The 144179-nt window shown below is 36.1% G+C and overlaps 4 protein-coding genes, 2 non-coding genes and 1 pseudogene across 6 annotated transcripts; 2 read left to right on the top strand and 5 right to left on the bottom strand.

The window, feature by feature from the left end:
- Nucleotides 1-24899: 24899 nt before the first annotated feature.
- On the top strand, nt 24900-27822 carry LOC145607096 (uncharacterized). The gene is made up of 2 exons (XM_081662861.1): nt 24900-25490; nt 27634-27822. The coding sequence occupies exons 1-2, from the start codon at nt 24900-24902 to the stop codon at nt 27820-27822; spliced, it is 780 nt and encodes a 259-aa protein (XP_081518987.1).
- Nucleotides 27823-52333: 24511 nt separating this feature from the next.
- LOC145609773 (small nucleolar RNA R71) lies at nt 52334-52432 on the bottom strand (annotated as a pseudogene).
- Nucleotides 52433-55833: 3401 nt separating this feature from the next.
- On the top strand, nt 55834-71090 carry LOC145607095 (uncharacterized). The gene is made up of 3 exons (XM_081662860.1): nt 55834-57676; nt 67679-68185; nt 71080-71090. Exons 1-3 carry the CDS (start codon nt 55834-55836, stop codon nt 71088-71090), a joined length of 2361 nt encoding a protein of 786 aa, XP_081518986.1.
- LOC145609900 (small nucleolar RNA R71) lies at nt 56449-56555 on the bottom strand. Its single transcript, XR_014106169.1, has one exon. It is a non-coding gene; the product is annotated as a small nucleolar RNA R71 (small nucleolar RNA).
- Nucleotides 71091-88840: 17750 nt separating the features above from the next.
- Nucleotides 88841-90820, bottom strand: LOC145607094 (uncharacterized). The gene is made up of 3 exons (XM_081662859.1): nt 90298-90820; nt 89649-90042; nt 88841-89549 (listed from the first exon to the last, which is right to left on the bottom strand). Exons 1-3 carry the CDS (start codon nt 90818-90820, stop codon nt 88841-88843), a joined length of 1626 nt encoding a protein of 541 aa, XP_081518985.1.
- Nucleotides 90821-111957: 21137 nt separating this feature from the next.
- LOC145607092 (uncharacterized) lies at nt 111958-113637 on the bottom strand. Its single transcript, XM_081662858.1, has 2 exons — nt 113061-113637; nt 111958-112370 (listed from the first exon to the last, which is right to left on the bottom strand). Exons 1-2 carry the CDS (start codon nt 113635-113637, stop codon nt 111958-111960), a joined length of 990 nt encoding a protein of 329 aa, XP_081518984.1.
- Nucleotides 113638-122052: 8415 nt separating this feature from the next.
- On the bottom strand, nt 122053-122158 carry LOC145609763 (small nucleolar RNA R71). The gene has a single exon (XR_014106064.1). It is a non-coding gene; the product is annotated as a small nucleolar RNA R71 (small nucleolar RNA).
- Between the last annotated feature and the right edge of the window lie 22021 nt (nt 122159-144179).

Here is a 144179-nt window from a genome sequence, read left to right as displayed (position 1 = left end):
AGTCAAATCAGACTTACTTGTGGCATTGTCGTCTTGGCCACATTAACATCAAACGCATCAAGAAACTTCTACAAGAAGGTGTTCTTGACTTTTTCGATTTAGAATCGTTTGAGAATTGCGAAGGATGTCTATTAGGCAAGATGATTAAACAGCCATTCTCCAAGATGGGAGAAAGGGCAAGTGACTTATTGGGTCTTATACATACCAATGTATGTGGACCAATGAGCTCAACCACAAGAAATGGACATCGATATTTCATCACTTTCACAGACGACTATAGTAGATATGGCTATGTCTACCTCATGTCGCACAAATCTGAATCATTTGAAAAGTTCAAAGAATTTCAGAGTGAAGTTGAAAATCAGCTTGGCAAGAAAATCAAAGCCCTTCGATCGGATCGAGGTAGTGAATACTTGAGCCAAGAATTCGATGACCATCTGAAAGAAAAGGGTATACTTTCAGAATTGACACCTCCAGGAACTCCACAATGGAACGGAGTATCCGAAAGGAGAAATCGGACCTTGTTAGACATGGTACGATCAACAATGGGTCTTAGTGATCTTCCTATCTCTTTCTGGGGCACGCACTTCTAACTGCGGCACTAACACTGAACCGTGCTCCATCAAAAGCTGTTGAAAAGACTCCATATGAATTATGGACGAAGAAACCTCCTAGGTTATCTTTTCTAAAGATATGGGGATGCGAAGCATATGTCAAGAAATTGATCTCTGACAAACTTCATCCCAAATCTGACAAGGTTTACTTTGTGGGCTACCCAAAAGAAACCAAAGGGTATCACTTCTACAACAAATCGGAGAACAAAGTGTTTGTTGCTTGCGATGGTGTCTTTTTGGAGAAGGAGCACCTTTCCAAAATGACAAGTGGGAGGAAAATCGAACTCGACGAAGTTCGTAAGGATGAGCAACAAAATCATAATGACAGTCAAAGTGCTCAAACAGCATCTGTTGACGCAGGTCAAAATGATCAAAATGTGCAAAGTCGAACCGACAATGCAAATGCTCAATCCATTACCCTACGTAGGTCTCTGAGGCCGAGATCTCAACCTGATAGATATCTTGGTTTAGTATTAACCGAGAATCAGGACATCCTGATTATGGATGGAGATGAACCAGCAACCTACAAGCAAGCGATGGTAAGCACTGACTCTGCTAAATGGCAAGAGGCCATGAGATCTGAAATGGATTCCATGTTTGAAAATCAAGTCTGGGACTTGGTTGACTTACCCGAAGGTTATACACCGATCGGATGTAAGTGGATTTTCAAGTTGAAAACCGACATAGATGGAAATGTATTCATTTACAAAGCTAGATTGGTGGCAAAAGGTTACAGACAAGTTCATGGTATTGATTACGATGAAACCTTTTCACCAGTCGCAATGCTTAAATCCGTTCGGATCCTCCTAGCGATTGCTGCATATTACGACTATGAAATATGGCAGATGGACGTCAAAACCGCCTTCCTTAATGGTTATTTGGAAGAAACTGTGTATATGACACAGCCTGAAGGTTTTGTCGACCAAAACAATGCTAGGAAAGTTTGTAAGCTTAAGAAGTCCATTTATGGATTAAAGCAAGCAAGCAGAAGTTAGAATCTGAGTTTCGATGAAGCCATCAGTAAGTTTGGTTTTATCAAGAATCCAGATGAATCTTGTGTTTACAAGAAGGTCAGTGGGAGTGACATCGCCTTCCTAGTCTTATATGTCGATGACATATTGCTCATTGGAAACAGCATTCTGTTGTTAGAGTCTGTAAAGGCCTGGCTTGGAAAGTGCTTCTCAATGAAAGACTTGGGAGAGGCTCAGTACATACTAGGCATTAAGATCTATAGGGATAGATCGAAAAGGATGATTGGATTGAGTCAAAGTACTTATATTGATAAGGTACTTGCTCGATTTGGCATGGAGGAGGCCAAAAGAGGTCACCTGCCAATGTCACATGGCATAACCCTAAGCAAGAAGCAGTGTCCACAGACACCTGATGAGCGGGTAAGAATGAATCAGATTCCATATGCTTCGCTTATTGGATCTATCATGTATGCCATGATATGTACTAGGCCAGATGTGTCGTATGCCTTGAGTGCTACGAGCCGTTACCAATCAGACCCAGGAGAGGCGCATTGGACTGCGGCCAAAAATATCCTAAAGTACCTGAAAAGGAACAAGGATAAATTCCTGGTGTATGGTGGTGCAAAGGATTTAGTTGTGGAAGGTTATACCGACGCAAGCTTCCAGACAGACAGAGACGATTTCAAATCGCAATCTGGATATGTGTTCTGTCTAAATGGAGGGGCGTTTAGTTGGAAGAGCGCAAAGCAGTGTACAACTGCAGATTCTACAACTGAAGCCGAATACTTGGCAGCTGCTGAAGCAGCTAAGGAGGCTGTTTGGATTCGTAAGTTCGTTGGCGAACTTGATGTTGTACCCTCCATAAAGGGTCCAATAGCCCTCTATTGTGACAACAATGGAGCTATTGCTCAGGCCAGAGAGCCTAGGGAACATCAGAAGGTCAAACATGTCAAGCGGCGATTTCACATGATTCGAGAATGGAAATCAGAGGGTGAAATCAGAATTTGCAAAGTTTTAGTTGATTTTGAGAAAAGTTAATGTAAGACACTAAGGAAAACCATTCATGTTTTGGAGTAATATAAAATTTCATGCAACATTTTATTACTCCGTTATGCTATTTAATTGTGGTTTAGGATTAAATAATGAGTCCATTCGATTCTGAGAATATTCAAAATAGGGTATCAAGACCAGTCTTGGTAAGGAAACACCTATTAAGTGAACATTGAATATTATAATCGAAAATTATCCCTAATCAAGGTCATTTAAACGATGGACGATTAATGACCATTTGAGATTAGTGTGTAGTCTGATTTATAGCACCGTTTCATGTGCTACGAGGACATGATTGTCATAAATCATTTGCACAGGTATTGGTTTAGAACCATACTGGATCGACCTATGAGAATACTTTAAGAAATTAAAAATTTGTCATAAGTATACTTCTCATTATGGCTATCAGAACCTATTTCCTCGACCATGAGTAGTGTGAGTTCTCTTGTTTGAGTACTAGTTCGCTTTGATATTGTCAAACGTCTGCTGTAATAGGGGATTATAACGGCAACACTCGGGCGGCTAGGTCCTCTCAGTAAGAGGAGCTACATTACAAGACTGGGAATGTCCCCCTAGTAAAATAGGGAAGATGTCTTTGTTGTATACAAGGCCTCTCGTAGAGCGAGACTGTAAAATGCATGGCCGTGCTCGGATGGATTTTAGAAATCATCTGTTTATTGACAGTCGGACTCGGAATCGGGAAACACTTCTGGACGTAATAAGGATGACAAAAATAAATCTTACCTTATAGTTCATGAAGAGACATTAAGCGACATAGGAAAAGGTTGTACACAAAATGAGCACTTGTCCGGAAGGACAAGTGGGAGATTGAAAGGAATGGTGTCCTTCGAACAAGTGTACTATTCCGTTAGCGGGTTCAGAATTATTAGAAAGCTAATATATTCAGTAAGGTCAAGTGATCGGAATGCCTGGGTGGAGGCCGCTTCCGATCAGTAATATTAATGGATAATTAATGTTACAGCTTAATCTTGACTGAACCCTTTGGGTCACACCCAAGCATTCAACAAACCGAAACGACGAATTAATTCGGAAGGAATTAATGAGTCGACCGAGTAATATTTATTTAGACGTCGGAAATTCGAGCTTAGAGCGTCGAAACCGAGCGTCGAAAGTCGAGTCGAAAAATAGTGAAAGACGAGACGAGAAATAGTAATAAATCAACAAAAGACCAAAATACCCCTAGCATCGGAATGCCCAAGCAAACCGAGTGCTAAGGGCGTATAGCCTAGCATGGTGGCTAGCATGCGCACCAAGCCGAGCCTAGGCTGGCTGGTGCGTGCTAGCGCACTCATGCTGGCATCGCAAGGCTAGGCGCTGCCTAGTGCGTGCTAGCATGCTAGGCGCAGCCTTGTGCGCGCAATGGCTAGCAAGCCATGCCGCAACAAGCTGCTGGAGCTAGCACGCTAGGCGCGCCAGCTCGCCACAGCTAGCAGCAGCATGGCTAGGCCATTGCTTGCTGCCTAGCAGCGCTGGCCAAGGCACAAGGCCAGCAGCCGCAGCCCGCACAAGCATGCTGGGCGTGCTGGCCAGCAGCGGCTGGCAGCCCACATGCGAGTGCTGGGCTTGCTGGGCTTGCTGGGCGTGGCTGCCACGGACAGCAGCACATGGCAGCCCACCTTGGCTGCCTTGGTGCCCAAGGGTGGGTGCCATGTGGCTTGTGGTCCTTGAGTGTGTGGGGAGTGAGGTGGCCGGTTATGGGAGAGGGAGTGGGGAGCAAGTTTGGTCCCCCCCCCTTCTCCAAGTGGTCCTCACCTAACCACTCACATGAGCTTGCCACTTGTTGATTTATTACTAGCTTGATTATTGATTTTATTTTAGCTTTAAAATAAAATGGAAAAATCATACTATCCCACATTGATGGGAGAGTAAATGATACTCCCATCATTTCCTATAAATACCCAAGTATGGGCATTGGGAAAGATGCTTGAGTAAGAGTTGGAAAAGGCATCACAATTAGTGAAAACCTTTGAACTCAATATAATTACTCAGGTTTTGTTGGTCGGGTCTTGCTAACCCCAAGACATTGGACCTAGTCGGTTTTGTTGTTGCGGGTGGACTTCGTTGGAGGTCTCCGTGCGAGCGGGACTTGAAGCTTTCAAGTAAGAGCTCATTTGGAGCGAAGCACGCGTCAAAGGTAATTAGCTTATCTTAATCTTGTGATTAATTTAATTATATTTATGGTTTTATTTATTGCGAGTGCGGTCTTGGTTTTGGGTTTGTTTCCGCGGTGAGTCGGACTCACCAAACCTCAACAGCTTGAACAAATCATTGTCCTCAATGCTTAAACTAACGAAGAAAATGACTCCATCTAAAATATTTTTGTTGTTTTTGTTTTTTTTTGTTTTTTTTTTCACTTTTTTTTTAACTTTATTTATTGTCCTTGCCTTTTTAACTTTAGACGGCTTTTTCTTGAAACTTTATTTGATTTCCATAAATTTGCATATTTCGTTACAAGCTCAACTCTAACCAAATCTCAAAATGCATCTTGTCTATGATCAACAACTCAAAACTCAAACCTCACATGCCAATGCTTCACTAACTAAAAGGTTGGTAAACATAGGCCATTAGGTTTGTAATGTGGTTTAAACAAGAGCGGGAAACATAAGGCTCAAATTGGTTAGCAAGTAGGTTTATGCAAAGTAGAAAATCAAATTTGTAACAAAATAAAAAGAAGATAAAGAAAAATGAGAAAGAAGTGCCCTTTTCCTCCCCTAGAGTGCTTCGGTCACGATCTTGGGAGCTATAGATCAAAACAAGGATCAAGACATGCATAGTTAAGGATCCAAATGTGCCACACAACAAAGTGATGAAGGCTAGAACAATGTTAACTCACACGGGATTATAACTAAGCAAATACCAACTAAGGGTGCCAAATCCACTATAGAGAGCAACACCATCTTACCACATACCCGTGAACTAAGGCTTCATGGTGCCTTAAAAGTTCTTAACCCGGCTACCTTAGCATGTAATATCCTAGAGTCAACCAATGACACTCTCAAATCGTGCACACATTAACTACTTAGGAAGAAAGGCATTCAAGAGTAAACAAATCCAAAAGATATAATGTCCAAAATAAGTACAAACAAAACACATTTTGCTAAACTTGCCTGGAAGTAAACAAAAATATTTTTGGATTTTCCAAAAGCGTTAAAAACATGGAAATGCATATACTCAAGTGCATGACATGTATGAATCAACATCCCACCAAACATGATAGAATACCCTCCCCCAAGTTTGAACGAAACCAAGCTCTCAAATCATAAACGATGAAACCAAGGAGGGGAAAACAAGGAAAAATTTATCCAACATTACCAACACATGATCTTCAAGTCACAATAAGTAAGAGAGAGAGGGAAAAGAAGGATATTACCGGATATGGGATAAATGCAAAATCACACAAAAACCCGAAATAACCTCATATGAGCCACAATCTCTACAAATAAGGCTTGAATTCCACATGATATGTAAGTTGAGGCACATTTCCTTGATTCTTGATCATCACCAATGCGCAAGAGTATATCAAGTTGTGTACCTAGCAAGGAACACAAACACGTCCATGAGAGCAAATCTAATCTAAAGACAAAAGAAAATGAAAGCAATAAAACACGGGTTACTTCCCGCAAAGGTTTGTTTAACGTCCAAGCATGACCAATCTAGGAAATAACCTGACAAAGAACGCAAAAGCTTTTCATATGCACCGGCAAACATATCGAGAAATAGAGCATAGGCGATGCTCATATGACAAGCAAACATAAAGTGCAAGGAGACTTTATGTTTGAGAGAAGGGGGAAAAGAAAAAGTAAAAGAATCAAAAGAAAAATCAACAAAATAAGAAGAAAAAGAAAGATAGGGAGGCAAACTATCCTCACAAAAATCTTTTTGGTTGGCATTATAACTCTTTTCCTCATCAATAATAAAAGAGTTGGGGGCTTCGGAAGCATGGATAGGAAGAGGATTCCTAAGCGGTTCTTTGAGAAAAGATGGGAGGAACATAGGATAGTAGGGGATACAGTTAAACCTTTGGGAGAAAGGTGTATGAGAAAGGGGAAAAGGGGTAGCTATTCCCTCACCACAAGGTCTCACATCACTAATGAGGGCATGGAAATCAATCATGGAATCCTCAAATGAAGAACCCTCACGATCTACATCTCCCTCAAGCTCAAAAACTCCAAATGATTCAACCTCAACCTCCTCTTCACCATCTTGAACAACATCTCCCATACCTTTCTCAAGGCCTACCATCTCAAAATCAGGAGTGAATGGGGGCAAATTTCTCTCAAACTCATCTCTTTCTAATGAAGCCTTATCAATGAACTCACTCATAAGGTTATGGGCTACCGTTTGAAACTCAAGAAATATTTGTGCCATAATCTCAATTGAGTCCAAACCATCATGGATAGACAAGTCAAAAGCTTGCTCATTGGAATCATCTAGGGAACTATGGGACATACCTTTAGAATTCATGCAAAAATCGGATGCAATATGAGAAAGAACATGCACTTCATCATCATTAGAATGTACCTCATTACATTGAGCTATAGAGGGAGGGGAGTTGAAATCATGCATTACATGGTCACTATGGGGAGCATCAAGCACATCATGGGAATTCATATTAGACAAATCATGACAATTGGCATCAACATTAAAAGCATGAGAATCCCGAACATAAGTCACATGTTTGGCCCTCTCCCAATCATAATTATCCCTAGCTAACCATGAATAGAAATCCCAAGCTTTATCCGAAGACATAGTTTCAAGATCACCATTTAGCATATTATCAACCACTCCTCTAAAATGCTCATTTAATCCCAAATTAATGATTTCACAATAATCACCCTTGGTAAAATCCTTAACACTATCTAAGAAATCCTCAAGTCTATTAAAATACACCCAAAACGGTTCATTATCAAATTGAGGAATAGAAATATAAGCCATTTTTCAAATAAAGCAACACAAATTAAAACCAACAAATAGAAAGATAAATATACACAATGGACTAGTCTCAATAAGATAACACAATGGTAATGGAAGCCGTTCCCCGGCAACGGCGCCAATTTGACAAGGGAATAATCGCGTCGTCAAACGACTACACCTAGATCAAATACAATTTATACAACCTAAAAAAACCTAATACGAGTATAAGGCAAGCATAGGGGTCGAACCACAGAGAACGGATAAACACCACCAAATGTTATCGACAATTAAGCTAGTCCGGAATAGGAGATAAATAAACTTAAGTCTAAAAATGCTAAAACAAGAAATAAAACATTAAGGGAAATGGTTTAGGTATAGCATTCACTTGAACATAAACAAAAGCATAGAAGTTGAATTAATTATGAAATAAACATGCTCAAATATCGAAATAAAGGGTCCAATCTAGCCGCCTTGCGGGGTCAATCGGCTTCTCCTAACATAGCCTCTATGTTTCCACATTAGAACCATATACTAGGAGGTACTATTAAATAACAATCGATAATAATGAACCTTAACTAAGTCAACTTCCGTTTCTTGTTAGCAAAGATTCACCTTTAATCAACCAACAATGTGCACTTGCAAGAAGATTAAAGAATATCAAGCATATAAAGACTTTAATCACAAATTAAATCAATTCTAAACCTAGAACATGCTCAAGATCCAACTACACCACAACCATCCCCTCAATGGGGATATTACTCACTAATCATGACAATAACAAGATTAATCAACAAATAATCGAGAATCAACATGATCAACAAGCAATACCAACAACAAAAAATATTAATCAAAATAAAACAATAAAAATAGAGGAGAGAGAGTTAGAGATTCTCATTGATTGAAGATGAAAGTCTACAAACAAGATGATCAATCTTCTTCTTCAAAATCCAAGCTCAACAATGGTGAAACCCTCACTTTCTCTCTATAAACTACTCTAATCCAAAGCTAAACCTAGAGAGAGAAGCTCTCCTACAACTAATTAGAGAGTAGAATAAAAATGGATCCCCCTTTTATTACCCCTAAAAATGGGTATTTATACTCACTTCAAAACTAGGAAAAATAGAAAGTAAAAGAAGAAAATAAAGAAATAAAAGGAAATAAAAAGAAAATAAAAGGGAAAAGAAATAAAGAGAAAAGAAAATAAGAAAAGGAAAAGGAAAAGAAATAAAAATAAAAGAAAAAGAAATAAAAATAAAACCCACCAATTCCCCCAAAAATCACGAACCATCAGACCCTATTTCCTTCTCTTCGGCTCCCTGATTTCCATTCATCACCATCACCACCATTCAACCGCCATTCACCATCATCAATCATCACCGTCGATCAGCTTCAATCAATCAAGGCCGTTAAATTTTCATTAAAACTCGCGTGAGAAGCTCGTGATTAACACATAATTGCGCGCCCGCACAGACGTCGCACAGAGGTCGCGCGATAGCTTCTGCCTCGACTCTGATTTTGGACTCAATTTGTGCGCCTTCTGACAGAGTTGCGCGGCCGCGAAGGTCTGGGTAGTCGCAACTGGAGTTGCGTTGGTTGAAGCTGCTGATTGTTGGTGGTCGTTTTGTTGTTGTTGAGGTGGTGCGGGGGAAGGTAATTGTGGTGGCTGTGTACGGCAGGTTGATTGTGAGTTGTGGTTGTGATTGCTGGTGGTTGTTGGGGTTGCGCGAGGTGTGTGAATTGGAGCAGGGGTTGCTGCTGGTTGTAATTGGTGTTGCTGTTGGTGGTGTTGTGTGGTGGTTTCGGTGGTAATTTCTGGTGATGATTGGAGGTGGTTGATGCTGTGGTGTGTATGTGGTGTTGCGGGGTGAAGCAAGGGAACAGGGGAGATGGGTGCGTGAGGTGTTGTTGAGGTTGGAGCAGCAGGGGAGGTTGAGCTTTGTGCTGCGTGAGTTGCGGGGTTTAATTGGTGGTGGTTGTGGTAGAATTAGGGGAGTTGCGATGTTGGTGTTGGCTGATGGAAGTTGTTGTTGATGTTGCAGTTATCGTTGTTGTTTTTGTGGCTGGTGATGGGATTGCGAGAGGTGGCTAGGAGCAGGGAAGATGCTGCTGGTGTATTTGTGGGTGAGTTGTGCTGCGCGTTGTGGTGTAGGTTAAGAAGAAGGGTGGTGTAGGTTAGGCTGGCAGCAGAATTAGGGAAGAGCAGCAGCTTATGCATTTGATTGACTCGGGTCTCGAACATCCAATGCAAACCACTTGAGTTTGAAATCCGTGCTTCAACCCGAAAACATACCTACACAACCAAAAATAAACATTGGAGAACCGGGACATAGAATAAGATAAATAAAAAAAGAAATAAATAAAAATGAAAATAGAAAAAGGACAAAATAAAATAAAACCAAGACAAATAAAATAAAATAAATAAAATAGAAATAAATAAAATAAAATAGGAAAATAGACTAAAACTAATAAAATAAAGAAAATAAACTAAAACACACCAAAATTACCAAAATAAACTAGAAACTTTATTAAAGAGAAAGCAAGAGAATAAAAGGAAAATAAGGGAAAATAAACACGAAAAAGACTCTAAAACTACTCCTTAGGAGTGACATAAATGTCACTCATCAGAAACACATTATCAAATACAATTTTTTCAATGTGCATGACATCAAGATTGTGGCGTATCAAGAGCTTGCTCCAATTTGGAAGCTCCCAAAAGACGCTTTGCTTTGTCCAATGGTGGAACTTTCCATATCTTTCTGCCTCGTTATCATCACCCCTTATTTTCTCAACAGTTTTTGGAAATAAAGATACTCGATTCCAAATGTCCTCACCACTCATTCGTGGTTGTGGGGAATCATTCTCAACTATGTCTTTAAAAAAAGCACTCTTATTTTATCGAAAATTATGATCATGGGGTAAAAACTGACGGTGACAATCAAACCAACTTTTTTTTCCACCTTTTTTAAGAGTGAAAGCCTTAGTGTTTTCCATACAATATGGGAAAGCTAATCTACTCGACGTGGTCCATCCTGAAAGCATATCATCAACCGGAAAATCACTAATAGTCCAAAGCAATGCGGTCTTCAATTGAAAATTTTGTTTTTGCGAGATGTCGCAAGTCGGTAACCCAACCTCCCATAATTGCTTTAACTCTTCAATAAGAGGTTGCAAGTACACATCGAGATTCCCTTTAGGATTCTTCAAACTTGGAATTATCAAACTTAGAAACATAAAAGGTTTCTTCATGCACAATTCAGGTGGAAGATTATAAGGAGTTAAAATGACGGGCCAACAAGAATATTGCCTTCATGAGTTTAATTTCCAAATGGTGAAAATCCGTCGGTACAAAGACCTACTCGGACATTTCTAGGCTCCGCAGCAAAAGAAGGGTACTCATCATCTAGGTGTTTTCACGCCTCTCCATCACTTGGATGAGACATAAGGCCATGAACTCGAGGATTATCTTTATGCCACCTCATCTGCTCCGTAGTAGATCTTGTTGCATATAATCTTTGTAATCTCGGGCATATAGGAAAGTAAATAAGAGCACTATGAGGAGAATTGTTGCCACTTTCTCTAAGTGTCTTATAACGACTTCCTTTGCAATATAGACATTCTTAGAGATCTTTGTGTTCTTTCCAAAATAACATACATCCATTTGGACGTACATGAATCTTTTGGTGCGGAAGTTCTAGCCCTTCAAGAAATTTCTTAGTCTTGTAAAAACTATTTGTCATCTTGTTTTCATCTAGGCACATGTCTTTCATTAAAGAAGCAACACCATCTACAGCTTTATGTGGAATATTATACTCGCACTTGATGTTTGCCATCCTTGCAGTAGCAGACAATACAGACAACTTGCAGCCATCATACAATGGCTCTTCCGCTGCCTTCAACATGTCAAAGAACTTCTTGTAACTAGCATGTGGCTCTTCTTCAATATTTTCTAAACCACCTTCTAGTCCAAAGGCATCTAAAACCATGTTTCTATATGGGTTCAATGCATCCTTGGTGGATATGGAGCTGCTACTTTGGGATTCTCTTTGGAAGTGCAGTTCACCATGAAAAACCCATTGGAAATAGTTAGGCAAAAAACCATGTCTATAGAGATGCTTCTTAATGGTATCAAGATCTTGATAAAGAATATTTCGACACTGTGCACATGGACATTTCATCACACCATCTATCACGACATAGTCTTGTGTGGTAGCAAATGTATTAAATTCATTGACCTTTTCAGAAAAGGTTGGACTATGGAATATTCCTTCTAACCGTTTAAACATCCATGCTCGATCCTCCCTTATTATATACCAATTTCACTAAAAAATAAATGATACAAAAAGCATAGACAAAGTAAGTAAAGCACTTAGAAGAATGACATTCTTTTAGGTCATTTAACTATTTAAGGTCATCAAAATGAAAATTATTGTTACCAATTAACATCATATGTATTTATAACTTGCTAAGAAAAGAAATCACAAAAAAAGCATGTTATAAGGTTTTAAGGTGTTATACAACCAAAATCAAGCAAATTCGGCCAAAATGGGAAGAAGCGTTCCCGTTTTCTACATGCACCTTCTAATGAAATTACAAAGGCTTGAATCATATCAAATATATGTATTTTTAACTTTCTAAGCAAATAAATGACAAAGAGAAAGCAATATATAAGGTTTTAAGGTCTGGTAGAACCGAAATCAAGCAAATTCAGGCAAAATGAGAAGAAGCGTTCCCATTTTCTACACGCTCTTTCTAATGAACTTGAAAAGGATTGATTCATGTCAAATATATGTATTTATAACTACCTAAGAAAATAAATCACAAAAACAAAGCACGTTGTTGGCACCGAAATTTTGTTAATTATTAAGTGTCAGATATATGTAAATAAGGAGATAATATCAAAAAATATAAGATATTTATCTTCAGAATCTCATAGATTATTATCTTTAACTCTACGACACTCTATATAAAGAGGGTCGTACCTAGGGTTTAATGAGGCTCAGATGGAATAAGTCACAAAGACCCCATCCCCCCCTACTACCAAACATTGTAGGTACATAGTATGGAATAAGCCGACAAGGCCCTATACTATAAACAAAATTGTTCCCGTATATTTTCCTGCCTCTTTAATTATATATTGCAGGTTGAAATTTTTATGGTTTACAAGTTGGCACGCTCGGTGGGACAATTTTCGCTCTTCATCTCCAATCTCCAAGTTTCAAAATTTGTGGGATTTATTGGGGGCATACCAAATTTGCTTTCAAATTCTACAAGAAAAATTCGAGACCAAGTTGCATCCGATATCAAATCTCCACAACAGGTCTCAAGGGGGCATTTGTTGACACCGAAATTTTGTTAATTATTAGGTGTCAGATTTATGTAAATAAGGAGATAATATCAAAAAATATAAGATATTTATCTTCAGAATCTCATAGATTATTATCTTTTACTCTACGACACTCTATATAAAGAGGGTCGTACCTAGGGTTTAATGAGGCTCAGATGGAATAAGTCACAAAGACCCCATCTCCCCCCTACTACCAAACATTGTAGGTACATAGTATGGAATAAGCCGACAAGGCCCTGTACTATAAACAAAATTGTTCCCGTATATTTTTCTGCCTCTTTAATTATATATTGCAGGTTGAAATTTTTATAGTTTACACACGTATTAAGGTTTTAAGGTCTTGTAGAACCAATATCAAGCAAATTCGGGCAAAATAGTAAGAAGCATTCCCATTTTCTACATGTTCTTTCTAATGAAATTATAAATTCTTGAATCATGTCAAATATACATATTTATAACTGCATAACCAAATAAATAACAAAGCAAAAACAATTTATAAGGTTTTAAGGTCTTGTAGAACCAAAATCAAACAAATTCGGGCAAAATGGGAAGAAACGTTCCCATTTTCTACATGCTCTTTCTAATGAACTTATAAATTCTTGGATCATGTCAAACATATGTATTTATAACTCCATAAGAAAATAAATCACAAAAACTAAGCAAGTTATTAGGTTTTAAGGTCTTGTAAAACCAAAATCAAGCAAATTCGGGCAAAATAGTAGGAAGCATTCCCAAATTCTACATGCTCTTTCTAATGAACTTATAATTGTTTGAATCATGAGAAATATATGTATTTGTAAATGCATAAGCATAGAAATCACAAAAACAAAGCAAGTTATAAGGTTTTAGGGTAACCAAAAAGTCCCTCTCTAGGGTGATTAAGTCCTAAGCTAGGGTTTGTGAGTGAGTTTGTGCGTTTTCGTCCAGAATTCTGATCGATTTTCAATTAAATTAGAGCAATTTCTTCCTAGTTGATTGAGCAATTAACAGAGGATGGCAGAGGATTTAATCAAAGATTGGGACAAGTTTAAACTAATAGAAGACGAAGGGGTTGTTATAGGTGGAGACTATGTCGAGATTGTGAGTGAAGACACAAAAACCAAATTGAATCTCAGTCTCGTAGGAAAATTATGGACGGTGAAACCGTATAACATTGAAGCGATGAAGAGAACTCTGACTAATGTGTGGAAATTTAAGGAGATGTTTGCAGTTAGGGTTGTGGAGATAAATTTGTTTGTCTTTCAATTTTTTTGCGAGGACGATAAGGAGCGTGTGCTAGAGGGTAGGCCATGGTTTTTCGATGAAAAGCTATTGCTCTTGCAAGAGGTTCATGGAACTGAGCAACCTTCCGAAATAGTGTTCAAGCGGACTCGCTCCAATGTGGGTGCGGCTTTTGGATGTACCCTTGAATAAGCGATCTTTGAGGTTATGTATGATGTGGGTGAATTTCTTGGTGGTTTCTTAGAAGAAGATGAGAATGATCCTTTGGGGTGGGGTGATTGTTTGAGGATTAAGGTTCTCATTGACATTCACAAACCTTTAAGAGGTGGCTTGTTTCTGGCAGATGGTGGAAATTAATTTCGATGGGTTGATTTGAAGTATGAGCGCTTAGCGGACTTTTGTTTCTTTTGTGGGAGAATGGAACATATGGAAAAGGAATGTGAATACAAAGAGCAGCAAGAAGGAGATGAGTCGGAGTTGGTCTATCAATATGGACCTTGGCTTCGAGCAACTCCAAAGAAGAAGATGAGAATTGATTTGGCAGAAAGGGAAAAAGAAAAGATATGCATGGAGAAGATGCGATCCTTGGCAAGAACAAAGAAAGCTCTGTCCTACAATGATCCAGATACAATTAAACTCGGTCCTGTAGGGGCTGCTCGAAGATTGGCCTTTTCCACCCTATCAAAGGAGGTAAATGAAGTCAAAAAGTATAACCCAAAGGAAAAAGAAGCAGAGCTACTTGCTGTTATGGACAGTATTGGCTCAAAGATGGTTTTGAGAGCAGTACGCATAGCATTGAATAAGGTGAAGGAGGCAGCAGGTTCAGGTAACAAAATGGAGCATTTAGAGGAGAGGGATGAAGATATAAGGGAGGAAAAAGAGAAGGGTGAGGCAAAGTAAACAGTAAGGGATGGGATAGAGGGGGAGAGTGTGAATAAAAAAGAAATAAATAAGGGAGAGGGAAGTCTGGAGGTGAATGTTAAAATGGGAGAGGGAAAAGAATGTGAGAAAAGAAAATTGAGAGCTGTGACTATCATAAGGGGTGCTAACGAAGGAAACATAGGAAGTGGGCAGAATGTTGTAGGAGTTAAGAGGGGGAGCAGGGAGGATGAAATTGATCATGATGCTATGTTGGTGTATGAGCAGGAAGCTGCTGATATGAATAAAAAAAGAAAAATCACTGTTCCTTCTGTTAATGTGGCGGGCCCCACACCATGGGCTCTCGGTGAACAATGATATACACCCTCTCATGGAACTGTAGGGGGTTTGGGAACACCTCCGCGATCACGGCATTGAAAAATGTTGTGTTCTTAGAAAATCCTCAAATAATTTTTCTGTCGGAAACTAGATTGAAAAATAATGAGATGGAGAGAATAAAAATAAAACTCAAGTTTCACAACATGCATGCAGTAAGTTGCATGGGGGAGGGGAGGAAAAGGAGTGGAGGGATTGCTATGCTATGGAAGAACAGCTCTGAAGTGGAAATCAAATCTTTTTCTATTAACCATATTGACTCTTGGGTTAAGATTCCAAGTATGCAAGGGTGGAGGTTTACTGGAATATACGGCCATCCGGAAGAAGAAAACAAACAGAAGACAGGAGATTGGATGAAAAGTCTTCGAGGCAACCAAAATACTTTCTAGATTTGTGGTCGTGATCTTAACTTAATGCTTATGTCGTTGATGTGTGTAATAAATGGCACTCATTTGACGAGCATTTAGGTCCTTTCTATTTTCTTTTCATAGCTTTCATGCTTAATAAGTGCTTAGTTTTATGCTTTCTTGCTTAGTTTTACCTTTCTTCTCTTATTTTGTAGCTTTTGTGCATTTCGTTGGTTTTCTAGTATTCTCTTCTTTATTTGCTCTATTTTTGTGGTTGTAGGTGTTGGACGAGGTTCGGGTCTTGATTTTGTTGATCCACTATGGTGGAAGAAGCTTTTGGATCAAGTTCATGGAATTTGGGAAGCTCAAGATAAAAAGAAGTGGAAGTTCCAAGTCTTGGCTCTTCTCTTGTGCTCCTTTCAAAGGAAGTGTGTGCCCTCAATATTAAGCCTTAGCTACTGCCACTCCTAGTGCCCATCACCATCATAAATCATGTGTGCACCCCTTGAGCTTGAAGAGTTGAAGATTCGAAGAAACCCAGCTGAGTGCGGCCGCACGCGCAGAAGGTGCGGGCGCACACGAAGGATGTGCGGCCGCACACCATGGTGGTGCGGGCGGACATCATGGTGGTGCGGGCGCACATCCTCTGCTGTGCGGCCGCACCAACGTGGGTCTTTTCCGATCGGATTTCGACGATTTTCTCTCTCTTCTTATACCTATTTGAACCCAGTTTTTGTAAGAAGTTTCATAGTAGAATTAGATCATATTCTTAGCTTAGTTGAGAGCTTCTCTCTCTAGATTTAGGGGTTAGTTTTAGGAGTAGATTTTAGAGAGAGAAAGTGAAGGATTTCAATAGTGATTGAGAGATTGAAGATCAAATGGTGACAATTGTATTGGAGATCTACTCTATTATCAATGAGCATTTCTAAACTCTATCTCATTTATTGTTTTGTTTAGTATTCATGTTTAGATTGTTTGATTTTGATTAGATTTTGATGATTTGGTGATTGATGTTTGATTAGAGTAATTGTTCTTCTTTAATTGTAGATTCTTTGATTGTTGATTGTTGATTTCTTTCGTTGTTGATTGAATTGATAATGTTGCTAGAGTAGTTGTTTGGTTAGAGATTTGGTGAAGCTTATATTATGTAATGGATTGATGTAGATTGGGGATTTTGATGGAGTTGATGATGTGATTAAATTGGTTAATTGATTATGTGCATGTGTGTGTTTGATTTAGGCTTGATCACCCTAGTTATTCACACTAGATTGCATTGTAAGTTCACATTAATACGGACCATTGATTTGTGGCTTGCATTTACACGATTGAAGTGTCTTGTGATGTTTCCTAGCTAGAGTTTATCGTAGTTGACGCTAGTTAGACCTCTAGGAGAATAGCTTGATATGCTCTTTTGGTTGCATAATTAATCTTCCCTCACATTGCTTGACTTAGTCAACTTCCTAAACCAATTTGCTTTGTTCATTGCTAATATAAGTGAATCCTAATCCCTAGCACTTTATTTGTTTGGTTTCTTTGTCTCAGTGGTTGTAGGTGTCCTCTTTTACCCTTCGTCTTCGACCTAGCTTAGGCACATAATTGGAAGCACTTAGACATTACCGTTCCTTTGGGTTCGACCCTTGACTTACCTCTATACTTTTATTTAGGTTTGTTGAGTGTTTATAAATTTTGTTTGGCTTAGGAGGATTAGTCCAACGACCTAATTTTCCCACGTCAAAATGGCGCCGTTGCCGGGGAACGGTGTCTATGTTTGAGTGTTTTTGATTGCTTGAGTCTAGGTCTTTTTGTATACTTTTTCTTGTATTTGTTTTTGTTTTCTTTGTAAAAATGGCATGCCTATCTTTTTCTCAACATGACGATGAGCCTTTTTGTGAATATTTCAATAGACTTAAGGAATTTCTTGACTATAATTGTTGTAGTCTTTGGGAAGCTTGTGAGTTTTGTTATCATGGTTTAAATGAGAAAACTAGGGATATAGTTGAAGGAATGCATAATGGTAATTTTAGAGCATTTTCTATTGAAGATGCTTGGAAATTTTATGTTTGGTTTGCTTGGGAAGTCTATAATAAGGGTAAACGTGCCTCCATTTTTGATGTGCAATGTGTTAATTCTTCCAATGCTAGCATGATTTACCATGATGTGTCACATGACCCCATAGTTGAACCTAGAACAAGTACTTCCAATTCTATTTCCTCATTTGTTCATGATAATGTGTTGCATGTTCAAGCTAACAAATCTCATACATTTGAAAATGCTCCCAACCCCCTATTTGATGAAAATGCTCATGTTTGTAATGATGATGATCCTACTTTTGGTTGTACTTCTTCTTCTCTTGTTGAGCCTCAATCTCCTACCCCTTTTGAATCTCTTATTGCTACCTTGGAAACTTAAATTAGGCATGTTAAGCTTCGTGATGATCTTGGGCCTACAAAAGAGTCGACTCTTAATTGTTTAAGAAGTCAATTGGAGATGATGAGAAAGAGTGAGGAGCGTCTCGAGGAGGGAAGAAGGAGAAATGAAGAGCTAGGAAGCCAATTGTCATCCTTGATGCTTATGTGTGAAAGTTACAAATCTAATGTGTGTGTTGAGGGTGATGATGGTAATTTCGAGCAACCAAGAATGTGTGAGGATCTTAGTGTTGAGCATAAGAGTGAAGGAGAGAGAGTCGAGAGTGATAATGAGTTTGATGAAATTTTAAGTCTAGACATCTCTTCCTTTGTTGATTGTGATGAGTCCCAAGTGTGTGAATGTGACTCTTCTATCCATGAGTGTTTGGACTCGTTTAAGGTTATGTCAAATGTGTTTGTTGAGTGCATAAGGAATAGCCATAGCCTTTTAAGCAAGTTCATTGATGATGCTTCATGGGAGAGAGATGATTTTGAAATTAATTTGCCTCCATTCATGCATGGTTTTGAGACTCTAGGCTTTAAGGAAGTTGAGGGAGCTATTGTTCATGAAGGTAATGGAGGAGATTATGTGGTTCCTCTTGGGAGTTGGATGTTTGAGGGAGATGGTGATCATGAGCGTTTTTCTTTTGAGGATTCTATGATTGATTTTCATGCCCTCATTGGCGATGTGAGACCTTGTGTTGAGGGAGTAGCTAACCCTTTGCCTTTTTCTCATACCCCTTTCTCTCAAAAGTTTAATCACATCCCTTATTGCCCTATTTTTCTCCCTTCCTTTGTTGGTAAGCCTATTGGGGACCCTTTTGTCTATGAAGATTTGAATGTGGCTCATTTGTCTCCAATTTGGGAAAAGGGTGATGTTGCCACCCAAAAATATTTTGAAGAGAGTTTGCCTTCTTTTTCCTTTTCTTCTTCTTTTTCTTTTTCTTTTTCTTCTTATTTTGTTGAGTTTTCTTTTGATTCTTCTTCCTTCTCTTGGCATCTCTCTCCTCATAGGTGTGCACTATGCTTGTTGCATGCCTTATTTTTGTCATGTGCACACTTACTTTCCTATGAAATGTGTAGTAGTGCATTTGACAAGCTCTTGCATGCGTTGAATTATTATTTTACTAGAGCGGTCAAGCTTGGACCTTAAGCAAGCCTTTCTCGGGAAGTAACCCGTGTTTTAGATTAGATTTTCCTTTTCTTATTAGAATAGATTTTTCTCTCATGGAAATGTTTGTGTGCCTTTTGCTAGGTACATGACTTGATATACCTTGGTGCTTCGATTTGGATCAAGAATCAAGGAAGGTTGACTCCTATCTTTGCGAGCATATGGAAACAAGGTTCAATTCTTGAGAAATTAGCTATGAAAGGTTTAATAGGGTCATTTGCGGGTATTTACACCCACCTTAAATCCGGTAATATCTTTCTTTGCTCTTTCTCTAGTGGATGATGACTTGTTGGACATATGTTGGTTTGTTGGATTGATCTCCTTGTTTTCCCCTCCCATGGATTATATGATTTATGTTTGAGTGTATTGTCTCATTCAAGCTTGGGGGAGGGTATTCTATCATGTTTGGTGGGATTTTGATTCATATATGCTTTGCACCTTTGTATATGCTTTTCCATGTTTCTTTTATTTTGAAAAACTCCAAAAATATTTTCCTTTCTATCAAGGCAAATTTGCAATGTGTTTTGTTTTGTTCTTACTTTGGAAATAATAACATTTGGACTTGTATAATTGAATGCTTTTCTTCCTAAATGGTAACGGTGTGCACGGTTTGAGAGTACGCTTGGTTGATTCTAGGATAAAGCATGCTAAGGTAGTTGGTTAGAACTAGTGGGAACATGAAGCCGGATTCTACTTGTTTGTGGCATGTTTGGTAGTTGCTTCCTATAGTCGATTTGACACCAATAGTGAGTTTTTGCTATAACCATGTGAGTTCTATGTTTTTCAAGCCTTTTACCTTACTTGTATGAGAGGCATGGATCCTTGACTTCTTGCAAACTTAACCTTGAAACTTGACTCATAGATCTTGAATCCGAGACCGAACCATTTAGGGAGGACAAAGGCACCTTTTTTGGGGTGGTAGTTTTCATTTTTAGGATAGTTTTATTCATTTTTGTTATTTTTGGGTTTACATTTGCCTCCTTGCAACCATTTGAGCCTTATCCCTTCTTTTCAAGCCACATCTTTCGATCTTTGGCCTTTTGTTTCATTTTCTTTCTTTTCTTGGTTTTTGTGAAGCAATTGATCATTCTTGATGGAGTTTATGGTGGAGAAGTTGAAATGTTTGGTTCTTATGATAGCAAGATTGTGTTATATTTTCTTTGTGAATAATGGCAAATGAGTATGAGTAAAAGCCGTCCTATATTCTAAAAGGCATGGAAAAATAAGTGCAAAATCGAAAAAGCCGTCCAATGTTAAAAGAGGCAAGGACAAAGCATTATAAAAAAAAGAAAAAAAAAATTGAAAAAGTGAAAAAATTCAAAAATATTTTGATGTGAGTTTTCTCCCTTTTTGAGCATTGAGGACAATGCTCCATTTAAGCTTGGGGGGAAGCGTTCTCACGCTTTTTGTGTATATGTTTGTGGTTTATAGCTTTGAATAAGCTTGGGGGTATTGATTGTTTTTGTTTGGCGGTTACTTGGTTTTGATGTAAAGAAATGCGCAATCTTTGCTTCACTATTAGGAAAACCACCAAATTTTAAATTTTAGCCTACCTTCACCCTAATTGCCTTACGTTACAACCTTGGGCAAAGACCTTTTGACCAAAATGGTTGAGTTATTCATCGGTGTAGAGGAATGTGAGTTTTAGGAATAGGGAGAGGGGATGCAAAAGTCAAGATGTCGAGTAAAAGTTCTCTTTTTCCGGTTCCTTCGTGGAATCATTGGGATGCTCATTTGAGGTCGATTTGAAGCTGTTAGGAAGAACGCGGTAAGATCGTTTGGGATGAAAGAGTTGAAGATTTGAATAAACCCAGCTGAGTGGGTCTTTTCCGATCGGATTTCGACGATTTTCTCTCTCTTCTTATACCTATTTGAACCCAATTTTTGTAAGAAGTTTCATAATAGAATTAGATCATATTCTTAGCTTAGTTGAGAGCTTCTCTCTCTAGATTTAGGGGTTAGTTTTAGGAGTAGATTTTAGAGAGAGAAAGTGAAGGATTTCAATGGTGATTGAGAGATTGAAGATCCAATGGTGACAATTGTATTTGAGATCTACTCTATTATCAATGAGCATTTCTAAACTCTATCTCATTTATTGTTTTGTTTAGTATTCATGTTTAGATTGTTTGATTTTGATTAGATTTTGATGATTTGATGATTGATGTTTGATTAGAGTAATTGTTCTTCTTTAATCGTAGATTCTTTGATTGTTGATTGTTGATTTCTTTAGTTGTTGATTGAATTGATAATGTTGCTAGAGTAGTTGTTTGGTTAGGGATTTGGTGAAGCTTATATTATGTAATGGATTGATGTAGATTGGGGATTTTGATGGAGTTGATGATGTGATTAAATTGGTTAATTGATTATGTGCATGTGTGTGCTTGATTTAGGCTTGATCACCCTAGTTATTCACACTAGATTGCATTGTAAGTTCACATTGATACGGACCATTGATTTGTGGCTTGCATTTACACGATTGAGGTGTCTTGTGATGTTTCCTAGCTAGAGTTTATCGTAGTTGACGCTAGTTAGACCTCTAGGAGAATAGCTTGATATGCTCTTTTGGTTGCATAATTAATCTTCCCTCACATTGCTTGACTTAGTCAACTTCCTAAACCAATTTGCTTTTTTCATTGCTAATATAAGTGAATCTTAATCCCTAGCACTTTATTTGTTTGGTTTCTTTGTCTCAGTGGTTGTAGGTGTCCTCTTTTACCCTTCGTCTTCGACCTAGCTTAGGCACATAATTGGAAGCACTTAGACATTACCGTTCCTTTGGGTTCGACCCTTGACTTACCTCTATACTTGTATTTAGGTTTGTTGAGTGTTTATAAATTTTGTTTGGCTTAGGAGGATTAGTCCAACGACCTAATTTTCCCACGTCAGTCGTCTGAGAAGAAAAGTGAGAATGATTTCAATATTGCCGAAGCAAATATTCTTAGACAAGCAGTGGCTTTCTGTGACTTGGAAGATATGGGGTATGTAGGACACCCTTTCACCTGGACAAACAATAGGGGTGGGGATCGCTATTCTCGGGTTCTTTTGTGTCACATTTATCAAAACGAAAATCTGATCATCTTCCAATTTTACTCTGTATTAGTGAGGGTGTTGGGAAACAGAAAAAGAAAAAAAAGAGGAAAAAATATAGATGTGAAGAAATGTGGCTTAGAGATGAAACGTGTGGTGATATTGTAAAGAATACTTGGGATGGGGGTGGAGATATTTGCTCAAATAATTGCTCATACTTCTTTGAACTTGAGTGCTTGGAGTAGAAATAAATTTGGGGATTTTGTCAAAGAATTGAAGGAGTGCAGAGCTAGTATGGAGAGTTTAATGGCGGAGACCCAAACTGATGAAATTATTGCCCAAATGCAAGTTCTGGATTATAGAATGGATGAATTAGAGAACCGGGAGGAGTAATATTGGAGGCAACGAAACAGACAAGACTGGCTTAAGTATGGGGACAAGAACACCACCTTTTTCCATACGAAGGAAAGTTAGAGGAAATCAAGAAATCACATCAAAGAAATTCAAGATGCTGCCGGCAATAAATATGAAGAAGAGGAGCAAATCTCAGAAGTCATGGTGAGGCATTTTGATGACTTGTTTTCATCGACGGGCTTGGTGGAGGTCGAAAATGTGATTGATAAGGTTGATTCTGCTATTTAGGAGGATCAATTTCGTGAGCTTGCTGCCCCTTTCGATGGAGAGGAAGTGCGTGAAGCACTTTTTCAAATGCACCCCACAAAGGCTCCCGGACCCGATGGTATGTCAGCTATTTTTTTTCCAGAAATTTTGGAGTATTGTTGGTAATGATGTGATCGCAAATACTTTGAACATTCTTAAAAAAGAGTGTGAGTCTCCTGTTGATTATAAACCTATTAGTCTGTGCAACGTGTTATACAAAATTGTTTCAAAGGTGTTAACAAACAGACTTAAAATAATTCTTCCCTCTATTATTAGTGAGCCACAGAGCGGGTTTGTTCCTAGAAGACTGATTACTGATAATATTTTAGTGGCTTACGAGTGTTTTCATTATCTGCGAAAAAAGAAAACTGGAAAAAAAGGCTTTCTGGGTCTAAAACTTGATATGAGCAAAGCGTATGATAGAGTTGAATGGGTCTTTCTGGAAAAAATGATGGTAAAATTTGGCTTTCCGGAGGGGTTTGTGAATAACATTATGAGATGTGTTTCATCAGCGTCTTTTGATGTGCTTATTAATGGCCAACCATCTCGCAGTTTCAAGCCAAGTAGAGGGCTCCGGCAAGGAGATCCCTTATCTCCTTTCTTATTTATTATGTGTGCAGAGGGCCTCTCTGCTCTTCTCAGGGACGCAGAAAGGAGAAGTATTATTCATGGAGTGAAAATTGGGAGACATGTGGAGCCCATTACTCACCTTTTTTTTTTGTACATGATAGTCTCTTATTTGTCCGTGCAAATGAAAAGGAGACAGATAGAGTTCTTGAGATCCTATCGACCTATGAGTTGGCTTCCGGATAGAAATTGAATATGGAAAAATCAGAAGTGTCTTTCAGCCGAAACATTGATCGTGAGAAGAAAAATATGCTTCAGATGAAGTTATCTTTTAAGGCTGTCGATGAACATGATAAATATTTAGGTTTTCCAACTTACATTGGAGGGTCTAAAAAACAAGTTTTTCAGAGTATTCAAGATAGAGTGTAGAAAAAACTCAAGGGTTGGAAGGAAAATTATCTTTCTCAGGCAGGACGGGAGATTTTGATCAAATATGTTGCTCAAGCGATCCCTATTTATGCGATGCAATGTTTTTCTATCCCTCTGAGCATTCTAAATGAGGTAGAAAAAATGTGCCGAAATTTCTTTTGGGGTCAAAAAGGTGAAGAACGGAAGACGTGTTGGGTGGCTTGGAATAAGATGTATCGATCAAAAGATAACGGAGGTATTGGTTTCCGAAATATGCAAGTTTTAACAAAGCTATGTTGGCTAAACAAGCTTGGAGGATAATTACCAATGAGAAATGTTTGATGTCCCGGGTTCTCAAAGGTAAATATTTTCCTACCTCAAATTATTTTGATGCAAAAGCTGTCTCGGGAATGAGCTTTACTTGGAGGATAATTTTGAGTGTAAAAAGTGTGATTGAAAAAGGGGCAAGGAAAATTATTGGGGGAGGGAGTAGTATTAATATTTGGAATGACCCTTGGGTGCCTAATCTACCAAACTTTCATATCTTTTCACCAAGAGATACCAGGGAGAATGCTCCAATTTTTGTGAAAGAGCTATGGGATAATAGATGCTGGAATCTGACTGCTATGATGGAGCTGTTTACACAGAGAGAAATTGATGATATTTGTAGTATACAGATCCCTTTTTATGATGATAATGATGAATGGTGTTGGAATTTCTCCAAGGACGGCCAATATAAGGTGAAAAGTGCTTATAATCTTCTAATTGAAGATGATATTTTAAACAGGGCGTCCACTTCGGCGGAGATTTTACCTTTCAAATAGAGAAACATATGGCAAATGAATCTTCCCCCAAAGATTAAATTCTTTGCGTGGAGATGTATGAAGGAAGCCTTGCCGGTTAGAACGCGCTAATTGCTCGAGGGATGGAGGTTGATCCCTTGTGCCCGATGTGTGGTGAAGGAGTGGAGTCTACCCTTCATATGCTGCTACATTGCTCATTTGTGAATAATATTTGGCAGCATTATGTTTTAAGGCTTGACCTTGGGTGTGAAGAAGCGAGCAGTCTGCGTGGGTGGGTTTCATTGATGTTTGAGAAAATTAAAGATGCTAGGTGGTGGGATAATTTCTGGAGTTTGGCGTGGGGAGTATGGCTGAAGAGAAACTCATGGGTATTTGAGAGGAAATGCAAGTTGGAGTGTGATATACTCCACAAAGCAAATGGTATGGTTGGTGAATTTGAACTAGCAAGGGAGATGGGGAATGCTGCTACCCCTGTGCAGCAGTTGGGTTTGGTCTGGAAAGCACTGGCAGAGGGACTTTTGAAGGTGAACTCGAATGCATGTTTCAAGCAGCATCAAAGCCTTGGTGTGGGAGGTATCTTCAGAGACAATGTTGGGGAGGTCCTCGTTGCGTATTGCTCAACACTAAGGGGAAGCTTCGAGGTTGATGTTGGTGAAGCCATTGCAATGAGGCAAAGTATGAGAATATCTCTTGACGCTGGATTCAGAAAGTTGGTGCTCGAAACGGATAGCATTAAGCTATTCCATCATATGAAGAAAGGAATCACACCTCCTAATTGTAGGCGTCACTTGAAGTGCGCCTACTTAAAAGCATGGTGTGAATATGCTTGGTACTCATAAGAAGTGGGAATTGACATACGATTAGGGACAACGATTAGGGACAAGGAAAGTAGGGAGCCGCCAACAAGTTTTTAAGGAACTTGTAAACCGTTCACGGATCATAAAAGGCAACCACGAAAAGGGACAACGATAGGCAACAACGATTGACCCGTGAAGGTTACACCCCATTCATAATCCATGAGATTACTAACTCCATATTTCGGAACCACGAAAGGAGGATCGGGGATGATGGTACGAAGTGAGTCATGGAGTCACATTTGCCCGTATTGGCCTCTACTCGATTCTTATTATGAAAAGTATTCCTGTGATCTCAAAGGCATACAAACAAAATATTCAATTTGCTCCAAACTATTATTATGCTAAATTAGTTTAATATTAATGCACACATTATTCTAAAATATTGGTGATCACTTGATTAAATAACAAGATTAAAGGAACCTAAACCGGTTGTCCAAATTATCTTATTCGTGATATTCAATTACATATTTCCTTTAAACATGCAATATGGTGATCATAAATAATAATAGAATAATCATTAATATTGGAACCAATTTAACAATAATAGCGTTAGTCGAATCAAAATAATAATACTAATCATGATAATAGCAACAAGAAATAATAACAAGAGTAATTAAGTGATTAATTACTCACTTTCCGCGTTTCCTTGAAATTGCTATATCATGAATAAACTGTTAGTAACTTCAATAAATAATAAATCAAATGTAAATTAAATTAAATAAAAGGTAGAGTTGATTTGGTCCAAACCCTCAGTTAATTCTACCTTTCACGCCTTGGTTTAAGTATAGAACTTCGGGTATTGTATGGACTCCTTAGAGTGCTTAAGGGATATAAAATTAGAGAATAGGGTGGCTAGGGTTTAGGCTAGAGCAAGAAAATGATTTTTGGTGTAGGGAGAGAGAATAATTTTTGGTGTAGAAGAAAGAAAGAGAGAATGATTTGATGATCAAGCTTGTTGATGATTGAAAAAGGGGAGATATGACCTCTATTTATACGGAAAAAAGAGGGGTCGAATCAAGAAAAGATAAGAATTCGAATCGGATAAAACTCTTGCGATAGACAACAGTTTTTGCGGTTTTTGTTTTTATCATATCTTTTGATCCAGAAATCAAAATAAGATGAGTAAGATATCGTTGAAAATCACTTGAAGTCTACTTTCTAACCCAATTAGAATCAGATTAAAATATTTTGTAGAATAAAAGATATAACCGAAATAGTGGGACGGTGTCAGTTTTGGATAGAGTTTCGTATTTCGCTCATATCTTTTTCGTTATAGCTCGGAATTAATATTATAATATATCATTGGAAAGATAATTTCAAGAGCTATGCAACCATATAAGAATTAGATAAAATAAAGCACGAAAATAATATCTGACAATCTTTAAATGTCTTTCAAATTGAATAGAATCAGGATTTTCAAAAAGAAAAGTTTTATTCAATTTCAAACTCTTTAATCTTATCTTTTCAAAAAGGATAATTAAGGTATTTTAGAAACTTATAGAAGCTTCCAATTAATCCTAATTGGATTAGGAATGAGATTAAATCCTTTGGACCCTCCACATGATCATTGGGTCGTAGGTAAGGTGGGCTTAGGTTCGGTTTAGACCCAGTTTAGTATTTTGGCCATAATTTATTCGTTATAACTCGGATTTAGGCTTATAATATATCGTTGGAAATCTCTTTTCAAACCCCATCCAACCATTTAAAAATTGGACCTAGATTATAGACCAAAATAATCTGATCTAAACGTTTTCATAAAAAAGGACACGAAATGAATGATTTTAAAAAACACGAAATGAATAAGTTATGATTTGGGAAAATGGGCTATGAATTGGGTTAGTTTATGAAATGTATTGGGAATGAACATGGATTTAAGCACTCTATAGATTACATACTCAACCCGACCAATAATGGCGGTGAAAGGTTGTTCATCATCGGGTTTGGTTTTGGGGAGACATTTTTAGGTGTCTACACTAATGCTTTTGGGAATGTCGTGAAGGATATTTTGTGTATGTCTAAGGAGCGTCTTTCTTGTGCTTTCTCTTTTGTCAAGAGATTAGGGAATGGCGCTGCTCATAACTTAGCTTTGTTAAGTACTAGTTTTAATGAGTACCGAGTGTGGCTTGAGGAATATCCTCCGGAGCTCCATGAGGTTATTTGTAATGATGCTGAACTTTTGATGATTTAATAAAGGCTAAGCGATGGTTTCTGTCAAAAAAAAAATATAAGGTTTTAAGGTGTTGTAGAACCAAAAGCAAATTCGAGCAAAATGGGAAAAAGCGTACCCATTTTCAACATGCTCTTTCTAATAAACTTGAAAAATCTTGATTCATGTCAAATATATGTATTTATAACTTCCAAACAAAATAAATCTCAAAAACAAAGCAAGTTATAAGGATTAAAGGTCTTGTAGAACCAAAATCAAGCAAATTCGAGCAAAATAGTACGAAGCCTTCCATTTTCTACATGCTCTTTCTAATGAAATAAAAAAAAACTTGAATAATGTTAAATATATGTATTTATAATTCCTAATCATATAAATAACAAAAACAAAGCAAGTTATAAGGTTTTAAGGACTGGTAGAACCGAAATCAAGCAAATTCGAGCAAAATAGGATGAAGCACCCATTTTTTACATGCTCTTTCTAATGAACTTGAAAAGGCTTGATTCATGTCAAATGTATGTATTTATAACTTGCTAACAAAAGAAATCAAAAAAACAAATGATGTTATAAGGTTTTAAGGTCTTATAGAACCAAATCAACCAAATTCCGCCCAAACGGTAAAAAGCGTTCCCATTTTCTACATGCTCCTTCTACTGAACTTATAAAAGCTTGAATCATGTCAAATATATGTATTAGTAACTTCCTTAGCATAGAAATGACTAAGACAAAGAAAGTTATAAGGTTTTGAAGGTCTAGTAAAACCGAAATCAAGCAAATTCGGGCAAAATGGGAAAAAGCGTTCCCATTTTCAACATGCTCTTTCTAATGAACTTGAAAAGGCTTGATTCATGTCAAATATATGTATTTATAACTTATTAAGAAAAGAAATCACAAAAACAAAGCATGTTATAAGGTTTTAAGGTCTTGTAGAACAAAAATCAAGCAAATTCGGCCTAAATGGGAAGAAGCGTTCCCATTTTCTACATGCTCTTTCTAATGAACTTATAAAGGCTTGAATCATGTCAAATATATGTATTTGTAACTACCTAAGCATAGAAATCACTAAGACAAAGCAAGTTATAAGGTTTTAAGGTCTGGTAGAACCGAAATCAAGCAAATTCAGGCAAAATGAGAAGAAGCGTTCCCATTTTCTACATGTTCTTTCTAATGAACTTGAAAAGGCTTGATTCATGTCAAATATATGTATTTATAACTTCCTAAGAAAATAAATCACAAAAATAAAGCATGTTATAAGGTTTTCAGGTCTTGTAGACCCAAAATCAAGCAAGTTCGGCCAAAATGGGAAGAAGCATTTCCATTTTCTACATGCTCTTTCTAATGAACTTGAAAAGGCTTGAGTTATATCAAATATATGTATTTATAACTCCCTCACAAAAGAAATCACAAATACAAAGCAATTCATCAGGTTTTAAGGTCTTGTAGAACCAAAATCAAGTAAATTCGGGCAAACTAGTAAGAAGCATTCCCATTTTCTACATGCTCTTTCTAATGAACTTATAAAATAATAAAGATAATTAAGTCAAATGAAAGTGAAACACATTCATACAAATCTAATTAAATAAAATGAAAGTCAAATGCATTCTACAAAGCTAATTAAGTCAAATGAAAGTCAAACACATTCAAACAAAACTTTTTGAATCAAATGAAAGTCAAATACATTCAACAAAGCTAATTGAGTCAAATTAATATCAAACACATTCAAACAAAGCTTTTTAAATCAAATGAAAATCAAATGCATTCATCAAAGCTAATTAAATCAAATGAAAGTCAAACATTCAAATAAAGCTTTTTGAATCAAATGAAAGTCAAATACATTCAACAAAGTTAATTAAGTCAAATGAAACTCAAACACATTCAAACAATGCTTTTTTAATCAAATGAAAGTCCAATGCAGTCAACAAAGCTAATTAAGTAAAATGAAAGTCAAACTCATTCAACGAAGCTTTTTGGACCAAATGAAAGTCAAACACATTCAAACAAAGCTTTTAATATCAAATGAAAGTCAAATGCATTAAACAAAGCTAGTTGAGTAAAATGAAAGTCAAACTCATTCAACAAAGCTTTTTGAACCAAATGAAAATTAAACACATTCAAACAAAGCTTTTAAAATCAAATGAAAGTCAAATGCATTCAACGAAGTTAATTGAGTTAAATGAAAGTCAGACACATTCATACAAAGATTTTTGAATCAATTGAAAGTCCAATGCATTTAACAAAGCTAATTGAGTCAAATGAAATTCAAACTTATTAAACCAAGCTTTTTTTAATCAAATGAAAGTCAAACACATTAAAGAAAGCTTTTTGAATCAAATGAAAGTTAAATTCATTCAACAAAGCTAATTAAGTCAAATGAAACTCAAACACATTCAAACAATGCTTTTTTAATCAAATGAAAGTCAAATGCATTCAACAAAGCTAATTAAGTAAAATGAAAGTCAAACTCATTCAACGATGCTTTTTGGACCAAATGAAAGTCAAACACATTCAAACAAAGCTTTTAATATCAAATGAAAGTCAAATGCATTAAACAAAGCTAATTGAGTAAAATGAAAGTCAAACTCATTCAACAAAGCTTTTTGAACCAAATGAAAGTTAAACACATTCAAACAAAGCTTTTAAAATCAAATGAAAGTAAAATGCATTCAACGAAGTTAATTGAGTCAAATGAAAGTCAGACACATTCATACAAAGATTTTTGAATCAATTGAAAGTCCAATGCATTTAACAAAGCTAATTGAGTCAAATGAAATTCAAACTTATTCAACCAAGCTTTTTTTAATCAAAGGAAAGTCAAACACATTAAAGAAAGATTTTTGAATCAAATGAAAGTTAAATTCATTCAACAAAGCTAATTGAGTCAAATGAAAGTCAAACACATTCAAATAAAGCTTTTTGAATCAAATGAAAGTCAAATGCATTCAACAAAGCTAATTGAGTCAAATAAAAGTCAAACACATTCAAACAATGCTTTATGAATCAAATGAAAGTGAAACACATTCATACAAAGCTTTTTGAATCAAATGACTGTCAAACACATTCAAACAAAGCTTTTTGAACCAAATGAAAGTCAAATGCATTTAACAAAGATAATTGAGTCAAATGAAAGTTAAACACATTCAAACAAAGCTTTTTGAATCAAATAAAATTAAATGCATTCAACAAAGCTTTTTGACTCAAACAAAAGTCACACACATTCAAACAAAGCTTTTTATGTCAAAATGAAAGTCGAATTCGTTCAACAAAGATAATTGAGTCAAATGAAAGTCAAACACATTCATACAAAGCTTTTTGATTCAAATAAAGTCGAATGCATTCAACAAAGATAATTGAGTGAAATGAAAATCAAACACATTCATACAAAGCTTTTTGAATCAAATAAAGTCAAATGCATTCAATAAAGCTAATTGAGTCAAATGAAAGTCAAACACATTCAAACAAAGCTTTTTGAATCAAATGAAAGTCAAATGCATTCATCATAGGTAATTGAGTCTAAAGAAAATCAAATGCATTCAACAAAGCTAATTGAGTAAAATAAAAGTCAAACTCATTCAACAAAGCTTTTTCAACCAAATGAAATTCAAACATATTCAAATAAAGCTTTTAAAATCAAATCAAAGTCAAATGCATTCAACGAAGCTAATTGAGTCAAATGAAAGTCAGACACATTTATACAAAGCTTTTTGATTCAATTGAAAGTCCAATGCATTAAACAAAGCTAATTGAGTCAAATAAAATTCAAACTCATTCAACAAAGCTTTTTTTAATCAAATTAAAGTCAAAACACATTAAAACAAAGCTTTTTGAATCAAATGAAAGTTAAATTCATTCAACAAAACTAATTGAGTCAAATGAAAGTCAAACACATTCAAATAAAATTTTTTGAATCAAATGAAAGTCAAATGCATTCAACAAAGCTAATTGAGTCAAATGAAAGTCAAACACATTAATACAAAGCTTTTAGAATCAAAAGAAAGTCCAACGCATTCAACAAAGATAATTGAATCAAATGAAAGTCAAATGCTTTCAACAAAACTAATTGATTCAAATGAAAGTTTTACACATTCAAACAAAATTTTTTGAATTAAATGAAAGTGAAATACAATTAACAAAGCTAATTAAGTCAAATGAAAGTCAAACACAATCATACAAAGCTAATTAGTCAAATGAAAGTCAAACACATTCAAACAAAGATTTTTGAATCAAATGGTATTCAAATGCATTCAACAAAGCTAATTGAGTCAAATGAAGTCAAACACATTCAAATAAAGCTTTTTGAATTAAATGAAAGTGAAATGCAATTAACAAAGCTAATTGAGTCAAATAAAAGTCAAACACATTCATAAAAAGCTAGTTGAATCAAATGAAAGTCAAATGTATTCTACAAAGCTAATAGAGTCAAATGAAAATCAAACACATTCAAACAAAGATTTTTGATTCAAATGACAGTAAAATGCATTCAACAAAGGGAATTGAGTCAAATGAAAGTCAAACACATTCAAACAAAGGTTTTTGATTCCAATGAGTGTAAATTGCATTCAACAATGCTAATTGATTCAAATGAAAGTCATACGCATTCAAACAATGCTTTTTGATTCAAATGAAAGTCAAATGTATTCAACAAAGCTTTTTAAATCAAATGAAAGTCAAATGCATTGAACAAAGATAATTGAGTCAAACGAAAGTCAAATACATTTAAACAAAGCTTTTTGAATCAAATGAAAGTCAAATGCATTCAACAAAGCTAATTGAGTCAAATGAAAGTCAAACACATTCAAACAAAGCTTTTTGAATCAAATGAATGTCAAATGCATTCAATAAAGATAATTAAGTCAAATGAAAGTCAAACAGATTCATACAAACCTTAATGAATCAAATGAAAGTTGAATGCATTTAACAAAGATAATTGAGTCAAATGAAAGTTTAACACATTCAAACAAATCTTTTTGAATTAGATGAAAGTGAAATGCAATTAACTAAGATAATTGAGTCAAATGAAAGTCAAACACATCCATACAAAGCTAATTGAGTCGAATGAAAGTCAAATGCATTCTACAAAGCTAATTGAGTCAAATGAAAGTCAAACACATTCAAACAAAGCTTTTGAATCAAATAACAGTCAAATGCATTCAACAAAGGTAATTCAGTGAAATGAAAGTCAAACACATTCAAACAAACCTTTTTGAATTAAATGAAAGTGAAATGTAATTAACAAAGCTAATTGAGTCAAATGAAAGTCAAACACATTCATAAAAAGCTAATTGAGTCAAATGAAAGTCAAATGCATTATACAAAGCTCATTGATTCAAATGAAAGTCAAACACATTCAAACAAAGCTTTTTGAATCAAATGACAATAAAATGCATTCAACAATGCTAATTGAGTCAAATGAAAGTCAAACACATTCAAACAATGTTTTTTGATTCAAATGAAAGTCAAATGCATTCAACAAAGGTAATTGTGTCAAATTAAAGTCAAACACATTAATACAAAGCTTTTTGAATCAAATGAATGTCAAACACATTCAAACAAAGCTTTTTGAACCAAATAAAAGTCAAATGCATTCAAAAAGCTAATTGAGTCAAATGAAAGTCAAAATACATTCAAACAAAGCTTTTTGAAATAAATGAAAGTCAAATGAATTCAACAACGATAACTGAGTTAAATTAAAGTCAAACACATTCAAACAAAGAAATTTGAATAAAATATAAGTCAAATGAATTAAACAAAGCTTTTTGACTCAAATGAAAGTCAAACACAGTCAAACAAAGCCTTTTGAATAAATTGAAAGTCAAATGCATTCAACAAAGCTAATTGAGTCAAATGAAAGTCAAACACATTCAAACAATGCTTTTTGAATCAAATGTAAGTAAAATGCATTCAACAAAGCTAATTGAGTCAAATGAAAGTCAAATACATTCAAAACAAAACTTTTTGAATTAAATGATATTGAAATGCAATTAACAAAGCTAATTGAGTCAAATGAAAGTCAAACACATTCATACAGAGCTAATTGAGTCAATTGAAAGTCAAATGCATTCTACAAAGCTAATTGAGTCAAATAAAAGTCAAACACATTCTAACAATGCTTTTTGAATCAAATGCAAGTCAAATACATTCAACAAAGATAATTCAGTCAAATGCAAGTCAAAACATTCATACAAATCTTTTTGAATAAAACGAATGACAAACACATTAAAACAATGCTTTTTGAACCAAATGAAAGTCAAATACATTTAACAAAGATAATTGAGTCATTTGAAAGTCAAACACATTAAAACAAAGCTTTTGGAGTCAAATCAAAGTCAAATGCATTCAAAAAAGCTTTTTTCTCAAATGAAAGTCAAACACATTCAAACAAAGCTTTTTGAATCAAATGAAAGTCAAATGCATTCAATAATAAATTCATAATTGAGTCAAATGAAAGTCAAACACATTCATACAAAGCTTTTTAAATCAAATGTAAGTCAAATGCATTGAACAAAGCTTTTTTACTCAAATGAAAGTCAAACATATTCAAACAAAGCTTTTTGAATCAAATGAAAGTCAAATGCATTCAATAAAGATAATTGAGTCAAAAGAAAGTCAAATACATTCAAAAAAAGTTTTTGAATCAAATGAAAGTCAAATGCATTCAACAAAGATAATTGAGTCAAATGAAAGTGTTTGAATAAAAAAACTTTGTATGAATGTATTTGACTTTCATTTGAATAAAAAAAACTTTGCATGAATGTGCTTGACTTTCATTTGACTCAATTATCTTTATTGAATGCATTTGACGTTCATTTGATTCAAATAGCTTTGTTTGAATGTGTTTGACTTTCATTTGAGTCAAAAAGCTTTATTGAATGCATTTGACTTTCATTTTATTTTAAAAAGTTTTTTGACTGTCATTTGACTCAATTATCTTTGTTGAATTTATTTTACTTTCATTAGATTCAATAAGCATTGTTTGAATGTGTTTGATTTTCATTTGACTTAATTAGCTTTGTTGAATGCATTTTACTTTCTTTTGATTCAAACAGCTTTTTTTGAATGTGTGTGACTTTCATTTGACTCAATTAGCTTCGTAGAATGCATTTGACTTTCATTTGACTCAATTAGCTTTGTTTCGACAACTTGATCCACAACTTCACAAGAATGAAACCTGTTTAAACACTGAAATTAAAAACAAAAGATAAATAAATAAATAAATAAATAAATAAATAAATAATGTATATATATATATACATATATATACCTATAGCAATTTAATTATATTAACTAAGGTAACTCACCATAGTCCCTCAGTTTTTTGCAATACTTGAGAAGCATCTGGATTACCCGTGTTATCAGGAAACTCTACTTCCTCTTCATATTCGTTATAGCCTGCACCATCTGCATCATCAATTTCCATCTCCTCTTGATCCCTATATAGTTCTTCTATATGAGAATTATCATTCATTTCACCATGTGATGGTGTTTGTTGAGAAGAAAGTTGTGATGAAACATTAGGTTGACACCTAATGATTGGACACCTCACATTAAAACCACCTCTAGTTAGAACCATTTTTGTGTCTCTGCACACTAGAAAATGAGAAAAGACAAGGTAATATAGGCACTATAAGAGTTAAATATATTAAAGAAGTAATATTAACTATATGATATGAATTTCATATAATATAAAATTTAATTATCAAAATTACAATAACAAGAAGTTAAAGGCATTGAAAATATTTGAAAATTAAGATAAACCAAAGTAAAAAGTAAAATGTCTAATCTAAAATGAACTATTTTCTTCATCTTCATCTTCCTCTTCATCATCATCTTCCTCTAATTCCTCCTCCTCCTCAACCTCTCCCTCTTCCACTTCCTCATATTCATTACAAGAAAGCGCTTGGGCTTCTTCCTCACCTACTTCAAATTCAGATAACAAAGGAGGATTTTCAATTGAAGCAACTTGGAATGCATTAGGCTCAACGGGTGCATCAATAACTCATCTTGCCTTAATTTTGAAAACAAACCACCACTGATTTCTTTCATTACTACTACTACTACTACTACTAGGACAAGGAGCATAATGTAGTTGTTCGGCTTGATATGTCAGTACGAACAGATCATACTTTGGATATTGTTTTGAATGGTTCACCTCAACAAGATTATACTTATCATGTATCCTAATGCCAGGTCCAACATCAAACCACTCACACTTAAACAACACTGTTGTATAACGCTTTCTTGCTCCAACATAAGTTAACTCTATAATTTCTTGTAGAATTCCATAATAATCACTTCCTTGTACACTTTTCACACATATACCATAATTCATTGTTGACTTGTTTTTTCCATGAGATAGAGTATGAAAATGATAGCCATTGATGTGATAGTGATTAAATTTTCGAACTCTTGTTAGTGGTCCAAATGCTAACGAGAGAACAATGTCATTTTTGATGCCCTTTTCCAATACCTATATTAATCAAAGGTTCAAAATGTCATTACGGTCATATACTAACTTGATAAAAACACTAGCTAATCATATATTTAATTAGTATTTTATATTAGTTAAGTGACTTACATAATCTTTGAGCCAATCAGGATATATGTCTTCATATTTGATCCAAACTTTATCTGAACTTTGGCATATATGTTCTCTGATCATTTGTTCTTCAAACAAACTGTTAATTATATTAGTATGTAAACATATAGATATGTTACGAGCAACATGTTATGGTACTTATATAGAAATTTACCTTTCATATTGCTGTAGAGTTTCACAATTACTTAGAACATATCGGTGAGCAACTTTGTAATCTTTTTCAACAAGGTAACAAAGTTGACCTTCTGACGAACTATGTCCAAATGTTGAAGAGAACATCTCAGGTAAGTCAGGATTATTGTTCAATTCACTTTCAGCATGTGCACCCAATCCTAAATCCTTCACCTTAGAGTCAACTTATTCTTCAAAATAAAGGGAGCAAAAATTTGTTATCTCCTCGAGTAGGTAGGCATTACAAATTGAGGCTTCCACTCGCGCTTTATTACCCACTTTCCTCTTTAAATGGTATAAAAACCTATAATAAAAAATGCTAAGTATCTTCAAATTAATTTTAAAAAAATAAAGTAAAAGCTGAATTTTATATAATTACCTCTCAAAAGGGTACATCCACCTATATTGAACCGGCCCACCAATTTTTGCCTCATATGGCAAATGAATAGGAAGATGCTCCATACTATTAAAAAAAACCAGGCGGAAATATTCTCTCTAATTTGCAAATAATTTTAGGAATATTTTCATCCAATCGCACCATGTCAGTAATTTTTAAGGTAACATTCCACACATTCAAGGGTAACAAGTCTTTAAATACCGCTGGTAGCAATCATTGCATAAAAACATGACAATCATGACTTTTCATAGCGAATAGCTTACACTCCTTTAAATCAACGCATCTACTGAAATTAGAAGCATATCCATCAAGAAACTTTAATTTCTTCACCCATACACAAATAAGTTTCCTTTTCTCTTTAGGCAACACAAAAGGAGCATTCGGTTTTAAAGTCCGTTTTTCCCCTTTACTATTAACAACATCTTGCGCCTCCAATTTTCGTCGTTTACAATACTCCCCCAAGTCTCTTCTTGCTTTCACATTGTCTTTAATTTTACCCTTAACATCCATTACAGTGTGAAACACATCATCAAATACATTTTTTTCAATGTGCATGACATCAAGATTGTGGCGTATTAAGAGCTTGCTCCAATATGGAAGCTCCCAAAAGACGCTTTGCTTTGTCCAATGGTAAAACTTTCCATATCCTTCTGCCTCATTATCATCACCCCTTATTTGCTCAAAAGTTTTTGGAAATAAAGATACTCGATTCCAAATGTCCTCACCACTCATTCGTGGTGGTAGGGAATCATTCTCAGCTCTGTCTTTAAAAAAAGCACTCTTATTTTTTCGAAAATTATGATCATGGGGTAAAAACTGATGGTGACAATCAAACCAACCTTGTTTTCCACTATTTTTAAGAGTGAAAGCTTTAGTGTTTTCCATACAATATGGTTTAGCTAATCTACCCGATGTAGTCCATCCTGAAAGAATGCCATAAGCCGGAAAATCACTAATAGTCCAAAGCAATGCAGCCTTCAATTGAAAATTTTATTTTTGCGAGATGTCGTAAGTCGGTAACCCAACCTCCCATAATTGCTTTAACTCTTCAATAAGAGGTTGCAAGTACACATCGAGATTCCCTTTAGGATTCTTCGGACTTGGAATTATCAAACTTAGAAACATAAAAGGTTTCTTCATGCACAATCCAAGTGGAAGATTATAAGGAGTTAAAATGACGGGCCAACAAGAATATTGCCTTCCTGTCTTTCCAAATGGTGAAAATCCGTCGGTACAAAGACCTAGTCGGACATTTCTACGCTCCGCAGAAAAAGAAGGGTACTCATCATCTAGGTGTTTCCACGCCTCTCCATCACTTGGATGAGACATAAGGCCATGAACTCGAGGATTATCTTTATGCCACCTCATCTGCTCCGCAGTAGATCTTGTTGCATATAATCTTTGTAATCTCGGGCCTATAGGAAAGTAAATAACAGCACTATGAGGAGAATTGTTGCCACTTTCTCTAAGTGTCTTATAACGACTTCCTTTGCAATATAGACATTCTTTGAGATCTTTGTATTCTTTCCAAAATAACATACATCCATTTGGACATACATGAATCTTTTGGTGCGGAAGTTCTAGCCCTTCAAGCAATTTCTTAGTCTTGTAAAAACTATTTGTCATCTTGATTTCATCTGGGCAAATGTCTTTCATTAAGGAAGCAACACCATCTATAGCTTTATGTGGAATATTATACTCGCACTTGATGTTTGCCATCCTTGCAGCAGTAGACAATACAGACAACTTGCAGCCATCATACCATGGCTCTTCCGCTGCCTTCAACATGTCAAAGAACTTCTTGTAACTAGCATGTGGCTCTTCTTCAATACTTTTTAAACCACCTTCTAGTCCAAAGGCATCTAATACCATGTTTCTATATGGGTTCAATGCATCCTCGGTGGATATGAAGCTGCTACTTTGGGATTCTCATTGGAAGTGCAGTTCACCATGAAAAACCCATTGGAAATAGTTAGGCAAAAAACCATACCTATAGAGATGCTCCTTAATGGTATCAAGATCTTGATAAGGAATATTTCGACACTGTGCACATGGACATTTCATCACACCATCTATCACGATATTGTCTTGTGTGGTAGCAAATGTAATAAATTCATTGACCTTTTCAGCAAAGGTTGGACTAAGGAATTTTCCTTCTAACCATTTATACATCCATGCTCGATCCTCCTATTTTTTACATGCTCTTTCTAATGAACTTATAAAGGCTTGAATCATGTCAAATATATGTATTTGTAACTGCCTAAGCAAATAAATAACAAAGAGAAAGAAATTTATAAGGTTTTAAGGTCTGCTAAAACCGAAATCAAGCAAATTTAGGCAAAATGAGAAGATGCATTCTCATTTTTTCCATGCACTTTCTAATGAACTTGAATTGGCTTGGGTCATGTCAAATATATGTATTTATAACTTCCTAACAAAAGAAATCACAAAAAAAGGATGTTATAAAGTTGTAAGGTCTTGTAGAACCAAAATCAAGCATATTCGGGCAGAATAGTAAGAAGCAATCCCATTTTCTACATGCTCTTTCTAATGAACTTATAATTGCTTGAATCATGTCAAATATATGTATTTATAACTTCCTAAGCATAGAACCCACAAAAAAAAGCAAGTTATATGTTTTAAGGTCTTGTAGAACCGAAATCAAGAAAATTCGAGCAAAATGGGAAGAAGCATTCCCATTTTCAACATGCTCTTGCTAATGAACATGAAAAGGCTTGATTCATGTCAAATATACGTATTTGTAACTTCATAACAAAAAAAATCACAAAAAAAAAGCTAGTTATAAGGTTTTAACGTCTTGTAGAACCAAAATCAAGCAAATTCGGGCAAAATGGTAAGAAGCGTTCCCATTTTCTACAGGCTCTTCCTAATGAACTTATAAATGCTTGAGTCATGTCAAATATATTAATTTGTAACTGCCTAAGCATGAAAATCACAAAAACAAAGCAAGTTATAAGGTTTTAAGGTCTGGTAGAACCGAAATCAAGCAAATTCAGGCAAAATGAGAAGAAGCGTTCTTATTTTCTACACGCTTTTTCTAATGAACTTGAAAAGGCTTGATTTATGTCTAATATATTTATTTATAACTTTCTAAGAAAATAAATCACAGAAAAGCATGTTATAAGGTTTTAAGGTATTGTAGAACCTAAATCAAGCAAATTCGTCCAAAATGGGAAGAAACGTTCCCGTTTTCTACATGCTCCTTCTAATGAAATTATAAAGGCTTGAATCATGTCAAATATACATATTTATAACTGCCTAAGCAAATAAATAACAAAGCAAAAGTAAGTCATAAGGTTTTAAGGTCTTGTAGAACCAAATTAAGGCAAAATGGGAAGAAACATTCCCATTTTCTACATGCTTGACGTGGGGAAAACTAGGTCGTTGGGCTAATCTTCCCTAAGCCAAACAAAATTTATAAACACTCAACAAACCTAAATACAAGTATAGAGGTAAGTTAAGGGTCGAACCCAAAGGAACGGTAATGCTTAAGTGCTTCCAATTATATGCCTAAGCTAGGTCGAAAACAAGAGAATAAAGGTGACTCTAACAACTACTAAAACGAAGAAACCAACCAAATAAAAGAGCTAGGGATTAGGATTCACTTATAATAGCAATGAACAATGCAAATTGGAGTGGAAAGTCGAGTAAGTCAAGCAATGTGAGGGAAAATCAATCATGCAACCAAAAGAGCATGTCAAGCTATTCTCCTAGAGGTCTAACTAGCGTCAACTACGATAAACTCTAGCTAGGAAACATCACAAGACACCTCAATCGTGTAAATGCAAGCCACAAATCAATGGTCTGTATCAATGTGAACTTACAATGCAATCTAGTGTGAATAACAAGGGTGATCAAGCCTAAATCAAACACACACATGCACATAATCAATTAACCAATTTAATCACATCATCAACTCCATCAAAATCCCTAATCTACATCAATTCATTACATTATACAAGCTTCACCAAATCCCTAACCAAACAACTACTCTAGCAACATCATCAATTCAACAAACAACTAAAGTAATCAACAATCTACAATCAAAGAAGACCAAATACTCTAATCAAACATTAATCATCAAATCATCAAAACACAATCAAAATCAACAATCTAAACATGAATACTAAACAAAACAATAAATGAGATAGAGTTTAGAAATGCTCATTGATAATAGAGTAGATCTCCAATACAATTGTCACCATTGGATCTTCAATCTCTCAATCACCATTGAAATTCTTCACTTTCTCTCTCTAAAATCTACTCCTAAAACTAACCCCTAAATCTAGAGAGAGAAGCTCTCAACTAAGCTAAGAATATGATCTAATTCTATTATGACTTGTCACTACGAAAATAGAAGGAAATAACTATATATACAAAGGAGAAGGTCGGTTTTGACGTCCAAGAATAGACCCATGCAGGTGCGGGCGCTCGGAGGAGAGAGAGAAGTGCGCACGGGACACACCCAGATTGGTGCGCCCGCACGCACCAGGTGTGCGGCCGCACACGACATATGTGCGGCCGCACACTCCCCATGTGCGCCCGCACAAACTGGCAACCTCCTCTTCTTCTCTTCGTCCTAGCTCATGGGGTGCACACATCCTAGATGATGATGATGGAGGACAAGGTAGGCAGAAACTTCCTTGGAAATCTTGAAGAAAATGAGCCATGAGAAAGGCATATACAAGGCCTTGAAGCATGCCCATTTGATCCCTCTTTTGACTTGAGACTTCTTGCACAAGCTTTAGGCATGAAAACAATGAAAGATCATGGAGAGGAAGCTCGGGAATCCTTGGACAATCAATCACAACCTACAAACAAAGGAGAAAAAGCAAATAAAAGGGAAAAATAACAAGAAAACTAGAAAATGCACAAAATAGAGAAACTAACTACAAAAAGTATAAAATGAAGAAAACAAGAATAAAACTAAGGGAAAACTAAAGAAAGGAGTCATAAAATGGAATGAAATTCATCCAAAAAGGGACCAAATGAGTGCCATAAATGTCACTCATCAATGCTCTTTCTAATGTACTTATAAATGCTTGGATCATGTTAAATATGTGTATTTTATAAATCCATAAGAAAATAAATCACAAAAACAAAGCAAGTTATGAGGTTTTAAGGTCTTGTAGAACCAAAATCAAGCAAATTCGGGCAAAATAGTAAGAAGCATTCCCAAATTCAACATTCTCTTTCTAATGAACTTATAATTGTTTGAATCATGTGAAAAATATCTATTTATAACTGCATAAGCATAGAAATCACAAAAACAAAGAATGTTATAAGGTTTTTAGGTCTTGTAGAACTGAAATCAAGCAAATTCGGGTAAAATAGTAAGAAGCATTCCCTTTTTCTACATGCTCTTTTTAATAAAATTAAATAGGCTTTATTTATGTCAAATATATGTATTTATTACTTTCTAACAGAATAAATCACAAAAAAAAACAAGTCATAAGGTTTTAAGGTCTTGGAGAGCCAAAATCAAGCAAATTCGGCCGAAATGGAAAGAAGCATTCCCTTTTTCTACATGCTCTTTTTAATAAACTTAAATAGGCTTTATTTATGTCAAATATATGTATTTATTACTTCCTAACAGAATAAATCACAAAAAAAAAACAAGTCATAAGGTTTTAAGGTCTTGGAGAGCCAAAATCAAGCAAATTCGGCCGAAATGGAAAGAAGCATTCCCATTATCTACATGCTCTTTCTAATGAACTTGAAAAGGCTTGAGTCATGTCACATATATGTATTAGTAACTTCCTAAGCATAGAAATCACTAAGACAAAGCAAGTTATAAGGTTCAAAGGTCTGGTAGAACAGAAATCAAGCAAATTCGGACAAAATAGTAAGAACCATTCCCATTTTCTACATGCTCTTTTTAATGAACTTATAAATGCTTGAATCATGTCAAATATATGTATTTATAACTGTCTAAGCATAGAACACTCAAAAATTAAACAAGTTATAAGGTTTTAAGGTCTTGTAGAACCGAAATGAAGCAAATTCGAGCAAAATGGGAAGAAGCATTCCCATTTTCAACATGCTCTTTCTAATGAACATGAAAAGGCTTGAGTCATGTCAAATATATGTATTTATAACTTCATAAAAAAATAAATCACCAAAACAAAGGATTAAACAAGGTTTTAAGGTCTTGTAGTTCCCATTTTCTACATGCTCTTTCTAATGAACTTATAAATGCCTGGATCATGTCAAATATATTTATTTATAACTCCATAAGAAAATAAATCACAAAAACAAAGCAAGTTATGATGTTTTAAGGTCTTGTAGAACCAAAATCAGATAAATTCGGGCAAAATAGTAAGAAGCATTCCCAAATTCTACATGCTCTTTCTAATGAAATTATAATTGTTTGAATCATGTGAAATATATCTATTTATAACTGCATAAGCATAAAAATCACAAAAGAAAGAAAGTTACAAGGTTTTTAGGTCTTGTAGAACTGAAATCAACAAAATTTGGGTAAAATAGTAAGAAGCATTCCCTTTTTCTACATGCTCTTTTTAATAAACTTGAATAGGCTTGATTTATGTCAAAAATATGTATTATAACTTCCTAACCGAATAAATCACAAAAACAAATCAAGTCATAAGGTTTTATGGTCTTGTAGAGCCAAAATCAAGCAAATTCGGCCGAAATGGGAAGAAGCATTCCCATTTTCTACATGCTCTTTCTAGTGAACTTGAAAAGGCTTGAGCCATGTCACTTATATGTATTAGTAAATGCCTAAGCATAGAAATCACTAAGACAAAGCAAGTTATATGGTTTTAAGGTCTAATAGAACCGATACCAAGCAAATTAGGCCATAATGGGAAGAAGTGTTCCCATTTTTTACATACTCTTTCTAATGAACTTGAAAAGGCTTGATTCATGTCAAGCATATTTATTTATAATTTCCTAAAAAAAAATCTCAAAAACAAAGCATGTTATAAGGCTTTAAGGTGTTGTAGAACCAAAATCAAGCAAATTCGACCCAAACGGGAAGAAGCATTCCCATTTTCTACATGCTCTTTCTACTGAACTTATAAAGTCTTGAATCATGTCATATATATATATTTGTGACTGCCTAAGCATATAAATCACTAAGACAAACCAAGTTATAAGGTTTTAAGATCTGGTAGAACCGAAATCAAGCAAATTCGGGCAAAATGAGACGAAGCGTTCCCATTTTCTACACGCTCTTTCTAATGAACTTGAAAAGGCTTGATTCATGTCAAATATATGTATTTATAACTTCCTAAGAAAATAAATCACAAAAATAAAGCATGTCATAAGGTTTTAAGGTCTTGTAGAGCCAAAATCAAGCAAATTCGGGCAAAATAGTAAGAAACATTCCCATTTTCTACATTCTCTTTCTAATGAAATTATAAATTCTTGAATGATGTCAAAAATACATATTTATAGCTGCCTAAGAAAATAAATGACAAAGAAAAAGCAAGTTATAAGGTTTTAAGGTCTTGTAGAGCCAAAATCAAGCAAATTCGGGCAAAATGGGAAGAAACGTTCCCATTTTCTACATGGTCTTTCTAATGAAGTTATAAATTCTTGTATCATTTCAAATATATGTATTTATAACTCCATAAGAAAATAAATCACAAAAACAAAGCAAGTTATGAGGTTTTAAGATCTTGCAGAACAAAAATCAAGCAAATTCGGGCAAAATAGTAAGTAGCATTCCCAAATTCTACATGCTCTTTCTAATGAACTTATAATTGATTGAATCATGTGAAATATATGTATTTATAAATGCATAAGCATAGAAATCACAAAAACAAAGCAAGTTATAAGGTTTTTAGGTCTTGTAGAACTAAAATCAAGCAAATTTGGGCAAAATAGTAAGAAGCATTCCCGTTTTCTACATGCTCTTTTCAATAAAATTGAAAAGGCTTGATTCATGTCAAATATATGTATTTATAAATTCCTAACAAAATTAATCACAAAAACAAAGCAAGTTATAAAGTTTTAAGGTCTTGTAAAACCAAAATCAAGCAAATTCGGGCAAAATATTAAGAAGCCTCTCCATTTTCTACATGCCCTTTCTAATGAACTTATAAATTCTTGAATAATATCAAATAAATATGTATTTATAATTTTCTAAGGATTTAAATAACAAAACAAAGGAAGTTATAAGGTTTTAAGGTGTTGTAGAACCAAAAGCAAGCAAATTCGGGCAAAATCGGAAAACGCGTACCCATTTTCAACATGCTCTTTCTAATGAACTTGAAAAGGCTTGATTCATGTCAAATATATGTATTTATAACTGCCTAACAAAAGAAATCACAAAAACAAAGCAAGTTATAAGGTTTTAAGGTCTTGTAGGACCAAAATTAAGCAAATTCGGGCAAAATGGTAAGAAGCATTCCCATTTTCTATATTCTTTTTCTAATAAACTTAAAAAAACTTGAATAATGTTAAATATATGTATTTATAATTCCTAATCATAGAAATAACAAAAACAAAGCAAGTTATAAGGTTTTATGGACTGGTAGTACCGAAATCAAGCAAATTCGAGCAAAATAGGAAGAAGCACCCATTTTCTACATGCACTTTCTAATGAACTTGAAAAGGATTGATTCATGTCAAATATACGTATTTGTAACTGCCTAACAAAAGAAATCACAAAAACAAAGGATTTTATAAGGTTTTAAGGTCTTGTAGAACCAAAATAAACCAAATTCGACCCAAATGGTAAAAAGCGTTCCCATTTTCTACATTATAAAGGCTTGAATCATGTCAAATATATGTATTAGTAACTGCCTAAGCATAGAAATCAATAAGACAAAGCAAGTTATATGGTTCTAAGGTCTAGTAGAACCGAAATCAAGCAAATTCGGGCAAAATGGGAATAAGCGTTCCCATTTTCTACATGCTCTTTCTAATGAACTTCAAAAGGCTTGATTCATGTAAAATATATGTATTTACAAATTCCTAAAAAATGAAATCACAAAAACAAAGAATGTTATAAGGGTTTAAGGTCCTGTAGAAACAAAATCAAGCAAATTCGGCCAAATCATTTTCTACATGCTCTTTCTAATGAACTTATAAAGGCTTTAATCATGTCAAATATATATATTTGTAACTACCTATGCATAGAAATCACTAAGACACAGCAAGTTATAAGGTTTTAAAGTCTGGTAGAACCGAAATCAAGCAAATTCGGGCAAAATGAGAAGAAGCGTTCCCATTTTCTACATGCTCTTTCTAATGAACTTGAAAAGGCTTCATTCATGTCAAATATATGTATTAAAAACTTCATAAGAAAATAAATCACAAAAATAAAGCATATCATAAGGTTTTAAGGTCTGCTAGAGCCAAAATCAAGCAAATTCGGCCAAAATGGGAAGAAGTATTCCCATTTTCTACATGCTCTTTCTAATGAACTTAAAAAGGCTAGATTCATGTAAAATATACGTATTCATTACAGCCTCACAAAAGAAATCAAAAAAACAAAGCAATTCATAAGGTTTTAAGGTCTTGTAGAACCAAAATAAAGCAAATTCGGGCAAAATAGTAATAACATTCCCATTTTCTACATGCTCTTTCTAATGAAATTATAAATTCTTGAATCATGTCAAATATACATATTTATGACTTCCTAAGCAAATAAATAACAAAGCAAAAGCAAGTTATAAGGTTTTAAGGTCTTGTATAACCAAAATCAAGCAAATTCGGGCAAAATGGGAAGAAACGTTCCCATTTTCTACATGATCTTTTTAATGAACTTTTAAATGCTTGGATCATGTTAAATATATGGATTTATAACTCCATAAGTAAATAAATCACAAAAACAAAGCAACTTATGAGGTTTTAAGGTCTTGTAGAACCAAAATTAAGCAAATTCGGGCAAAATAGTAAGAAGCATTCCCAAATTCTACATGCTCTTTCTAATGAACTTAAGATTTTTTGAATCATGTGAAATACATGTATTTTTAAATGCATAAGCATAGAAATCACAAAAAAAAAAGCAAGTTATAAGGTTTTAAGGTCTTCTAGAACCGAAATCAAGCAAATTCGGGCAAAATAGTAAGAAGCATTCCCTTTTTCTACATGCTCTTTTTAATAAACTTGAAAAAGCTTGATTCATGTCAAATATATGTATTTATAACTTCCTAACAAAATAAATCACCAAAAAAAAGCAAGTTACAAGGTTTTAAGGTCTTGTAGAACCAAAATCAAACAAATTCGGGCAAAATAGAATGAAGCCTTCCCATTTTCTACATGCTCTTTCTAATGAACTTATAAATTCTTGAATCATATCAAACATATGTATTTATCATTGTCTAAGCATATAAATCAAAAAAACAAAGCAATATATAAGGTTTTAAGGTGTTGTAGAACCAAAATCAAACAAATTCGGGCAAAATGGAAAAAGCGTACCCATTTTTAACATGCTCTTTCTATTGAATTTGAAAAGGCTTGATTTATGTCAAATATATGTATTTATAAATGTCTAACAAAAGAAATCACAAAAAAAAAGATAGTTATAAGGTTTTAAGGTCTTGTAGAACCAAAATCAAGCAAATTCGGGCAAAATAGTATGAAACATTCCCATTTTCTACATGCTCTTTCTAATGATCTAAAAAAAACTTGAATAATATTAAATATATGTATTTATAATTCCTAATCATAGAAATAACAAAAACAAAGAAATTTATAAGGTTTTAAGGTCTGGAAGAATCAAAATCATGCAAATTCAGGCAAAATAAGAAGAAGCGTTCTTATTTTCTACACGCGCTTTCTAATGAACTCTAAAAGGCTTGATTCATGTCTAATATATGTATTTATAACTTCCTAAGAAAAGAAATCACAAAAAAACATGTTATAAGGTTTTAAGGTATTGTAGAACCAAAATTTAGCAAATTCGTCCAAAATGGGAAGAAGCATTCCCGTTTTCTACATGCTCTTTTTAATGAAATTATAAAGGCTTGAATCATATCAATTATATGTATTTTTAACTTCCTAAGCAAATAAATAACAAAGAGAAAGCAATTTATAAGGTTGTAAGGTCTGGTAAAACCGAAATCAAACAAATTCAGGCAAAATGAGAAGAAACGTTCCCATTTTCTACATGCTCTTTCTAATGAACTTGAAAAGGATTGATTTATGTCAAATATATGTATTTATAACTGCCTAAGAAAATAAATCACAAAAACAAAAGCATTTACTAAGGTTTTAAGGTCTTTTGGAACCAATATCAAGCAGATTCGGGCAAAATAGTAAGAAGCACTCCCATTTTCTACATGTTATTTCTAATGAAATTATAAATTCTTGAATCATGTCAAATATACATATTTATGACTGCCTAAGCAAATAAATAAAAAAGCAAAAGTTTATAAATTCAGGCAAAATAGGAAGAAACGTTCCCATTTTCTACATGCTCTTTCTAATGAACTTATAAATGCCTGGATCATGTTAAATATATGTATTTATAACTCCATAAGAAAATAAATCAGAAAAACAAAGCAAGTTATGAGGTTTTAAGGTCTTGTAGAACCAAAATCAAGCAAATTCGGGCAAAATAGTAAGAAGCATTCCCAAATTCTACATGCTCTTTCTAATGAAATTATAATTGTTTGGATCATGTGAAATATATATATTTATAACTGCATAAGCATAGAAATCACAAAAACAAAGAAATTTATAAGGTTTTTAGGTCTTGTAGAACTGAAATCAAGAAAATTCAAGTAAAATAGTAAGAAGCATTCCCTTTTTCTACATGCTTTTTTTAATAAACTTGAATAGGCTTGATTTATGTCAAATATATGTATTTATAAATCACAAAAACAAATCAAGTCATAAGGTTTTAAGGTCGTGTAGAGCCAAAATCAAGCAAATTCGGCCGAAATGGGAAGAAGCATTCCCATTTTCTACATGCTCTTTCTAATGAACTTGAAAAGGCTTGAGTCATGTCACTTATATGTATTAGTAAATGCCTAAGCATAGGGATCACTAAGACAAAGCAAGTTATAAGGTTTTAAGGTCTAATAGAACCGAAATCAAGCAAATTCGGGCATAATGGGAAGAAGTGTTCCCATTTTTTACATGCTCTTTCTAATGAACTTGAAAAGGCTTGATTCATGTCAAATATATGTATTTATAACTTCCTAAAAAAAGAATTCTCAAAAACAAAGCATGTAATCAGGTTTTAAGGTGTTGTAGAACCAAAATCAAGCAAATTCGACCCAAATGGGAAGAAGCGTTCCCATTTTCTGCATGCTCTTTCTACTGAACTTATAAAAGCTTGAATCATGTCAAATATATTTATTTGTAACTGCCTAAACATAGAAAGCACTAAGACAAACTGATGAGTGGCATTTATGCCACAATTTAGTGTTCTTTTTACGGGTTTTCCCTCCCATTTGTAGCTTGTTTGTCCCCTTTTTCTCTGCCTTTTGTTCTCCTTTTCTTTGTTTGCCTTTCTCCTTGTTTTCTTTGTTCTTGTTTTGTAGGAATCAAGGCATTGGAAGAAGAGCAATTCACCCCCAAAATCCCCTGTGTGCGGGCGCGCATCACTGTGAGAACCCGCGCAGGAAGGCTTCAAGAACAGAACTCAAAAAGAAGGTTGTGTGCGCCTTGTGCACGCTTTGCGTGCGGGCGCACGCCTTTGTTATGTGCGGGCGCGAAGCCCTGGGAGAACCCACACAAGACAGCAGCAGAAGCAGAGCCAAAACAGGGATATGTGTGCGCCTTGTGTGCGGGCGCACACTCTTCAAGCGCGAGCGCGCAGTACTGCTGAGAGAAGGCGCGCATACATGGGTCTAATCCCCGTACCCACAGATGTGCGGGCGCACAAGATCTGCGAAGGCGCACACACAACATCTGCACGGGCGCGCAGTGTATATGCGCGGGAGCGCACCGCTGAAGTTCAGTTTTTTTTATTTCGTATTTTTGTATCTTTTTAAGGACCTATATATATAGGTCGTAGGGTAGATTAGTGCATCATCTAGCCTTATCTTAGAAGAAAATTAAACCCTAATCTTAGAGAGAGAAAGTGTAGTATTACTCAAGTTATCTGATGAGTGACATTTTTGGCACTCATTTGGTTCCTTTTTGGATGATTTTTATTTCATTTTATCTCTCTTTTCTTTAGTTTTCCTTAGTTTTATTCTTGTTTTCTTCATTTTATGCTTTTTGTAGTTAGTTTCTCTTTTTCATGTCTTTTTCTAGTTTACTTGTTATTTTTCTCTTTTACTTGCTTTTTATCTTTTGCTTGTAGGTGGTAATTGATTGTCCAAGAATTCCCGAGCTTCCTCTCTACGAGTTTTCATTGCTTTTATGCCTAAAGAAGGTGCAAGAAGTTCCAAGTCAAAGGTGGATCCAAGGGGCAAGCTTCAAGGCTTTGTTTATGCCTTACTCATGGCTTTTATTCTTCAAGAACTTCAAGAAAGTTTCTGCCCACTTTGTCCTCCATCATCATCATCCTGGATGCGTGCACCACTTGAGCTAGGACGAAGAGAAGAAGGGGGGGAAACCCAGAAATGTGCGGGCGCACTAAGGGAGTGTGCGGCCGCACATTGGTCGTGTGCGGCCGCACACCAGGTGCGTGCGGGCGCACCTACCTGGGTGTGTCCCGTGCGCGCCATTCTCCCTCCTCCGAGCGCCCGCACTTACGAGGGTCTATTTTTGGGCGTCATTACCGACCTCCTCCTTGTATATATAGTTATTTCTACCTATTTTTAGTAAGTAAGTTTTTAGTTTGGAAATAGAATTTGATAGTTAGTTTTTGGGAGAATTTTAGAGAGAGAAACTCAAGAACTAGAGAGAAAAACTCATGTTCTTTGGTGTTTGTTCAAGAATTCATCATTGTATTTGATCTTTTGATCAAAGTTTTGTAAGGATCTTCTTCTTAATCTCAATACAAGTTTGATTTTAGTTGATTTCTTTAGTTTTTCATATTGTTGATGATTGATTTGGTTATTGATTGAATTTTGATTGATTTTGATTGATTGTTGGTTTAATCTTTGATTTCAAGTATGTTGATGATGAAATTGATGATTGTTGTAGTTTTGATCTCTATTCCTATGGCTAGTGAGTAGTTTCCTAGCTAGGGAAATGGTGAAGCATGTATGAATGATGGAATAGTGTAATTTGGGGATAATTGATGGAGTTGATGATATGATTAAATTTGGTTGATCTTTCATGTGCATGTGTGTGATTAATTGAGGTTTGGCCATCTTTGATTAATACACTAGATTGCATTGTAAGCTTACTATGATACGGACCATTGATTAGTAGACTTGCAATTTCACGATTGAGGTGCTTTGTGACGTTCCCTAGGTAGTGTTTAGCGTAGTTGACGCTAGTTAGACCTCTAGGTGAACCACCTTAGTATGCTCTTTTGGATACATGATGATTTTCCCTCATATCGCTTGACTTAGTCGGTTTGACCTCCCAAATTACCGTTTCCATTATGATTGCATGTGGATCCATTGCCCTAGTGTCTTAGATTGATTTTATACAAGTTTGCATTACCTAGTTTAGCCTTAGTTCTATCTCAAACCCCTTCTAGAATTCGAAATAGCTTGATTTAGGCATCGTGCACTTGATATCCATTCCCTAAGGTTCGACCTTGACTTACCACTACGCTAAATAGGGGTTAGTTAAGTTACAAATATTGTTTGATAGGGTGGGGTGGTAGCCCAACGACCTACCATTCTCCTTCCCATCAAAATGGCGCCGTTGCCGGGGAATGGTGCTTGAGTGTATGTTGTTTTTGAGTCTATTTCATTTTGATAAAATACAAAAAAGATTTTGTTTCTCTAGGCTACATTTGTAGCCATGCTACTAATATTTTTGCTTGAGTTTTGCATGCATAGAACTCGTGATCGTCCCCTTGTTCCCCTTGATCCGGAGATAGAGAGGACTCTTTCAAGAAGAAGAGTGGACAATAGATCCTTGGATTATAGCTCTTCGAGTGAAGAAGAAATTCAAGAAGAACAAGGAATGGGTGAACATCCTAGAATAGCCTTGAAGGAGCTTGGAGTGCCCGGGGCATATAGATTTGAGAGTGGAATAGCTCCACCAACTACCCCGGCAAATGACTTCGAAATCCGTCCGGCAATGATCACCTTGATTGAGAGAAGGCAATATAGTGGGGCTAAGAATGAGAGCCCATTGAACCATTTGAAAGAATTTGTAAAATATTGCAACACCATCAAAGTCAATGGGGTCTCTCAAGAATTCATCCGCCTCAAGTTGTTGCCTTTCTCTCTAATAGGAAGATCTTTTGAATGGCTAGACAAAGAGGTGAAGCCCAACTCCTTGAGAACTTGGGATGATGTTACAAAGGCTTTCTTGTCCCGTTTCTATCCCCAAAAGAAGACGGCAGAGGCAAGAGCCTTGATTCAAGGGTTCAAGCAAAGGCCGAGTGAAAGCCTTTATGAAGCATGGGAGAGATTTAAAGAGTATCAAAGGGAGTGCCCTCATCACGGAATCCCCACATACCAAGTGATCCAAATCTTCTATGGCGGTTTAAGTCCCCAAGGCAAGTCATGCCTTGATGGAGGGGCCGGGGGCCCTATCATGAACAAAACCGAAGAAGAAGTTGTGGACATCATTGAGGATGTGGTGACATATTATAGGGATTGGCAAGATGGGGAGAGAGACTCTTCAAGCAAACAATCTTCATTGTATTCGGTGGACCATCTCAATGCAATCAACAACCTTTCCTCTCAAATGACAAATTTAGGAAAGGAGGTCACCGCAATCAAAGCTAAGTTGGAGAGCAGTGCTTCCCCTTCTCAAGCTTCTAATCTTCCCTCCCAATTTAAGGGGAGAGGTACTCCTTCTAACTCTCAACCCCCTCCCTCTTCACATAATATGCCTTTGGGTTGCTTGTTTTGTGATGCATGTGGATCGTATGATCATGACTCTAGTGCTTGTCCTAATGAATGTGTTGATGAGTTTGACAATGAATGTGAACATGTTAATTTTGTGTCAAACAACAATGTTCAAAGGTTTGATAATCAAAAAGGCCAATGGAATAGGAATTACCAAAACCAAGGCAATTTTGACAACTATAATCATAATGGTAACCAAGGGAATCAAGGTTCTCGTGGTAACCAAGGGAATCAAGGTTCTCGTGGTAACCATAACCAAGGTTATAGTAGCCAAAATCAAGGCCAAAACTATGGTAATCAAAATCATAATTATGGTAATCAAAACCAAGGTTATGTAAATCATAACCAAGGTAATGGAAACCATAATCATGGTGGTGGTAACCATAATCAAGGTTATGGTTCAAATCAAAATAGGAGTAATTGGAACAATCAAGGAAGGGGAAATTTTCAAAACAATGCTCAAAGAGGTCCCCCACCCGGTTTTGTTCCAAAGACTCAAGGTGAAAATTCCTATTCACAACCTTCTTCTCCTAAGACAACTTTGGAAGAGTTGATTGATAATCAAACCAAGATCATTAACACCTATATGGCGGTTAGTGATAAGAAATTCTATGAGATGATGACCCACAATAAGATGCTTGAGACTCAAATTACTCAATTAGCAAGCACTATCAAGGATTTTGCTAGTCCTTCATCTTTGCCTTCCCAAGGTGTTGAACCAAAGAAACCCGTGTACTCTATTGCCACTAGTGGTGGAAATAATTTTGATGAGGGAGTTTCTTGGTCAAAAGAGGGAAGAGATGAGTGTGGTGCTAAGGAGAATGAAGAGGAAAGAGTTGAGTCTAAGGAATTCTATTGTGAGGTTGACAAAAGAGAAGAGTGTGTTGATGAAAGGATGAGTGAGATAGAGAGATTTCCCGATCTTCCATATTGATAGCATGCTATTTTGTATGATTATAGAGTGGTTTTCAACGTTGAATATGTGAGGTATTGATGCCTTAGTTCATTATTCACTCTATTTTTATGCAATTTTTGTGAATCCTATGCTTCACGGGATGTTAGTGATTTTGTTGAGATTTTAGGTCCAAAGACGACCAATTGAAGCCTATGGATGATGAACCAAGGTTAGAAGCAAGAAGATGATGGAAAGAAGCCAAGGAAAAGGAGTCAAGTCAAGAATAAAGAGAGATGTGCAGTGGAGAGGCCTCTCCATAGAGTGGCGCGGCCTCTCCCTAGGAGCGGCCTCTCCAAGTCAGTGGAGAGGCCTCTCCCTAGGAGCGGCCTCTCCAAGTCAGTGGAGAGGCCTCTCCACCCCGCTGCTGTAGCTACTGCCAAACTTGGCACTTTCAAGGATTTTGTGAGGAGAGGCCTCTCCAACTTTATGCCGCGGCCTCTCCACCTGGAGCGGCCTCTCCACCTATTTGGAGAGGCCTCTCCACCTCGTTGCTGAACTTCCTGCCTCACTTGGCAGTTTTGAAAGAAAAAGTGAGGAGAGGCCTCTCCAACATTATGCCGCGGCCTCTCCACCTGGAGCGGCCTCTCCACCTTTTTGGAGAGGCCTCTCCACCCTGCTACGGAGCATTTTGCCCCAATTTTCCCTAGTTTGGAGCGGCCTCTCCAATACATGGAGCGGCCTCTCCAGACTTTGGAGCGGCCTCTCCAGACCTTGGAGAGGCCTCTCCCGACGGGTTCCGCGAACTTTCTATTGCGGAGTTTACTATGAAATTGGGGATTATAAATAGCTTTAAGGAGCTCATTTGTAGGATCTTCTTCTCTCTTAACTCCCTTTAGACTTCTTAGGCCCTTAGTTTCTCTAAACCCTCTTTAATGAGATTAGTTTTCCTCAAAACTCAACCTTTGTAAGAATTATTTGAAGTTTGTTCTATCAATTTCAACAACAATTATTCTCAATCTTGAAGCATCAATTAGTAATCTCTTTCTCTCTCCTTTGCTATTTAATTTTCTGATTTTATCTTTTATTAATTTTAGTTCTTGCTTAATCTTTGTTAATTGTTCTTGCATGTCCAACCATCCTTGTTTAATCTCTCTCCTAGTTTAATTGAATTCATGTTAACCCTAGATTTAATTGTTAGATTGTTTTTCACCATGAGTAGTGAGTAGTTAATTAGCTAGGGGTTGGGTGAAGACCCAACCAAGCCATGGGTTGATTGTTAATTGTGCTTGCATGTTCATTTTGGGTTGATGATTGATTGTTAAAGAATTGGTTAATTGCATGTGTAATTGGATGGCAATTTATTGCTCATGTATTCACTTCTATGCTTGCATTGAGAGATGGAGTCTAGTTGTGAGCCTATTCTTATATGATTATGCTAAATTCCTCTTGATTATGGTTCCTTGTTTGAATGATGTAGTAGTCTTAGTTGCAACAATTAGGTGAGAAATTCCAATTGTTTGTGCCTTAATGCTTTCTTGGACCGATTGAAAAACAAACCCGAGTTAGTAGTCTACTTCCCATTGTTAATACTTGGTTGGCCTATCTTGTTAGTTGAGTTTGGTTTAGGATTGCTTAGTGTTATGGCTTCGAAAGAAGGCAATGTTGAGTGCCCTCTCTAACACCCAATTTGTGTTCATGCTTGCCTATTGATTTGATCCGTTGGTTTGGTTGGAGTCGATCCCTATTTCCCCCTAGTGTTTGTCTCCATAGTAGTTATCTAATCAAAACCCCCAATTTGTGACCGAACTAGATTGCAACCGTTTCATACTCTCGGTGTACTTACCCATTCCCTGTGGATACGATCCTCTACTTACCCTAGACTTGTCTTAGGTTGGTTTAGGTAGAAATATTGTTTGGTTTTAGGGTGATCGTCTAACGACCGATTATTCCCTCCACCAAAATGGCGCCGTTGCCGGGGAATGGCGTTAAGCATTGAGTTACTTATGAGATATGTGAGACTAGTTCATTTGTATAGCTTTATTTTTTTTTCCTTTGTTTTCTTTGACTAACCTACTAATCTCCCATCTAGTCTTCTTTGTTTATGCCCAAACGCAGCAATAGGACACTTCCTCTTGTGCCGTTGAATCTTGAGCTTGAAAAAGTAGTAAAGGCAAATCGAAGAGAAAAGAGGGCGATAGCTAGTGGTGCCACATCAAGTGAGGCACAAGTGGTAGTTGAGTCCGATCATTCTAGTTCTAGTGAGTCTAGTGGAGACACCATTCCATTAGAGTCACCAAGGACAAATTCTCCAACTTCTCCACCTCTTCACCAATTTGAAATGGCCGCTCCGAACAAGACTTTGAGAGAGTTTGGTGTTCCTCCTCCATATCAAGAAGCAAGTGGGATTGCTACCCCCGCTATTGAAGCAAACAACTTTGAGATAAGGCCCGCCCTTATCACCTTGATTGAGGGTCATCAATTCTCCGGGGCAAAGCATGAAGACCCCATTGCACATCTCAAGCAATTCACACGGTATTGTAGCACCGTGAAGGCAAATGGGGTGACTCCGGAGTACATTCTCTTAAGCATGTTCAAATTCTCTTTAACGGGCAAGGCAAGTGATTGGCTTGATAGATTGCCTCCGAACTCATTGAACACTTGGAATGAGGTGACTTCGGCATTCCTTGGGAGGTTCATTCCTCTTGGGAAAACGGCGGAGTTGAGGTCCAAGATTTCTAACTTCCAACAAGAGCCCGATGAATCCCTCTATGATGCTTGGGAGAGATTCAAGAGCTACCAACAACAATGCCCCCACCATGGCATGGAAGATTGGCTCTTGCTCCATGGGTTTTATAGAGGACTCTTGAGATCGGACCGCATACTCTTGGATGGAGCATCGGGAGGACCTATCATGAACAAGCCACCCACGGAGGCACTAAAGATCATAGAGGATGTAGTTCAAAACTATAACGATTGGAGCCCCGATGAGAGAAGCACTTCCAAGAAAGGAGGAAAGTATGAGGTAAATGCTATAAACATGATTAATTCAAAATTAGATGCTTTATCTTCTAAGTTTGATCAACTGCAATCCTCTTCTCTATCTCCTTCCCCACGCCAAAATTTACATGCATCTAGTTCTTTAAATGATAACATGTCAATACAAATGATGTCTTGTGATGCTTGTGGAAGTGATGATCATGTGACTTCGGAATGCTATTTGCTAAATGATGCATGTTCCCCTTCCCCTTTCATGGAACAAGTAAATGCAATCAACAATGGTCAAACCAATCCTAGGTATGACCCTTATTCCAACACCTACAATGAGGGATGGAAACATCACCCAAACTTTGGTTGGAAAGGGGGCCAAACCCAAGGAAATGGTCAAGGTCAATATAGTGGCCAAAGGAATGTTCAAAATAATCAAGGAAACTATAGGAACCAAGGTAATGGTAACTATGTGTCAAACAACCAAGTTAATCAACAAAATGACAATAGGTATCACCAAAGAGGTCAATATTCGTCTAATCATAACCCACCCGGTTTTAATGGAGGAAATAGACCTACCCTTGCTCCTATCCCTCAACCTCCTCTCCAACTTCAAGCTCCCCCTCCTAAGTCAAGTCTAGAAACAACAATGGAAAAATTTGTTAATGCTCAAACCAAGAAAACTAATGACTTAGAGGAGACTATCAAGCAAGTGCAAGTTCACAATAAGATGCTAGAAACTCAATTAACTCAACTAGTTAATGCACTTAAAAGAAACAATTCTAGCACCTCTTCGCCTAGTCAAGAAGAACATTGTAAGGCAATCATGACTAGATGTGGGACAAGCATAATTGAAACACCACCCATGAGCTTGCAAAAAGAGAGTGAGAATGAAGAGGTTAGAGAAGAAAAACAATGTAAGGTGTCTAAGTCAAGTGAGGATGAGATGGTTGTCATGAGTGAGTCCACCATGGTGAGCTTAACCGAAAATTGTAGTGCAATTATCAACAACCATTCTGAAAGGAATGGTGTCCTTCGAACAAGTGTACTATTCCGTTAGCGGGTTCAGAATTAATAGAAAGCTAATATATTCAGTAAGGTCAAGTGATCGGAATGCCTGGGTGGAGGCCGCTTCCGATCAGTAATATTAATGGATAATTAATGTTACAGCTTAATCTTGACTGAACCCTTCGGGTCACACCCAAGCATTCAACAAACCGAAACGACGAATTAATTCGGAAGGAATTAATGAGTCGACCGAGTAATATTTATTTAGACGTCGGAAAAGCGAGCTTAGAGCGTCGAAACCGAGCGTCGGAAGTCGAGTCGAAAAATAGTGAAAGACGAGACGAGAAATAGTAATAAATCAACAAAAGACCAAAATACCCCTAGCATCGAAATGCCCAAGCAAACCGAGTGCTAAGGGCGTATAGCCTAGCATGGTGGCTAGCATGCGCACCAAGCCGAGCCTAGGCTGGCTGGTGCGTGCTAGCGCACTCATGCTAGCATCGCAAGGCTAGGCGCTACCTAGTGCGTGCTAGCATGCTAGGCGCAGCCTTGTGCGCGCAATGGCTAGCAAGCCATGCCGCAACAAGCTGCTGGAGCTAGCACGCTAGGCTCGCAAGCTCGCCACAGCTAGCAGCAGCATGGCTAGGCCATTACTTGCTGCCTAGCAGCGCTGGCCAAGGCACAAGGCCAGCAGCAGCAGCCCGCACAAGCATGCTGGGCGTGCTGGCCAGCAGCGGCTGGCAGCCCGCATGCGAGTGCTGGGATTGCTGGGCTTGCTGGGCGTGGCTGCCACGGACAGCAGCACATGGCAGCCCACCTTGGCTGCCTTGGTGCCCAAGGGTGGGTGCCATGTGGCTTGTGGTCCTTGAGTGTGTGGGGAGTGAGGTGGCCGGTTATGGGAGAGGGAGTGGGGAGCAAGTTTGGTCCCCCCCCTTCTCCAAGTGGTCCTCACCTAACCACTCACATGAGCTTGCCACTTGTTGATTTATTACTAGCTTGATTATTGATTTTATTTTAGCTTTAAAATAAAATGGAAAAATCATACTATCCCACATTGATGGGAGAGTAAATGATACTCCCATCATTTCCTATAAATACCCAAGTATGGGCATTGGGAAAGATGCTTGAGTAAGAGTTGGAAAAGGCATCACAATTAGTGAAAACCTTTGAACTCAATATAATTACTCGGGTTTTGTTGGTCGGGTCTTGCTAACCCCAAGACATTGGACCTAGTCGGTTTTGTTGGTGCGGGTGGATTTCGTTGGAGGTCTCCGTGCGAGCGGGACTTGAAGCTTTCAAGTAAGAGCTCATTTGGAGCGAAGCACGCATCAAAGGTAATTAGCTTATCTTAATCTTGTGATTAATTTAATTATGTTTATGGTTTTATTTATTGCGAGTGCGGTCTTGGTTTTGGGTTTGTTTCCGCGGTGAGTCGGACTCACCAAACCTCAACAGCGGTATCGGAGCCTCGCTCGTTTATTTTAAAATCATAATATTTTCAAGGTGTCATTATGGCTTATTTTTCTGGTTTTAAGTTGCTAATTAGATTAGTAACTCGTTTTTCAAATTTTACCTCGTATTAGAGCTATCTTCAGCTCCCGAACCCAGATTTCGACCCAAAAATAGTGAATTTTGGGTGGAAAAGGTGTTCTGGAAATGGTTTTACCCTTTCAGGGCTCGGTTTTTAGCCAGAAAACGACCAGAAATGCATTTTTCGAGGGATTTTCGTTTTGACGAAAAATTTTAAGTCTTTCTAACCTTGAAAATTGATTGCATATTTATGGTGGTTATGTAAATGGTTCTTTCCTTATTTTATATGCAATTTTAGACCACTTTAAGCATGCTTACTTGGTAGTAATTGGTGCTTGAAAGTTTGGTTTTATTTTTCACATAATTGCAAATTAATTGCATTAAGTGTGAAATTTGTTGTTCTTTGTTGCTTCCAAGTATTAAAGATTCAATCTTTACTTATGATAAGTGATTGAAACTTTGAGTTACTAAATTCCATGAATTTTGATTAAACTTTGTTGATTTAATCATTTTTTAATTGATTGGAATCATAAAGTTTAAAACTTGTGATAGAAATTTGTTTATCTTCATATTGGAAGATATAATTTTTCATGGAGTCACAAGTATTAAAGTTGGAGTCTTTATTGAACTTATGTTCATTTTTCCAACTCCCTTTTATTTTGTCAAAATCTCAAGATTAATTTAAAGTGATTAAATTAATAGTGAGAAATGCCCTAATTTATTTTGTTACACCAAGTTAAACCAATTTTATTAAAGAATGATTCTTGGTAATAAATTTGGTTAATTGCTTTGGATGAATTATTTAAGTTGGACTTGTTATTTTTTCATTTTTCCTCAAAATTGATTCTAAAATTAATTTAGAATTGATTTATAATGTCACACACAAAATTCGATAATTTTCGAAGCATTAACACGCAACACGAGGCCTAAGAGCCCCGAGCTAGCTCTCGGCCAGCTGGGCTGCTCACGCAACCCATATGTGGCTGCCGAGGCTGCTGGGTGCTTCGTTCTTAGGTGCGTGGTGCTGTGCGTCTGTGTGTGCGAGGAAGGGCGTGGGCTGCTGCTCGCTGCCAGCAACATAGCGCACCAGCCAGCAGCAAGCAGCAGCATGGCGCAGCAGCAGCATAGTGCTGTGCGCGCTGTGCGTGCTGCTACGCTTGGCTTGGCTGGGCGTGGCGTGTGCGAGCACAAGCAGCCCATGGGCATGCTTGGTGTTGCGGGGGTGCGAATGGGTATGTTACGAGCTTGTTGTACGGTACGTACGATCCCATAATTGACACAATAACCCCGGGTTATTAAGGCGATGCTATTTTAAAGTTAATTTTAGCGTTGCTTAATATGTAAATAAGGGTAATTTTGGGTTCCAAGTCTTAGTGCTAGGCCCTTAGACATTATGGAATACGTAATTTTGCTTAGATTGTCGTTTTAATTATATTAATTATTTTGTTTATTTAATTAAAATTTTGGAGGCTAGGCCTCGGGTTTTTGAGCGACATTTGCAAAATTAATTTTGACAAATATTTGGGTTCACCGACTTAATTAATTGGATTAGTTAAGATTGGATGCGGAATTTAGTGGGAGCATCTCTTAGTTATTACCATAACCGGTTAAAACAACTTTGACTAGTTTAATTAGGCGTGTTAATTGGATTAACCACCTAGATTAATTACTAGTTCTCGCGCGGTTTTATGCATTGTTACTTGTTTGATCGTTGTAAAATGCATGGGCCATTCACAGATAGTGAATGGATGAATGGAATGTAAAATTCTCTCACAGGTTTTATGAAATGGCAACTAGTGGGGCCTGATTAGGATACAAAATACGGACTGTGATCCGTGATGTATTTTTGTATATCTAAATACGGTCTGCGAACCGTTGAGTATTTTTGTACCTTAATATTTAGATTAGTCCTAATCGTAGATACTAGCAATTATATTATTTGGTCAAGTCTTGAAGACGGGGTTCTTAGAAGATGAAGCCATGAAGTTGCAAATGAAGACCTTTTGAAGACTTGAAGATCTCAAGGGGTCATGCTAGTTGCCAAATGCATCTCTATTTATGTTTTCGATATATATTTATGTTTATATATTTGAATTATATGTTAGATGCATGGTTAGGATTTCGAATGTTGAGATGATTAATTAAGTTCACTTAAATCAACCAACATAGAAACCCTAGGTCCCTTAAAATTGAGTAAAACTTGCCATTCCAAAACACAGTTACCAACCGAACGAGGGTAGTGGTGGGCTACGCCAAAGCGAGGCATCACTACTTCTCCAAGGAACGTAAGGCATACTGGGTATGCAAGTGGTTTTGGTTATACTCAACGATATGAGTGATGGAGTCCTAACATGTCGTGGCAAAGTGAATAAATTGTTTAGAGAGCATTGGATGCGACGATTTATTCAACCAAGAGTGGCTTGGAGCCATTAGCAAAGCGTTGCTTACCTTAGGAGATTGAGTGTTAAGACAAGCCAAAGCATGCTTAACCACTCTTTGTTTCTTTGGATCTTGGAATCGACTTATTCTCACCAAAATTGGGGACAATCTTTAATGTGTGAATAAGACGTTTTAAATAAGTTTGATTAAAATGCATGATTTCAATCTCAAGGATGAGGGAAAGCATGATATGCTCATGATTAAAAAGGGCAAGCCGTTCAAATTTTCAGGCAAGAAGAAGAAAGGCTTTAAGGGGAAAGGTAAGAAGAAAACTTTTCCGCCTAAAACTAAAGCTACCAAGGATAAGAGGGTAGCATCTTCTAAATCTGATTCCGAATGTTTCTACTGTAAGAAGAAGGGACATTGGAAGAGAGATTGCCTCAAGTTCAAGGAAGATAAGAAGAACGAAACCGTTGCTTCTGAATCAGGTATATTCGTTATAGACTTTAACTTCACTAGCTTAACATCATGGGTATTAGATACCGGATGTGGCTCATACCTTTGTTCCAATTCTCAGGGACTAAGGAACGCTAGAAGGCTAGAGAAGGGAGAGATTGAACTCCGAGTCGGCAATGGAGCCAGAATTGGTGTCGTATCCGTAGGAACTCTCAGTTTGTCTTTGCCCACCGGGCTAGTTTTGGAACTCGATAATGTTTATTATGTTCCTAACATTACCAAAAACATTATTTCAATTTCGGCGTTGGACGCCAAAGGTTTTGAATTTCGAGTAAAGAACAAAGAATGTTCATTTTATCTCGATAATGTTTTATATGGTATTGCACATTCTGAAAATGGTCTTTATGTGCTTTCATTAGACAAACAAGTTTATAATGTGAATAATGATACCAAAAGATCTAAGACCATGGAGTCAAATCAGACTTACTTGTGGCATTGTGGTCTTGGCCACATTAACATCAAACGCATCAAGAAACTTCTACAAGAAGGTGTTCTTGACTCTTTCGATTTAGAATCGTTTGAGAATTGCGAAGGATGTCTATTAGGCAAGATGATTAAACAGCCATTCTCCAAGTTGGGAGAAAGGGCAAGTGACTTATTGGGTCTTATACATACCGATGTATGTGGACCAATGAGCTCAACCACAAGAAATGGACATCGATATTTCATCACTTTCACAGACGACTATAGTAGATATGGCTATGTCTACCTCATGTCGCACAAATCTGAATCATTTGAAAAGTTCAAAGAATTTCAGAGTGAAGTTGAAAATCAGCTTGGCAAGAAAATCAAAGCCCTTCGATCGGATCGAGGTGGTGAATACTTGAGCCAAGAATTCGATGACCATCTGAAAGAAAAGGGTATACTTTCAGAATTGACACCTCCAGGAACTCCACAATGGAACGGAGTATCCGAAAGGAGAAATCGGACCTTGTTAGACATGATACGATCAACAATGGGTCTTAGTGATCTTCCTATCTCTTTCTGGGGACACGCACTTCTAACTGCGGCACTAACACTGAACCGTGCTCCATCAAAAGCTGTAGAAACGACTCCATATGAATTATGGACGAAGAAACCTCCTAGGTTATCTTTTCTAAAGATATGGGGATGCGAAGCATATGTCAAGAAATTGATCTCTGACAAACTTCATCCCAAATCTGACAAGGTTTACTTTGTGGGCTACCCAAAAGAAACCAAAGGGTATTACTTCTACAACAAATCGGAGAACAAAGTGTTTGTTGCTCGCGATGGTGTCTTTTTGGAGAAGGAGCACCTTTCCAAAATGACAAGTGGGAGGAAAATCGAACTCGACGAAGTTCGTAAGGATGAGCAACAAAATCATAATGACAGTCAAAGTGCTCAAACAGCATCTGTTGACGCAGGTCAAAATGATCAAAATGTGCAAAGTCGAACCGACAATGCAAATGCTCAATCCATTACCCTACGTAGGTCTCTGAGGCCGAGATCTCAACCTGATAGATATCTTGGTTTAGTATTAACCGAGAATCAGGACATCCTGATTATGGATGGAGATGAACCAGCAACCTACAAGCAAGCAATGGCAAGCACCGACTCTGCTAAATGGCAAGAGGCCATGAGATCTGAAATGGATTCCATGTTTGAAAATCAAGTCTGGGACTTGGTTGACTTACCCGAAGGTTATACACCGATCGGATGTAAGTGGATTTTCAAGTTGAAAACCGACAAAGATGGAAATGTATTCATTTACAAAGCTAGATTGGTGGCAAAAGGTTACAGACAAGTTCATGGTATTGATTACGATGAAACCTTTTCACCAGTCGCAATGCTTAAATCCGTTCGGATCCTCCTAGCGATTGCTGCATATTACGACTATGAAATATGGCAGATGGACGTCAAAACCGCCTTCCTGAATGGTTATTTGGAAGAAACTGTGTATATGACACAGCCTGAAGGTTTTGTCGACCAAAACAATGCTGGGAAAGTTTGTAAGCTTAACAAGTCCATTTATGGATTAGAGCAAGCAAGCAGAAGTTGGAATCTGCGTTTCGATGAAGCCATCAGTAAGTTTGGTTTTATCAAGAATCCAGATGAATCTTGTGTTTACAAGAAGGTCAGTGGGAGTGACATCGCCTTCCTAGTCTTATATGTCGATGACATATTGCTCATTGGAAACAGCATTCCATTGTTAGAGTCTGTAAAGGCCTGGCTTGGAAAGTGCTTCTCAATGAAAGACTTGGGACAGGCTCAGTACATACTAGGCATCAAGATCTATAGGGATAGATCGAAAAGGATGATTGGATTGAGTCAAAGTACTTATATTGATAAGGTACTAGCTCGATTTGGCATGGAGGAGGCCAAAAGAGGTCACCTGCCAATGTCACATGGCATAACCCTAAGCAAGAAGCAGTGTCCACAGACACCTGATGAGCGGGTAAGAATGAATCAGATTCCATATGCTTCGCTTATTGGATCTATCATGTATGCCATGATATGTACTAGGCCAGATGTGTCGTATGCCTTGAGTGCTACGAGCCGTTACCAATCAGACCCAGGAGAGGCGCATTGGACTGCGGCCAAAAATATCCTAAAGTACCTGAAAAGGAACAAGGATAAATTCCTGGTGTATGGTGGTGCAAAGGATTTAGTTGTGGAAGGTTATACCGACGCAAGCTTCCAGACAGACAGAGACGATTTCAAATCGCAATCTGGATATGTGTTCTGTCTGAATGGAGGGGCGTTTAGTTGGAAGAGCGCAAAGCAGAGTACAACTGCAGATTTTACAACTGAAGCCGAATACTTGGCAGCTGCTGAAGCAGCTAAGGAGGCTGTTTGGATTCGTAAGTTCGTTGGCGAACTTGATGTTGTACCCTCTATAAAGGGTCCAATAGCCCTCTATTGTGACAACAATGGAGCTATTGCTCAAGCCAGAGAGCCTAGGGAACATCAAAAGGTCAAACATGTCAAGCGGCGATTTCACATGATTCGAGAATGGAAATCAGAGGGTGAAATCAGAATTTGCAAAGTTGGAACGGATGACAATGTAGCCGATCCACTTACTAAACCTTTGCCTCAAGTGAAGCACAACAAGCACGTTGAGGCAATGGGAATCAAGCATGTAGGAGACTGGCTTTGATTTCCTTGTTTAGTGTTTTAGTTGATTTTGAGAAAAGTTAATGTAAGACACTAAGGAAAACCATTCATGTTTTGGAGTAATATAAAATTTCATACAACATTTTATTACTCCGTTATGCTATTTAATTGTTGTTTAGGATTAAATAATGAGTCCATTCGATTATGAGAATATTCAAAATAGGGTATCAAGACCAGTCTCGGTAAGGAAACACCTATTAAGTGAACATTGAATATTATAATCGAAAATTATCCCTAATCAAGGTCATTTAAACAATGGACGATTAATGACCAATTGAGATTAGTGTGTAGTCTGATTTATAGCACCGTTTCATGTGCTACGAGGACATGATTGTCATAAATCATTTGCACAGGTATTGGTTTAGAACCATACTGGATCGACCTATAAGAATACTTTAAGAAATTAAAAATTTGTCATAAGTATACTTCTCATTATGGCTATCGGAACCTATTTCCTCGACCATGAGTAGTGTGAGTTCTCTTGTTTGAGTACTAGTTCGCTTTGATGTTGTCAAACGTCTGCCGTAATAGGGGATTATAACGGCAACACTCGGGCGGATAGGTCCTCTCAGTAAGAGGAGCTACATTACAAGACTGGGAATGTCCCCCTAGTAAAATAGGGAAGATGTATTTGTTGTATACAAGGCCTCTCGTAGAGCGAGACTGTAAAATGCATGGCCGTGCTCGGATGGATTTTAGAAATCATCTGTTTATTGACAGTCGGACTCGGAATCGGGAAACACTTCTGGACGTAATAAGGATGACAAAAATAAATCTTACCTTATAGTTCATGAAGAGACATAGGAAAAGGCTGTACACAAAATGAGCACTTTTCCGGAAGGACAAGTGGGAGATTGAAAGGAATGGTGTCCTTCGAACAAGTGTACTATTCCGTTAGCGGGTTCAGAATTATTAGAAAGCTAATATATTCAGTAAGGTCAAGTGATCGGAATGCCTGGGTGGAGGCCGCTTCCGATCAGTAATATTAATGGATAATTAATGTTACAACTTAATCTTGACTGAACCCTTCGGGTCACACCCAAGCATTCAACAAACCGAAACGACGAATTAATTCGGAAGGAATTAATGAGTCGACCGAGTAATATTTATTTAGACGTCGGAAATTCGAGCTTAGAGCGTCGAAACCGAGCGTCGGAAGTCGAGTCGAAAAATAGTGAAAGACGAGACGAGAAATAGTAATAAAACAACAAAAGACCAAAATACCCCTAGCATCGGAATGCCCAAGCTAACCGAGTGCTAAGGGCGTATAGCCTAGCATGGTGGCTAGCATGCGCACCAAGCCGAGCCTAGGCTGGCTGGTGCGTGCTAGCGCACTCATGCTAGCATCGCAAGGCTAGGCGCTGCCTAGTGCGTGCTAGCATGCTAGGCGCAGCCTTGTGCGCGCAATGGCTAGCAAGCCATGCCGCAACAAGCTGCTGGAGCTAGCACGCTAGGCGCGCCAGCTCGCCACAGCTAGCAGCAGCATGGCTAGGCCATTGCTTGCTGCCTAGCAGCGCTGGCCAAGGCACAAGGCCAGCAGCAGCAGCCCGCACAAGCATGCTGGGCGTGCTGGCCAGCAGCGGCTGGCAGCCCGCATGCGAATGCTGGGATTGCTGAGCTTGCTGGGCGTGGCTGCCACGGACAGCAGCACATGGCAGCCCACCTTGGCTGCCTTGGTGCCCAAGGGTAGGTGCCATGTGGCTTGTGGTCCTTGAGTGTGTGGGGAGTGAGGTGGCCGGTTATGGGAGAGGGAGAGGGGAGCAAGTTTGGTCCCCCCCCCCTTCTCCAAGTGGTCCTCACCTAACCACTCACATGAGCTTGCCACTTGTTGATTTATTACTAGCTTGATTATTGATTTTATTTTAGCTTTAAAATAAAATGGAAAAATCATACTATCCCACATTGATGGGAGAGTAAATGATACTCCCATCATTTCCTATAAATACCCAAGTATGGGCATTGGGAAAGATGCTTGAGTAAGAGTTGGAAAAGGCATCACAATTAGTGAAAACCTTTGAACTCAATATAATTACTCGGGTTTTGTTGGTCGGGTCTTGCTAACCCCAAGACATTGGACCTAGTCGGTTTTGTTGGTGCGGGTGGATTTCGTTGGAGGTCTCCGTGCGAGCGGGACTTGAAGCTTTCAAGTAAGAGCTCATTTGGAGCGAAGCACGCATCAAAGGTAATTAGCTTATCTTAATCTTGTGATTAATTTAATTATGTTTATGGTTTTATTTATTGCGAGTGCGGTCTTGGTTTTGGGTTTGTTTCCGCGGTGAGTCGGACTCACCAAACCTCAACACATTCACCCACTAAGCTAAAAGATCCCGGATGTTTCTCTATTCCTTGCTCTATTAAGAACGTTTCCTTTGAAAATGCCCTATGTGATTTAGGAGCTAGCGTGAGTTTGATGCCTTTTTCGGTTTATGAGAAGCTTGGTATAGGTGGTTTGGTACCCACTAATGTCACTCTTCAACTTGCCGATGGATCCACCAAATTCCCTAAAGGTAAGGTTGAGGATGTCCCTCTCAAGGTAGGTAATTTCATTATTCCGGTTGATTTTATTGTGCTAGAAATGACGGAAGATGCCCTCACCCCTATCATCCTAGGTCGACCATTCTTAGCGACGGGTGGTGCAATTATAGATGTTAGGGAAGGAAAACTCACATTGAATGTGGGTGATGATGAATTTTGTCTTACTATTGATCCCAAGAGAGGATGTCCTTCCCCCACAAAAGATTGCATGACACTAGATGCTATTAGTGACAATGATTTGCATGATTTGAGAATGCTTTGTGCCACTAATCCTCTTTTTGATGTCCATGAGTCAAAGCAAGGTATGGATAGGTTTGATGAGGTAATTGCCATGATTGCTTGCCTCAAGACAATGCTTGAAGAAGGTGAGTCTAATGCTCACAAAGATGAAGAGGAGGACACTAAAGCTTCCAAGAAGAAGAGGAAAGGAAAAGCAAAGAGAAAAAGGAAGAAGAAGGATTCAAAAGAAGTTGAGAATGAGCTTTTAATAGGTGTTAGTCATGAAGACAATTTTGTTTTGCCCATGATGGCAACTTGTAATGATGAAAACAATGGTTACGAAATGGTTTCGAACTTTATCCCACCTTGAGGATATTTTTCGAATTTGCGTCAAGCTAGTGACGTTAAAGAAGCGCTTCCGGGAGGCAACCCAGGTATTTTTGTAGTGGATTAAGCGGAAAAAAAAAAAAAAAAAAAAACAACAACAACACAAAGTGCAAGTCTTCCAACAACAACCAAGAAGAACAAAGGTACCAAGGAGGTTCAAGCTTCAAAGAAGACCCGATCCTTGAGTTAGTCTTCTTTCTCTCCCTTTTTATGTGCTTTTATTGCTTAACATTGAGGACAATGTTTATGATAGCTTGGGGGGGGGGGGGAGTCATTTGCGTGCCTTCTTGACATGTTGGTTTGTTTTGGTTGCGTTTGTTTTGGTTGTTTCATCATTTCTCTAATATTCAAGGCCCTAAATCCAAATTTGCTTCCTTGAAATCCAAAATCTTATAATGTGAATATTAGTTTCCCTTTTCTAGTTAGTATTGTGAATTTTTCCCAAAAAAAAAAAAAAAAAAATGATAATAATAAATAAAAAAAAATTGTGAAAAATGAAAAAAATGCCCAAGGATGAGACTCAAATGACGATATTTATGTGTTTTGCTTGCTTGACTCTTGTGTGATGAGTAAAAGTTCTCTTAGAAGGGTGTATGCAAGAGTTGGGGTCATTTAGAGAATTATTCACCTTGATTGCATTAGTATCTATGAAATGAAAACCGATGAATGCTCAATTGCACATCTAGCATAGGATATTGTCTAAATTTGCCCAAAGAAGGATATGTTTGATTTGAATTGCTGTCCCTTGTGCCCTTGATGTGCATCCTCCTCATCCCCAAAATGAAACTCTATTAGGGAATTGGTTCTACTCGTATCATGTGTAATAAGTGGCATAATAAGCCACATGTTTTGAATAGAAAAAGAGCCGCTCACAGTTAAAAGAGGCGAGGGCAATGAAATTGAAAAAAAAAAAAAAAGAAAGAAAAGAAGAGCATAGGAAAAAGGAGAACAAAAACTACCCCAAAAATTCTCAAAAAAAAAAAATCAATAAAATTATTTTCTCTTCTTTAGAGGTCAACTTGTGGATGCCTCCCACACCGTTTCTACATTGTTATATCTTGTGAAACTCCTGAGTTAGAGTGTAGTTAAAGGGCCTAGGGTGTGCATTTTGGGAGGTGGACTAGCATTTTGAGATTTTATAACTGAAAAAGGGCTTGTTACAACTTTGGAATATCTAGATGTGCTCTAATGAACTAGTAAAAGGTCTAAGGAAGTAGCGTAGTGCAATCTTGCTTAGTTCTTCTCTTTACCCCCAACTCATGTGTACATTTGTATGATTGGTAATTCTCGAAAGTTGCTCACTTGTCTTGCTTGTGATTTTTATCAAGATGAGTTGACTTGGGTGATAAATTAAAAACATTGGAATATTGTGTAACCATTGATAATTTGTGTTTGGTTTTTCTGTGAGTTGTGGGTTAAGCTCAAGGGAAACCCTCACGAGATCAAAACTCGTCCCGTAAGGCGACTTGTGGGTTTAAATGGCTTCTTACTTGTGCTAAAAGTGATTCGTGTTTGCTTTAAGTTATTTTGCTTACCTTTCCTCCCTCTCTTGTTGTTTTCCCTTTGCTTGGCTTTAGTAAGTTCTTCCCTCACTATGGTGTGTTATGACTATTTTGCTCGGGACGAGCAAAAGCTTAGCTTGGTGGGATTTGATAGCATGCTATATTGTATGATTATAGAGTGGTTTTCAACGTTGAATATGTGAGGTATTGATGCCTTAGTTCATTATTCACTCTATTTTTATGCAATTTTTGTGTATCCTATGCTTCACGGGTTGTTAGTGTTTTTGTTGAGATTTTAGGTCCAAAGACGACCAATTGAAGCCTATGGATGATGAACCAAGGTTAGAAGCAAGAAGATGATGGAAAGAAGCCAAGGAAAAGGAGTCAAGTCAAGAATAAAGAGAGATGTGCAGTGGAGAGGCCTCTCCATAGAGTGGCGCGGCCTCTCCCTAGGAGCGGCCTCTCCAAGTCAGTGGAGAGGCCTCTCCACCCCGCTGCTGTAGCTACTGCCAAACTTGGCACTTTCAAGGATTTTGTGAGGACAGGCCTCTCCAACTTTATGCCGCGGCCTCTCCACCTATTTGGAGAGGCCTCTCCACCTCGTTGCTGAACTTCCTGCCTCACTTGGCAGTTTTGAAAGAAAAAGTGAGGAGAGGCCTCTCCAACATTATGCCGAGGCCTCTCCACCTGGAGCGGCCTCTCCACCTTTTTGGAGAGGCCTCTCCACCCTGCTACGGAGCATTTTGCCCCAATTTTCCCCAGTTTGGAGCGGCCTCTCCAAGACATGGAGCGGCCTCTCCAGACTTTGGAGCGGCCTCTCCAGACCTTGGAGAGGCCTCTCCCGACGGGTTCCGCGAACTTTCTATTGCGGAGTTTACTATGAAATTGGGGATTATAAATAGCTTTAAGGGGCTCATTTGTAGGATCTTCTTCTCTCTTAACTCCCTTTAGACTTCTTAGGCCCTTAGTTTCTCTAAACCCTCTTTAATTAGATTAGTTTTCCTCAAAACTCAATCTTTGTAAGAATTATTTGAAGTTTGTTCTATCAATTTCAACAACAATTATTCTCAATCTTGAAGCATCAATTAGTAATCTCTTTCTCTCTCCTTTGCTATTTAATTTTCTGATTTTATATCTTTTATTAATCTTAGTTCTTGCTTAATCTTTGTTAATTGTTCTTGCATGTCCAACCATCCTTGTTTAATCTCTCTCCTAGTTTAATTGAATTCATGTTAACCCTATATTTAATTGTTAGATTGTTTTTCACCATGAGTAGTGAGTAGTTAATTAGCTAGGGGTTGGGTGAAGACCCAACCAAGCCATGGGTTGATTGTTAATTGTGCTTGCATGTTCATTTTGGGTTGATGATTGATTGTTAAAGAATTGGTTAATTGCATGTGTAATTGGATGGCCACTTATTGCTCATGTATTCACTTCTATGCTTGCATTGAGAGATGGAGTCTAGTTGTGAGCCTATTCTTATATGATTATGCTAAATTCCTCTTGATTATGGTTCCTTGTTTGAATGATGTAGTAGTCTTAGTTGCAACAATTAGGTGAGAAATCCCAATTGTTTGTGCCTTAATGCTTTCTTGGACCGATTGAAAAACAAACCCGAGTTAGTAGTCTACTTCCCATTGTTAAGACTTGGTTGGCCTATCTTGTTAGTTGAGTTTGGTTTAGGATTGCTTAGTGTTATGGCTTCGAAAGAAGGCAATGTTGAGTGCCCTCTCTAACACCCAATTTGTGTTCATGCTTGCCTATTGATTTGATCCGTTGGTTTGGTTGGAGTCGATCCCTATTTCCCCCTAGTGTTTGTCTCCATAGTAGTTATCTAATCAAAACCCCCAATTTGTGACCGAACTAGATTGCAACCGTTTCATACTCTCGGTGTACATACCCATTCCCTGTGGATACGATCCTCTACTTACCCTAGACTTGTCTTAGGTTGGTTTAGGTAGAAATATTGTTTGGTTTTAGGGTGATCGTCCAACGACCGATTATTCCCTCCACCACATATCCCCAAAAATATTTGAGATTCAAAATGGATGAGCAATTTGGGAAATTCCTTGAAGTTCTTAAGGATGTTCATGATTCTACACCCCCTACTGAACCAATTCCCGACATGCCTAAGTACTCCAAGTTTCTTAAGGAGATCTTAGAAGAGAGAGAGGATTTTGATGAGGGTAGTTCGGTGGAAGGAGGGAAGTGCTTTAGTGCTCTTATCCATGGTGAACTCCCAAGGAAGATGGAAGATCCAGGGAATTTTTCAATCCCTTGTCAAATTAAGAAAATGGTTTTTGAAAATGCTTTGTGTGATCTTGGTGCTAGTGTTAGCATAATGCCTTTCTCGGTTTTCAAGCGGCTTGATCTAGGTGAGCTTCAACCATCCAAGATAACACTTCAATTGGCCGATCGTTCTATTAAGCTTCCTAAGGGAAGAATTGATGATGTCCCTTTAAGGATTGGAGAGTTTGTCTTTCCGGTGGATTTTGTTGTTCTAGAGATTGAGAAGGATGAACATATTCCAATCATCTTAGGGAGGCCTTTCTTAGCTACCTCGGGAGCTTTAATAGATGTCAAAGGAGGTCAAATTACTTTGAGGTGTGGGAAATTAGAAGAGAGTTTTAAGTTGAAACCAATGCATGAGTCTTTATCTTGTGTCCAAGATATTGCATGTGCTAGTCTTTCTCGTTCCATTGATGGTATGTGCATGATTGATTCTTCTACTAACAATGTTTTTGAGATTGTTGATGATGTTTGTGCAAGTATTAATGATGTTAGTGAAGAAGAATTTGTGATTCAAAAGCTAAGGGATGAGAAAGATATTGGTTTTCCAAATTGGTTCAAGCTTAATTCTCATGAGGAAGAGAAAGCTTCTATGACAAAGGATGTTGAAGTCAAGCCGAAGAAAAAGGCCCGTGACTCAAAGAAGGCAAGAAAAAGGAAGAAGTTGAGAAGTGAAAAAGAAGAGTTTGAAAAGAAGTTTGTGAGAGTTTCATCAAGCAACAATGAGAAGTTGCCAAAGGTTGAAGAAAAATTTGCTCTATCAACCACCTTGAAGAAGGTGGTGTTCTTTGATCCTCCGTGATTAGGAGGAAGGGTCGAGCTTAGGACCTTAAGCAAACGCTTCCCGGGAGGCAACCCGGAGTTTCTAACCTTTCTCTTTGATTTTTGAATTTTCTCATTTTTGTTTCTTTTATTACTTTGTCTTTTCTTTTACTTTTCTCCTTATTTGGATTTTTAGGATGTACGTTTGTGGGATTGGAATTCAACATATATGCATGATGGATAGAAGGTGTTCATGGCACAAATCATATTTTGTTCGATTCTAATCGAAATTTGAGGTAAAAGGGTAAGAATTTTAGAGAGGTGAGATAGGAAATTCATATTTTGAAAAATGAAGGAAATTGATACTTAGTGAATTTTTGAGGTGTGCACATGAATTTTCAACTTTGAGGACTTTGAAAATGATTTTAGCTACTGCCTATGTTGTTCCTCATCACCATCATGATTCATGTGCGCACCAAAATAGGCAGTAAGTATCAAATTTTTGAGAAAAAAGAAGGAAGGAGCACGCACAGGGATGTGCGGCCGCACACGAGGCATGTGCGGGCGCACAGCCTGCGTGTGCGGGCGCACACCAGTCCTGTGCGGCCGCAGATGGCTGGACGTGCCATATATCCCTCTTCTTCCTCCTTCTTTCCCTTCATTTCCTTCATTCATCATCTCCAACCTCACGAAACACCCTTCAAACCCTCCTCCTTGTGCGCACCTCCAACCCTCTCATTCATAATAAAAAATCACTCAAATCCTCACTAAAATCACTCCATTTTCACTTAAAATCACTCACAAATCTTTCTACACTACAAATTCCTCACAAATTGACCCAAATTTCACTCACTCTCTCTCCTACTCTTGGTGGCCGAAAATTGGGGGTTTTGTGTGGAGTTGAAATTGCTTGCTCGAAATTGGTTTATCTTGCTTCTTTTATGGTATAATCACTAATCCTTGCTTTAATTTTGCCAATTATATCATAAATTTGCATGAACTACAAATTTGTATGAGCATGAATAGTGTAGTATTGATTTTGTGATTTTTTATGCTTGTTCTTAATTTTGGTTGTGATTTAGTGATGTTTGTTGTTTGATTTTGCATGACATTGGGTTGTTTGTTGATTTTGTAGTGATTCTCATCAATTTTGGCTGAATTCTTGTGAGTTGAATTTTTGGAACATTGGTAGTATATGGTGATTTCGGTATTGGTCTTGTGTTTGCTCTTGGATTGATTGAAAAGGAATTTTTCTTGGTACATTGGTATTGTTGATTGGTTTGGAATTGGTTTGATTGAAAGGAATTGTGAAATTGGAGTTTGGTGATTTTGGTAGTAAGTGGTGAATTTGGGTGTGGTGCTCTTGGTTCTTTGGTTTGCTATTTGTTGGTTGTTGGTGATCTTCTATACCTCTCACAATGTCTAAATACCTCAAGAAACTCACCAAAAAGCGAAAAACCGATGTTAGCATCGAGGAACCTCCCCGCCCAAGTACCTCCTCTAGGCCTAGTACATCTTCTAGGCCTAGTACTTCCAACCCATCTTCCACTCAAACACGACCTCCAACCTCTCTTCCAAAAAAGAAAAATTTCACCGTTAAACAAAAGGCCTTTTACCAAAATCTGAAAGATGAAAGAACCCTTAAACAAAACCCGCCATTACTTTCAACCCGATATGCTGAAGTTGGGGATTGATAATGATGTGCGGTCATTGCTTTTAAATTTGAGATTGGGTACTCCCCCGGTTAACTATCCGTACTTCCCGCCCCAACAAGGTCCTCTACCTTCGTTTGGGCATCCTTATTGGTCGGGGCCTTCTAACCCCGACACCGAGCGTCACTATTACCCGGACGAGCATGGCAACTATGATTACAAGGCTTCGGGTGGTACTGACTATAGAGGGGATCCTAACTACCCCCATGTCCATCCCAACCACCCTTTTGAACTCACTTTGCCCGATAACTTCACCCCTCTTGCTCCTTGGCAACAAGATCTTTTCAAGGGGCATTATAGGTGGCCCGATGGGTACACCGGAGGATGGGAGCCTTACCCTCATCCCTTAGATGACCCCGAGCGCAACAGAGACCCCGATGGGGCCGAGCCAAGTGGGAGTGGTGGTGGTGATGGTAGTAGTTATTAGTTCCCTTTTAGCTTCTCATGCTTTTTACCTCCATCCCTTATATTTTTGATACTTGCTTTGTTTTGATTGGGATGTTGAGATGTATTTTCTATCTAGCTTGGGGGAACTAGTAACGTGCTCGATGACCATGTTGTTGTTGTGTACATATCTTAGTTGCTTGCATGTTTATTTTCTTTCCTCTTTTTGGTTTCCTCATTTTCTTGATCTCTAGGCTACTTTCCTTGTAGCTAGCTTGTTTGCCCTATTTGCTTGGATGTTTGTTGTTTGTGGAGATGTTTTGCTTGGCATGTTGTTGTTGATGATCCCTTGTATCCAAATCCCTCAATCCAAATCCCTTAAATCCAAATCTTGTAGTTTAAAGAAGTTCTTTAGTTAGTCTAGATTTTATTTCTTTTATTCTTTATTTTCTTTGGTTAGTTTAGCTTTTCTTCCCTTTAGTTGTATATACTTCTTGCTTTGTTTATTTTCTTTTATTTGTTGTTTTCTTTTATTTGTTTTGAAGTTACTAACCATTTACTTTGTTCATAGTTTCTTTTATTTCTTTTTCTCACTTGGTTCCTTGAAGAGCTTATGGATATGGAATGCTACGAGGTGGTTTCTTATTGCCTTGTTTATTTTTGCTATGCTTGGAATCCCGGTGAGACCTTTCTTATTTTTGTCTTTATTTTCCTTGGTTGCATAGGATAGGATTAGTTTAGGAGAAGTTGAATGGTTCGAGGATGGATGCTTGTTAACACGTAATGTGTTTGGGATCGGTGACTTTGTTGTCTATCGATCACTTGTTTGTCGATTGGGATTTTTATGTGTTTAACATGCTTTCTAGACCTTTGCATGCTTTTCTCCTATGTTTCCTTTCCTATGTCTCCATTTCTTTTCTTTTACTCTCTTTTATTTTACCTTTTTCTCTTACTTTCTTTTATTTCTCCTTTTATTTTTGATGTGATTTTGAGGCATTGTTTTTCATTTCTTTTCTTTTGAGATGAACCTTGTACATTGGACTTGTCTTTTGCATGATTTTCTTCCTAGGTTGTAAAGGTATGCACGGTTTGAGATTATGTTCGGTTGACTCTAGGATAGTGTATGCTAGGGCAGTTGGTTTGAACTAGGAGGATCATGAAGCCGGATTCTACTTGTTTGTGGTATGTTGGTAGTTGCTTCCTATAGTTGATTTGACACCATTGGTGAGTTTTTGCCACAACCTTGTGAGGTTACTTGTTTTTCTAGCCTTCAACATTCCTTGTATGAGCGGCGTGGATCCTTGACTATGCAAACCTACTCTAATAAAGCTTGATGTATCATTCTCAAACACCAGACTGAACTATCTAGGAAGGACAAAGGCACATTTTTCGGGGTGGTATTTTTCATTTTTGCTATATTTTGTTATTTTCTTTTATTTTGGGTTTACATTTGCCTTCTTGCAACCATTTGAGCCTTATCCCTTCTTTTCAAGCCACATCTTTAGTTATTTGACCTTTTGTTTCATTTTCTACCTTTCTTGATTTTTGTGAAGCAATATGATCATTTGAGATGAAGTTTGTGGTGGTTAAGTTGGAAATTTGGTTTTTATGAAAGCAAGATTGTGTTATGATTTCTTTGTGAATAATGGCAATTGAGTATGAGTAAAAGTCGTCCAATATTGTAAAAGGCATGGACAAATAAGTGCAAAAGTTGTAACAGCCGTCCAAAGTTAAAAAAGGCAAGGACAAAGCATTATTGAAAAATGAAAAACAAAAATGAAAAGTGAAAAATTCAAAAATATTTTGATGTATTCTTTTCTCCTACTAAGCATTGAGGACAATGCTCCATTTTAGCTTGGGGGAGAAGCGTGTACGCTTTTTGTATATATTTTTGTGAGTATAGCTTCAAGTAAGCTTGGGGGTGTTGTTTTTGTTTGGTAATTTCTTGATTGTGGTGTTAAGGATTGATCACCCTTTTGCTTCACTTTTTAGGAAAATCACCAAATTTTTAAATTTTAGCCTACCTTCACCCTTTATGCCTTACGTTACAACCTTGACGAAAGACCTTTCGACCTAGATAGTTGAGTCACTATTCGGGGGAGGGCATCATGGGTCATTGCCTAAGGAAAAGGGATGCATAGTCAAGATTGTCGAGTAGCCTTAAAAAAAATTTCTTTTCCGGTTCCTTCGAGGAATCATTGGGACACTCACTAAGGGGAGATTTGAGACTTGTGGGAAGAACGCGGTAAGATTGTTTGGGATGAAAGTGAATTGTGATAACTAGTTCCTATGCCTAGCATACCCTATGTTTCCATTAACCTTGGATATCTTGAAACGTGCATACCTTAACTACTTGAGAAAGATTGTCATTCACTTGCTTTATAGTCTTTATGTTGATTCATTTCGTAAAGGTTTGTTTTATTTCATTTTCTTTCTTTTTCTTTTATGGTTTGCCTCATTGATGTTTGGTGGAGAGTTATGGGTCAAACTCTTAGGATACCCTTACGAGACCTCACTCGTCCTCATAGGCGACTTTGGGGTTTAAAGGGCTTGTTGTAGCTACAAACAACAGTGATTCCTACGACAATGAGTTTTAGTGTATATTCTTATATTGAGTCTTTCTTTTTCGTTTTTAATAATATTTTCATCCTCTCTTTTTCTTGCTTTGTTTTGCTCGAGGACGAGCAAAAGTTTAGCTTGGGGGAATTTGATGAGTGACATTTTTGGCACTCATTTGGTTCCTTTTTGGATGATTTTTATTTCATTTTATCTCTCTTTTCTTTAGTTTTCCTTAGTTTTATTCTTGTTTTCTTCATTTTATGCTTTTTGTAGTTAGTTTCTCTTTTTCATGTCTTTTTCTAGTTTACTTGTTATTTTTCTCTTTTACTTGCTTTTTATCTTTTGCTTGTAGGTGGTAATTGATTGTCCAAGAATTCCCGAGCTTCCTCTCTACGAGTTTTCATTGCTTTTATGCCTAAAGAAGGTGCTAGAAGTTTCAAGTCAAAGGTGGATCCAAGGGGCAAGCTTCAAGGCTTTGTTTATGCCTTACTCATGGCTTTTATTCTTCAAGAAATTCAAGAAATTTTCTGCCCACTTTGTCCTCCATCATCATCATCCTGGATGCGTGCACCACTTGAGCTAGGACGAAGAGAAGAAGGGGGGGAAACCCAGAAATGTGCGGGCGCACTAAGGGAGTGTGCGGGCGCACTAAGGGAGTGTGCGGCCGCACATTGGTCGTGTGCGGCCGCACACCAGGTGCGTGCGGGCGCACCTTCCTGGGTGTGTCCCGTGCGCGCCATTCTCCCTCCTCCGAGCGCCCGCACTTACGAGGGTCTATTTTTGGGCGTCATTACCGACCTCCTCCTTGTATATATAGTTATTTCTACCTATTTTTAGTAAGTAAGTTTTTAGTTTGGAAATAGAATTTGATAGTTAGTTTTTGGGAGAATTTTAGAGAGAGAAACTCAAGAACTAGAGAGAGAAACTCATGTTCTTTGGTGTTTGTTCAAGAATTCATCATTGTATTTGATCTTTTGAACAAAGTTTTGTAAGGATCTTCTTCTTAATCTCAATACAAGTTTGATTTTAGTTGATTTCTTTAGTTTTTCATATTGTTGATGATTGATTTGGTTATTGATTGAATTTTGATTGATTTTGATTGATTGTTGGTTTAATCTTTGATTTCAAGTATGTTGATGATGAAACTGATGATTGTTGTAGTTTTGATCTCTATTCCTATGGCTAGTGAGTAGTGTCCTAGCTAGGGAAATGGTGAAGCATGTATGAATGATGGAATAGTGTAATTTGGGGATAATTGATGGAGTTGATGATATGATTAAATTTGGTTGATCTTTCATGTGCATGTGTGTGATTAATTGAGGTTTGGCCATCTTTGATTAATACACTAGATTGCATTGTAAGCTTGCTATGATACGGACCATTGATTAGTAGACTTGCAATTTCACGATTGAGGTGCTTTGTGACGTTCCCTAGGTAGTGTTTAGCGTAGTTGACGCTAGTTAGACCTCTAGGTGAACCACCTTAGTATGCTCTTTTGGATACATGATGATTTTCCCTCATATCGCTTGACTTAGTCGGTTTGACCTCCCAAATTACCGTTTCCATTATGATTGCATGTGGATCCATTGCCCTAGTGTCTTAGATTGATTTTATACAAGTTTGCATTACCTAGTTTAGCCTTAGTTCTATCTCAAACCTCTTCTAGACTTTGAAATAGCTTGATTTAGGCATCGTGCACTTGATATCCATTCCCTTGGGTTCGACCTTGACTTACCACTACGCTAAATAGGGGTTAGTTAAGTTATAAATATTGTTTGATAGGGTGGGGTGGTAGCCCAACGACCTACCATTCTCCTTCCCATCATTATCTTCATGTATGCAACATTGGTTCAAGTTTCATTTCAATCAATCAAGCAACCTTGCAAGTTTTAATCTTTCTACCATTCCCAACTTAGTAATCTCTAATCCTTTCTCTTAGCTTACTTTATTTGCAGTCTAGTTGTTTATTTCTATCTATTTTGTGGATTGACATCTTTGGTATTTTGATTGTTTTTTTATCATGTTTGCTTCCGTGTCTATTTTGTTTTCATTAAGTTTTATCATCTTGTTTAATCTCCCTTCTCTAGGCTAATTTCTTAGTTAGGGGAAGGGGGTGGAAAATATGTGTTGAATGTTGGAAGAATGATGATGGTTGGATTGAATACATGCCTTAAATTGATGAAAGATTTGATTTTTAATGTCTTGAGATTATTGTTGCACTTTATTTGATTGCCTTCTAGTTTAAATGCATGAAAATGATTTGAACTAGATCAAGATCACCTCTATTTTGATGATTGCATGAAAATGAGTTGTTAAAATAGATTTTTATGATTTGTGCCTCTTTATTCTCTTGATTTTGCTAGTGTCTAATAGGATGCATGAGAATGATTCTATTAGCATAGGGCTTTTTCATTGATTTGCCTAGACCATTGCATGAGAATGAATTGTTTAGGTAGGATCTTGTGTTCTTTGGCATGTTTTTCATGATAACTATCATTATTCACCTCTTTCTAATCATGTTTGACACCCTCGTACCCCTAGCGTCGTTCTCTCTTGATTTTTAATCTTCTTTATACTTGCTTGTTTGTAGTCTTAGTACCTTTTTATCCAAAAACCAACAAAATTATCCTTTCCTTGACTCTTGCTTAGTGAATTTGATAGTTAGCTTGCATGCTTCCCTTGGGTTCGACCCCATACTTAACCCTATATTTGTATTAGGGTAGGTTAGGTTATAAGTAGTTAATTTGATTTGGGTTGGTAGTCCCAACGACCTACTAAATCCCGAACACAAACCAAGTTATAAGGTTTTAAGATCTGGTAGAACCGAAATCAAGCAAATTCGGGCAAAATGAGAAGAAGCGTTCCCATTTTCTACAAGCTCTTTCTAATGAACTTCAAAAGGCTTGAGTCATGTCAAATATATGTATTTATAACTTCCTAAGAAAGTAAATCACAAAAATAAAGCATGTCATAAGGTTTTAAGGTCTTGTAGAGCCAAAATCAAGCAAATTCGGCCAAAATGGGAAGAAGTATTGCCATTTTCTACATGCTCTTTCTAATGAACTAAAAAAAACTTGAATAATGTTAAATATATGTATTTATAATTCCTAATCATAGAAATTACGAAAACAAAGCAAGTTATAAGGATTTAAGGATTGGTAGAACCGAAATCAAGCAAATTCGAGCAAAATAGGAAGAAGCACCCATTTTTTACATGCTCTTTCTAATGAACTTGAAAAGGCTTGATTCATGTCAAATGTATGTATTTATAACTTCCTAAGAAAATAAATCACAAAAATAAAGCATGTTATAAGGTTTTAAGGTCTTGTAGATCCAAAATCAAGCAAATTCGGCCAAAATGGGAAGAAGCATTCCCATTTTTAACATGCTCTTTCTACTGAACTTGAAAAGGCTTGAGTCGTATCAAATATATGTATTCATAACTCCCTCACAAAAGAAATCACAAATATAAAGCAATTCATAAGGTTTTAAGGTCTTGGAGAACTAAAATCAAGCAAATTCGGGCAAACTAGTAAGAAGCATTCCCATTTTCTACATGCTCTTTTTAATGAACTTATAAAATAGTAAAGATAATTGAGTCAAATGAAAGTGAAACACATTCATACAAATGTAATAAAGTAAAATGAAAGTCAAATGCATTCTACAATGCTAATTAAGTCAAATGAAAGTCAAACACATTCAAACAAAACTTTTTGAATCAAATGAAAGACAAATGCATTCAACAAAGCTAATTGAGTCAAATTAATCTCAAACACATTCAAACAAAGCTTTTTAAATCAAATGAAAAACAAATGCATTCATCAAAGCTAATTGAATCAAACGAAAGACAAACATTCAAATAAAGCTTTTTGAATCAAATGAAAGTCAAATGCATTCAACAAAGTTAATTGAGTCAAATGAAAGTCAAACACATTCAAACAATGCTTTTTTAATCAAATGAAAGTCAAATGCATTCAACAAAGCTAATTAAGTAAAATGAAAGTCTAACTCATTCAACGAAGCTTTTTGGACCAATTGAAAGTCAAACACATTCAAACAAAGCATTTAAAATCAAATGAAAATCAAATGCATTAAACAAAGCTAATTGATTAAAATGAAAGTCAAACTCATTCAACAAAGCTTTTTGAACCAAATGAAAGTTAAACACATTCAAACAAAGCTTTTAAAATCAAATGAAAGTCAAATGCATTCAACGAAGTTAATTTAGTCAAATGAAAGTCAGACACATTCATACAAAGCTTTTTGAATCAATTGAAAGTCCAATGGATTTAACAAAGCTAATTGAGTCAAATGAAATTCAAACTCATTCAACCAAGCTTTTTTTAATCAAATGAAAGTCAAACACATTAAAACAAACTTTTTTGAATCAAATGAAAGTTAAATTCATTCAACAAAGTAATTGAGTCAAATGAAAGTCAAACACATTCAAATAAAGCTTTTTGAATCAAATGAAAGTCAAATGGATTCAACAAAGCTAGTTGAGTAAAATGAAAGTCAAACACATTCAAACAATGCTTTATGAATCAAATGAAAGTCAAATGAAAGTGAAACACATTCATACAAAGCTTTTTGAATCAAATGAATGTCAAACACATTCATACAAAGCTTTTTGAACCAAATTAAAGTCAAATGCATTTAACAAAGATAATCGAGTCAAATGAAAGTTAAACACATTCAAACAAAGCTTTTTGAATCAAATAAAATCAAATGCATTCAACAAAGCTTTTTGACTCAATTAAAAACCACACACATTCAAACAAAGCTTTTTATGTCAAATGAAAATCGAATGCATTCAACAAAGATAATTGAGTCAAATGAAAGTCAAACACATTCATACAAAGCTTTTTGAATCAAATAAAGTCAAATGCATTCAACAAAGATAATTGAGTGAAATGAAAGTCAAACACATTAATACAAAGCTTTTTGAATGAAATAAAGTAAAATGCATTCAACAAAGCTAATTGAGTCAAATGAAAGTCAAACACATTCAAACAAAACATTTTGAATCAAATGAAAGTAAAATGCATTCATCATAGGTAATTGAGTCAAATGAAAGTCAAATGCATTCAACAAAGCTAATTGAGTAAAATAAAAGTCAAACTCATTCAACAAAGCTTTTTTCAACCAAATGAAAGTCAAACACATTCAAACAAAGCTTTTAAAATCAAATCAAAGTCAAATGCATTCAACGAAGCTAATTGAGTCAAATGAAAGTCAGACACATTCATACAAAGCTTTTTGATTTAATTGAAAGTCTAATGCATTAAACAAAGCTAATTGAGTCAAATGAAATTCAAACTCATTCAACAAAGCTTTTTTTGATCAAATGAAAGTCAAAACACATTAAAACAAAGCTTTTTAAATCAAATGAAAGTTAAATTCATTCAACAAAGCTAATTGAGTCAAATGAAAGTCAAACACATTCAAATAAAATTTTTTGAATCAAATGAAAGTCAAATGCATTCAACAAAGCTAATAGAGTCAAATGAAAGTCAAACACATTAATACAAAGCTTTTTGAATCAAAAGAAAGTCCAACGCATTTAACAAAGATAACTGAGTCAAATGAAAGTCAAAAGCTTTCAACAATACTAATTGAGTCAAATAAAGTTTAACACATTCAAACAAAGCTTATTGAATTAAATGAAAGTGAAATGCAATTAACAAAGCTAATTGAGTCAAATGAAAGTCAAACACATTCATACAAAGCTAATTGATTCAAATGAATGTCAAACACATTCAAACAAAGATTTTTGAATCAAATGGCAGTTAAATGCATTCAACAAAGCTAATTGAGTCAAATGAAAATCAAACACTTTCAAATAAAGCTTTTTGAATTAAATGAAAGTGAAATGCAATTAACAAAGTTAATTGAGTCAAATGAAAGTCAAACACATTCATAAAAAGCTAGTTGATTCAAATGAAAGTCTAATGCATTCTACAAAGCTAATAGAGTCAAATGAAAGTCAAACACATTCAAACAAAGCTTTTTTATTCAAATGACAGTAAAATGCATTCAACAAAGGTAATTGAGTTAATTGAAAGTCAAACACATTCAAATAAAGGTTTTTGAATCCAATGAGTGTAAATTGCATTCAACAATGCTAATTGATTCAAATGAAGTCATACACATTCAAACAATGCTTTTTGATTCAAATGAAACTCAAATGCATTCAACAAAGATAATTGTGTCAAAATAAAGTAAAAACATTCATACAAAGCTTTTTGAATCAAATGAATGTCAAACACATTCAAACAAAGCTTTTTAAACCAAAAAAAAGTCAAATGCATTCAACAAAGATAATTGAGTCAAATGAAAGTCAAATGCATTCAACAAAGCTAATTGAGTGAAATAAAAGTCAAACACATTCAAACAAAGCTTTTTCAATCAAACGAAATTCAAATGAATTCAACAACACTTTTTGAATCAAATAAAAGTCAAATACATTCAACAAAGCTTTTTAAATTAAATGAAAGTCAAATGCATTCAACAAAGATAATTGAGTCAAATGAAAGTAAAATACATTTAAACAAAGCTTTTGAAATCAAATGAAAGTCAAATGCATTCAACAAAGCTAATTAAGTCAAATGAAAGTCAAACACATTTAATGAAAGCTTTTTGAATCAAATGAATGTCAAATGCGTTCAAGAAAGATAATTAAGTCAAATGAAAGTCAAACACATTCATACAAACCTTAATGAATCAAATGAAAGTCAAATCATTTAACAAATATAATTGAGTCAAATGAAAGTCAAACACATTCAAACAAAGCTTTTTGAATCAAATGAAAGTGAAATGCATTCAACAAAGCTAATTGAGTCAAATAAAAGTTTAACACATTCAAACAAATCTTTTTGAATTAGATAAAAGTGAAATGCAATTAACAAAGCTAATTGAGTCAAATGAAAGTCAAACATATTCATACAAAGCTAATTGAGTCAAATGAAAGTCAAATGCATTCTACAAAGCTAATTGAGTCAAATGAAAGTCAAACACATTCAAACAAAGCTTTTTTAATCAAATAATAGTCAAATGCATTCAACAAAGGTAGTTGAGTCCAATGAAAGTCAAACACGTTCAAACAAACCTTTTTGAATTAAATGAAAGTGAAATGTAATTAACAAAGCTTATTGAGTCAAATTAAAGTCAAACACATTCATAAAAAGCTAATTGAGTCAAATGCATTCTACAAAGCTAATTGATTCAAATGAAAGTCAAACACATTCAAACAAAGCTTTTTGAATCAAATGACAGTTAAATGCATTCAACAATGCTAATTGAGTCAAATGAAAGCCAAACACATTCAAACAATGTTTTTTTTATTCAATTGAAGGTCAAATGCATTCAACAAAGGTATTTGTGTCAAATTCAAGTCAAACACATTCATACAAAGCTTTTTGAATCAAATGAATGTCAAACACATTCAAACAAAGCTTTTTGAACCAAATAAAAGGCAAATGCATTTAACAAAGCTAATTGAGTGAAATGAAAGTCAAAATACATTCCAACAAAGCTTTTTGAATTAAATGAAAGTCAAATGCATTCAACAACGATAATTGAGTTAAAGTAAAGTCAAACACATTCAAACAATGAATTTTGAATCAAATGTAAGTCAAATAAATTAAACAAAGCTTTTTGACACAAATGAAAGTCAAACACATTCAAACAAAGCTTTTTGAATCAATTGAAAGTCAAATGCATTCAATAAAGATAATTGAGTCAAATGAAAGTCAAACACATTCATACAAAGCTTTTTGAATCAAATAAAAGTCAAATGCATTCAACAAAGATAATAGAGTCAAATGAAAGTCAATCACAATCAAACAAAGTTTTTTGAATCAAATGCAAGTCAAATGCATTCAACAAAGTTAATTAAGTCAAATGTAAGTTAAACACATTCAAACAATTCTTTTTGAATCAAATGTAAGTAAAATTCTTTCAACAAAGCTAATGGAGTCAAATGAAAGTCAAATACATTCAAAACAAAGCTTTTTGAATTAAAAGAAATTGAAATGCAATTAACAAAGCTAATTGAGTCAAATGAATGTCAAACACATTCATACAAAGCTAATTGAGTCAAATGGAAGTCTAATGCATTCTACAAAGCTAATTGAGTCAAATGAAAGTCAAACACATTCAAACAATGCTTCTTGAATCAACTGAAAGTCAAATACATTCAACAAAGATAATTGAGTCAAATGCAAGTCAAACACATTCATACAAATCTTTTTGAATAAAATGAATGTCAAACACATTCAAACAAAGCTTTTTGAACCAAATGAAAGTCAAATGCATTCAACAAAGATAATTGAGTCAAAAGAAAGTCAAACACATTCATACAAAGCTTTTTGAATCAAATGAAAGTCAAATGCATTAAACAAAGCTTTTTTACTCAAATGAAAGTCAAACATATTCAAACAAAGCTTTTTGAATCAAATGAAAGTCAAATGCATTCAATAAAGATAATTGAGTCAAATGAAAGTCAAACACATTCAAAAAAGGTTTTTGAATCAAATGAAAGTCAAATGCATTCAACAAAGATAATTGAGTCAAATGAAAGTGTTTGAATAAAAAAACTTTGTATGAATGTATCTGACTTTCATTTGAATAAAAAAAACTTTGCATGAATGTGTTTGAATTTCATTTGATTCAATTATCTTTGTTGAATGCATTTGACTTTCATTTGATTCAAAAAGCTTTGTTTGAATGTGTTTGACTTTCATTTCACTTTATTACCTTTGTTGAATGCATTTGACTTTCTTTTGATTCAAACAGCTTTGTTTGAATGTGTGTGACTTTCATTTGACTCAATTAGCTTTGTTTCAACAACTTCATCCACAACTTCACAAGAATGAAACCTGTTTCATAAACACTAAAATTAGAAACCAAAAATAAATAAATAAATAAGTATATATATACATATACATATGTATATATATATATACATATACATATATATATATATATATATATATATATATATATATATATATATATATATATATATATATATATATATATATATATACACACACACACTACCAATTCAATTGTATTAACTAAGGTTACTAACCATAGTCCCTCAGTTTTGTGCAATATTTGAGAAGCACCTGGATTACCCGTGTTATCAGGAAACTCTACTTCCTCTTCATTTTCGTTATATCCAGCACCATCTGCATCATCAATTTCCATCTCCTCTTGATCCCTATATAGTTCTTCTATATGAGAATTATCATTCATTTCACCATGTGATGGTGTTTGTTGAGAAGAAAGTTGTGATGAAACATTAGGTTGACGCCTAATGATTGGACCCCTCCCATTAAAGCCACCTCTAGTTAGAACCATTTTTGTGTATCTTCACACTAGAAAATGAGAAAAGACAAGGTAATATAGGCACTATAAGAGTTAAATGTATTAAAGAAGTAATATTAACTATATGATATAAATTTCATATAATATAAAATTTAATTATCAAAATTACAATAACAAGAAGTTAAAGGCATTGAAAATATTTGAAAATTAAGATAAACCAAAGTAAAAAGTAAAATGTCTAATCTAAAATGAACTATTTTCTTCATCTTCATCTTCCACTTCATCATCATCTTCCTTTAATTCCTCTTCCTCCTCAACCTCTCCCTCTTCCACTTCCTCATATTCATTACAAGAAAGCTCTTGGGCTTCTTCCTCACCTACTTCAAATTCAGATAACAAAGGAGGATTTTGAATTGAAGCAACTTGGAATGCATTAGGCTCAACGGGCGCATCAATAACTCCTCTTGCCTTAATTTTGAAAACAAACCACCACTGATTTCTTTCATTACTACTACTACTACTACTAGGACAAGGAGCATAATGTAGTTGTTCGGCTTGATATGTCAGTACGAACATATCATACTTTGGATATTGTTTTGAATGGTTCACCTCAACAAGATTATACTTATCATGTATCCTAATGCCATGTCCAACATCAAACCACTCACACTTAAACAACACTGTTGTATAACGCTTTCTTGCTTCAACATAAGTTAACTCTATAATTTCTTGTAGAATTCCATAATAATCACTTCCTTGTACACTTTTCACACATATACCATAATTCATAGTTGACTTGTTTTTTCCATGAGATAGAGTATGAAAATGATAGCCATTGATGTGATAGTGATTAAATTTTCGAACTCTTGTTAGTGGTCCAAATGCTAACGAGAGAACAATGTCATTTTTGATGCCCTTTTCCAATACCTATTTTAATCAAAGGTTCAAAATGTCATTACGGTCATATACTAACATGATAAAAACACTAGTTAATCATATATTTAATTAGTATTTTATATTAGTTAAGTGACTTACATAATCTTTGAGCTAATCAGGATATATGTCTTCATATTTGATCCAAACTTCATCTGAACTTTGGCATCTATGTTCTCTGATCATTTGTTCTTCAAACAAACTGTTAATTATATTAGTATCATATAGATATGTTACGAGCAACATGTTATGGTACTTATATAGAAATTTACCTTTCATATTGTTGTAGAGTTTCACAATTACTTAGAACATATCGGTGAGCAACATTGTAATCTTTTACAACAAGGTAACAAAGTTGACCTTCTGACGAACTATGTCCAAAAGTTGAAGAGAACATCTCAGGTAAGTCAGGATTATTGTTCAATTCACTTTCAGCATGTGCACCCAATCCTAAATCCTTCACCTTAGAGTCAACTTCTTCTTCAAAATAAAGGGAGCAAAAATTTGTTATCTCCTCGAGTAGGTAGGCATTACAAATTGAGGCTTCCACTCGCGCTTTATTACCCACTTTCCTCTTTAAATGGTATAAAAACCTATAATAAAAAATGCTAAGTATCTTCAAATAAATTTTAAAAAAAGAAAGTAAAAGATGAATTTTATATAATTACCTCTCAAAAGGGTACATCCACCTATATTGAACCGGCCCACCAATTTTTGCCTCATATGGCAAATGAATAGGAAGATGCTCCATACTATTAAAAAAACCAGGCGGAAATATTCACTCTAATTTGCAAATAATTTTAGGAATATTTTCATCCAATCGCACCATGTCAGTAATTTTTAAGATGGTGGAGCAAAGATCTCTAAAAAATTGGCTCAACTCAGTAATAACATTCCACACATTCAAGGGTAACAAGTCTTTAAATACCGCTGGTAGCAATCATTGCATAAAAACATGACAATCATGACTTTTCATAGCGAATAGCTTACACTCCTTTAAATCAACGCATCTACTGAAATTAGAAGCATATCCATCAGGAAACTTTAATTTCTTCACCCATACACAAATAAGTTTCCTTTTCTCTTTAGGCAACACAAAAGGAGCATTCGGTTTTAAAGTCCGTTTTTCCTCTTTACTATTAACAACATCTTGCGTCTCCAATTTTCGTCGTTTACAATACTCCCCCAAGTCTCTTCTTGCTTTCACATTGTCTTTAGTTTTACCCTTAACATCCATTACAGTGTGAAACACATCATCAAATACATTTTTTTCAATGTGCATGACATCAAGATTGTGGCGTATTAAGAGCTTGCTCCAATATGGAAGCTCCCAAAAGACGCTTTGCTTTGTCCAATGGTAAAACTTTCCATATCCTTCTGCCTCGTTATCATCACCCCTTATTTGCTCAACAGTTTTTGGAAATAAAGATACTCGATTCCAAATGTCCTCACCACTCATTCGTGGTGGTAGGGAATCATTCTCAACTCTGTCTTTAAAAAAAGCACTCTTATTTTTTCGAAAATTATGATCATGGGGTAAAAACTGACGGTGACAATCAAACCAACCTTGTTTTCCACCATTTTTAAGAGTGAAAGCTTTTGTGTTTTCCATACAATATGGTTTAGCTAATCTACCCGATGTAGTCCATCTTGAAAGAATGCCATAAGCCGGAAAATCACTAATAGTCCAAAACAATGCAGCCTTCGATTGAAAATTTTATTTTTGCGAGATGTCGTAAGTCGGTAACCCAACCTCCCATAATTGCTTTAATTCTTCAATAAGAGGTTGCAGGTACACATCGAGATTCCCTTTAGGATTCTTCGGACCTGGAATTATCAAACTTAGAAACATAAAAGGTTTCTTCATGCACAATTCAGGTGGAAGATTAAAAGGAGTTAAAATGACGGGCCAACAAGAATATTGCCTTCCTATCTTTCCAAATGGTGAAAATCCGTCGGTATAAAGACCTAGTCGGACATTTCTACGCTCCACAGCAAAAGAAGGGTACTCATCATCTAGGTGTTTCCACACCTCTCCATCACTTGGATGAGACATAAGGCCATGAACTCGAGGATTATCTTTATGCCACCTCATCTGCTCCGCAGTAGATCTTGTTGCATATAATCTTTGTAATCTCGGGCCTATAGGAAAGTAAATAACAGCACTATGAGGAGAATTGTTGCCACTTTCTCTAAGTGTCTTATAACGACTTCCTTTGCAATATAGACATTCTTTGAGATCTTTGTGTTCTTTCCAAAATAACATACATCCATTTGGACATACATGAATCTTTTGGTGCGGAAGTTCTAGCCCTTCAAGCAATTTCTTAGTCTTGTAAAACCTATTTGTCATCTTGATTTCATCTGGGCACATGTCTTTCATTAAGGAAGCAACACCATCTATAGCTTTATGTGAAATATTATACTCGCACTTGATGTTTGCCATCCTTGCAGCAGCAGACAATACAGACAACTTGCAGCCATCATACAATGGCTCTTCCGCTGCCTTCAACATGTCAAAGAACTTCTTGTAACTAGCATGTGGCTCTTCTTCAATATTTTCTAAACCACCTTCTAGTCCAAAGGCATCTAATACCATGTTTCTATATGGGTTCAATGCATCCTCGGTGGATTTGGAGCTGGTACTTTGGGATTCTCTTTGGAAGTGCAGTTCACCATGAAAAACCCATTGGAAATAGTTAGGGAAAAAACCATACCTATAGAGATGCTCCTTAATGGTATCAAGATCTTGATAAGGAATATTTCGACACTGTGCACATGGACATTTCATCACACCATCAATCACGATATTGTCTTGTGTGGTAGAAAATGTAATAAATTCATTGACCTTTTCAGCAAAGGTTGGACTAAGGAATTTTCCTTCTAACCGTTTATACATCCATGCTCGATCCTCCCTCATTATATAGCAGTTTCACTAAAAAATAAATTATACAAAAAGCATAGAAAAAGTAAGTAAAGCACTTAGAAGAATGACATTCTTTTAGGTCAATTAACTATTTAAGGTCATCAAAATGAAAATTATTGTTACCAATTAACATCATATGAGAAGAAGCGTTCCCATTTTCTGCATGCTCTTTCTAATGAACTTGAAAAGGCTTGATTCATGTCTAATATATGTATTTATAAGTAACTAAGAAAATAAATCACAAAAAAAGCATGTTATAAGGTTTAAAAGTCTTGTAGAACCACAATCAAGCAAATTTGGCCAAAATGGGAAGAAACGTTCCCATTTTCTACATGCTCCTTGTAATGAACTTATAAAGTCTTGAATCATGTCAAATATATGTATTTCTAACTTCCTAAACAAATAAAAAACAAAGAGAAATCAATTTATAAGGTTTTAAGGTCTGGTAGAACCGAAATCAAGCAAATTCAGGCAAAATGAGAAGATGCGTACTAATTTTTTCCATGCACTTTCTAATGAACTTGAAAAGGCTTGGGTCATGTCAAATATATGTATTTATAACTTCCTAACAAAAGAAATCACAAAAAAAGGATGTTATAAGGTTTTAAGGTCTTGTAGAACCAAAATCAAGCATATTCGGGCAAAATAGTAAGAAGCAATCCCATTATCTACATGCTCTTTCTAATGAACTTATAATTGCTTGAATAATGTCAAATATATGTATTTATAACTGCCTAAACATTGAACACAAAAAAAAAAAGCAAATTATAAGGTTTTAAGGTCTTGTAGAACCGAAATGAAGAAAATTCGAGCAAAATGGGAAGAAGCATTGCCATTTTCAACATGCTCTTTCTAATGAACATGAAAAGGCTTGAGACATGTCTAATATATGTATTTATAACTTCATAACAAAATAAATCACAAAAAAAAGCTAGTTATAAGGTTTTAAGGGTCTTGTAGAACCAAAATCAAGCAATTTCGGCCAAAATGTTAAGAAGCGTTCCCATTTTCTACAGGCTCTTTCTAATGAACTTATAAATGCTTGAGTCATGTCAAATATATTTATTTGTAACTTCATAAGCATGAAAATCACAAAAACAAAGCAAGTTATAAGGTTTTAAGGTCTGGTAGAACCGAAATCAAGCAAATTCAGGCAAAATAAGAAGAAGCGTTCTTATATTCTACATGCTCTTTCTAATGAACTTTGAAAGGCTTGATTTATGTCTAATATATTTATTTATAACTTCCTCAGAAAGTAATTCATAAAAAAGCATGTTATAAGGTTTTAAGGTATTGTAGAACCAAAATCTAGCAAATTTGTCCAAAATGGGAAGAAGCGTTCCCGTTTTCTACATGCTCCTTCTAATGAAATTATAAAGGCCTGAATAATATCAATTATATGTATTTTTAACTGCCTAAGCAAATAAATAACAAAGAGAAAGCAATTTATAAGGTTTTAAGGTCTGGTAAAACCGAAATCAAACAAATTCAGGCAATATGAGAAGAAGCGTTCCCATTTTCTACACGCTCTTTCTAATGAACTTGAAAAGGATTGATTCATGTCAAATATATGTATTAATAACTGCCTATGAAAATAAATCATAAAAACAAAAGCATGTACTAAGGTTTTAAGTTCTTTTGAAACCAATATCAAGCAGATTCGGGCAAAATAGTAAGAAGCATTCCCATTTTCTACATGTTCTTTCTAATGAAATTATAAATTCTTGAATCATGTCAAATATACATATTTATGACTGCCTAAGTAAATAAATAACAAAGCAAAAGTAAGTCATAAGGTTTTAAGGTCTTGTAGAACAAAATTCAAGGAAATTCGAGCAAAATGGGAAGAAACGTTCCCATTTTCTACATGCTCTTTCTAATGAACTTATAAATTCCTGGATCATGTCAAATATATGTATTTATAACTCCATAAGAAAATAAATCACAAAAACAAAGCAAGTTATGAGGTTTTAAGGTGTTGTAGAACCAAAATCAAGCAAATTCGGGCAAAATAGTAAGAAGCATTCCCAAATTCTACATGCTCTTTCTAATGAAATTATAATTGTTTGAATCATGTGAAATATATCAATTTATAACTGCATAAGCATTGAAATCACAAAAAAAAAGAAAGTTATAAGGTTTTTAGGTCTTGTAGAACTGAAATCAAGAAAATTCGGGTAAAATTGTAAGAAGCATTCCCTTTTTCTACATGCTCTTTTTAATAAACTTGAATAGGCTTGATTTATGTCATAATATATGTATTTATAACTTCCTAACCGAATAAATCAGAAAAAAAAATCAAGTAATAAGGTTTTAAGGTTTTATAGAGCCAAAATCAAGCAAATTCGGCTAAAATAGGAAGAAGCATTCCCATTTTCTACATGCTCTTTCTAATGAACTTGAAAAGGCTTCAGCCATGTCACTTATATGTATTAGTAAATTCCTAAGCATAGAAATCACTAAGACAAAGCAAGTTATATGGTTTTAAGGTCTAATAGGACCGAAATCAAGCAAATTCGGGCATAATGGGAAGAAGTGTTCCCATTTTTTACATCCCCTTTCTAATGAACTTGAAAAGGCTTGATTCATGTCAAATATATGTATTTATAACTTCCTAAAAAAAATCTCAAAAACAAAGCATGTTATAAGGCTATAAGGTGTTGTAGAACCAAAATCAAGCAAATTCGACCCAAATGGGAAGAAGCGTTCCCATTTTCTACATGCTCTTTCTTCTGAACTTATAAAGGCTTGAATCATGTCAAATATATGTGTTTGTAACTGCCTAAGCATAGAAATCACTAAGACAAACCAAGTTATAAGGTTTTAAGATCTGGTAGAACCGATATCAGGCAAATTCGGGCAAAATGAGAAGAAGCCTTCCCATTTTCTACATGCTCTTTCTAATGAACTTGAAAAGGCTTGATTCATGTCAAATATATGTATTTATAACTTCATAAGAAAATAAATCACAAAAATAAAGCATGTCATAAGGTTTTAAGGTTTTGTAGAGCCAAAATCAAGCAATTCGGCCAAACCCATTTTCTACATGCTCTTTCTAATGAACTTGAAAAGGCTTGATTCATGTCAAATATATGTATTTATAACTTCCTAAAAAGAGAAATCACAAAAACAAAGCATGTCATGAGGTTTTAAGGTCTTGTAGAGCCAAAATCAAGCAAATTCGGCCAAAATGGGAAGAAGTATTCCCATTTTCTACATGCTCTTTCTAATGAACTTGAAAAGGATTGAGTCATGTCAAATATATGTATTCATCACTGCATTACAAAAGAAATCACAAAAACAAAGCAATTCATAAGGTTTTAAGGTCTTGTAGAACCAAAATCAAGAAAATTCGGGCAAAATAGTAAGAAGCATTCCCATTTTCTACATTCTCTTTCTAATGAAATTATAAATTCTTTAATCATGTAAATAATAAATATGTATAGATGCCTAAGAAAATAAATAACAAAGCAAAAGCAAGTTATAAGGTTTTAGGGTCTTGTAGAACCAAAATCAAGCAAATTCGGGCAAAATGGGAAGAAACGTTCCCATTTTATACATGATCTTTCTAATGAAGTTATAAATGCTTGTATCATGTCAAATATATATATTTATAACTCCATAAGAAAATAAATCACAAAAAAAAAGCAAGTTATAAGGTTTTAAGATCTTGCAGAACCAAAATCAAGCAAATTCGGGCAAAATAGTAAGTATCATTCCCAAATTCTACATGCTCTTTCTAATGAACTTATAATTGATTGAATCATGTGAAATATATGTATCTATAAATGCATAAGCATAGAAATCACAATAACAAAGCAAGTTATAAGGTTTTAAGGTCTTGTAGAACTAAAATCAAGCAAATTCGAGCAAAATAGTAAGAAGAATTCCCGTTTTCTACATGCTCTTTTTAATAAAATTGAAAAGGCTTGATTCATGTCAAATATATGTATTTATAAATTCCTAAAAAAATAAATCACAAAAACAAAGCAAGTTATAAAGTTTTAAGGTCTTGTAAAACCAAAATCAAGCAAATTCGGGCAAAATAGTAAGAAGCCTTTCCATTTTCTACATGCTCTTTCTAATGAACTTATAAATTCTTAAATCATATCAAATATATATGTATTTATAATTTTCTAAGGATTTAAATCACAAAAAAAAAGCACGTTATAAGGTTTTAAGGTGTTGTAGAACCAAAAGCAAGCAAATTCGGGCAAAATCGCAAAAAGCGTACCCATTTTCAACATGCTCTTTCTAATGAACTTGAAAAGGCTTGATTCATGTCAAATATATGTATTTATAACTTCCTAACAAAATAAATCACAAAAAAAAGCAAGTTATAAGGTTTTAAGGTCTTGTAGGACCAAAATCAAGCAAATTCGGGCAAAATGGTAAGAAGCATTCCCATTTTCTACATGCTCTTTCTAATGAACTAAAAAACACTTGAATAATGTTAAATATATGTATTTATAATTCCGAATCATAGAAATAACAAAAACAAAGCAAGTTATAAGGATTTAAAGACTAATAGAACCGAAATCAAGCAAATTAGAGCAAAATATGAAGAAGCACCCATTTTCTACATGCTCTTTCTAATGAACTTGAAAGGCTTGATTCATGTTAAATATACGTATTTGTAACTTCCTAACAAAAGAAATCACAAAAACAAAGGATGTTATAAGGTTTTTAGGTCTTGTAGAACCAAAATCAACCAAATTCGACCCAAATGGTAAAAAGCGTTCCCATTTTCTACATGCACTTTCTAATGAACTTATAAAGGCTTGAATCATGTCAAATATATGTATTAGTAACTGCCTAAGCATATAATCACTAAGACAAAGCAAGTTATAAGGTTTTAAGGTCTAATAGAACCGAAATCAAGCAAATTCTGGCAAAATGGGAATAAGCGTTCCCATTTTCTACATGCTCTTTCTAATGAACTTGAAAAGGCTTGATTCATGTCAAATATATGTATTTATAACTTCCTAAAAAAATAAATCACAAAAACAAAGCATGTTATAAGGTTTTAAGGTCTTGTAGAAACAAAATCAAGCAAATTCGGCCAAAATGGAAGAAACGTTCCTATTTTCAACATGCTCGTTCTAATGAACTTATAAAGGCTTGAATCATGTCAAATATATGTATTTGTAACTGCCTATGCATATAAATACTAAGAAAAAGCAAGTTATATGGTATTAAAGTCTGGTAGAACCGAAATCAAGCAAATTCGGGCAAAATGAGAAGAAGCGTTCCCATTTTCTACATGCTCTTTCTAATGAACTTGAAAAGTCTTAATTCATTTCAAATATATGTATTAATAACTTCCTAAGAAAATAAATCACAAAAATAAAGCATATCATAAGGTTTTAAGGTCTTGTAGAGCCAAAATCAAGCAAATTCGGCCAAAATGGGAAGAAGTATTCCCATTTTCTACATGCTCTTTCTAATGAAATTGAAAAGTTTAGATTCCTGTCAAATATACGTATTCATAACTGCATCACAAAAGAAATCACAAAAAAAAGCAATTCATAAGGTTTTAAGGTCTGGTAGAACCAAAATCAAGCAAATTCGGGCAAAAATGGAAGAAACGTTCCCATTTTCTACATGCTCTTTTTAATGACCTTATAAATTCTTGGATCATGTTAAATATATGTATTTATGACTTCCTAAGAAAAGAATTCACAAAAAAGCATGTTATAAGGTTTTAACGTATTGTAGAACCAAAATCTAGCAAATTCGTCCAAAATGGGAAGAAGCGTTCCCGTTTTCTACATGCTCCTTCTAATGAAATTAAAAAAGGCTTGAATCATATCAATTATAAGTATTTTAACTACCTAAGAAAATAAATAACAAAGAGAAAGCAATTTATAAGGTTGTAAGGTCTGGTAAAACCGAAATCAAACAAATTCAGGCAAAATGAGAAGAAGCGTTCCCATTTTCTACACGCTCTTTCTAATGAACTTCAAAAGGATTGATTCATGTCAAATATATGTATTTATAACTTCCTAAGAAAATAAATCACAAAAACAAAGCATGTACTAAGGTTTTAAGGTCTTTTGGAACCAATATCAAGCAGATTCGGGCAAAATAATAAGAAGCATTCCCAATTTCTACATGTTCTTTCTAATGAAATTATAAATTCTTGAATTATGTCAAATATACATATTTATAACTGCCTAAGCAAATAAATAAAAAAGAAAAAGATATTCATAAGGTTTTAAGGTCTTGTAGAACAAAAATCAAGCAAATTCGGGCAAAATGGGAAGAAACGTTCCCATTTTCTACATGCTCTTTCTAATGAACTTATAAATGCCTAGATCATGTCAAATATATGTATTTATACCTCCATAAGAAAATAAATCACAAAAACAAAGCAAGTTATGAGGTTTTAAGGTCTTGTAGGACCAAAATCAAGCAAATTCGAGGAAAATAGTAAGAAGCATTCCCAAATTCTACATGCTCTTTCTAATGAAATTATAATTGTTTGAATCATGTGAAATATATCTATTTATCACTGCATAAGCATAGAAATCACAAAAACAAAGAAATTTAATAAGGTTTTTAGGTCTTGTAGAACTGAAATCAAGAAAATTCGGGTAAAATAGTAAGAAGCATTCCCTTTTTCTAAATGCTCTTTTTAATAAACTTGAATAGGATTGATTTATGTCAAATATATGTATTTATAACTTCCTAACCGAATAAATCACAAAAAAAAATCAAGTCATAAGGTTTTAAGGTCTTGTAGAGCCAAAATCAAGCAAATTCGGCCGAAATGGGAAGAAGCATTCCCAAATTCTACATGCTCTTTCTAATGAACTTGAAAAGGCTTGAGTCATGTCACTTATATGTATTAGTAAATGCCTAAGCATAGAAATCACTAAGAAAAAGCAAGTTATAAGGTTTTAAGGTCTAATAGAACCGAAATCAACCAAATTCGGGCATAATGGAAAGAAGTGTTCCCATTTTTTACATGCTCTTTCTAATGAACTTGAAAAGGCTTGATTCATGTCAAATATATGTATTTATAACTTCCTAAAAAAAGAATTCTCAAAAACAAAGCATGTTATAAGGTTTTAAGGTGTTATAGAACCAAAATCAAGCAAATTCGACCCAAATGGGAAAAAGCGTTCCCATTTTCTACATGCTCTTTCTACTGAACTTATAAAGGCTTGAATCATGTCAAATATATGTATTTGTAACTGCCTAAGCATAGAAATCACTAAGACAAACTGATGAGTGGCATTTATGCCACAATTTAGTGTTCTTTTTACGGGTTTTCCCTCCCATTTGTAGCTTGTTTTCCCCTTTTTCTCTCCTTATTGTTCTCCTTTTCTTTGTTTGCCTTTCTCCTTGTTTTCTTTGTTTTTGTTTTGTAGGAATCAAGGCATTGGAAGAAGAGCAATTCACCCCCAAAATCCCCTGTGTGCGGGCGCGCATCACTGTGAGAACCCGCGCAGAACGGCTTCAAGAACATAACTCAAACAGAAGGTTGTGTGCGCCTTGTGCGCGCTTTGCGTGCGGGCGCGCGCCTTTGTTATGTGCGCAGCCCTGGGAGAACCCGCACAAGACAGCAGCAGAAGCAGAGCCAAAACAGGGAGTTGCGTGCGCCTTGTGCGCGCCTTGTGTGCGGGCGCACACTCTTCAAGCGCGAGCGCGCAGTACTGTTGAGAGAAGGCGCGCATCCATGGGTCTAATCCCCGTACCCACAGATCTGTGGACGCACAAGATCTGCGTTTGCGCACACAAACATCTTCGCGGACGCGCAGTGTATATGCGAGGGCGCGCACCGCTGAAGTTCAGTTATCTTCATGTATGCAACTTTGGTTCAAGTTTCATTTCAATCAATCTAGCAACGTTGCAATTTTAATCTTTCTACCATTCCCCACTTAGTAATCTCTAATTCTTTCTCTTAGCTTAGTTTATTTACACTCTAGTTGTTTATTTCTATCTATTTTGTGGATTGACATCTTTGGTATTTTGATTGTTTTTTTATCATGTTTGCTTCCGTGTCTATTTTGTTTTCATTTAGTTTTATCATCATGTTTAATCTCCCTTCTCTAGGCTAATTTCTTAGCTAGGGGAAGGGGGTGGAAAATATGTGTTGAATGTTGGAAGAATGATGATGGTTGGATTGAATACATGCCTTAAATTGATGAAAGATTTGATTTTTAATGTCTTGAGATTATTGTTGCACTTTATTTGATTGCTTTCTAGTTTAAATGCATGAAAATGATTTGAACTAGATCAAGATCACCTCTATTTTGATGATTGCATGAAAATGAGTTGTTAAAATAGAGTTTTATGATTTGTGCCTCTTTATTCTCTTGATTTTGCTAGTGTCTAATAGGATGCATGAGAATGATTCAATTAGCATAGGGCTTTTTCATTGATTTGCCTAGACCATTGCATGAGAATGAATTGTTTAGGTAGGATCTTGTGTTTTTTGGCATGTTTTTCATGATAACTATCATTATTCACCTCTTTCTAATCATGTTTGACACCCTCGTACCCCTAGCGTCGTTCTCTCTTGATTTTTAATCTTCTTTATATTTGCTTGTTTGTAGTCTTAGTACCTTTTTATCCAAAAACCAACAAAATTATCCTTTCCTTGACTCTTGCTTAGTGAATTTGATAGTTAGCTTGCATGCTTCCCTTTGGTTCGACCCTATACTTACCTCTATATTTGTATTAGGGTAGGTTAGATTATAAGTAGTTAATTTGATTTGGGTTGGTAGTCCCAACGACCTACTAAATCCCAATCAAAAGTTAGTAATTTTGTCAAGAACTACAAAACAACCTAAAATTACACATTAAAACATATCAATTAATAATTACACATTAAAACATACTACCAAAATTCACCTAAATAAGTAACAAGGTTACTAATAGCCTCTAATTTAATAAAAATTACCCACTAAAACTTATGAAAATTCAAATAAGTAACAAGGTTATTAGCTAATCTCTAATTTATTTCAATTTTCTTAATAAAACATCTAAAATTCTGAAAAATTAGGGTACACTACATTCAAAACTTAAATTTAATTTGTCAATTATACATTATATTGTTAAATATGCAAAATAAATTAAAACTAACCCTAGGTGGAGGTGGAAAGGGAGGTGGAAAAGGAGGAGAGATGGTCGGTGGTTGAGCGGCGGCGTAGCACAGTGGCGCGGCGGCAAGGGTGGCGATGCTGTGGTCGCTGCTGCTGCTATTTGGTGCGGTGTTGCTGCTGCTTCTGCTAAGTGTAGGGCCGCGACATTGCTAGGTGGTGGAGGGGTGCGCGGAGGCGGTGGAGGGAGGTGCGGTGGAGGTGGCTGACGCTTTGTGGTGGTAGCTAGGGTTCGGTGTTTGTGATTAGAGGAGTGACTGCTGCTGGTGCATGTTGATGAATGAAACAAGAGAAAAGAAAGAGGAAAGAGAAGGAAGAATAGAGAGGGGGAATAGGAATGCCGCGACTTTTTTTTTTTTTTTTATTATTGATTATTGCCACCGGTTCAGAACCGGTGGCCTTTGAATTATTGCCACGGGTTTTCAGTGAACCGGTGGCAATGTTGGTTTGGGTTGAACCGCCCATTTTTTAGGCCACCGGTTTTCTAAAACCGGTGGCCATAGACCGCTGTTTTTTTGAATTTTTCTACTAGTGCAAGCAAATTCGCCCAAAATGAGAAGAAGCGTTCCCATTATCTACATGCTCTTTCTAATGAACTTGAAAGGGCTTGATTCATGTCAAATATATGTATTTAAAACTTCTTAAGAAAATAAATTACAAAATTAAAGCATGTCATAAGGTTTTAAGGTCTTGTAGAGCCAAAATCAAGCAAATTCGGCCAAAATGGGAAGAAGTATTGCCATTTTCTACATGCTCTTTCTAATGAACAAAAAAAAACTTGAATAATGTTAATTATATGTATTTATAATTCCTTATCATAGAAATTACGAAAACAAAGCAAGTTATAAGGATTTAAGGACTGGTGGAACCGAAATCAAGCAAATTCGAGCAAAATAGGAAGAAGCACCCATTTTTTACATGCTCTTTCTAATGAACTTGAAAAGGCTTGATTAGTGTCAAATGTATGTTTTTATAACTTCCTAACAAAAGAAATCACAAAAACAAAGGATGTTATAAGGTTTTAAGGTCTTATACAACCAAAATCAACCAAATTCGGCCCAAATGGTAAAAAGCGTTCCCATTTTCTACATGCTCCTTCTAATGAACTTATAAAAGCTTGAATCATGTCAAATATATGTATTAGTAACTGCCTTAGCATAGAAATGACTAAGACAAAGCAAGTTATAAGGTTTTAAGGTCTAGTAGAACCGAAATCAAGCAAATTCGGGCAAAATGGGAAGAAGCGTTCCCATTTTCAACATGCTCTTTCTAATGAACTTGAAAAGGCTTGGTTCATGTCTTTAATTTGTAACACCTCCAAAATTCGAGTCTTTTTAAAAACAATAAGGGTAACCTTTAACTTTCAAACAGAACCATCGAACCCTGGGAGTGTTACTGCTACACTTATTTTCCGTAGAAAATAAATGCAAAGCAAAATGAAATAATATTTAAATAAACTAAGTGGTCTAAGTTGTAGCAAAATAAAATAGTCATTACATCAAAACTGCAATTAATTAGAAACCAATAATTAAGAGGAAATAATTAAATTCGGAAATAAACTAAGTCGTCTTAGCTACGTGATTATTCTAACGTCTCCTCGCACGTAACCGAGTACCCTTTTACCAGCCTGCAAAATAAATCAGAAACAAGAAAAGAGAGAACTCCCAAAAATCAGATACACTGAGTAATTCCAACTCCATCCCGTAAAATTAATAATTTTAGTTCAAAACATTTTATACATAATATAGTCTCATAAATATTTTAATACTCAACCAAGTTCAAATAGTCACATAACATACTATTTCTTTATTTAAAAAAGGGAAAGAGAACGCCAGTAAGCCGGGACTAGTCCCTGTCACCACCTACTTTACAGAGGGTCGCGCGTAACCCCAATTGGCCATAAATAAAACATAATGTCCCTAGTGTGCACACCCCTCACTAATACTCAATGATTAGGAGGAAGACTAACAACAATATACAATAATTTAAACCAACTAATAGTAACCATAACTACTAGTGGGCAACCTGTTTTTCACCCTTTCGGGTTTCATTTCCCTTCTTATGTTAAATTTCACTGTACATTTTATTAGATTAAATCATTCGGTCACAAGCATTATATTGCACAAATCAATTTAATCCCAAGTAACAATATTTCAATTCCAATATTATTAGCACATAGTCGTTCCACATGACATACTAATTATAACTCAATTCTCAATAGGCCTTAGAGACCATCAATTATTTATAATCAATCATCTAATTCCCAAGATTATATTTATTTAAAATAACTCATACGATAACAAATAATCATATTTTTTTGAAATTACATATACTAGTTCACAAAATAGAAAAACTCATATATAATATATATGATTCCATATTATCATACGATAGTACACTCATCACATATAATTACATAAGCACGTATTTGACACATAATATTTCAAAACAATTTCCTAACGGGTTTCTAAAGATGATGGACATTGAAAAGTACCTTAATCGTGCAAAAAATCTCAAGGTAATTAACCTCCGAAACGTTCACCTACAAGCCTCCGTCTACAAATAAACGATTCTAAGTTAGATAATTATACGACTATACAAAAAAAAAATTGAGCGTGTGATTAATTTATCATAACTCGTAATCTATAAAAATAAAATATAAACAACTAATTATAGAGTTAGATGGATAGTATTATATCATCATCATCTCCACCATTGCACTACAGATTACATCATCACCATCACCATAACCATCACCCATCATCATCATCACCGACATTATCATCATCACCAATGTCCCCAAGATTCCACTAAAACCCAAATCCCAAATTCCACTAAAGCCATACAAAATCGGTTTTTTTTTTTTTTTTTTTTTTTTAATTTTAGAAATCAATAAGCACAAAAATCCAATAGACCAAATACATACTGAAACCGGAACAATGGAGTGTCGAGTTGCGGTGACTTCCGAACTCGTCAAAATATTGATTATTAAATTTTATTTTTTTTAGAAGAGATAGTTTACCTGAGAAAAGATTGAAAGTACGTTATTGAAATTTGAGGTTAAGGGGAGGGGTTTATATGATTGAGTTGTTTAACAAGATAAGGGTCAAACTTATTGTGAGCTTGTTACATAAACTCAATAAACAGATTTTCAGAATTCCTTTTTATCAGCTTTCAAACCAATCTCTGTATGTTATCCAAAATCAGTTTTTTTTTTTTTTTTTTTTTTTTTTTTTTTTTTTTTTTTTTAAAAATCCGAAAATAGAAAAAAAAATTATTAATATATATATTTGAAAAAAAAAATCATAAATTTAAAGTTTATACTTACTTGAAAATTGGGGTGTTACATCTACTCCCCCTTAAAACGAAAGTTCGTCCTCGAACTTCAAAGTTATCTCTCAACTAAGGCTTACGCGATGACAAGGGCTAAGTTAGTATTACATTCTACCCCCCTTTAAGAGTTTCGACCTCGAAACTTAGCATACCTGCTCAAAAAGTTCCGGATAACGCGTTTTCATGTCATTCTCAGCTTCCCAAGTTGCTTCTTCAGAATTCTGATTAGACCATAGGACTTTAATTAACTTTACCGCCTTATTTCGGGTACTTCTCACTTTGGTGTCGAGAATTTTCATAGGGCGTTCTTCGAAAGTTAAGGTCTCATCTAGTTGAATAGTCTCGGGTTGGATAACATGGGGTAGGGTCATGAACATATTTTCAGAGTTGGGAAACATGAAAAACATTGTGAACGTTGGCTAACTTCATGGGTAAGGCTAGTTGATATGCTATCTCTCCAACTCTCTTCAATACTTCATACGGGCCAATGTATCTAGGACTCAACTTCCCTTGTCTACCAAACCGCATGACTCCCTTGGTAGGTGAAACCTTAAGTAAAGCCTTTCCCCCAACTTCAAATTCCACTATTCTCCTATTCTGGTCTGCATATGACTTTTGTCGATCCTGAGCTGCCTTCATGTTCGCCTGGCTAAGCTTAACTTGCTTCGTTGTTTCTTCAATCATTTCTGGCCTAAAAGTCAAAGACTCACTGATATCGCTCCAACACAAGGGACTCCTAAATTTTCTCCCGTACAACGCTTCATAAGGTGCCATTCTTGTACTCGCATGATGGCTATTATGGTACGAAAATTCGATCATAGGTAATCTTTCGTCCCACGATCCACCAAAGTCCATCACACAGGCTCTCAACATGTCCTCCAAGGTTTGGATTATTCTCTCTGTCTGTCCATCTGTAGCAGGGTGAAACGCTGTGCTAAACTTCACGATAGTGCCAAATGCTTGCTGAAACATTTCCCAGAACTTTGATAAAAATCTTGGATCTCTGTCTGAAATAATATCTTTAGAAACTCCATGTAGCCTCACAATTTCTTTCACATAGGCATCTGCCAACTGAGTCACATTCCAAGTGTCCTTTTTTTGCTATGAATCTTGCTTTTTTCGTTAGACGATCAACTATGACCCAAATAGCATTCTTCGCTGCCCTTGTAAGTGGTAATCCCATCACAAAATCCATAGAGATAGACTCCCACTTCCATCCTGGCACATCTAACGATTGCAGCTTCCCTCCAGGTCTCATATGTTGTATCTTCACTTTCTGACATGTAAGGCACTTTGCCACAAAATCGGCTACTTCACGCTTCATGTTCGGCCACCAGAAATGTTTCTTAAGATCCTTTTAGAGCTTATCTCCTCCTGGGTGTACAGAGTACGGGGTGTTGTGAGATTTTTCTAAAATCTTCCTTTTGAGATCTTCATTTTTAGGAATACACCATCTCCCTTTGTATTTCACTGTTCCACCATCATCTACATCAAATTCAGTTGTCGCTCCTTCTTCTTTCATCTTTCTCACCTTGGTCAACCACTCATCTAACATTTGCTTCTCACGAATCTCATCATATATGGTAGGTTTGACTGACATTGCATTCAACTGAGCGTTTACCTGACCATACTCTACAACCTCTAAGATCAACTTCCTAAATTCTTCACAAAGTTCCTTGGATAAAATCATCAAGTTCACTGTATGACTTGTCTTCCTACTCAAAGCATCAGCTACCTTGTTCGCCTTTCCTTCGTGATATAGAATGTCTGGGTTGTAGTTGGTTAGCACCTGAAGCCATCTCCTTTGCCTCATGTTCAAATGAGTCTGTGTGAATATGTATTTAAGACTCTTGTGGTCCGTATAAACCTTACATCTCAAACCATACAAATAGTGTCTCCAAATCTAGAGAGCAAACACTACAGCTCCTAACTCCAAATCATGAGTGGGGTAATTCTGTTCATGTCGTTTGACCTGCCTCGATGCGTAAGCTACAACCTTCCCACGTTGCATAAGTACACACCCAAAACCATTCTTAGATGCATCACTAAAGATTTCAAACCCCTCAGTCCCTGATGGTAAGGTTAAGACTGGTGCTGAGGTGAGTCTTCGCTTCAATTCTTGAAAAGATTGCTCACACCTCTCATCCCACCGAAACTTAGTAGTTTTCTTCATCAAATTTGTTAAGGGTTGAGCTTTCTTTGAAAAGTCTTGTACAAATATCCTATAGTATCCAGCAAGCCCTAAGGAACTTCTCACTTCGGTCACACTTTTGGGTCTTGGCCAATCAGAAACTGCTCGAATCTTAGATGGGTCCACCGCAAATCCTTCCTTTGAGATTACATGGCCTAGAAATGCTACCTTCTCTAGCCAAAATTCACATTTTGAAAATTTGGCATACAACTTCTTTTCTCTAAGAATCTTTAACACTTTTCTTAGATGTTCTTCGTGCTCTTCTCTATCCCTCGAGTACACCAAAATATCATCTATGAACACCACCACAAATTTATCCAAATATGGCTGAAAAGTTCTATTCATGAGATCCATTAAAGCTGCTGGCGCATTAGTGAGTCCAAAAGGCATAACAGTGAACTCATAATGGCTGTATCTCGTGCGAAACGCTGTCTTTGGTATATCTTCCTCAGCAATCCTTAACTGATGGTATCCTGTCCTCAAGTCAATCTTTGAAAAGATCCCAGCACCTTTAAGCTGATCAAACAAGTCCTCAATCCTAGGCAATGGATATTTGTTCTTTATAGTGACATTAATAAACTCTCGGTAGTCAATACACAACCTTAAGGATCCGTCCTTCTTCCTCACAAATAAAACCGGTGCTCCCCAAGGTGACACACTTGGCCTTATATAACCCTTTTCCAGCAACTCCTCCAACTGTACCTTCAACTCTTTCATCTCTGCTGGTGCCAATCTATATGGTGCCTTAGAAATAGCTCCAGTTCCAGGCACTAAGTCTATTTTGAAATCCATCTCCCTAATTAGTGGCATCCCTGGGATTTCATCTGGAAACACATCCTGGAATTCTCTCACCACTGGAATGTGATCTATGGACGTCTCTTCTACACTCACATCTTGCACGTGGCATAAATAAATAGGGTAGCCCTTTCAGATATAAGAATGAAAAGTCATGGCTGACACAATACTAACCCTGGTTTTGACACAACTCCCTGGTAAGAGATTCTATTCCCCTTTGGCCCCCTAAGAGACACCTTTTGGGTATGACACTCAATTCTAGCCTTATACTTGCTAAGCCAATCCATCCCTAATATCACATCAAAGTCAGTTAAGTCAAACTGAATAAGGTTAGCAAGCAACTCAGTTCCCGCAATGTTAACTGGAATGTCTTGGTATATGGATCTACAAGGAACTACCTCCCCTGAAGGAATTGTTATATTGGTTTGACACAAAGATGAAGGTTTTAAAGCATGTCTATTCACAAAAGAAGTGGCTACAAAAGAATGAGATGCCCCAGAATCAAAAAGTAAGTACGCAGGTTTTGAGTTCACAAGAAAAGTACCCGTCACAAAGTTGGCATTAGAGTCAATCTCACTCTGGTTCATGACATAGATTCTTCCATTACTGGTCCTACCACTGCCATTGTGGTTGCTTCCTCCGCCATTGTTGTTGCTTTGGCCATTCCCTCCTTGAGCATTGCCATTTTGGCCCTGAGAATTGTTGTTGTTGAAGCGGTTGTTGTAGTTTGAGTTCCTCCCGTAACCACCTCCCTTATTGTCATTATTGTTACCTTGCCCATTCTGAGCTTGATTATTGTCATTCTACTTCTTTGGGCACTCAAATTTCTTATGAGCAACCTCCCCACATTCAAAGCAAGTAAGCAAATCTCCATTGCAGTTGCGTCCTGGATGGCTCTTGTCACATTTACGGCATGGTCGATTGCGAGATCCTTGCTGATTCTGTTGTCCCTGGCCCTGGTGGTTGTTGCTTTGATTGTTGTTGTTACGACCTCCCTGTTGACCATTTCCACCATTCCCATTGCTATTACCCCCGAGGCGTGATCTCTTGTCATAACCTTGATGGTTCGATGAGCTCTCACCATTCCCTTTCCTCTTATGCCTATCCTTAACCTCATGCTCACGTTTCAAAATCTTTTCAATATTACAAGCTCTACCATAGGCCTCCTTATAGTTAGCAGCAGTACCAGCCCAAATCACCTTCTTTTGAATCCTAAAAGTCAATCCATCTTCAAACTTCTGAGCTTTGGATCTCTTATCAAGCACTACATTGGGACAAAACCTAGCATACTCATTAAATTTCTCAGCATACTCCTGCACACTCATACCAGCTGTTTGGTTAAACCTACGAAACTCACTGTACTTCTGCCTCTTGATATGCTCAGGAAAGAAACAGTCCCTGATTGCTTGCTTAAAAGCCTCCCAGTTAAAGTTCTGTTGAGCTCTTATAGTGGCTCCTTCATTTTCCCACCATATATCCGCAGCCTCACGTAATAGAAAGTGGCTTGGTCCACCTTCTGAGCATCAGGGGTACCACCAGCAGTAAAAATCTTGTCAAAGTTGCGTACCCAGTTCTCAACTAACATGGGATCTTTCTTCCCCATGAATAGTGGAGGTTTAAGTGCAGCAAGTTTCTTAGCCATGGCAGCTTGAGGGTCGTTGTCATTATTGTTGTGGTTGTTGTTGTTATTCAGCTGGTTTTGCAACAACATTCCAGGGTTCTGGTTCATTTGCTCAAGAGCTCTTAACCTAGCAGCAAGTTGTTCAGGAGTCTCAGCCATTTATGTGATTCTTCTCCAACGAAACCTAGTGTAAATGTTGTAATTTTGCATACACAATCTGCACAATTTCAACACTGGTGTTACCACCACACACATTTTAACACGACTTATTAGATCGTGTGAATTGCAATTAAATTAACAACCACATTCTTTCATGTCACACATCAGCACATGCATATAGACAAGAATTAAGCAATTTATAGAGTCGTCCAAGCATCCAAACCAAATAATGCATCAACTTAGCATTAGACTATAACTTTGCACATTGCTTGGTGATTTCACTATCACCCAATCAAGTCATTACCAGTCTGGACTAAAGTAAGCATAAGAAAATAAGAGCTTTGTTCTATATAAATACAATAGATAAAAAAAAATAAAATGATTTTTATTAATAATCATAAAATAGCAAGGTATAAATATGTTAATCAAAATTATTTTATTGCAAAACCAGAAGAGAATGAAAATTGTCTTTGAAATACTAGTACTAAATAGCTCAATAAACTACTAGTTACAAATAAACCAAAACTATAGTTTCTAGTCATAAGAAACTAGCTTTTATTTGCAAAATTAATATAAAAATTTTAATCAAATAGACTAAACGCAGCTTAAAAAAAAATTCAATTATTATTTTCCCCTTGACTCTCACGAGCTTCACTTTCCTGGGGCTCATCCTCCTCATCATCATCCAGGTTATAGTCAAAGTCTCGCTTGGCTTCCATCATTGCCTTTTCAAGGTAGTCCACAGTAGGGATCCATCTTCCATCATAATAATACTTATCACTCGGTTTACCATTAATATATAAGTCAACATACTTCTTTGTAAGTTGGGCATAGGGTCCCTTTCCAATTAACGTGTGTATAAGAATTTGAGATCGCCTCTCCGAAGTAATGTAATCAGATTGGCCACCAAGTACATTGTAATGGAAGTGTTCAATGTAGAGATTTAAGCGGTGCACATAGTGTCGAATGTTTTCATTATAATTCATACGAATCCCGTAAGGAGAATAAGGTAATAAATGTGTAGCCTTCTTAGCACTCGACTTTCTTGCAGTTTTAAGTGCTCGTACCATCTAATAAGAAAGTAAATAACCACATAATAAGTATTAAATAAAAGTACTATAAAACACATAAATCCCTTATCGTGATTCCCACACTCACGGCTTTCCTAAGCTTAAATCAATTTTAAGCTTATATACAAATTTTAACCTAAGTCTTTAATTTAATTCTATTTAGTCCCTAAATTTTGAAAAACCTGGGCTCTACATACCAATTTGTAACACCCCCAAAATTCGAGTCTTTTTAAAAACAATAAGAGTAACCTTTAACTTTCAAGCAGAACTATCGAACCCTGGGAATGTTACTGCTACACTTATTTTCCGTAGAAAATAAATGCAAAGCAAAATGAAATAATATTTAAATAAACTAAGTGGTCTAAGTTGTAGCAAAATAAAATAGTCATTACATCAAAACTGCAATTAATTTGAAACCAATAATTGAGAGGAAATAATTAAATTCGGAAATAAACTAAGTCGTCTTAGCTACGTGATTATTCTAACGTCCCCTCACACGTAACCGAGTACCCTTTTACCAACCTGCAAAATAAATCAGAAACAAGAAAAGAGAGAAAACTCCCAAAAATCAGATACACTGAGTAATTCCAACTCCATCCCGTAAAATTAATAATTTTAGTTCAAAACATTTTGTACATAATATAGTCTCATAAATATTTTAATACTCAACCAAGTTCAAATAGTCACATAACATACTATTTCTTTATTTAAGAAAGGGAAAGAGAACGCCAGTAAGCCGGGACTAGTCCCTGTCACCACCTACTTTACAGAGGGTCGCGCGTAACCCCAATTGGCCATAAATAAAACAGAATGTCCCTAGTGTGCACACCCCTCACTAATATCCAGTGATTAGGAGGAAGACTAACAGCAATAAACAATAATTTAAACCAACTAGTAGCAACCATAACTACTAGTGGGAAACCTGTTATTCACCCTTTCGGGTTTCATTTCCCTTCTTAAGTTAAATTTCACTGTACATTTTATTAGATTAAATCATTCGGTCACAAGCATTATATTGCACAAATCAATTTAATCCCAAGTTACAATATTTCAATTCCAATATTATTAGCACATAGTCGTTCCACATGACATACTAATATAACTCAATTCTCAATAGGCCTTAGAGACCATCAATTATTTATAATCAATCATCTAATTCCCAAGATTATATTTATTTAAAATAACTCATACGATAACAAATAATCATATTCTTTTTGAAATTACATATACTAGTTCACAAAATAGAAAAACTCATATATAATATATATGATTCCAAATTATCATACGATAGCACACTCATCACATATAATTACATAAGCACGTATTCGACACATAATATTTCAAAACAATTTCCTAACGTTTTTATCATGTTATCCAAAACCAGTTTTTTTTTTTTTTTTTTTTTTTTTTTTTAAAAAAAAAAAAAAAAAAATTCCGAAAATAGAAAAAACAAATTATTAATATATATATTTGAAAAAAAAAAATCATAAATTTAAAGTTTATACTTACTAGAAAATTGGGGTGTTACAGATAGTGATTAAATTTTCAAACTCTTGTTAGTGGTCCAAATGCTAACAAGCGAACAATGTCATTTTTGATGCCCTTTTCCAATACCTATGTTAATTAAAGGTTCAAAATGTCATTACGGTCATATACTAACATGATAAAAACACTAGTTAATCATATATTTAATTAGTATTTTATATTAGTTAAGTGACTTACATAATCTTTGAGCCAATCAGGATATATGTCTTCATATATGATCCAAACTTCATCTGAACTTTGGCATCTATGTTCTCTGATCAATTGTTCTTCAAATAAACTGTTAATTATGTTAGTATGTAAACATATAGATATGTTACGAGCAACATGTTATGGTACTTTTATAGAAATTTACCTTTCATATTGCTGTAGAGTTTCACAATTACTTAGAACATATCGGTGAGCAACTTTGTAATCTTTTTCAACAAGGTAACAAAGTTGACCTTCTGACGAACTATGTCCAAAAGTTGAAGAGAACATCTCAGGTAAGTCAGGATTATTGTTCAATTCACTTTCAGCATGTGCACCCAATCCTAAATCGTTCACCTTAGAGTCAACTTCTTCTTCAAAATAAAGGGAGCAAAAATTTGTTACCTCCTCAAGTAGGTAGGCATTACAAATTGAGGCTTCCACTCACGCTTTATTACCCACTTTCCCCTTTAAATGGTATAAAAACCTATAATAAAAAATGCTAAGTATCTTCAAATTAATTTTAAAAAAAGAAAGCAAAAGATGAATTTTATATAATTACCTCTCAAAAGGGTACATCCACCTATATTGAACCGGCCCACCAATTTTTGCCTCATATGGCAAATGAATAGGAAGATGCTCCATACTATTAAAAAAACCAGGCGGAAATATTCTCTCTAATTTAAAAATAATTTTAGGAATATTTTCTTCCAATCGCACCATGTCAGTAATTTTTAAGGTGGTGGAGCAAAGATCTCTAAAAAATTGGCTCAACTTAGTAATAACATTCAAGGGTAACAAGTCTTTAAATACCGCTGGTAGCAATCATTGCATAAAAACATGACAATCATGACTTTTCATACCGAATAGTTTACACTCCTTTAAATCAACGCATCTACCTAAATTAGAAGCATATCCATCAGGAAACTTTAATTTCTTCACCCATTCACAAATAAGTTTCCTTTTCTCTTTAGGCAACACAAAAGGAGCATTCGGTTTTAAAGTCCGTTTTTCCCCTTTACTATTAACAACATTTTGCGTCTCCAATTTTCGTCGTTTACAATACTGCCCCAAGTCTCTTCTTGCTTTCACATTGTCTTTAGTTTTACCCTTAACGTCCATTAAGTGTGAAACACATCATCAAATACATTTTTTTCAATGTGCATGACTTCAATATTGTGGCGTATTAAGAGCTTGCTCCAAAATGGAAGCTCCCAAAAGACGCTTTGCTTTGTCCAACGGTAAAACTTTCCATATCCTTCTGCCTCGTTATCATCACCCCTTATTTGCTCAACAGTTTTTGGAAATAAAGATACTCGACTCCAAATATCCAAACCACTCATTCGTGGTGGCGGGAAATCATTCTCAACTCTGTCTTTAAAAAAAGCACTCTTATTTTTTCGAAAATTATGATCATGGGGTAAAAACTGACGGTGACAATCAAACCAACTTTGTTTTCCACCATTTTTAAGAGTGAAAGCCTTAGTGTTTTCCATACAATATGGGCAAGCTAACCTACCCGATGTGGTCCATCCTGAAAGAATGACATAAGCCGGAAAATCACTAATAGTCCAAAGCAATGCAGCCTTCAATTGAAAATTTTATTTTTGCGAGATGTCGTAAGTCGGTAACCCAACGTCCCATAATTGCTCTAACCCTTCAATAAGAGATTGCAAGTACACATCGAGATTCCCTTTAGGATTCTTCGGACCTGGAATCAAACTTAGAAACATAAAAGGTTTCTTCATGCACAATCCAGGTGGAAGATTATAAGGAGTTAAAATGACAGGTCAACAAGAATATTGCCTTCCTGTCTTTCCAAATGGTGAAAATCCGTCGGTACAAAGACCTAGTCGGACATTTCTACGCTCCGCAACAAAAGAAGGGTACTCATCATCTAGGTGTTTCCACGCCTCTCCATCACTTGGATGAGACATAAGGCCATGAACTCGAGGATTATCTTTATGCCACCTCATCTGCTCCGCAGTAGATCTTGTTGCATATAATCTTTGTAATCTCGGGCCTATAGGAAAGTAAATAACAGCACTATGAGGAGAATTGTTGCCACTTTCTCTAAGTGTCTTATAACGACTTCCTTTGCAATATAGACATTCTTTGAGATCTTTGTGTTCTTTCCAAAATAACATACATCCATTTGGACATACATGAATCTTTTGGTGCGGAAGTTCTAGCCCTTCAAGCAATTTCTTAGTCTTGTAAAAACTATTTGTCATCTTGATTTCATCTAGGCACATGTCTTTCATTAAGGAAGCAACACCATCTATAGCTTTATGTGAAATATTATACTCGCACTTGATGTTTGCCATCCTTGCAGCAGCAGACAATACAGACAACTCGCAGCCATCATACAATGGCTCTTCCGCTGCCTTCAACATGTCAAAGAACTTCTTGTAACTAGCATGTGGCTCTTCATCAATATTTTCTAAACCACCTTCTAGTCCAAAGGCATCTAATACCATGTTTCTATATGGGTTCAATGCATCCTCGGTGGATATGGAGCTGCTACTTTGGGATTCTCTTTGGAAGTGCAGTTCACCATGAAAAACCCATTGGAAATAGTTAGGCAAAAACCCATATCTATAAAGACGCTCCTTAATGGTATCAAGATCTTGATAAGGAATATTTCGACACTGTGCACATGGACATTTCATCACACCATCTATCACGATATTGTCTTGTGGGGTAGAAAATGTAATAAATTCATTGACCTTTTCAGCAAAGGTTAGACTAAGGAATTTTCCTTCTAACCGTTTATACATCCATGCTCGATCCTCCCTCATTATATAGCAGTTTCACTAAAAAATAAATTATACAAAAAGCATAGACAAAGTAAGTAAAGCACTTAGAAGAATGACATTCTTTTAGGTCAATTAACTATTTAAGGTCATCAAAATGAAAATTATTGTTACCAATTAACATCATATGAGAAGAAGCGTTCCCATTTTCTACACGCTCTTTCTAATGAACTTGAAAAGGCTTGATTCATGTCTAATATATGTATTTATAAATTCCTAAGAAAATAAATCACAAAAAAATCATGTTATAAGGTTTTAAAGTCTTGTAGAACCAAAATCAAGCAAATTCGGCCAAAATGGGAAGAAACGTTCCCATTTTCTACATGCTCCTTCTAATGAACTTATAAAGGCTTGAATCATGTCAAATATATGTAATTGTAACTGCCTAAGCAAATAAATAACAAAGAGAAAGCAATTTATAAGGTTTTAAGGTTTGGTAGAACCGAACTCAAGCAAATTCAGGCAAAATGAGAAGATGCGTTCACATTTATTTTCATGCACTTTCTAATGAACTTGAAAAGACTTGGGTCATGTCAAATATATGTATTTATAACTTCCTAACAAAATAAATCACAAAAAAGGATGTTATAAGGTTTTAAGGTCTTGTAGAACAAAAATCAAGCATATTCGGGCAGAATAGTAAGAAGCAATCCCATTTTCTACATGCTCTTTCTAATGAACTTATAATTGCTTGAATCATTTCAAATATATGTATTTATAACTGCCTAAGCATAGAAACCACAAAAAAAGCAAGTTATAAGGTTTTAAGGTCTTGTAGAACTGAAATCAAAAAAATTCGAGCAAAATGGGAAGAAGCATTCCCATTTTCAACATGCTCTTTCTAATGAACATGAAAAGGCTTGATTCATGTCAAATATATGTATTAATAACTTCATAAAAAAATAAATCACAAAAAAAAAGCTAGTTATAAGGTTTTAAGGTCTTGTAGAACCAAAATCAAGCAATTTTGGGCAAAATGGTAAGAAGCGTTCCCATTTTCTACATGCTCTTTCTAATGAACTTATAAATGCTTGAGTCATGTCAAATATATTTATTTGTAACTGCCTAAGCATGAAAATCTCAAAAATAAAGCAAGTTATAATGTTTTAAGGTCTGGTAGAACCGAAATGAAGCAAATTCAAGCAAAATGAGAAGAAGAGTTCTTATTTTCTACACGCTCTTTCTAATGAACTTGAAAAGCCTTGATTTATGTCTAATATATTTAGTTATAACTTCCTAAGAAAAGAAATCTGTTATAAGGTTTTAAGGTATTGTAGAACCTAAATCAAGCAAATTCGTCCAAAATGGGAAGAAACGTTCCCGTTTTCTACATGCTCCTTCTAATGAAATTATAAAGGCTTGAATCATGTCAAATATACATATTTATAACCGCGTAAGCAAATAAATAACAAAGAAAATGTAAGTCATAAGGCTTTAAGGTCTTGTAGAACCAAAATCAAGCAAATTTATGCAAAATGGGAAGAAACGTTCCCATTTTCTACATGCTCTTTATAATGTACTTATAAATGCTTGAATCATGTCAAATATATGTATTTGTAACTCTATAAGAAAATAAATCACAAAAACAAAACAAGTTTTGAGGTTTTAAGGTCTTGTAGAACCAAAATCAAGCAAATTCGGGCAAAATAGTAAGAAGCATTCCCAAATTCTACATGCTCTTTCTAATGAACTTATAATTGTTTGAATCATGTGAAAAATATCTATTTATAACTGCATAAGCATAGAAATCACAAAAACAAAGAAAGTTATAAGGATTTTAGGTCTTGTAGAACTGAAATCAAGCAAATACGGGTAAAAGAGTAAGAACCATTCCCTTTTTCTACATGCTCTTTTTAATAAACTTGAATAGGCTTGATTTATGTCAAATATATATATTTATAATTTCCTAATAGAATAAATCACAAAAAAAAAAAAAACAAGTGATAAGGTTTTAACGTCTTGGAGAGCCAAAATCAAGCAAATTCGGCCGAAATGGAAAGATGCATTCCCATTATCTACATGCTCTTTCTAATGAACTTGAAAAGGCTTGAGTCATGCCAAATATATGTATTAGTAACTTCCTAAGCATAGAAATCACTAAGACAAAGCAAGTTATATGGTTTTAGGGTCTGATAGAACCGAAATCAAGCAAATACGGGCAAAATGAGAAGAAACGTTCCCTTTTTCTACATGCTCTTTCTAATGAACTTGAAAAGGCTTGATTCATGTCAAATATAAGTATTTACAACTTCCTAAAAAAAGAAATCACAAAAAAAGGATGTTATAAGGTTTTAAGGTCTTGTAGAACCAAAATCAAGCATATTCGGGCAGAATAGTAAGAAGCATTCCCATTTTCTACATGCTCTTTCTAATGAACTTATAAATGCTTGAATCATGTCAAATATATGTATTTATAACTGTCTTAGCATAGAACCCACAAAAAAAAAGCAAGTTATAAGGTTTTAAGGTCTTGTAGAACCGAAATCAAGCAAGTTCGAGCAAAATGGGAAGAAGCATTCCCATTTTCAACATGCCCTTTCTAATGAACATGAAAAGGCTTGAGTCATGTCAAATATATGAAAAGAAATCACAAGAAAAGGATGTTACAAGGTTTTAAGGTCTTGTAGAACCAAAATCAAGAATTTTTGGGCAAAATGTTAAGAAGCGTTCCCATTTTCGACATAATCTTTCTAATGAACTTATAAATGCTTGAGTTATGTCAAATATATTTATTTGTAACTGGCTAAGCATAAAAATCACAAAAATAAAGCAAGTTATAAGGTTTTAAGGTGTGGTAGAACCAAAATCAAGCAAATTCAGGCAGAATGAGAAGAAGCGTTCTTATTTTCTACACGCGCTTTCTAATGAACTTTAAAAGGCTTGATTCATGTCTAATATATGTATTTATAAATTCCTAAGAAAAGAAATCACAAAAAAGCATGTTTTAAGGTTTTAAGGTATTGTAGAACCAAATCTAGCAAATTCGTCCAAAATGGGAAGAAGCGTTCCCGTATTCTACATGCTCCTTCTAATGAAATTATAAAGGCTTAAATCATATCAATTATATGTATTTTTAACTGCCTAAGAAAATAAATAGCAAAGAGAAAGCAATTTATAAAGTTGTAAGGTCTGGTAAAACCAAAATCAAACAAATTCAGGCAATATGAGAAGAAGCGTTCCCATTTTCTACACGCTCTTTCTAATGAACTTTAAAAGGATTGATTCATGTCAAATATATGTATTTATAACTGCCTTAGAAAATAAATCACAAAATCAAAGCATGTACTAAGGTTTTAAGGTCTTTTAATTTGGAACCAATATCAAGCAGATTCGGGCAAAATAATAAGAAGCATTCCCATTTTCTACATGTTCTTTCTAATGAAATTATAAATTTTTAAATCATGTCAAATATACATATTTATAACTTCCTAAGCAAATAAATAACAAAGAAAAAGTAAGTCATAAGGTTTTAAGGTCTTGTAGAACAAAAATCAAGCAAATTCAGGCAAAATGAGAAGAAACGTTCCCATTTTCTACATGCTCTTTCTAATGAACTTATAAATTCCTGGATCATGTCAAATATATGTATTTATAACTCCATAAGAAAATAAGTCACAAAAACGACGCAAGTTATGAGGTTTTAAGGTCTTTCAGAACCAAAATCAAGCAAATTCGAGGAAAATAGTAAGAAGCATTCCCAAATTCTACAAGCTCTTTCTAATGAAATTATAATTGTTTGAATCATGTGAAATATATGTATTTATAACTGCATAAGCATAGAAATCACAAAAACAAAGAAATTTATAAGGTTTTTAGGTCTTGTAGAACTGAAATCAAGAAAATTCGGGTAAAATAGTGAGAAGCATTCCCTTTTTCTACATGCTCTTTTTAATAAACTTGAATAGGCTTGATTTGTGTCAAATATATGTATTTATAACTTCCTAACCGAATAAATCACAAAAACAAATCAAGTCATAAGGTTTAAGGTCTTGTAGAGCCAAAATCAAGCAAATTCGGCCGAAATGGGAAGAAGCATTCCCATTTTCTACATGCTCTTTCTAATGAACTTGAAAAGGCTTGAGTCATGTCACATATATGTATTAGTAAATTCCTAAGCATAGAAATCACTAAGACAAAGCAAGTTATAAGGTTTTGTAGGCGTCGTTCGAAGCGCGCCTACGTAAGCATGTTGTGAATATGCTTGGCACTCATAGAAAGTGGGAATTGACATATACGATTAGGGACACGATTAGGGACACGATTAGGGACAAGGAAAGTAGGGAGCCGCCAACAAGTTTTTAAGGAACTTGTAAACCGTTCACGGATCATAAAAGGCAACCACGAAAAAGGGACAACGAAAGGCAACAACGATTGACACGTGAAGGTTACACCCCATTCATAATCCATGAGATTACTAACTCCATATGGTTCGGAACCACGAAAGGAGGATCGGGGATGATGGTACGAAGTGAGTCATGGAGTCACATTTGCCTGTATTGGCCTCTAATCGATTCTTATATTGAAAAGTATTCCTGTGATCTCAAAGGCATACAAACAAAATTCAATTTGCTCCAAACTATTATTATGCTAAATTGGTTGAATATTAATGCACACATTATTCTAAAATATTAGTGATCACTTTATAAAATAACAAGATCAAAGGAACCTAAACCGGTTGTCCAAATTATCTTATTAGGCGTGATATTCAATTACATATTCCCTTTAAACATGCAATATGGTGATCAATAACAATAGAATAAACATTAATATTGGAAGCAATTCAACAATAATAGCGTTAATCAAATCAAATAATAATCCTCATCATGATATTAGCAATAAGAAATAATAATGAGAGTAATTAAGTGATTAATTACTCACTTTCCGCGATTCCTTGAAATTGCTACATCATGAATAAATTGTTAGTAACTTCAATAAATAATAAATCAAATTGAAATTAAATTAACTAAAAGTAGAGTTGATTTGGTCCAAACCCTCAGTTAATTCTACCTTTCACGCCTTGGTTTAAGTATAGAACTTCGGCTATTGTATGGACTCCTTAGAGTGCTTAAGGGATATAAAATGAGAGAATAGGGTGGCTAGGGTTTAGGCTAGAGCAAAAGAGAGAGGAGAGAATATTTTTGGTGTAGGGAGAGAGGATGATTTTTGGTGTAGAAGAGAGGAAGAGAGAAGGATTTGGTGATCAAGCTTGTTGATGATTGAAAAAGGGGAGATATGACCTCTATTAATAGGGAAAAAAGAGGGGGTCGAATCAAAAAAAGATAAGAATTCGAATCGGATAAAACTCTTGGGATAGACAGCAGTTTTTGCGGTTTTTGTTTTTATCATATCTTTTGATCCAGAAATCGGAATAAGATGAATAAGATATCGTTGGAAAGATCTTGAAGTCTACTTTCTAACTCAATTAGAATCAGATTAAAATATTTTGTAGAATAAAAGATATAGCCGAAATAGTGGGACGGTGTCAGTTTTGGATAGAGTTTCGTATTTCTTTTATATCTTTTTCGTTATAGCTCGGAATTAATATTATAATATATCATTGGAAAGATAATTTCAAGAGCTATCCAAGCATTTATGAATCAGATAAAAACAGTGAGGAACGAAAATAATATCTGTCAATCTTTGAACGTCGTTCAATTCGAATTAAATTAGGACTTTCAAAAAGAAAAGTTTTATTCAATTTCAAACTCTTTAATCTTATCTTTTCAAAAATGATAATTAAGATCTTTTAGAAGCTTATAGAAGCTTCCATTTAATCCTAATTTGTTTAGGAATGAGATTAAATCTTTTGGACCCTCCAAATGATCATTGGGTCGTAGGTAAGGTGGGCTTAGGTTCGATTTAAACTCAGTTTAGTATTTTGGCCATAACTTATTCGTTATAACTCGGATTTGGGCTTATAATATATCGTTGGAAAGCTCTTTTAAAGCCCTATCCAAATATTTAACAATTGGACCCAGATTATGGACCAAAATAAACTGATATAAACGTTTTTATAAAATGGACACGAAATGAATTATTTTGGCTTAAAGGCACGAAAAGAGGAAAATAAGTTATGATTTGGGAAAATGGAATATGAATTGGATTGGTTTATAAAATGTATTGAATGGAACATGGATTTAAGAACTCTAAAGATTAAATACTTGATAACTTGTTATTTGATACGATTTTAGGGTGATTTTTGAACCTTGTTTACTTGAAATGTTAGCATTTTGGTTCACTTTCTATCCTATTTTCATTCAATTTTTGTGTATCCCTTGCTTCACGAGTTTTAAGTGTTTTTGTTGAGTTTTCAGGACCAAAAACCGATGATTTGAAGCATATGGATAACAAACCAAGTTTAGAAGCCGTAACAAAGGAGAAAAACTGAAGAGAATGTGAAGAAAAGGGCCTAGAAGACCCTGCACGGACGTGCCATCTCCTGCACGGCCGTGCAGGACAGTCTCAGTCAAACCAAGCTTCTGCCTGATTTGGCACGGACGTGCAAGGCTTCAGCACGTCCGTGCATCTCAGCCAGCACGTCCGTGCCATAAACTGCACGGCCGTGCAGTTAGCTTGGCCAAATCTGAGCTACTGCCCAAATCTGCACGTCCGTGCTTAGGGTGGCACGTTCGTGCCACCTTGGCTGCACGTCCGTGCCACCCCTGGCACGTCCGTGCGCACCTGCAGAAAATCCCGACTCTTGTTTTCTCCGTCCTTTTTATTTGAGGGTCATATAAATACCCCCTTAGACTGTATTGTAAAAAATCCAAGTTTTCAGAGCTTCCTCTTAGTTTGTAGTTGTAGAAACATAAATTCTCTCAAATCATTAGTTAGATTTCAATTATTAGTTTGGAATTCTCAATCTCAATCATTGTAGAAGACAAGTTCCTCCATTGTTATTCAATTTCAGGCTTCAATTAGTAATTTCTCCAACCTTTTTCTACTTAATGTCTGATTTCATTTGCTTTTGCATGTCATTTAAATCTTCTTAAGTTCTTGGTAATTTGTTATTGGATGATAGTTATTTCAATCGTTAACCACTTTCTCCCAATTATTGAAGTAGTTAGAACCCTAATTGTTGATTGCATGTTTATAAATATGAGTTAGGAGTAGTCTTCTTGCTAGGGGTTGGGTGAAGCTCAACCTTTTGGGTTAGTTATGCAAATATGGGAGAAACATTGATGTTTGTATTGCAATTAAATTGATTATATGAGATTGCTTGTTAGTTCTTCATGATAGGATTAGCAACCCTTGACTTAGGAGCTTGATAGCATGATGTGCCTAATTTGACATGGAAGTGTAAATTGAGTATGTCATTACTTATTGTAATTTGATTATGTATCATCTATTGCTAGACTAATGAGGAATCTATGTTTAGTAGTGTGAGTTGTTTTCTTATTGCATGAGGTTGATTTTACATATAGTCCTTGCTATAACTTGTCTATTTTACTCCCGTTTGCCTAATTGCCTTGGTTGAGTGGATCCCATTCCCTAGTGTCTTTAATCCATTGATTTAGAACCATAGTTTGTTTGTCTACTTGACGAAACCCCAATTCACCATTGACTTCGAATTAGCTTAAGTGTTAAGATCTTTAGCAACCATATCCCGTTCCTTGTGGACCGAACTCTTACTTGTCATTATGCTTGGTTTGTAAGGTGTTTGTTAATAAATGTGTTTGATTGAGTGTGGAATAAGCGACCGTTCTAATGCCCATCAAAATGGCGCCGTTGCCGGGGAACGGTGTTGTTGATTGCTAATTGATTACTTGAGTCTAGTTCACCATAAACCATAAAAATTTCAAAAAGAATTGTTTCTTTTTGGCTACACTTGTAGCCTTGGTACTAATTGCGTTTGTTGAGAGTGTATGCGCAGAACTCATAACAGGATCTTGGTACCTTACGATCCCGAGATTGAGCAAACTTATAGAAGGAGAAAAAAAGCCGGTTCTAGGCCGTTCAATACTTCCCCAACTAGAGAGACCAATTTCGAGGAGGATCGAGATCAAATGGGGGACGCGGAACCACCACCTCAAAGACCTTTAAAGGAGTTGGGAACTCCGGGAGCTTATAGAGCTTCAAGCGGCATTGCTCCACCCGTCACTCAAGCCAATGACTTTGAGATTCGGCCCGCGATGATAAATTTGATTGAAAGGAGGCAATATAGTGGAGCAAAACATGAGAGCCCTCTTGCACACTTGAACGAGTTCGAGAAATATTGCAACACAATCAAGGTAAATGGGGTAACTCAAGAGTTTGTGAGACTAAAGCTATTTCCTTTTTCTTTGATAGGAAGGGCTCTTGAATGGCTTGAGAAGGAGGTGAGGCCTAACTCCTTGAGAACTTGGGACGAGGTCACCACGGCCTTCATAGGGAGATTCTATTCTCAAAAGAAGACGGCCAAAGCAAGGGCTTTAATCCAAGGCTTCCGTCAAAGGGCTAGTGAAACCATATATGAGGCATGGGAACGATACAAAGAATATCAAAGGGAGTGTCCTCATCATGGCATTCCATCATATCAAGTGCTTCAAATTTTCTATGGGGGATTGAGCCCGCAAGGAAAGACTAGCTTGGATGCGGGAGCGGGTGGCCCGATTATGAACAAAACGGAGGAACAAGTCATCGAGATAATTGAGGATGTGGTGAGACATCACATGGATTGGCAAGAAGGAGAGAGGGAGTCTTTAAGCAAAGGAGGGAATGCGGTCTACTCCGTTGATCACCTCAACGCCATCAATAATTTGACATCTCAAATAGCCAATCTTGGCAAGGAGATGACATCTATCAAGGCAAAGCTAGAGACTTCCACTTCACAACAAGAGCATCCCTCCCAATCTAAGGGGAGAGGTATGAATTCTAACTCTTCTCCTTCTACATCTAATATCATGCCACATGGGTGTTTGTTTTGTGAAAATTGTGGGTCATATGACCATGATACCTCTTCTTGTAATTATGATTCTCAACCCCAATCCCATTATGAAGAGGGTAATGATAATGAAAATGAACAGGTCAATGCTTTGTCGTATGATAATAGACATAGGAATGACAATCAAAGATATTTACCACCTAATCGAAGGGAACAAGGGGGAAATGCTTATAATTAAAGAGCAAATGATTATGATTACCATAACCAAAACCAATGGGGTAATAGGAACCAAAGGGACCAAAATCCCCAAGGTAACTACAACCAACAAGGTGGTTATGGTAACCATAACCATAATAATCAAGGGAATTATGGGAATCAAGGCCAATATCACCAAGGGGGGAACTCTAATAATAGGAATAATTGGAAAAACAATAACAATAGAGGTTTTTCTAATCAAAATGCTTCCAATTCAAATGTGAGAGGTAATAGAGCTCCCCAAGATAACTATTATGCCCAAGCATCACCTAGTAAGTCTAATCTAGAGGAAATGATGGAAAGTCAAGCTAAAATGTTCAACACTTTCATGGCCACGAGTGACAAGAAGTTTAATGAAGTAATGACTCATAATAAAATGCTTGAAACTCAAATTTCACAATTGGCCAATGCTTTGAAGGAAGGGGCTAGCACTTCCAAACTTCCACCCCAAGGACTAGATCCTAAGAGGCTCGTTAATGCCATATCTACTAGGAGTGGGAAGGTGTTGGAAGATAGTGTTCCTAAGAAAAGCAATGAGAGAGTGAACGTGAGTGAGCCTCCCCTTGAGAGTGATTGTGAGCAAGAAAAAGAGAAAAATCAAGAGGGTGAAAGAGAAAAAGAATGTGAGAAAGAAAAAGAATGTGAAAAAGAGAATGATTTTGAAAAAGAGAGTCAAGAGAAAAGAGAAAAAGAGAGGGAAACAAAACAATTGCAAAGGCTACCATATCCTCATAAATTTGTTAGAAACAAATTAGATGTGCAATTTGGAAAGTTTCTTGAGACATTGAAGCAAATTCATCTTTCAATTCCTTTTACCGACGCTATCAAGCAAATGCCTAATTATGCTAGGTTTTTAAAAGACATTTTGAGTGGAAGGAGAAAGTGTGAATTGGTTGAAACGGTGAATCTCACCGAGAATTGTAGTGCTATTATCATGAATAAGATGCCACCCAAGTTGAAAGACCCCGGTAACTTTTCTATCCTATGTGCGATATACAAGATGCAAATTGATAATGCTTTGTGTGACCTAGGGGCTAGTGTTAGCCTAATGCCATACTCGGTATACCAAAGACTTGGGATAGGGGAACTTCTACCCACCAACATCACCCTACAATTGGCCGATCGCTCTATTAAATTCCCAAAGGGTAAGGTAGAGGATGTTCCTCTAAGGGTTGGAAAGTTTGTAATCCCGGTGGATTTTGTTGTGTTAGAGATGGACGAAGATGTTAACATTCCAATAATTCTTGGAAGACCTTTTCTTGCTACTTCGGGTGCTTTAATAGATGTTAAAAGTGCTAAAATTTCACTAAAAGTAGGAGATGAGGTAATAGAATTTGACTTGAATGAGAGCATGAAATATCCAAGCTCTAATCTTGATAATTGCATGATGATTGATACTATTGATTCTATTGTAACTTCCATGCATGAGCACTTGCTCACTACTAATGATGCCCTTGAGAATGTCCTTTTGAATAAGGAAAAGATAGGTGACCAAAGCAAAGAGATGGCATTGTATGAGGAGATGCTTGAAGGAAGTACGGAATCAAGTGATGAGCAAATGTGCATGGGAATCACAACACATGATGCATTAGAAGTAGCTACCTCAAGAGAAGGTAAGGGTGTTCCAATGGTAGAGTTGAAACCTCTACCATCACACCTAAGGTATGAGTTTTTGGGCCCCAATTCAACTTTTTCGGTTATTGTGAATTCTTCTTTGAATGAGTGCCAAACTCAAATGTTATATGGTGTTTTGAGAGACCACCAAGGTGCTTTAGGCTACCATAGATAACCTCAAAGGTATTAGTCCCGCTTTATGTATGCACCACATAACACTTGAGGAGGGTGCTAAGCCTTCCATTGAGAGGCAAAGGAAACTCAATTCTCAAATGGGGGAGGTGGTGAAGAAAGAAATCACCAAACTCCATGATGCCGGCATCATCTTCCCCATTTTGAGTTCTAGATAGGTTTCCCCCGTTCATGTGGTCCCTAAAAAGGGAGGAATGACCGTAGTTGAAAATGAGAATGGTGATCTCATTTTAATTAGAACGGTGACCGGTTGGAGGATGTGTATAGACTATAGACGTCTAAATGCATCCACCAACAAGGATCATTTTCCTCTCCCTTTTATCGACCAAATGCTTGAAAGACTAACCAAGCACAAGTATTATTGCTTTCTTGATGGTTATTCGGGCTTCTTTCAAATCCCTATAAACCCAGATGACCAAGAGAAAACAACTTTTACTTGTCCCTATGGAACTTTTGCATATAGGAGGATGCCCTTCGGGCTTTGCAACGCACCGGCAACCTTCCAAAGATGCATGATGAGTATATTTGGGGAAATGCTTGAAGCCGAAATGGAAGTTTTCATGGATGACTTCTCGGTAGGGGGCCTTTCATTCGAGGATTGTTTGTCCAACTTGGGCAAGTGCTTGGCAAGATGTGAGAAGGTCAATTTGGTTTTGAATTGGGAAAAATGCCACTTTATGGTGGAAGAGGGAATTGTCCTTGGTCACAAGATTTCAAGCAAGGGGATTGAGGTCGATAAGGCCAAAGTTGAAGTGATAGAGAAGCTACCGCCATCAATCAATGTGAGAGGAGTAAGGTCATTTTTGGGGCATGCCGGGTTCTATAGAAGATTCATCAAGGATTTCTCACAAATTGCTAGACCCTTAAATGCTCTTCTTCAAAAGGATGCCATCTTTATTTTTGATGAAAAGTGTCTCCAAGCTTTCAACAAATTAAAGGAGGGCTTAATCTCAACTTCAATTGTGCAAGGGCCAAGATGGGATTTGCCATTTGAACTTATGTGCGATGCAAGTGATGTTGCGATTGGAGGAGTATTGGGGCAAAGGGTAGAGAAGAAGCTTCACGTGATTTACTACATGTCTAAGACCTTGAATGAAGCTCAACGGAACTACACCACAACGGAGAAAGAGTTTCTTGCCGTGGTTCATGCTTTTGAGAAGTTTTGGAACTACCTCATTGGTTCCAAAACTATTGTTTATACCGATCACACAGCCATTAGGTACCTTGTTGCAAAGAAAGAATCCAAGCCACGTCTTCTTCGGTGGGTCTTATCTCTCCAACAATTTGATGTTGAAATCCGTGATAAAAAGGGGGCCGAGAATGTGGTTGCGGACCATCTTTCCCGACTAGAAAATGTGCAAGCTAGCGATGACGAAATCCCTATATGTGATGAATTGAGAGATGATGTGCTTTACATTTTGAATGAAAAGGAGCTTCCTTGGTTCGCCGACTTGGTGAACTACTTGGCTTGTGGAGAATGTCCACCCGATTTCTCCAAGAATCAAAGGAAGAAGCTAAAAAGAGAAGCAAGACATTATGTATGGGATGATCCCATTCTCTACAAACGAGGAGTAGGTGGTTTGCTCCGTAGATGTGTCCCGGATGAACAAGTGCAAGAAGTGCTCAAGATGTGCCATTCCGATCCATGTGGAGGGCATATGGGAGCCAACAAAACTGCATTGAAAATCTTGCATAGCGGGTTGTGGTGGCCTCACATTTTCAAGGACGCTTGGGGATTTGTGAAGACTTGTGACCGGTGTCAACGAACCGGCAACATATCCAAGCGCAATGAGATGCCCCAACAACCGATTCTTGAGCTTGAGGTATTTGATGTTTGGGGTATGGATTTCATGGGGCCATTCCCGAATTCTCATGGAAATCAATACATCCTTGTGGCGGTCGACTATGTATCAAAATGGGTGGAAGCCATTGCCTCCCCAACCAATGACCACAAGGTTGTCATGAAGATGTTCAAAAAAGTCATATTCCCAAGATTCGGTATTCCAAGGGCGGTGGTGAGTGATAATGGTTCACATTTTGTTCATAGTGCTTTTCAAAAGATGCTAAGAAAGCACGGGGTCCACCAAAGATTCGGCCTTACCTATCATCCACAAACAAGTGGACAAGCGGAAGTGTCTAACCGTCAAATAAAGCTAATCCTCGAGAAGACGGTTGCTAAGAATAGGAAGGATTGGTCGGAAAAGCTTGACGACGCTCTATGGGCATATAGGACGGCGTACAAGACCCCAATAGGCACAACTCCATACCGGCTAATGTATGGAAAATCTTGTCATCTACCGGTGGAGCTTGAGCACCGAACCCAATGGGCGATCAAGAAGATTAATTTCGACTTGGCTAGCGTGGGAGAGCAAAGATGGCTTGATTTGCATGAGCTTGAAGAGCTAAGGTTGGAAGCCTATGAGTGTGCTAGCAACTATAAGAATCGCACTAAGGATTGCCACGACCGGAACATTGAAAAGAAAGCATTTCAAAAGGGCGATAAGGTACTCCTCTACAACTCTAGGATGAATTTGTTTCCCGGGAAACTTTTATCAAGGTGGAGTGGGCCTTTTGTCGTCAAGGAAGTGTTTCCTCATGGAGCCGTGGAAGTTTGGGATATGGACGACAAGAGATCTTTCAAGGTGAATGGGCATCGCCTCAAGCTTTACTACGAGGGTGCTCATATGGGTGTTTTAGAATCAACTCAATGTAATCTTATCTCCTGAGTGTGGAGGTCGTCAAGCTAGTGACGTTAAAAGAGCGCTTCCGGGAGGCAACCCGAGTTTCTCAACTCTCTCTCTCTCAATAAGCTATTACTTAATTTCCATCACTTTACTATTACTAACTTTTCTTTCAATGTCTTTTGTAGGTGTTGATGAAAAGAGAAGTAAGAAAAGGTTTTTGTGAAAATGAAGTAGTAGGCAATTTTAATAATAATAATAATAATAATGGTGATAATAATAATTTTATTATTATTATTATGCCTTACTATTATTATTAAAAAAAAAAAAGTACAGCATCAGGTCAGCACGGACGTGCAGAACATCGCACGTCCGTGCATAATCAGGCAGTAAGTGCCCAAAGTACTTCGAAATTTGGCACGGACGTGCCAAATTCAGCGCGTCCGTGCCAAATCAGGCAGAAGGTAAGATTGAAACTGATCGAAACTGCACGTCCGTGCCAAATTTGGCACGTCCGTGCAGCGTCGATTATGGCTGTTATAGCCACGGGTTTTACTTAAAAAAAAAATAAAAAAAATTTCCTCACTTTCACTCTTCAATCACACGATTTTCCTTCTCTCTCTCTCTAGAACTCCTTTTCTCCTCTTTTAAAACCCACTCAAATCTTCATTCTCACCCAAATTTTCACCCAAATTCAACTCTTTTTACAAAAATCTTCACTCCTTTTCACCATTTTCACAAATTATTACCTCCTTCTATCACATTTAACCCCAAAAATCACCCAAACTACTCAAACCCTAACCTTGAATATTGATTTGGGGGTTTTCTTTGGGAGATAAATTTGGAGCAATTGGTTGAAGGAGTAAGTTCAAGGAAGCAAAGGGAAGGTTAGAAAGGTTCATTTGCGGGTTTTACACCCACGATAAGCTCGGTATAATCGTTCCTCCCTTCAACTATTTTTATGCTTGAATTCTTGGATTTTTGCATGAAATTGCTTAGGAAAGTTTGTTGAAATTGGTTATGAGTGATTGATAATTGATAATTGCCAAGTATTATAGAGTTTAAATTAATTTAGGTGTGTTTTGAAAAATTGAATTTTTGTAAGTGAGGTTGAGGAATTGATTTTCATACATGACAAAGCATGCTTGTTTGAGTAAATTGTCGTGTTGGATTTGTTGATTCTAGTGCATAATTTTGATATTCGAATTGTTGTGGTTGTGATTGGATTAAGTCTTAGTGGCTTGGTGATTTGCTTGTTTTAGGTGGGAGACTTAGAGCTTGGCTTGATTGTGTAATTTCTATTGGCCTTGTTTGAGCTTTAGTTGTGTTTAGTGGACCTAGTGCCTATTGTGTGTTTATTGTGTTGATTATTTGGTTGTGGTTTGTTTGATTGCATTGCATAAATCCGACCATGTCTAGAAGAAATCGACCTAGAAACACGGACGCTAGGTACCGCAACCCTTCTCCTCCTCCTCCCGTTAGTCCACCACAAGTGGATACAATGGGAATAATTTGCAATGACGAAACTTTTGCAAACAACTTTATGAGAAATAGTAGGAGGAGAATTAGGCCGACCAAGTTCTATAGTGAGGAGGTTGCCGAGTCCCTAGGGGTGGGGGAGGACATTAGAATTTTATTCGAGGGATGTGGCCTAGGTAGTTGGCTAGACTTACATGCCTTGACCTACAAGAGATTAACTCTTGAATTCCTCTCCACCCTCGAAGTCCAACGGGACAGAACTAGGAACCCCCGCCGTATCACCTTCCAACTCATGAACACCACCCATACCATGACCATCAATAGGGTGAACCAAGCGTTCGGGTGGCCTACGAACGGAACCATTGGGGCAAAGGATAGGCCACCTCGTGGCTATAACGCAGGTGAGTTTTGGAGGAAGATCACCGGCCTCTTTAACTACAACCCCAGGACCGATAAGGCCACGGCCATTATCCACCCCGCATTTAGGTTGTCACAGCGCACCATAGCGAACACGACGTTCGCTAGAGGTGACAGTTCGGGGGTAGTGTCCACTAGGGAGCTTCACTTCCTATGGCACTTGAGTATGGGTAATTCGGCCCTAGATGTAGGGTCCTGGTTTGTAGACCACCTAGAGGATGTTGCCACCGGGTCCGGTAACATCACCATCGGTGGTATGATCACTATTATTGCTGCTGCTCTTAATCTTGATTTTGCAGATCAGCAGGTTTGCCCAGGAGCGACGCGGATCGATATGCAGTCGCTTAGGACAATGAGGTGGGTGGAGGACGTCGAGGGGCCACACCCCTACCTGTGGCACGTCAGTGGCCGGTCCTACGCCTACCTCCCCGACCCGGAGCGGACCTTCATCGACGACGAGACCAACTGGATCTTCGAGAGAGACCACGATTGGGCTCCCGGCGATGAAGACGATGAAGAGGAGCAAGAGCAAGGAGAGTAGCAGCAACCTCCACAACAACCTCCACAACAAAAATTCCAACAACAACAACACGATCACCAACAAGGGTACCAACAAGGATACCAAGGTCAAGGCATGGGTGAGGGCAACCAACCCCTCACCTTCGAGCAGCAAATGCATATGATGAACCAAGGGTTCAACCGGATGACCACCGAGTTCGAGACTATGAGAAAGTCTCACGAAGATATGAGGTCCTCTTACGACAACATAAGGACAAGCTTCGAAGGACTTCGGTCGGAATTAGGTGAGTTCCGAAATGCCTACCGACATTGGTACCCCGGGGGCTCAAGCTCCCAAGGAGGACCAAACCAATGAGTAAGTCTCTTTTTCCCCTTTCTTGTGCTTTTATTGTTTTAATATTGGGGACAATGTGTATGATAGCTTGGGGGGAGTCTTTCTCTTTGGTTTTGTTGATTGGTTCTTGTTTGTGCTTGATTGGTGATTACCTTGCATGTTGTTTGTTCCTTCCCCTAACATCCAAACCCCTTAACATCCAAATTTGCTCCCTTTGAAATCCAACGCCCTAAATCCAAATCTCTTAATGTGTGAATACCTTTCTTCTCTCCTCTCTTCATTTATTTGTATAGTTGTGTTCTATTTTTTTTTTATGCTTAGTTTAGTTCTCCTAACTCGTTCTCTAAAATAAAAAAAAAAAAAAACCGAAAAATAGCCCTTGGATGAGACTCAAATGACGATGCTTATACGATTTGCTTGCTTGACTCTTGAGTGATGAGTAAAGTTCTTTTAGAAGGGTGTGTGCAAGAGTTGGGGTCATTTAGAGGCTTATTAATCTCGATTGCACTAGTGTATATGAAATGAAAACCGATGAATGCTCAATTGCACGTCTAGCATAGGATATTGTCTAATTTGCCCAAAGTAGGATATGTTTGAATCAAATTGCGGTCCCTTGTGCCCTTGGTGTGTCTCCCTTCCTCCCCGAAACGAAACTCTGCTAGGGAATTAGTTATATGTATATCTTGTGTAATAAGTGGCATAATAAGCCACATGTTTCGAATAAAAGAAAGAGCCGCTCAAAGTTAAAAGAGGCGAGGGCAATGAATGAAAAAAAAAAAAAAAAAAAGGGAAAAGAGTGGAGAAGTGAAAAAAAAAAATAAATAAATAAATAAAACTCCTCCAAAATCCTCAAAATTTTCACTTTTTCTATTCTAGAGGTCAATTTGTGGATGCCTCCCACACGCTTTCTATTTTGAAGTTTCTTGTGTAAATTCCCGAATTAGAGCGTAGTTGAAAGGGCTTGGGAGTGCATTTTGGGAGGTGGACTTGCATTTTGAGATTTTATAACCGAAAAAGGGCTTTGCAACTTTGGAATATCTAGACGTGCTCTAATGAACTAGTAAAAGGTATAACGAAGTATCCTAGTGCAACCTTGCTTAGTTCGCCTCTCTACCCCCAACTTAGGTGCACATTTGTATGAATGGTAATTCTTAAAAGTTGCTCACTTGTCTTGCTTGTGTTTTGTATCCCGATGAGTTGACTTGGGCAATAAAAATATTGGTTTTGTGTGTTTTGACCACTTTGAGAGCAACAATGTGCTATGTTAGTTGGTGTGGTTTGTGTGAGTTGTGGGTTAAGCTCAAGGGAAACCCTCACGAGATAAAAACTCGTCCTCTTAGGCGACTTAGGGGTTTAAATTGCTTTCACTTGTGCTAAAAGTGTTTATGGTTCTTGCCATGCGGATTTGTGTTTGTGTTTTCTCTCCTTGGTTTGATCATTAGCAAGTAATCTTCCTTCTTAATTTGGCATGTTTGTTTTGCTCGAGGACTAGCAAAAACTTAGCTTGGGGGGATTTGATAACTTGTTATTTGATACGATTTTAGGGTGATTTTTGAACCTTGTTTACTTGAAATGTTAGCATTTTGGTTCACTTTCTATCCTATTTTCATTCAATTTTTGTGTATCCCTTGCTTCACGGGTTTTAAGTGTTTTTGTTGAGTTTTCAGGACCAAAAACCGATGATTTGAAGCATATGGATAACAAACCAAGTTTAGAAGCCGTAACAAAGGAGCAAAACTGAAGAGAATGTGAAGAAAAGGGCCTAGAAGACCCTGTACGGACATGCCATCTCCTGCACGGCCGTGCAGGACAGTCTCAGTCAAACCAAGCTTCTGCCCGATTTGGCACGGACGTACAAGGCTTCAGCACGTCCGTGCATCTCAGCCAGCACGTCCGTGCCATAAACTGCACGGCCGTGCAGTTAGCCTGGCCAAATCTGAGCTACTGCCCAAATCTGCACGTCCGTGCTTAGGGTGGCACGTCCGTGCCACCTTGGCTGCACGTCCGTGCCACCCCTAGCACGTCCGTGCGCACCTGCAGAAAATCCCGACTCTTGTTTTCTCCGTCCTTTTTATTTGAGGGTCATATAAATACCCCCTTAGACTCTATTGTAAAAAATCCAAGTTTTCAGAGCTTCCTCTTAGTTTGTAGTTGTAGAAACATAAATTCTCTCAAATCATTAGTTAGATTTCAATTATTAGTTTGGAATTCTCAATCTCAATCATTGTAGAAGACAAGTTCCTCCATTGTTATTCAATTTCAAGCTTCAATTAGTAATTTCTCCAACCTTTTTCTACTTAATTTCTAATTTCATTTGCTTTTGCATGTCATTTAAATCTTCTTAAGTTCTTGGTAATTTGTTATTGGATGATAGTTATTTCAATCGTTAACCACTTTCTCCCAATTATTGAAGTAGTTAGAACCCTAATTGTTGATTGCATGTTTATAAATATGAGTTGTGAGTAGTTTTCTTGCTAGGGGTTGGGTGAAGCTCAACCTTTTGGGTTAGTTATGCAAATATGGGAGAAACATTGATGTTTGTATTGCAATTAAATTGATTATATGAGATTGCTTGTTAGTTCTTCATGATACGATTAGCTACCCTTGACTTAGGAGCTTGATAGCATGATGTGCCTAATTTGACATAGAAGTGTAAATTGAGTATGTCATTACTTATTGTAATTTGATTATGTATCATCTATTGCTAGACTAATGAGGAATCTAAGTTTAGTGGTGTGAGTTGTTTTCTTATTGCATGAGGTTGATTTTACATATAGTCCTTGCTATAACATGTCTATTTTACTCCCGTTTGCCTAATTGCCTTGGTTGAGTGGATCCCATTCCCTAGTGTCTTTAATCCATTGATTTAGAACCATAGTTTGTTTGTCTACTTGACGAAACCCCAATTCACCATTGACTTCGAATTAGCTTAAGTGTTAAGATCTTTAGCAACCATATCCCGTTCCTTGTGGACCGAACTCTTACTTGTCATTATGCTTGGTTTGTAAGGTGTTTGTTAATAAATGTGTTTGATTGAGTGTGGAATGAGCGACCGTTCTAACGCCCATCAATACTCAACCCGGCCAATAATGGCGGTAAAAGGTTGTTCATCATCGGGTTTGGTTTTGGGGAGACATTTTTAGGTGTCTACAGAAGCCCCCACTTTGAGTGAGTTTTTAGAAACGTAAGTTTCGAAAACGATAGTCAAAGTAGTCGAGTGGGACAGAGAATGATTTAAGACGTTCTGCGATCCTAAATCACTCTATATGCGCCGATACCTGCAGAAAAATGTTAGTTCCACAGATAAAACAGTAAAGGGATAGAATGCATATCTGACACCAGTGTATCGGTGACAAATGAGTTTGGTAGCTTCCTATGCTAGATGGAATCCACCAGAGATACTTTCCATGCTTGAGGAAAGTCGACAGATGATGTTTGGTAGCTTTCTATGCTTGAAGAAACCCACCGGTTGAGATACTTTCCATGCTTGAGGAAAGTCGAGAGATGACAATTTTCCATGCTTGAAGAAAAACTTGTCTGATGATGAAATTGCAAGTCTCTGTGTATCGAGAACCTTGCGCCATGAATCGTCTTCGCTTGGGAGATGATCACTAAAATGATGATGGTTCGATTGTCCCCGAACGTGGGCTGTAGTTGGTTCGCTTGTCCCCGAACGTGGGCTGTAGATGATCCGCTTGTCCCCGGACGTGGGCTATAGGTGGTTCGCTTGTCTCCGAACGTGGGCTGTAGATGGTCCGCTTGTCCCCGGACGTGGGCTGTAGATGGTCTGTTTGTCCCCGGACGTGGGCTTCAAATGATCCGCTTGTCCTCGGACGTGGGCTGTAAATGGTCCGCTTGTCCCCGGACGTGGGCTGTAGATGATACCTGCAAAATAAAATTTGCCAAGGGACTCGTATAGACTATGATTGACTCGACCAATTAACTTAACCAATGACTTGACACGACATGACATGACATGTGTATGGCTTTTAATTGCGTGTGTATGAGTATATGTATGATTTGAGTGAGTGTGCAGACACAAGCTAACGAAGATGCAAAAGCAAAAATTTTCCGTCATTTTTGTCATGAGTGGAGGGTACCGACTTTCTCCCGAAAAAGAAAGACATGAAAAAGATTCTATTTTCGAACTTCCCTCGATGAGTAAATTTTGAAAAAGTTTTTGAACTTCCCCAAAAGAAAATAATGAAAAAGGGGAAGAAGTTTTGAACTTCCTCCTTAAGCAAGACGAAATTGTATGAATTGAATTGCTTGTCTTGAAAATATTTTATGCATGATGCATGCTCTTTGGCCAGGAGGCTAAGGACAATTACATCATGTGACACGATAGATGAATGAACTTAGGTTATGGAGCTAAGCATCATATATGGTATAAGAAACGATCTTGAACGTCACTTAGGTCTAGAAGCTAAGCACGTATTTAGACGAAGTGATTATTTCATAATGAACGTTGCTTAAGTCAAGGAGCTAAGCACGATATGCTTTGTATGATTAAAAATAACGCATTATACGATGCGTGAAACAATGAACATTGCTCAGGTCAGGAAGCTAAGCATGTAAACAATGTTTCTTCTAAAGAATGTTGTCTTGAAAGATGATGACATGCATTATGTTCAAACAAGATTTCATGATAGAGGGTTCTTAAAGGGAAGGATGATGTGGCTATGTATGTGTGAGTGATAAGTGTGTGAAAGTGATACTAAGGTTGGCTGCTAAGGTTGTGGTGATGAAAATAGATGTGAGAAGAATCAAAGATGATGACTCCCGTTAGGTTGGGTAAGCTAAGTGATGTGGGTTCAGGCCCCCAAGTCTAGCTCTAAATGGGTAGGGGTAAGCATTGGATATTCTTTGACTCGATCATGCATGGATATGAATATGAATGTGGCCGCACCTCAATGTGAGGTTGCCTACGTATCCGTTAGGAATCAGGCCGAACGTAGCCCTAACCGAACTTTGCACAAGTGTATGTACACCTCAAAGAGGTCTTTCAAGGGTTGTAATGTGGTTAAGTTGATGGTTTAAGGAAGAAAGGGATAAAAGGCTCAAGACTCGAGAGAAACCCCCAAGATATGCAATTGTGTATTCGAAAATTTTAAATTCGCAAGTTTTATTTTTCACTTTTTTTTTTTTTTTTTTTTTTTTGCTCTTTTGAATCAATGTAGGCAATCCCGGATCATGCGGTCCATCACTCACTTAGAATTCATGTTTCTCAGGCACGGTACCAAGCACTCGATGAGAGACGCAATTTGAGACGTGTTCATATCAAAGACATTGGAACACTTGCCTTTAGACATTGTTTTTTTTTATTTACTTATTCTTTTTTTTTCATTTGAACTTGCTTTTTGAATGTTACACAAATTGCACATCTTCCCATCCCATGGTTAGGTGAATGTGGGTTGAAGAAATTAAGGCTAAACGTTAGATGAGGCTCAAAGTGTTTGATGAAGAAATGGATATGTGATTGAAATGGTTTAAGGGGAATGACAGGGTTGCAAAGGTGCCTCAAATCATTGGTGTACCTTGTGTTTAGTTCGGCGGTTTTTTTTTTTTTGTTTTTTGTTTTTGCGAATGACATGATCGAATGCAAAGGAAATAGAGACATAAGGATAAGGAGAACCTATGCTAGACTTATTAGGGAAAAAGGGTTGGAACGAAATAAGAAAAAAAACATGAAATCTTGTATGGAAACTTGTCTTGTGCTTCGTCTTCAAAGCTGCTTATGAATTACTTGTTACCGCCAAGAGGGACAAAAAATTTGTTATTGCTGATGCTTTGATTAGAAGAAAAGAAGGAAGGAATGACGTTCCCCTTATTCTTCCAACTCTTGCCTAGTGATTCTTGAACTCGAGTACTATATATGGAACAAAATGAGCTCACTTAATGCATTGACTCAATACTCGGATTGGAAAGGAAAAGTGTATGAAAAAATTTTCAAAACCAATGTGAAATACTCTACTCATTCCTATTACGACAAAAAACGACGCATCCATGGTCCTAGTATACGATTATAAGCAATATAGTGCATAACTCAAAGACAAAGTATGTGCAACGACTCAACATGTATGATTACGTGAGTTTATAAGACTCGTGGTATGATTGCATGACTAGACATGAGGACGTTGTGAAAAACAAAGGACCAAAGACTAAAAGACAAACTAACTCGATTAATTTTGTCCAATTTTAATGTTTATGCTACTTACTAGGTGACAACGGTCCATTGGCAATCGTAAGTCATAAATAAGATCAACCAAAATCATAGACAAAGAACACATGTTAACATTAGCACAATAAAACACAAGAAACTAGGAAGACGAGTGAAATTCTAGAAGAGTTAGAACTCATGGGTATAAATAAATAAATAAATAAATAAATAAATAAATAAATAAAGATCTATAATCCTATGTTATATGAATTGACACGGATTAAAGGACTTGGCTAAAACTAGCTTGACACGAAGAAATAAAAATAAGAGGTTGCACACTAATAAAAAGACACCTAAACTGGACAGGCTGTAGTATATCGGTTATAACTTTTATTCTGTGACTCTGATTGTGGCGAAACCAACGCCAAATAAAAGATAAAACTCGGGGCTACAGATCCATAGGTCGCACGACACGTAACTCTTTCTAGAACTCCGACTATGACCAAAACAAGTTGACTCTTATGCAGGATACGGGAATAAAAATCCGGGTTGACTCAAGATAAATTAAAAAAAATCCTATGACTCGACTCTAACAAAAAAAAAAAAGGTTTGATAAGAGAAAAAAAAAAGAGAAGAAAAAATAAAATAAAAATATGCACACATAAGCACATTGTCACGAATTGATGCAATGAAGTTCGCAACCTAAAGTCAAGTTCTATGTTCCACTATGGTCAAGCTTTTGGGTGTCAAAGGGTACCATGGTTAAGAGTTTGGACGCGTTAGCAAGGCAGCCTCCCTTGAGGGTGTATGCCAACGGGCGGCTCCGCGAGTTCGTGATGAAATCGAACTCGACTCCATGGTTTGGGTGGATTTAAAAACTCGGATGAACCCTTATTCTCATGAACGTTTTTGGGTTGATAGAGCTTAAATCCCCCGGGCTAGCCACGTACGTAGAACACGTACTATTGTGGAAAAATAGGTAACCTAATATGCATATGCATATGTGACAATGCCAATTAAATCACAGGAATACAATTCAAGAATCTTTCATGTCTCATCCACTCATCTCAATTATATACCGATCACTCAAATCGATAAATAACCAAGAATCCTCCCCAGTGGAGTCGCCAAATTGTAGGCGTCGTTCGAAGCGCGCCTACGTAAGCATGTTGTGAATATGCTTGGCACTCATAGAAAGTGGGAATTAACATATACGCTTAGGGACACGATTAGGGACAAGGAAAGTAGGGAGGCGCCAACAAGTTTTTAAGGAACTTGTAAACCGTTCACGGATCATAAAAGGCAACCACGAAAAAGGGACAACGAAAGGCAACAACGATTGACCCGTGAAGGTTACACCCCATTCATAATCCATGAGATTACTAACTCCATATGGTTCGGAACCACGAAAGGAGGATCGGGGATGATGGTACGAAGTGAGTCATGGAGTTACATTCGCCTATATTGGCCTCTACTCGATTCTTATATTGAAAAGTATTCCTGTGATCTCAAAGGCATACAAACAAAATTCAATTTGCTCCAAACTATAATTATGCTAAATTGGTTGAATATTAATGCACACATTATTCTAAAATATTAGTGATCACTTTATAAAATAACAAGATCAAAGGAACCTAAACCGGTTGTCCAAATTATCTTATTAGGCGTGATATTCAATTACATATTCCCTTTAAACATGCAATATTGTGATCAATAACAATAGAATAAACATTAATATTAGAAGCAATTCAACAATAATAGCGTTAATCAAATCAAATAATAATCCTCATCATGATATTAGCAATAAGAAATAATAATGAGAGTAATTAAGTGATTAATTACTCACTTTCCGCGATTCCTTGAAATTGCTACATCATGAATAAATTGTTAGTAACTTCAATAAATAATAAATCAAATTGAAATTAAATTAACTAAAAGTAGAGTTGATTTGGTCCAAACCCTCAGTTAATTCTACCTTTCACGCCTTGGTTTAAGTATAGAACTTCGGCTATTGTATGGACTCCTTAGAGTGCTTAAGGGATATAAAATGAGAGAATAGGGTGGCTAGGGTTTAGGCTAGAGCAAAAGAGAGAGGAGAGAATATTTTTGGTGTAGGGAGAGAGGATGATTTTTGGTGTAGAAGAGAGGAAGAGAGAAGGATTTGGTGATCAAGCTTGTTGACGATTGAAAAAGGGGAGATATGACCTCTATTTATAGGGAAAAAAGAGGGGGTCGAATCATAAAAAGATAAGAATTCGAATCGGATAAAACTCTTGCGATAGACAGCAGTTTTTGCGGTTTTTGTTTTTATCATATCTTTTGATCCAGAAATCGGAATAAGATGAATAAGATATCGTTGGAAATCTCTTGAAGTCTACTTTCTAACTCAATTAGAATCATATTAAAATATTTTGTATAATAAAAGATATAGCCGAAATAGTGGGACGGTGTCAGTTTTGGATAGAGTTTCGTATTTCTTTTATATCTTTTTCGTTATAGCTCGGAATTAATATTATAATATATCATTGGAAAGATAATTTCAAGAGCTATCCAACCATTTAAGAATCAGATAAAAACAGTGAGGAACGAAAATAATATCTGTCAATCTTTGAACGTCTTTCAATTCGAATTAAATTAGGACTTTCAAAAAGAAAAGTTTTATTCAATTTCAAACTCTTTAATCTTATCTTTTCAAAAATGATAATTAAGATCTTTTAGAAGCTTATAGAAGCTTCCAATTAATCCTAATTGGTTTAGGAATGAGATTAAATCTTTTGGACCCTCCACATGATCATTGGGTCGTAGGTAAGGTGGGCTTAGGTTCGATTTAAACTCAGTTTAGTATTTTGGTCATAACGTATTCGTTATAACTCGGATTTGGGCTTATAATCTATCGTTGGAAAGCTCTTTTAAAGCCCTATCCAAATATTTAACAATTGGACCCAGATTATGGACCAAAATAAACTGATATAAACGTTTTTATAAAATGGACACTAAATGAATTATTTTGGCTTAAAGGCACGAAAAGAGGAGAATAAGTTATGATTTGGGAAAATGGGCTATGAATTGGATTGGTTTATGAAATGTATTGAATGGAAAATGGATTTAAGAACTCTAAAGATTAAATACTCAACCCGACCAATAATGGCAGTAAAAGGTTGTTCATCATCGGGTTTGGTTTTGGGGAGACATTTTTAGGTGTCTACAGGTTTTAAGGTCTAATAGAACCGAAATCAAGCAAATTCGGGCATAATGGAAAGAAATGTTCCCATTTTATACATGCTTTTTCTAATGAACTTGATAAGGCTTGATTCATGTCAAATATATGTATTTATAACTTCCTAAAAAAAGAATTCTCAAAAATAAAGCATGTTATAAGGTTTTAAGGTGTTGTAGAACCAAAATCAAGCAAATTCGACCCAAATGGGAAGAAGCGTTCCCATTTTCTACATGCTCTTTCTACTGAGCTTATAAAGGCTTGAATCATGTCAAATATATTTATTTGTAACTGCCTAAGCATAGAAATCACTAAGACAAACTGATGAGTGGCATTTATGCCACAATTTAGTGTTCTTTTTACGGGTTTTCCCTCCCATTTGTAGCTTGTTTGTCCCCTTTTTCTCTCCTTTTTGTTCTCCTTTTCTTTGTTTGCCTTTCTCCTTGTTTTCTTTGTTTTTGTTTTGTAGGAATCAAGGCATTGGAAGAAGAGCAATTCACCCCCAAAATCCCCTGTGTGCGGGCGCGCATCATTGTGAGAACCCGCGCAGGAAGGCTTCAAGAATAGAACTCAAACAGAAGGTTGTGTGCGCCTTGTGCGCGCTTTGCGTGCGGGCGCGCGCCTTTGTTATGTGCGCAGCCCTGGGAGAACCCGCACAAGACAGCAGCAGTAGCAGAGCCAAAATAGGGAGTTGTGTGCGCCTTGTGTGCGGGCGCACACTATTCAAGCGCGAGCGCGCAGTACTACTGAGAGAAGGCGCGCATCCATGGGTCTAATCCCCGTACCCACAGATCTGCGGGCGCACAAGATCTGCGAAGGCGCACACATACATCTTTGCGGGCGCGCAGTGTATATGCGAGGGCGCGCACCGCTGAAGTTCAGTTTTTTTTATTTCGTATTTTTATATCTTTTAAAGGACCTATATATATAGGTCGTAGGGTAGATTAGTGCATCATCTAGCCTTATCTTAGAAGATAATTAAACCCTAATCTTAGAGAGAGAAAGTGTAGTATTACTCAAGTCTTTGGTTCAAGTTTCATTTCAATCAATCAAGCAACCTTGCAAGTTTTAATCTTTCTACCATTCCCCACTTAGTAATCTCTAATCCTTTCTCTTAGCTTAGTTTATTTGCACTCTAGTTGTTTATTTCTATCTATTTTGTGCATTGACATCTTTGGTATTTTGATTGTTTTTTGATCATGTTTGCTTCCATGTCTATTTTGTTTTCATTTAGTTTTATCATCATGTTTAATCTCCCTTCTCTAGGCTAATTTCTTAGCTAGGGGAAGGGGGTGGAAAATATGTGTTTAATGTTGGAAGAATGATGATGGTTGGATTGAATACATGCCTTAAATTGATGAAAGATTTGATTTTTAATGTCTTGAGATTATTGTTGCACTTTATTTGATTGCCTTCTAGTTTAAATGCATGAAAGATCAAGATCACCTCTATTTTGATGATTGCATGAAAATGAGTTGTTTAAATAGAGTTTTATGATTTGTGCCTCTTTATTCTCTTGATTTTGCTAGTGTCTAATAGGATGCATGAGAATGATTCTATTAGCATAGGGCTTTTTCATTGATTTGCCTAGACCATTGCATGAGAATGAATTGTTTAGGTAGGATCTTGTTTAGGTAGGATCCAAAAACCAACAAAATTATTCTTTACTTGACTCTTGCTTAGTGAATTTGATATTTAGCATGCATGCTTCCCTTGGGTTCGACCTTATACTAACCCCTATATTTGTATTAGGGTAGTTTAGGTTAATTTGATTTGGGTTGGTAGTCCCAACGACCTACTAAATCCCGATCACAAACCAAGTTATATGGTTTTAAGACCTGGTAGAACTGAAATCAAGCAAATTCGGGCAAAATGAGAAGAAGCGTTCCCATTTTCTACATGCTCTTTCTAATGAACTTGAAAAGGCTTGATTCATGTCAAATATATGTATTTATAACTTCCTAAGAAAGTAAATCACAAAAATAAAGCATGTCATAAGGTTTTAAGGTCTTGTAGAGCCAAAATCAAGCAAATTCGGCCAAAATGGGAAGAAGTATTGCCATTTTCTACATGCTCTTTCTAATGAACTAAAAAAAGCTTGAATAATGTTAAATATATGTAATTATAATTCCTAATCTTAAAAATTACGAAAACAAAGCAAGTTATAAGTATTTAAGGACTGGTAGAACCGAAATCAAGTAAATTCGAGCAAAATAGGAAGAAGTACCCATTTTTTACATGCTCTTTCTAATGAACTTGAAAAGGCTTCATGTCAAATGTATGTATTTATAACTTCCTAACAAAAGAAATCACAAAAACAAAGGATGTTATAAGATTTTAAGGTCTTATATAACCAAAATCAACCAAATTCGGCCCAAATGATAAAAAGTGTTCGCATTTTCTACATGCTCCTTCTAATGAACTTATAGAAGCTTGAATCATGTCAAATATATGTATTAGTAACTGCCTTAGCATAGAAATGACTAAGAAAAAGCAAGGTATAAGATTTTAAGGTCTAGTAGAACCAAAATCAAGCAAATTCGAGCAAAATGGGAAGAAGCGTTCCCATTTTCAACATGCTCTTTCTAATAAACTTTTAAAGTCTTGATTCATGTCAAATATATGTATTTATAACTTCCTGAAAAAAGAAATCACAAAAATAAAGCATGTTATAAGGTTTTAAGGTCTTGTAGAACCAAAATCAAGCAAAATCAGCCCAAATGGGAAGAAGCGTTCCCATTTTCTACATGCTCTTTCTAATGAACTTATAAAGGCTTGAATCATGTCAAATATATGTATTTGTAACTACCTAAGCATATAAATCACTAAGACAAGGCAAGTTATAAGGTTTTAAGGTCTGGTAGAACCGAAATCAATCAAATTCGGGCAAAATGAGAAGAAGCGTTCCCATTTTCTACATGCTCTTTCTAATGAACTTGAAAAGGCTTGATTCATGTCAAATATATGTATTTATAACTTCCTAAGAAAATAAATCACAAAAATAAAGCATGTTATAAGGTTTTAAGGTCTTGTAGAGCCAAAATCAAGCAAATTCGGCAAAAATGGGAAGAAGCATTCCCATTTTTAACATGCTCTTTCTAATGAACTTGAAAAAGCTTGAGTCATATCAAATATATGTATTCATAACTCCCTCAAAAAAGAAATCACAAATACAAATCAATTCATAAGGTTTTAAGGCCTTGGAGAACCAAAATCAAGCAAATTCGGGCAAACTAGTAAGAAGCATTCCCATTTTCTACATGCTCTTTCTAATGAACTTATAAAATAATAAAGATAATTGAGTCAAATTAAAGTGAAACACATTCATACAAATCTAATAAAGTAAAATGAAAGTCAAATGCATTCTACAAAGTTAATTAAGTCAAATGAAAGTCAAACACATTCAAACAAAACTTTTTGAAAATGAAAGTCAAATACATTTAACAAAGCTAATTGAGTCAAATTAATGTCAAACACATTCAAACAAAACTTTTTAAATCAAATGAAAATCAAATGCATTCGTCAAAGCTAATTGGATCAAATGAAAGTCAAACATTCAAATAAAGCTTTTTGAATCAAATGAAAGTCAAATGCATTCAACAAAGTTAATTGAGTCAAATGAAAGTCAAACACATTCAAACAAAGCTTTTAAAATCAAATGAAAGTCAAATGCATTAAACAAAGCTAATTGAGTAAAATGAAAGTCAAACTCATTCAACAAAGCTTTTTGAACCAAATGAAAGATAAACACATTCAAACAAAGCTTTTAAAATCAAATGAAAGTTAAATGCATTCAACAAAGTTAATTGAGTCAAATGAAAGTCAGACACATGCGTACAAAGCTTTTTGAATCAATTTAAAGTCCAATGGATTTAACAAAGCTAATTGAGTCAAATGAAATTCAAACTCATTCAACCAAGCTTTTCTTAATCAAATGAAAGTCAAACACATTAAAACAAAGCTTTTTGAATCAAACGAAAGTTAAATTCATTCAACAAAGTAATTGAGTCAAATAAAAGTCAAACACATTCAAATAAAGCTTTTTGAATCAAACGAAAATCAAATGCATTCAACAAAGCTAATTGAGTCAAATGAAAGTCAAACAAATTCAAACAATTCTTTATGAATCAAATGAAAGTCAAATGAAAGTGAAACACATTCATACAAAACTTTTTGAATCAAATGAATGTCAACCACATCCAAACAAAGCTTTTTGAACAAAATGAAAATCAAATGCATTTAACAAAGATAATTGAGTCAAATGAAAGTTAAACACATTCAAACAAAGCTTTTTGAATCAAATAAAATCAAATACATTCAACAAAGCTTTTTGACTCAAATAAAAACCACACACATTCAAACAAAGCTTTCTATATCAAATGAAAGTCGAATGCATTCAACAAAGATAATTGAGTCAAATGAAAGGCAAACACATTCATACAAAGCTTTTTGAATCAAATAAAGTCAAATGCATTCAACAAAGATAATTGAGTGAAATGAAAGTCAAACACATTCATACAAAGCTTTTTGAATCAAATAAAGTCAAATGCATTCAACAAAGATAATTGAGTGAAATGAAAGTCAAACACATTCATACAAAGCTTTTTGAATCAAATAAAGTCAAATGCATTCAACAAAGCTAATTGAGTCAAATGAAAGTCAAACACATTCAAACAAAGCTTTTTAAATCAAATGAAAGTCAAATGCATTCATCATAGGTAATTGAGTCAAATGAAAGTCAAATGCATTCAACAAAGCTAATTGAGTAAAATAAAATTCAAACTCATTCAACAAAG

The sequence above is a fragment of the Chenopodium album genome, chromosome 23, assembly GCF_948465745.1.
Source record: "Chenopodium album chromosome 23, dcCheAlbu1.1, whole genome shotgun sequence".
In the NCBI taxonomy this organism is placed as follows: domain Eukaryota; kingdom Viridiplantae; phylum Streptophyta; class Magnoliopsida; order Caryophyllales; family Amaranthaceae; genus Chenopodium; species Chenopodium album.
Note: the sequence above shows the minus strand (reverse complement) of the source record. Positions and strands in the feature narration are given on the sequence as shown.

Coding starts and splice junctions, on each gene's coding strand:
- LOC145607095 (XM_081662860.1), top strand. CDS start 55,834: ATGCCCAAACGCAGCAATAGGACACTTCCTCTTGTGCCGTTGAATCTT. Junction 57,677..67,678: donor GGATGAGATGGTTGTCATGA/GTGAGTCCACCA, acceptor TATGTGATTTAG/GAGCTAGCGTGAGTTTGATG.
- LOC145607094 (XM_081662859.1), bottom strand. CDS start 90,820: ATGAGGGAGGATCGAGCATGGATGTATAAACGGTTAGAAGGAAAATTC. Junction 90,043..90,297: donor TTCACATAAAGCTATAGATG/GTGTTGCTTCCT, acceptor ACTTTCCTATAG/GCCCGAGATTACAAAGATTA. Junction 89,550..89,648: donor AAGCAATTATGGGAGGTTGG/GTTACCGACTTA, acceptor CATTCTTTCAAG/ATGGACTACATCGGGTAGAT.
- LOC145607092 (XM_081662858.1), bottom strand. CDS start 113,637: ATGAGGGAGGATCGAGCATGGATGTATAAACGGTTAGAAGGAAAATTC. Junction 112,371..113,060: donor TGAAATCAAGATGACAAATA/GTTTTTACAAGA, acceptor TCATTCTTTCAG/GATGGACCACATCGGGTAGG.
- LOC145607096 (XM_081662861.1), top strand. CDS start 24,900: ATGGAGGTTGATCCCTTGTGCCCGATGTGTGGTGAAGGAGTGGAGTCT. Junction 25,491..27,633: donor ACGCTGGATTCAGAAAGTTG/GTGCTCGAAACG, acceptor AATGTCGTGAAG/GATATTTTGTGTATGTCTAA.